This window comes from Xiphophorus maculatus, chromosome 6 (assembly GCF_002775205.1).
Source record: "Xiphophorus maculatus strain JP 163 A chromosome 6, X_maculatus-5.0-male, whole genome shotgun sequence".
Taxonomy (NCBI): Eukaryota; Metazoa; Chordata; class Actinopteri; order Cyprinodontiformes; family Poeciliidae; genus Xiphophorus; species Xiphophorus maculatus.
Genome location: NC_036448.1, coordinates 16,632,880 through 16,754,775, shown reverse-complemented (window position 1 = coordinate 16,754,775; position 121,896 = coordinate 16,632,880). Strand labels below are relative to the sequence as shown.

The 121,896-nt window shown below is 37.9% G+C and overlaps 9 protein-coding genes and 1 long non-coding RNA gene across 20 annotated transcripts; 6 read left to right on the top strand and 4 right to left on the bottom strand.

Moving 5' to 3' along the window:
- Positions 1 to 10,512: 10,512 nt before the first annotated feature.
- On the top strand, positions 10,513 to 21,845 carry LOC102237217 (cAMP-dependent protein kinase catalytic subunit beta-like). Of its 2 annotated transcripts, XM_023335911.1 has the most exons (11): positions 10,513 to 11,011; positions 13,290 to 13,298; positions 15,513 to 15,574; positions 15,652 to 15,780; positions 16,051 to 16,149; positions 16,229 to 16,311; positions 16,477 to 16,603; positions 16,696 to 16,791; positions 17,814 to 17,936; positions 18,657 to 18,821; positions 21,619 to 21,845. In XM_023335911.1, exons 1-11 carry the CDS (start codon positions 10,966 to 10,968, stop codon positions 21,742 to 21,744), a joined length of 1,065 nt encoding a protein of 354 aa, XP_023191679.1. In that variant the 5' UTR covers positions 10,513 to 10,965; the 3' UTR covers positions 21,745 to 21,845. The 2 variants fall into 2 exon arrangements, with proteins under 2 accessions (XP_023191679.1, XP_005812922.1); XM_005812865.3 differs by lacking the exon at positions 13,290 to 13,298 and having other exon boundaries at positions 10,514 to 11,011.
- A 2,381-nt stretch (positions 21,846 to 24,226) lies between these two features.
- Positions 24,227 to 26,387, top strand: exosc4 (exosome component 4). The gene is made up of 3 exons (XM_005812866.3): positions 24,227 to 24,435; positions 25,327 to 25,533; positions 25,605 to 26,387. Exons 1-3 carry the CDS (start codon positions 24,265 to 24,267, stop codon positions 25,962 to 25,964), a joined length of 738 nt encoding a protein of 245 aa, XP_005812923.1. The 5' UTR covers positions 24,227 to 24,264; the 3' UTR covers positions 25,965 to 26,387.
- Positions 26,388 to 26,679: 292 nt separating this feature from the next.
- Positions 26,680 to 31,879, top strand: gpaa1 (glycosylphosphatidylinositol anchor attachment 1). Its single transcript, XM_005812867.2, has 13 exons — positions 26,680 to 26,767; positions 27,096 to 27,192; positions 27,625 to 27,804; positions 27,909 to 28,020; positions 28,113 to 28,260; positions 28,369 to 28,470; positions 28,580 to 28,776; positions 28,865 to 29,061; positions 29,615 to 29,768; positions 29,894 to 29,965; positions 30,050 to 30,246; positions 30,792 to 30,962; positions 31,060 to 31,879. The coding sequence occupies exons 2-13, from the start codon at positions 27,119 to 27,121 to the stop codon at positions 31,301 to 31,303; spliced, it is 1,848 nt and encodes a 615-aa protein (XP_005812924.1). The 5' UTR covers positions 26,680 to 26,767; positions 27,096 to 27,118; the 3' UTR covers positions 31,304 to 31,879.
- Positions 31,880 to 33,059: 1,180 nt separating this feature from the next.
- Positions 33,060 to 39,815, bottom strand: sharpin (SHANK associated RH domain interactor). 2 transcript variants are annotated; one of them, XM_023334766.1, is made up of 9 exons: positions 38,422 to 39,815; positions 35,843 to 36,017; positions 35,356 to 35,445; positions 35,115 to 35,256; positions 34,943 to 35,033; positions 34,576 to 34,861; positions 34,117 to 34,214; positions 33,902 to 34,009; positions 33,060 to 33,817 (listed from the first exon to the last, which is right to left on the bottom strand). In XM_023334766.1, exons 1-9 carry the CDS (start codon positions 38,683 to 38,685, stop codon positions 33,767 to 33,769), a joined length of 1,305 nt encoding a protein of 434 aa, XP_023190534.1. In that variant the 5' UTR covers positions 38,686 to 39,815; the 3' UTR covers positions 33,060 to 33,766. The 2 variants fall into 2 exon arrangements, with proteins under 2 accessions (XP_023190534.1, XP_005812926.1); XM_005812869.2 differs by having other exon boundaries at positions 34,117 to 34,217; positions 38,422 to 39,813.
- A 1,156-nt stretch (positions 39,816 to 40,971) lies between these two features.
- On the top strand, positions 40,972 to 45,434 carry LOC102216447 (alanine aminotransferase 2-like). The gene is made up of 11 exons (XM_005812870.3): positions 40,972 to 41,220; positions 41,326 to 41,415; positions 41,497 to 41,605; positions 41,883 to 42,016; positions 42,102 to 42,345; positions 42,438 to 42,517; positions 42,588 to 42,724; positions 44,495 to 44,666; positions 44,743 to 44,898; positions 44,999 to 45,111; positions 45,229 to 45,434. Exons 1-11 carry the CDS (start codon positions 41,116 to 41,118, stop codon positions 45,317 to 45,319), a joined length of 1,431 nt encoding a protein of 476 aa, XP_005812927.1. The 5' UTR covers positions 40,972 to 41,115; the 3' UTR covers positions 45,320 to 45,434.
- Positions 45,263 to 53,514, bottom strand: dhx30 (DExH-box helicase 30). 2 transcript variants are annotated; one of them, XM_023335867.1, is made up of 19 exons: positions 53,341 to 53,514; positions 53,001 to 53,137; positions 52,800 to 52,910; positions 52,139 to 52,390; positions 51,904 to 52,053; positions 51,669 to 51,821; positions 50,790 to 51,257; positions 50,082 to 50,462; positions 49,919 to 49,997; positions 49,719 to 49,823; positions 49,440 to 49,615; positions 49,125 to 49,331; positions 48,955 to 49,036; positions 48,657 to 48,850; positions 47,892 to 48,051; positions 47,635 to 47,792; positions 47,168 to 47,271; positions 46,939 to 47,078; positions 45,263 to 45,968 (listed from the first exon to the last, which is right to left on the bottom strand). In XM_023335867.1, exons 1-19 carry the CDS (start codon positions 53,510 to 53,512, stop codon positions 45,715 to 45,717), a joined length of 3,483 nt encoding a protein of 1,160 aa, XP_023191635.1. In that variant the 5' UTR covers positions 53,513 to 53,514; the 3' UTR covers positions 45,263 to 45,714. The 2 variants fall into 2 exon arrangements, with proteins under 2 accessions (XP_023191635.1, XP_023191637.1); XM_023335869.1 differs by having other exon boundaries at positions 49,919 to 49,994.
- A 728-nt stretch (positions 53,515 to 54,242) lies between these two features.
- LOC102216966 (proproteinase E-like) lies at positions 54,243 to 56,944 on the top strand. 3 transcript variants are annotated; one of them, XM_023335621.1, is made up of 8 exons: positions 54,243 to 54,328; positions 54,476 to 54,564; positions 54,786 to 54,868; positions 55,126 to 55,251; positions 55,536 to 55,588; positions 55,786 to 55,928; positions 56,015 to 56,167; positions 56,873 to 56,944. In XM_023335621.1, exons 1-8 carry the CDS (start codon positions 54,289 to 54,291, stop codon positions 56,888 to 56,890), a joined length of 705 nt encoding a protein of 234 aa, XP_023191389.1. In that variant the 5' UTR covers positions 54,243 to 54,288; the 3' UTR covers positions 56,891 to 56,944. The 3 variants fall into 3 exon arrangements, with proteins under 3 accessions (XP_023191389.1, XP_014329524.2, XP_023191390.1); XM_014474038.2 differs by having other exon boundaries at positions 55,536 to 55,672; XM_023335622.1 differs by lacking the exons at positions 54,243 to 54,328; positions 54,476 to 54,564 and adding an exon at positions 54,585 to 54,608 and having other exon boundaries at positions 55,536 to 55,672.
- Positions 56,945 to 57,050: 106 nt separating this feature from the next.
- Positions 57,051 to 62,648, bottom strand: wrnip1 (Werner helicase interacting protein 1). 2 transcript variants are annotated; one of them, XM_005812873.3, is made up of 7 exons: positions 62,022 to 62,648; positions 61,167 to 61,361; positions 60,496 to 60,734; positions 59,734 to 59,957; positions 58,335 to 58,490; positions 57,681 to 57,760; positions 57,051 to 57,600 (listed from the first exon to the last, which is right to left on the bottom strand). In XM_005812873.3, the coding sequence occupies exons 1-7, from the start codon at positions 62,631 to 62,633 to the stop codon at positions 57,319 to 57,321; spliced, it is 1,788 nt and encodes a 595-aa protein (XP_005812930.1). In that variant the 5' UTR covers positions 62,634 to 62,648; the 3' UTR covers positions 57,051 to 57,318. The 2 variants fall into 2 exon arrangements, with proteins under 2 accessions (XP_005812930.1, XP_023191388.1); XM_023335620.1 differs by having other exon boundaries at positions 57,448 to 57,600; positions 57,698 to 57,760.
- Positions 62,649 to 64,386: 1,738 nt separating this feature from the next.
- LOC102217469 (myosin light chain kinase family member 4-like) lies at positions 64,387 to 82,943 on the top strand. 5 transcript variants are annotated; one of them, XM_023335616.1, is made up of 15 exons: positions 64,387 to 64,526; positions 74,227 to 74,364; positions 74,742 to 74,838; positions 75,021 to 75,441; positions 75,826 to 76,085; positions 77,210 to 77,315; positions 77,816 to 77,909; positions 78,238 to 78,347; positions 78,551 to 78,692; positions 79,542 to 79,612; positions 79,703 to 79,831; positions 79,905 to 80,057; positions 80,153 to 80,231; positions 80,580 to 80,634; positions 80,750 to 82,943. In XM_023335616.1, the coding sequence occupies exons 1-14, from the start codon at positions 64,398 to 64,400 to the stop codon at positions 80,631 to 80,633; spliced, it is 1,983 nt and encodes a 660-aa protein (XP_023191384.1). In that variant the 5' UTR covers positions 64,387 to 64,397; the 3' UTR covers position 80,634; positions 80,750 to 82,943. The 5 variants fall into 5 exon arrangements, with proteins under 5 accessions (XP_023191384.1, XP_023191385.1, XP_023191383.1 ...); XM_023335615.1 differs by lacking the exon at positions 64,387 to 64,526 and adding an exon at positions 68,747 to 69,538; XM_023335617.1 differs by lacking the exon at positions 74,227 to 74,364.
- LOC111608950 lies at positions 66,888 to 70,967 on the bottom strand. The gene is made up of 3 exons (XR_002752923.1): positions 70,051 to 70,967; positions 67,840 to 68,011; positions 66,888 to 67,713 (listed from the first exon to the last, which is right to left on the bottom strand). It is a non-coding gene; the product is annotated as an uncharacterized LOC111608950 (long non-coding RNA).
- Positions 82,944 to 121,896: the final 38,953 nt, after the last annotated feature.

The following is a 121,896-nucleotide window of genomic DNA, read 5'->3' as shown; positions in this document are numbered from 1 at the left end:
AGAAAAAATAAATAAATCTCCTTGCTGCTGCTGCCAAGGTAATAATTCATGCCACCTGCTTGTATAAAGACAAGTTTCAAGGAAAATGAGTCCAATAATTGCACTCTCCAGGTCTTGGTAATCCCGAAATGATTGCAGCGAGCTCGCCGTTTGCAGTCGTGTTCATTTGAATGCCAGCAAAAAGTGGAAGGAAATTTAGGGAGTGTGCGACAACCAGAGGCAGGAGAGCTGCAAATATATAACACACCCTGCTCCCTATAAATTCAGCTGATGTGCTGTGGAGGAAGCCACTCAAGCCCTAACCACTAGAGTAGAGCTGGTCGGTAGCCAACAGAGGAAATCTGTGGTTGTACAAGGCAGCTCCTGTGTGAATGTGAAGCAGGGCGTGTCTGGAATACAGCCACTCTGACCAGTATTTCAATTGCTGGGACAAATAAAGGCTCAAAAGTGCTTTTGACTATCAGAATTTATTTTATCATGTGGAAACATGTCTGTTACTATGGCAGCAAAATATGTCATAATCATCATTGCTGTGATTAAAACTATACAAATTATTAATGCTGAAGTAATGGAGAAGCTCCAGCTCTAAATAGAACAAATCAGAAAACAAGATGGATGAGGACTTACATTCACTTGTTTAAGGGCATGAATCATTCCCTTTGAAGCACATCTGAGCCTGTTTGCAATAAACATAAGAAAGCTAATATGGAGGGCAGCTGGTCAGTGGGGAGGAGAATGAACATGACCTGTTCTTTGATGGAAAGGAATAAAGAAAGCTGGGAGACATACGCATAAATTAAGGAAAACAGATGACAATCCCATTCAGTAAAAAGCAAATATTCAATTGATATAGGTTTTACATACAAAACAAAATGAAGTAACTTATGCTTCCAGAAGAGGAAAAAGGAAAGAGAAATCTTGGGTAGCTGTCAATCCAGAGTGCTCTTTTTAACCACCAGCCTTGCCACCACTCTAACTAGACACGCTGTCCCCATGTTTGTTACAAAAAGTGCAATTACTTTGAAGAGAAACTCTTGAGCTTCTAAATTTACACAGTAGACAACCAGCAGGACTTACATCAGCCAAATCCAATATAAACAGACCCAGTGAGCAGACTTCACTGAAGTGACCGCAGTGAACTTAAATCAAGAAATTAAATCAACTCCTTGAGAGGATGGTAGAGGGAAATCATGGGTGCACCACCGAATTTGCCTGTGTGATGGCTGCAGGAAATGCCACAGAGGTCTGCTGCACTCTTCTGGAGAAAAGTGTAACAGCAGGCTGGAGGGATTTTCAAGAGAGCAAGAATGAGATGTGTCTCTTGTCACATCATGCATTATAGAACAACCCAGGTGGGAAGGGATATGGATGTGTTTTTTCAGTGCTATATGACAGAAAGTTTCCGCAAATTTTATCTAAATTTAGAGAATATATGGGGAGCACAAAATCACATTTATGCTTAAAGATACACTTGTGATCATGAGTTGCCTCAAGTTATCTATCTGGAATAAAAAGCTCAGAGAACCCAGATAAAAATTCAAAATGGGTTCTTCATCCAAAAGACTAAAAGGTAAACCATAATCTTCTGTGCTGTTATTCATCAATAACACCTATTTTATTGAAAAATACATTAAATGTACGGTATATTAATGTATGACATAGTGCTGCATTATCCGGGAAACATAGGTAAGACACAGGAGGTCATAATACTAAAATTTCAAATTCATTTCTGATACCTGGTGCTAGCTGGTCAGCAGTTATAAGTTTCATTGTTCTAATGCCAATAAAGATTTTTCCATTGATTGTTGAAAAGGTCATGAATAATTTTTCACATGCAATTTTTAACCATTCCATTTTTGTCCTCAAAGTTGATACTCTATTTGCATTGTTGTGTTGCCTATTGAGATGTCTTTGATTCATTTACTGTCAGAAATAAACATCTTGGTTATAGTCAGCAGCTTATATAAGGTCTTATCAACTTAACTGTTGTTTTACAGATTCCGCTGCCTCATAGGCAAATTATGCTTTTTTTCTGTGTCAACTACCATTTCCCATCCACCACATCTTTAATCTTTAAATCTTTAATTTTACAGACAATACCACATTGGTGAAACTTTTCTCAGGCAGGAATAAAGCCTGCCTTCAGGCATGAAGTAAAGTATCTCAGACTATCTCATTGATTTTTCAAAAAAATGACCTGACACTTGATAAATTATAGACTTCAGGAAACACTGTACAGATCACCAGCCAGTTCTCCTCTAGGGTCAGTGTGGGGATAGGTTACAGTCATTCATATTTATTGGTGTATACATCACTGACAGTCTCCCTTGGTCTGCAACCATTACTGAAGTAATTGCAAAGGCTCAGCATTGACTGCGTTTCTTGAGGATGATTAAAAAAAAAGATCTGTGTAAAAAGTCTGCTAATGATCTTTTTTAAAAGTCAGTATGGAAAGCATTTCAACGTGATGTGTGGAAGGCCAGGTGCTCAGCTACTGACAACAAGGCTCTCACAAAAGTAACAAGGTTTGCCAAAAACAATAATCGCATGCCCTCTTCTATCCTACTCCCACATTGCAAATGGTCACATTGTCTCCAGAGCTAATAAAATCATGAAAGACTCTCCTCACCCCAGTCATCATCTGTTTGAAGTATTGCCCTCTGGCAGACGTTGCCGTTCCATCTAATCCAAAACGAAAAGAGTCTCAAACGACTTTTAAACAAATACAATAAATCACATTAATAAACTAAACTCAAGGCATTAAACTTTAATGCAATGCACACTTACTGGAAATAACTTTATTTCTGAAGGGGGTGGGCTATGTACAGGATGTGTTATTTATCCCTTTTTTTTTGTTCAAATAACATATTCAGGATGTTATTCATTACTATTTATTTATTATTAATTTGTGACTAATTTTAAATGTATTTTTTAAGCCATGCATATGTTTGTTTCTGTATGTGTAATTGTACTTTAAAATGTTATCCTCCCCCTTTTATGGCATGATGTATGTATGGCATTAGCTTTCCTAATTTCAGTGTGCAATGCCAGTAAAGGTATTATTTCACTCACTGAATAACAGTGACATAAGCTGAACTCTCATTCTAAATGCATTTCCCCTGAGCTAACTGAAGGATCACTAAGATAAAAGGAGCACACTTGTTTAGTTGGGGGTGATAAACCCAGAGCAAGTGATTTTTTTTTTATTTTTTATGATTAATTTAAATTTCATTAGCTTTGATCGGTTGATTTGCAGTTTATCCTAAGTATAATAAAAATTGCCTCCATAAAAATTGATTTCGGTCAGCAATTGGTCTCATGTCAATACAGTTAACTCTGGGTGAAGTCTCTGCTGTCTTTGCATTAATTTCAGTGTTTTGGTAAACTCTATTTCAGAAAGCATGTTCAATAATGCAGACCAACACTGAATTATTCCATCAAATGCAAATGGTTTTGTTTCTATTTTCTATGGGCACTGCAAAATGTCATACCTCCCCAGGTTTGAAGTATAAATAGTATAGAAGTATAAATTACTTCTATACCTCAATAAAGTATGAATTGTTATATGATATATATAATAACTATAAGTCATGATTTACAAAGAAAAATCTGGGGTGACATAAGAGTTGGTATAGTTATCCTGTGTTGCCAAAAGCTAACAAGAACAAGACAGTATATCAATATTTGTAACATGCCCCAAGTGTCTGTTCAGAGCTGATTGGCCAAGAAATAAAAGCCTGAAGGAATGACCAAGCCCCCAGTCCTCTGTTCTTATAACCAGCAGCTTTCTTCATTCCTTTGTTCATTTTCAACAGAGCTCCCTTCTCTCTTTAGAATTTTTGTGAATATTAATATATATTAAATATTTTAATTTGACCTCTGCTTAACCATTGCCACTGGTCTGGACTTCATATGATGTGTGACCATAGAGTAACTCTAATTTGTGGACCGTAATGTTAATGTCAAAAGCTTTGCATTGAATGTTTTTAGTCATTTGAAGTAGGAGAGTAAAATACCACCCAATGTTTTTCATAGTTAATTTATTATTTAGACCTTAAAAGGAATTACTTTATTATTTTGGTTTTCATTATTTATTTATCAAAAGCCAGGGGTGACAACGTTTTCACGAAAGCTGGAAACCAATCAAAAAGCCATCTTATCACAATATGACAGCTTCGTCTATCAGTGAAGAGGGGACCTCCCGTCCCACATGGTGATGATAATTAGGCTCATAATATGCTCACTGAGCTGAGCAGAGAAGTCTCCTGTCTCAACCAACTCATGTGGGTGTGGAGCTTGAATGCAGCTATAAAGAATTTTTATCTCATTGTTCTTAATAATCAATAATATAATATAATATAATATTCTGGAATTTAACTATTTATACCGAGCAGAAAAAAACATAGTATCTTGTAAAAGCATTAATAACTTCAAAATTTTCTTTTGCAGAAATTACAGCTACAAGTGCTTGCCGATATCCTTGGCAGAATAACTCATGCACAGATAGATTAGAAGGAGATTGTCAAGGAAGATTTTTAAGTCTTGCTACATATTTTTCAGTCTGAACTTTGTTTGGAACCATCGGTTAAAAAGTGAAACTTTTTTTCTTCCAATTCTTCACTTTGTTTTGTCTTTGGCCCCCAAAAGTAAAACATTTTGGGGTCAAAGTTTGGGCAGTAGTGCTGAAAATTACAAGTTAAATATATAAAAAAGTAACATCAAACATTTGAGAGTATGGGGCAAACTTCACATTATTCATAGTAGTTGAGAGAGTAACCTCTGCTATCCAAAGACCTGGATGCTGTGTTAGAAGTAAATGTCTGCTTGAGTCAATGTGAGAAATAGAATTTGGCGAGCATTACCAATGAATCAAGACTCAGCTTCATCTGATGAAAAGGGTCTGTTGTGCCGAGTAAAAAAAGGTTCTTTACTAAATCACAGTCATGTCTGATGCACTGACGAAAGCCAGGGACTTTTTCTTTTATATTTCCCAGAGTGAATGGGGCACAAATAAGTCAGTAGTTCAAGTGGGAGGCTCTTTCCACCTCTAGGGCACATTTATTAGGAGCTGTCCTCATGCATTTTGTAAAAATGCATGGAACCAAGGACAAGGGAGGACAGCAAATATGTTTCTTCTTTAAAGGTGAAGCTTAGTTATTTTCAGTTTCTGATTATGAATAATAAGAAATTGGTCTTCTGTGAAATCTCTTCAAGAAAACTGTCCGTTTCCATGTAAGATGTTTAAATTATGTGGTAATTGTAAAAAATTAATTTGTATAATCCAAAAATCCAAAATTTATTTGGAAAAATAAGTAAAAGACTTGTCAATAAAAAGTCAAATTACTTCAAATATAACTAAGTTAGCATAACAACAAACCACATAGAACTGTGTTTTTTCTAATAAACGTGTCATAGTCCCGGCAGCATCAATATTCTATCACTCACTTTGGCTGAGCTCTGATTGTATGCAGAAAGAGAGTTGCTAATGCTGGGCAAACATGCCATAAGCTCTAGGAAAGCCAAGGCTATGTTAGACAAAAGGCTTGTTTTTCAGCAGCAGCAGACTGATTCATAGCATGCAATCCAGGTCATGCTCCCCAGTGTTATAGCCTCCGGGCCCTCATGTTGAGGTGAACTAATGCTTGTGGATGTTTTTTACCAAGACCTTAGTTGCTCTAAAATGCACCTGATGGGAAAACTTCAAAGGTTAGAAACAATTCGTCCTTTTCCTTTGGAAGAAGCACAGTGGGAAGGCATAAACTTGAGGTGTCTATACTAAGACGAATTTTTAAAAGATCTTAGAAGTCAGACTCCAAAATGGGGCAAATTCCTAACCCTTCCTGGATCCAAAGAGCAGTTGTTTACAAGTGCCACATACATTGCATGTTATGTCAGCTCTATCCTTAGACTTTGAGGATGCTGTATGGTACATAGATTTTACAAGTGTTTTATCTTGCACGTGTATTAGCCAGAGTAAATGTTATGCTATGCCTTGCTGTCATACCAGTTTGTTAGAAAGGAAGCACTTGTTGTGCTTGAAATACAAAAATTCACTTTCTCTCAAGTGCTAATTTGCTGCTATTAGCAACATTTTTCATGAATCTTGCTGTGAGCAAGGTCCTTTTTCTACCACCACCCACCTACAACTTTTCTCAATGAAAGATTTTTGGTAAAAAAATAAAAATAAAATAAAAGGTTATAAGCGACAGAAAAAAGTAAATAGGATTTAATATTGTAAATTTCTTAACGACCCCCACAAAATGCTCTATCTGTCATTGTTTTTTCTACCAAATAAAAGTTGAAAACTGTGTTTTAAAGAATCTTTTATCAATATCAGTCCATTCCAGGCTTGACTGCTAGATATGACATGTTAATTACAATTTCCGAGTTTACATAACACCCACAAAACATCAAAAATGCTATTTTTTCTGAGTTTTCTCATAGATCAGAAATGATCATAGATCATAGATCATTTCTGATCTAGAAATGGTCAGCTGCAGTGCAGTCCGATTCTTTAAAAATACAGAAAAAAGTTACATTTGGTAGTTAATTGGAAGCTGTAAATTAGTGTCAAAGGCCATCACCTGCGTCCATATTTTCAAAACACCAGTGCACTATACCCATTCATCCATATTCACTCATAGAGTGGATATGCAAATAAACTACTGGAAACTTTTATTGGAAAAATCTGACAATTTACTTTTCATGAGAGCTTGTTGCATCCCCTTAGGCAATGCCATAGATTGAGGACACCTGGCACCTAATTAGCTCAGTGGGTGTGAGTATAAAGGCAGACTCTCCCACCTGCTTTCTTCATGCCTGCATTTGGTCACACTTCAGTGGGAAGGTCACTTGGTTAACTTGCAGTGGTCAAAACTCAAAAATCAAAGCTGCCTGAAGTCTCCTGTTGATACTGGGATGCAGGTGTAATTTACCCTGCCCAGTGCATCTTGGCAACATAAAACGGAACGTACAGTACATGCAAGCGGATCGTCCTGCTGTTGGGCCGGAAGGGCTCTCTGGTTGAGGTGGAGTCATCCAGCTCTGACAAAGCGGCTGCAGCTTGCTGGAGACCCTGCTGCTTTGTTTTTGCTTTGTTTTTGCATTATCCTATTCTGTGTGGCCTCCGGCTCTGCTGCGTTTAATGGCTGTGTTTTTTTTTATATTACTTAATTAAAACATTGATTTTAATGATTGATACCTTGGAGGTTAGGGGTAACCTCATTTTAGCACCCCCATGTCTAAATTGTAGTGTCTCTTGCTTTTTGTATTTGCTTTGTTCAACCCCACCCTTTTGTCTCCAGGCTGAGAGCTGAAGGCGGTGGGGGGCATCCAGAGGAACTGGACCTGTGTGCTGTGCGAGTGACCGGTGTTGGGATTTCTTCATGATCGAGTGTCTGTTCACAAGTCCTTGGGGTGATTTATTTTGATTTATTAATTTGTTTTAGGAACCAGTTCCCACATTTGGACAGCCCTCCCCCTGCTGGTAGGCCCCAGTACTGTGCAATTCCCTTCCTATTGTGTTTCTTTGAATTTTACTGGTTTTTTAAAACATGGAACAATAAAAATGAATTTTGTGGTGGAATGAAGTCTCGTTCTCAGTGGTTACGAACCTTACGCACCTTACCTATTTCCTTGGGCGCAATTCCCAAGGTGGCGCTGTGACACCCTCTGGTTACCCTGCTTTGAAGGACAGAGTAACCGCTTCATACCCTTGTGCTGCCACACAATGGTGACTTGAGCTGGGGGAAACTGCAAAGATCCAAAGCTCAAGTCTTTGTGAAACCGCGGTAAAAAATAAATCTACTGTTAAGAGATAGACATTCCTGTTTGGAGTTTGCCAAAAGCATTTTAAAGCACAAAGCAAACGTATGGAGGAAGATGATATTGGTGGCAGCATCATACTGCGGGGATGTTTTTCTTGACCAGTCAAAGAGATATGGATGGGAATTCTCAGCAATTAAATTCCTCGGAATGGTTCATTTGCATGTCCAACTATTCCGCTAGTCGGTTCCAAGAACGTGTGGTGTATTTACGTAATGACGTAGTATAAAAGCTACGCAACTTGAAAAATATCCAAGATGGCGTTACGGAAGGCGGGTTCCAAAATATGGTTTCATTTCACACACAAAAAGGGACAATACCAGGGTAGGTTGTAATGTGTGTATAGCTTTAATCACGATAAAATGCGGAAATACGCCCAACATCGTCAAACAGTTGACCGCACAGAATGCAACTGATTTGTACGAATGTTCGATACGTTGCTTAGCGACAGTTGGAGCTTCGATAATACAGCAACACCTGCCATGACCGCCTCAGGTAACATTAAGCTCTTTCAAGTCCTGGTTATTTTGTGAATGTTAGCCTCATAATTTATGAATGATCTCCATCTCATAACAGTCATAATCAATAAATTAGAATGTGGTTCAGATTAGACTCATTTCAGATTTCACATTTTGAAAGTAATCTTACGCAATTATAAAACATATTTTTCATTTGACCCGCTTTTCTGCACTTGAATGGTTTTCTTTTTATTGGATTGATACACTATTCTAATCTTAAAATGTCATGCTTCGATTAACTGTAAGCAAGAAATCATCGTTAAAAGAAAAAAAATCTTTAAAACATCGGTCTGTGTGGAGCTAATATGCTATGTCTCTAACTTGCTAACTGAGTTACTGAAATTCATGAAAGTTTCATTATTATTCAAATTTATTGAATATGACTGTAGTTGGGAATAGCCAGAGTGTTGCTGGCTCAGACGTAAGCTTTTGCACACTTTTAGCTACCTCTTGAGGCAGGGGAAAGAAAAACGACAGAGCAAATAAATAACAATTTATTTCAGCAGTTTCAGCATGTTTGACCTTACCGAAAGGACAAACAAGCAAATGTTTCTGCACATAAACAGTTGATGTGGAAATTTTTTTATTTAATGTCAAAATGTTTGTTTGACAGCGAGAATCTTATTTTTCAAGTCAGGTTTAATTTAGTTTGAATCAAATACAACATGGTGCATTTTTTGAATTAAAGGCTTTATTTTATTTTCTAACTCAATGAGAATCAATAAGTGATATTGATAATGGATCCATTTAATCAATTACCATCCCTACAGAGAGAATCTGGTCTGAGCTGAGAAGCTGGATAGAGCTAAATTTAGTGCAGTATTGCAAAAAGAAATGGAAAAAAAACCCACTACTAACAATGTATAAGTCTTGAGACTGAGAAAGATGTTCACCGTCCAGCAGGACAGTAACCCTAACCATATAGTATCAACAAGGGAGTAAAGTAGATTAAAGCAATTTCATCTGTTTGAGTAATCCAGTCAAAATCAAGACCTAAATCCAATTGAGAATCAATGGTAATTGGAAGTGATGTTCAGAAATGCTCTCCTTTAATCTGAAATATGTTAAACAAATGCGGCTAAACATTGTACTGTATCAGAGGACTTGATTTTAGATATTTTATTATAAAAATGTTAAATCATGTCTTTTTTTAACTTTATATTTTAAAAAGCCTTTAATGACTTTGCTCTCCAAGTCAACACTGACTGTGAATTCTTCACAGTTTTCTTCAAGCAAATTGAGTTTGTACCTCTCCACTTTTATCCCATGGACCATTGATTGATTGATTAAATATAAGGCTATGTTATATTTACTTTAACCTGAAAAGAGGATTCACTTGATTGACTGCTGGATATGTATGAATGTATGTTAAGGGGGGCACCGATTGCAGTTTTCTGGCCAGTCGGCAATTACCGATCTTTTAAAAAGCCTAACTTACCGATTCCGATTTTGGCCAATACCAGTTTTTTCTCTGAAATGTTGCTCAATATATCAAGAAAGTTGCTGAATTGGCAACAATGGGGTGACTATTGCTAACTGTAAATGTGCAGACATGACCTGGTCGGCCGGTTTATCAGTCAAACCTCTCACGGGAGAAAAGAAAAGCACACTGGCTGATTTTTAGACCTTGCCAAGGTTGATGACATCAGTGGATAAGATTGGCTTCACATGTAAAAATCGGCCGATCACCTATAAATCGGTTCACCCCTAATCTGTATGTGGTGACTCTTGAGGCACTGATTCCAGTTGCTGTCCCAGCCTTGTAAATGTTACCCATATTCTTATGGTATACCAAACTATGTTTAGTCCTGTCAGTGCTGCTAATATCCCCGTTGTTTGTGCTTTTTTAAAATCACACATTTTCCTTCCACTTAACATTCCATTAATATGCATATCGGTCACAGTCAGCTTCTTTAGCAGAACTTTTTTTATATATTGTGTAAATAAACTGAAGTAAAAACATACTTGTTCGGTAGATAGAACAACGCTGATTTATTTTAATATTTGTCAAAAAGCAGTAAATACTAAAACATTAACATATTCCTTCAGCATGCTTGCTTCAAACTTGTCATCATATCCTGCGGCGGAACTGCAAAGTTTTAATTTCTTCCTACTCACTATTGATACAACTGAAACAGAACAAGCAAACGTAAGTCAAAGAACTGACATGCCGTCCCTTATCACAATGATGTTACTTCAAAAAAGACGCGGAAGCCAACATGGTCTGGTATCTTGTCACCGACATCTCGGGCCAATCCAAGCCCTAAGCTCAGCACCCAGAATGCGGCTGAGCAGCCGGAGAGGGCTGGAGTAGAAGCAGCAGCTTATAGCCTGATACGAGTGACCGCTAGCTTCATGTCAGCCGCGCAGACATCACTGAAGTAGCAGCAGTGGAAATCTTCCTGCGGGAAGGAGGGGGGGAGACAGAAGGAAGAGGAGCCAGAGCACAGGCAAGAAGGGATACGGGACATCATTTTATCCGACGAGAGTAAATGTTTACGTTGATTCGGTTTCAACTGTTTTAAAGAGCTCCAAAAAGAATAATAATAATAATAAAAAAAACACCAGCAGGAAGGTTAGCTAGCCGCCGCCATCTCCTCTTAGTCGGCGCGACTTCCACACCATGGGGAACGCTGCAACCGCAAAGAAGGGCAACGAACTGGAGAGCGGTGAGTCCTAGCTATCGGTCAGCTTCCGTGGTGTTTTATAAGTCCTGTTTGCCTTAACTCTTTCCAGTTGCTATCTAGCTTTAAACTATGTTTAGAATACTCCAAACTGGCGAATCGTTTTACATTTCACTCGTCACACATTATCAGCCACAAATGACTGAATACAGGTTTCTTGTATTTTGTTGTACCTTTGTAATTTAAATGTTGCCCAGGCCGTTTTGCTTCCATGTCTTGGAATCCAGTAATAGTAATAACACCTTAGAAGGGCAGTTAAAACGCATTGGGGATTTGTTTAAGTTATTTATTGTTGTATTTTTGAAATGAGCTAATTCAAAGGGAGTGATTTTTGTGTCCCATGGAACTTAGCTAGCCCGCTAACTTTAGCCTGCATGGTGGTGGTGGTGGTGGGATGGGGGGTGTGGGGTGGGGGGATTAGCCCTCTGTAGGCCCCTCTGTCCCTCATGTGGTGTTAGCAGTAAAGGCCTTCTACAGTTGCAGCCATGCAGTGCAGTCTTTTTCTGTCAAAAATACTTGGAAATGGGCGAGAGAGACAGAAAAAAAAACTCCTTAACCCATCATTGCCTCAACATCCCTGGTGGAGGATGTTGTTGTCTTATAGTATGTTTGGCCTCAGGCTGCTTTTCAACACAGCCAGCTGTGTCAGACAGAAACTTTGCACTGATGATCTTCAATCTGCAGCGTTAAACCAGAGAGCTGTGAATAATTGTTCTAAATGGGCATTAAATTTTCTCTGAAGGCAGTGTGGGGCTGTTTCTGCCCCCTCTCCAGGGCTCTGCTGTCACGTTTTTATTCTTAGCTTCATAAACAAAGCTTTCTCCCTCTGTACAGCAACATGCCCAAATATGGTGAAGAAATGACAAATTCCCTCTTTCCATTCGTAAACCTGGGACCTTGCTCTTGTCTGCCCAGCACAAGCTTACAAACACTGAATCGTGCCATTTCTGTTTGTTCAAAACCCCTCTTCTCTAAATCTTGCTGTGGTAAAAGTCCATCAGGGTTCACCTCTCACACTCAGCTCGTCATTGACTGTAGCAGCTTGTCATCGGACCTTCGTCAGAGGATAAGGGGTATTACAAGCTTTGAACGCTTTGACGTAACTCGGCCTAGGCCGGTGTTGCTTTACGCTCCTATACCCTGATGTGTGCACCCGATCATTGCCGAAGAGCTTATGTTGTAGATCATAACCCTGGTTGCAAACTGGAAAGCTTGTAGTGCGGGTGTTGTTTTGATTTGCAGTTCACGGAAAGTTTCCCATTTTCAATATCTTGAAAACACACAAACCGTCTGTGTGCAGTTATGGCCCGAGTTTGTTTAAAGTAAAGTCACTTTATGATGCTGTGAGTACATTTGTTTGAGATTTATTGACCTGTTGAGAGACACCAGGCAGGCATGGTGAATGCTGCCAACCAGCAGCATACACACAAACACACACTCACAGAGAAGACAATCAGATCAGTGAAGAGTATCTAAACTTGCAGCCACTCCTTCTGGATCCAGCTACGATTCCTGACTCTTAAACCTGTTTACGCTGACACAGTGCCCTGAGCTGTAGATCTTTCTGGAGTGTAGCCACTCTGGATGTGGTGACCTGGTTACCTACAGTGGTATATGTTTACTGTACATAAAGATGTCTCTGACTGGAATGGATAGTGGAGCCACCACGCACTCACAGTTGGACAGCAGGATTAAACACTTGCCTTTGCGACACTTATTTTGCTCCACAGTACTTCCATGTACAATGTTCACACTGTAGTGTAACAGGATAGGCCGGCATAACTCAACCATGGTATGCTCAGCTCAGTTTTAGCACTGGAATTAGAGATGGTTGTCTAACTGAAGGCTTGGTTGCAATTCTCCTATAAAGTCTTGAAGCGAATTTGTTTCATGCAGGAAGCCATATTTTTATTTGAACAATATTTTTGCTTCGAAGCACATTTTCTTCCTGTGTTATCCTTTTGATCTGTTCTAATGTGCATGACCGATTTTTCTGCTACATTCCATTTTGGTACACCTGTCTATGGTGGCAGTTCTTTGACTGCCACCATAGACAGTTAGTCTCTGTTCAGATTCCTGAAGTGATTGTCAACTTTGTTCTCATTCCTGTTGCTTTTCTTTCACAACATATACTTGGCATTTGTAGATGTGGTCCTATACTTGTTATGGTGTACTTGAACTCTTGTGTTTTTTCTCTGTCTTCTCTTCTGTATCATCCCATCCATGTGGGTGATTGTTCCTGCAAAACCATGGTGATCTATAGAGACATTTGGTATGCTTAAAAAAAGAGAGAGAGCAGACTAGCCGAGCAGCAAAGGGTTCATTGTGGAAACTTGCTAGACGTGCTTGCTTTTGATGTGATTTGATAATGTTTTTTTTCTTTTTTTGTATGTTCTTTTTGTTGTTTTTTGCACTCTCAATCTGGATATCTACGGTCCGCTGTTTCCTATACATTGGTTTGTTTTTGCTTAAATTTTAAGCTTGTTTTGTGAGACTCCTTAAAAGGCTCCGGGTCTGTTCTCCCCTTCACCAATTTGTACTTTTGTTCCCAGCTGTTGCCATCTCGTCCTAACATACTCCCACTTCTCACTGGTAAACATAGCTCTGTGCCTATTAACCATTATGCATCAGTAAATTTATCTTGGTGTTGAAGTCATTTGATCAGTCAAAAAGAAAAATGATCCCACAACCTAAATAACACAATTTTAAATAAAGCTGGATGATGTGGCTCATGTCAGTCTATCCATAATTATTGATTAATTTTTTTCTTAAATATCTGAAATACTACCAGACTGTTGATGTGACTTTTCCTGTTTTATCCACAGTTTTCACTCCACGCTGTTGTTTTTTTTAAATTTTAAGCAGTTATGAGGCAAAACCCGAAACTGCTGATACCCTAGTTACTCAACAGGCTGTTGCTAGGTAACCAAAGAGTGAATTGGTTTATGTCACCCACCTTGCTCAGCTGGCCTAGAGAGGTTGTGCGGCTAAAGCCTACAGCCCCCAGAATGTTGTGCGGATCTGGATCGGAGTTCAGTGAATTATTGAAAATTCTATCAGACATACAATCTATTGATGTTGATCACGTCTATTGCAATATATTATTGATTTATTGTCCAGTCTGACCTTTAAATTGAATTTTATTGAGTTATTGTCTGAAGACTTGGTCTTATTGGATAATTACCATTCAAAGGTGTGAGACTGTGTGAGAATCAGCCAATGTTCTCTTAATCTGATCTGAATAGTGATCAGAAAATTAAGTACAGAAATTTTAGTAAGCGCTCTTACTGGATTCAAAAGCACTACCTTTACTAAAGAATGTGCTCTTTTTAAAAAAAATTATATGTTTATAGGCCTAAACACAATTATTTATCAGACCTCATAGAAACCCGGAACAGGAAAAGCCTTTTCGGTGCATCTCTTAATCTTACTACCTGTTTTCAAGGCTTGTGGTTCTGATCTCTGTATGGGCCAAACAATTATTGTGAAATATGGCAGATTAGGACCAAAAATAGAGCCGCATAATGTAACAGTTATATTCATCATCACAATTTCATCATAATCATAAGTGCAAAGAACTGCTTGCAGGTAATATTTGGTAGACTAATATATGTCAGGTGCAATGCATTCCAACCATACTTATCAATCATATATTTGTTCAAGTGGACAGACTTCATCTGCCTGATTAAGTCCTTAGTCTGAAAGGACTCCAACAGAGAAGTGGGGTATTCACGATAACGACAAAGTGAAATAAATTTTATTTAATCAAACTTTGTGTCATTTTTGCAAATATTTAGCAATGTAATCAAAATTTCTTGTTTTTCTTATATTGTAGAGCCCATATAAATTTAATAATGAGTGACATTTACTCAAAGCTTACAAGTCAAAACCAGAAAATGACCCAACACTCAATTATTAGTTGTCAAAGCATTTAAAAAGTACATTTTTAAAGCCAGGTACTAATTGATGTGAATTTTAGTGGCAGATGGCTTATTTCCATACCTGGAAAAAGTTGGGGTACAAATCATCCAAAACTGCAAAAGTATGTAATGGTAAAGGGGTGAAATGACTAGCATCCTCCTTTAAATTGTTCTACCAAAGGTGATGCCCAGAGAAACATAACCTGTGGTTTCTGAGGGATGTCTTTCCTGTTTGACTTAGACTACTAAATAACAGAAATACTGAGTTTCTTGGCATGCATCACTCATCTGCCTGTCCTCTCCTTGATATTGTTGTCTTGTGTTTTTGTTTCCTTACTTTGCTTTTATTTCATATCCAGATGAGAGCTAACTCTGCTTGTGTTCTTCCTCCTTGACTTGAGTTTTTCCATTTTCTACTTTTCTTCCCTTCTCCTCTTCTCCTTGGTCTATTTGCTAAATCCAGTTAAGCCCCAAATGTGTGATGAACCTGAATGCAAAATTGCTTCTACACAAACTAAATGTATGCCAGCTCACTCTGTCTCTGGTGCATCTCATTTTTCTTCCAGTTAAAGAGTTTCTGGCTAAAGCCAAAGAAGATTTCTTACGGAAATGGGAAAACCCACCACAGGTCAGCCTGATTTGTTTGTTAAATGTAATCTTTGTTGTCTTGGCACATACAGTAATAACTTGAGGCTGTTTCCACAGTGCTCAACGTGCCTAGAGGACTTTGACAGGATAAAGACTCTTGGTACGGGCTCATTTGGAAGAGTCATGCTGGTCAAACACACAGACAGAGAACAATACTTTGCCATGAAAATCCTGGACAAGCAGAAGGTTAGTGGCAGCTTTATTAAGACTTTAGTTAATATTTTCCAACAAGTATTATTATGTGCAGTAAAAATGTTTAGGGTTAGTAAAACAGTGCCATTTATCACATCCAAGAAAATAGTCACTTTTGTACTTAATGGCATTTTTATCTTTACATTATGAATTACAGGGTTACTTTAGAAAAATAGATCATCAGTAGCTCCAAGTTGTCTTGGCTTCTTGAGTTCCTCTTACTCATTCATTGGCGGGATTAGATTGATGATCTTATCTCTGCAGGTGGTGAAACTTAAACAAATAGAACACACATTAAACGAGAAGAGGATATTACAAGCTGTGAGCTTTCCTTTTATCGTCAGACTCGAGTACGCCATTAAGGTATGCTTTGCTTATCTAGAAATTTAAAATATCCTTTAATTGGTTGTCTGGAACATTTAGGAGCCTCTTTCATTTCTAGGACAACTCCAATTTGTACATGATAATGGAGTACATTTCAGGAGGAGAGATGTTCTCTCACTTAAGACGAATTGGAAGATTCAGGTGAGGATTAAATGTAAATTATACTAAGTGTTGCTGTCCATTGGTGTCTTGGCTTGTCTTTTTTATTTTATGTGGTTTATGTTAGATTAAACTCTTTCTACATTTTCTTTCAAATGTTTTTTTCCCCTTTCTTTTTATGCTAAACGCACATCTCTCAATTTCCAGTGAGCCACACGCACGATTTTACGGTGCCCAGATAGTGCTGACGTTTGAGTACCTACATTCATTAGACCTCATCTACAGAGATCTAAAACCTGAGAATCTTCTCATTGACAACCATGGCTACCTTCAGGTGAGCTACAGTGCAGACCATGAATTTATGATGCTGGAGTGTTTTGCAAAACGGTTAGGTCAGTAATACGGCATTTTCCCTACAATTTCCAGGTGACAGATTTTGGATTTGCCAAGAGAGTAAAAGGAAGAACCTGGACGTTGTGTGGAACACCAGAATACCTCGCGCCAGAGATCATTCTAAGCAAAGTATGAATTTTAATTGTTTAGTTGATTATAATATACTTTTTCCCCTAAAGAACATAAAACCCCTGTAGTACTTTTCTAATTGCCCTTTGTAGTTCTTCCCAAGTGTAATACCAGTAATTCTTTCCTCTGTTACTTTCACATCTTCACAGAAACGACCTTAACGGTTTCAGGCCTAAAATAGACGGATTTATGCATTGCCAATAAAATTATATTGCTGTGTAATTACGAGCATCGCATATACCCATTGACCCTGGTATTCGCTGCTGGGAGTAAAGGCATTTTTTTTGTTGACTTATGAGTTATTATGAAACCATATTCCCTTCCAGCCCCTCCCATCAATGTTTAACCAGCTCAACCATTGGCCCTGTTCATATCTGATGTTAACATCCGTATTTGCTGATTTAGATAAATGTAAATCTTGCTAAGCATACCACTTTGCTCCTTTGCTTAGAAAAAATGTTTAGAATGTTCCAGCACAAAATAGTCAAAAAAAGGAGCAAAAGTTGACACAACTGAGAGACTTTGTTCTGCCGGAAGTAATAGATATAGTCAGTGGGTTTCCCTGGAGAAACAATTTTCAATCCTTTTTTACTTAAAAAACAAAAAAAATCACCCAGTAGATAGATAAGCAACGTTTTTCATTGATTTCAAACACTTTTTAGATCAGTTAATAGACATTATCATCCTCCCCAACATCTGCACCTCACCTGTGCATGTGTTGGGCAGGGTTCTGCTCGGCATTTGAGGCTGCTTTGCCCTCTGGTGTCCTTAGCCAGTTTAATCTTCCTTCAAACTTCATAAAATTAATAGTTGTGTTTTAACATAACTGTGTTGTTGTAACCACTCATTTATAAAGTGTCAGAGCACTAAAATGTAGTGTTTATTTATTCGCAGGTCAGTCTTTGTTTTTTGCATGGGATGTTTAACACCTGTGTTTATCAGATTTAGATCTAACAAAGAATGCAAACGTTCATGATGTCAGAAGGCTTGTTTGTTTTAGACATATGCCTGGTCTGTTTCAGGGCTATAACAAAGCTGTGGACTGGTGGGCCCTCGGAGTTCTCATCTATGAAATGGCAGCTGGTTACCCTCCGTTCTTTGCAGATCAGCCGATTCAGATCTATGAAAAGATAGTGGCTGGAAAGGTGAGAAGAAATTTCCCTTGAGAGGAATTTACCTACTCCAGAGCTGCTGCAGAGTATGATGAAATAATGGAATTTGGTTCTAATACGTTCCAGGTGTGGATAAGTATGACAGAAAGAAAGTCGAGTATAGAATACAATTTTTTTTCATATTCTTTTCTTTATTTCATTTCTAAAACACAAAATCTGAATGTGGAAAAAAAAAAATCTTGACAAGGAAACCAAAAGCTGCCCATAACACAATTGACGTTATGTTTCTCATGTTTTTTTTCTCATCTGTTTCCACATTTAATTAGAAATTTGACGATATTAATGTTCAGTGAGTAGTCCATAGAACTGATCTGGATCTAACTAAAACTATTTAAATCTAGATCTTTGCTTTAAAGTGCTTGCTAATTTTATGAAATAGTTTTATGAACTAAAGACTATGCTAAAAATACTTTTAGATTTTTTTCTACAGCCGTGTCATTATATCATGTCTGAATTTAGACAGATAGTGAAAGACTGAACAGGGTTTAGCAATTCCAAAACGACACCAATAATTTAATCTGAAACAAAAAAAGATTAAAAATCTCAAGATTTGAATATTGAATAGTAAATTAACTTTAAGAAACTTCACAAATGGAACGGATGTTTGATTCTTGATAGCACCTTTAGTATTGCATATAGGATTTATGAAGAGCCACAGTTAGAAGTTCTTAAACTTTCTTTTCTTCCCTTCAGGTACGATTCCCATCCCACTTCAGCTCTGATTTGAAGGACCTGTTAAGAAACTTGCTGCAGGTGGACCTGACCAAACGCTATGGAAACCTGAAGAACGGTGTCAACGACATCAAAGGCCACAAATGGTTTTCCACAACAGACTGGATCGCAATCTACGAGCGAAAGGTAAGCCATGTTTTATATCAATAATAACCATTATGAGCCCGAGCCATGTTAACTGCTTATTGATTCATGCATGTTTGTTTTTTGGTCGTTTTGCTCATAACATTTTCCAGGTATTATGCCATGTGGTGTTTCTAGAAAGTATGGCATTCATTTGATGCTTTGTGTTTATTTCTTTTGTAGCCATAATAACCTTTTGAAATTGTGTTCAAAAAGTTTAACTTTGGTTTATCAGACTGACACATTCCTCCACAAGACTGCAGGGAGAGAATACAGGAGTCACTTGAACACAATCAGTACTGATCAGAAATCCCTGCAGCTTCCTCAGCGTCGCCCTAAACCCTTAGTAGTCTTCATCACCAGTTTCCATCTTATTTTTATCAATTATGGAGAAGAATCAAATTTTACAAATGTGACTGCTGTTCCATATGTTATTGTATTGCGGTTGTGTTCTCAAGACGTTTTGATGGTTTAAACTAATTGAAAGGCTGATTCAACAAAGTTTTAGTTTAAGGCAGGGGTGTCAAACTCCAGTCCTCGAGGGCCGCTGTCCTGCAACTTTTAGATGTGCCTCTGCTGCACCACACCTGAATGGAATAATTAGGTCATTAGCAAGACTCTGGAGAACTGATCTACACAAGGAGGAGGTAATTAAGTCATTTCATTCCAGTGTTTTGTACCTGTGGCACATCTAAAAACTGCAGGACACCGGCCCTTGAGGACTGGAGTTTGACACCCCTGGTTTAAGGGTTTGCAGATTTATACACCGAGATTATTCCATCTATTTTATTTTTTTTACATTTCACAAGAATCTATTATATTTGTTACATTAAAGATAGAAAATGTTCTGAAATTATTTATTAGTCCTTAATGTTTCAAATAAAAATGTAGTTTTTGACTGGCCTCTGTAGACTCTTAATAAGCTGGAAAGTATTATGTTGCACTGATATCAATTAATCATTTTCAAAAACTGAAATCCCATTTGTAGTTCACTCTTCCAGTTTCTTAGTTTGTACACAAACATGTCATATGCCAACACACTCGGTATTTAGTAAATATAAAGCTGATGGAGGTGTGTTATCTAGTCTGTTAAAAATTGCACAAAATTTTTCAATTTGTGCTAAGAAATGTGAACATTTCAGTTGCTGCTTGTTTTTCAAAAAGTGTGCGATCTGGCTTTTGACTTGCTTTGATTCAGGCAGAAGAGTGTTTAAAGATTCAGTGTGGAAAATAATGATGCAGAGCATAAAAAATGCGAGAGCCGAGAGTTTTAGTAATCAGTTTAAGAGATAATTTTGTGGAGGAGCAAGTCACACAAGACAAAGATTTGTTTTCTTCATCAAAGTAACCTAGCATCACTACATGCTCGCAGAAGCTTGATTGTAAAAAAAAAAACAAAACAAAAAAAAACATGTAATACTCTTGATAGCATTGCTTTACCACATGGTGAGCGTGAAATAGTATTGCCTGAGCATGAGATAAGATTTGTTTCCACGGTTCGTTTAATTTGTCGGCCCATTTTTGTTAATACCCTTTAACGTTTTGGTTAATTTGAACTTGTGAGATAAGTGTTCATACAGTGAGACGAGCACAGCAGACTAGTCGTTCACTCAGGGAAATAAACAGAGTAAGTTGGATGCCTCTTAATCAGAGTTAATCCCCCCGAAGACATTAATTAGTGGGGTTTTTAGAGAGATTTGGGCATGTTGTATTTTTATTATGCTGCTATATAAAATGTCTAAAAGGGACAGTTAAATGTGCTACTGAAACAAGAGGATCAGCTCCCCCATTGCAGAGTGTCAGTAAAGTTTGCATGTGCTTATCTTTATTAATGTCATGTTTTAATGATGTCTTTTAAAGCTGTCTCTTTTTGGAGGTTTAATGACTTTATATGGAACAACTCAAAGACGTTTGCCAATTATTTGGGGCATAAGGATTGGATTTATGGATTTTTTTTGTTATCCAAATAGAATCAGAATCACATATTGGGTTAAAATAGGTGTTGAACTTATCAACACGTTTTTTTAGTAGATGTATTTTTAAAGGTGCACCTGAAACCTGAAATTCCTACCAGATGTAAGTAATAACCTAATCAGTCCATGTTGATGTTAAACTTACTTTACAATGGGTATGTCACATTATGCTCCACATTATCATAGGTTTGGTGTTCTTCACGTCAGACATCAGACTGATTGAACATTTCTGAACAAGCCTTAAAAACTGTGTCTTTGTCTGGTCAGCAACCAGTTAAAATGGTTACTTACCAGACAATAATCAGCCAGAATTATACCTGGATCTTTTGTGACAGCTGGTCTTTCATCAGCAGTCACAAATCATCTTTGTGTAAAAATGGATCTCTAACTCACTCTTGAATTTCATGTCAACCACCCTTGCAAAGCCTCCTTCTGTGACCTCAGGAATGTTTCCAAACTCCCCCCTATTCTCTTCCTCAAACGCCAAAAAGCTGGTCCATGTTGTTTATCTCCTCCAGACTGGACTACTGGAATGTACTTCTCATCAGGATCTCTAGCAAAAACCTACAGAAACTCCAATACATTCAAAACTCTGCAGCTAGAGTCATGATGATGGTGTTCAAACATGAGCTCATTGCCCCTGTTCTCCACTCTCTCCACTTGCTTTCTTCATCAAGATTGAGTAAAAAAAAAATCCGTCTTCAACTGTTTTTACCTTTTACTTTACAACAGAGACTTAGTATTTGACAGCTTCCCAGTTAGTTGTCCTTACAGACAGTGTGAGTAGGAATCTAAACCTCATCAAAATCATCCTCTTGTTCTTCCAGGTGGAAGCTCCATTCATACCAAAGTGTAGAGGCCCTGGGGACACGAGCAACTTTGATGATTACGAGGAGGAGCCTATCCGCATTTCTTTAACGGACAAATGCGCAAAGGAGTTTGCAGATTTTTAAGACAGAAGAACATGGATATATCAGGGAATCATAATGAGGTCCTTTGCACTCTTCTAAAAGACTCGGGATGGAATGAGGACCATCTTTCTTTTTTTCTTTTCAGATCTACGTAGTCCCTTCATTCCACAAGGCTGAAAGAGGTCGCCATGTTCCTTGAGTGTTGAAAACTTTAACTCACCGTCAAAAACACCTGCATATTAAAGCAGACAAGTCACTCTTTGTTTTTACTTTTCTGTTTTTGTCACTTTGAAGGCAGTTAGTTTTTGGATGTACTTTTTCCCAACTGACATATATGTTTTTTATTTTTTATTTCTTGAAAGCGAGTGGAAAAATTGAGATTGTGGCCAGTAACAGTCCACACTCTGACCTAGGAGGTCATTTGGCACACAGTAGAGTGGGTTGTTTTGCTTTTCTTTTTTCATCGTCGGCGTAATTTTGATGTCCGCATCCCACTAAGTTGAGGCAGCGTACCCAGCAATATTTGGTCCATTTGGTGCATATTGCAGTTTTTACAACAAAAAATATTGAGTGTATAAAGCATTACCAAATAGAAAGTATCTGGCTGACAAAAAAAGAAGTTCTTTCCTTTCTTTGCTTTTTGCCTCTGAAAGCCAAATCAACCCCCCAAACAGATCTCACTTTTGTTTTTGTTGTTTTTTTTCCCCACACCTGCACACATTTGAAGATTGCAGCTGGTAAAGCTTGCATTAAATAAAATGCAAGTCCATCTGTGTGTTTGCTGAATTTGGAGTTGGCTATTGGCTAGTTGCGTTTAAATGATATACTCTGCCATCTTGCTGGTTTTGGTCAGGGTTTGTTTTTTGTTCTTGTGTTCAAAGTTAGTCTTTGCCCCTCAATTTTGGGTTCATTCGGGACCTTTTGTCACAAGTCTGTGGGAAAATGGATATTCATTAAAGGGATATAAATGAATAAAATCCTTTTTTGAGGATTTGGAGTGTTTTAAGTCAAAAAGGTCAGTGTGCATAGTGTTCACGCTTTGTGCCTGAGCAATATTAATATATATTTTTTTCATGTATTGAAGAAGATGTTTTAAAATTTTAAGAGAGAAAGGGAAATATACATATATATTACATATTTATTACATATCACCCCAAATAAATTTGTTTAATTCTTGTGACAGGTTTGCAACTCCTAGGTATGTGTGTTGGAAAGCTTGATTTCAAAGTTTGTCTCACAGAACACCGGCTAAACTGAAGACTGCTCCTTTGTATCACATGTTCCTGTTAAGCTCATAACATCCATATATGCATTGTTTCATATGTTTTTATTTATACACGTTAGAGATGCTAATAAATTTTATTTTTAACAGTGTTGAAGTTTGACAACTATATTATTTCAGCTTTGGTCATCCTATTTTTTCATTTTTTATTTTTTGAAGGATGGATGCTCCATGAGTTCAAGACGCTCTATATCAGTTATCAGAAGAATCGGTAAAAATGGGGGTTGTTGTTTTTTGTGTTGGGAAGACAGAAAAATCTGACATTTTTTTACTGTATAGAATTAGTTGTTTCATTATATTTGTTTACTTTATAACTTTCATAAAAACTGTGATTTTTTTTCACATATTTTGTTCAATCAGTATCTCACTATCAATATAATTGTCCGATCAATATCTCCCAATAGTACAACATCAGACAGGTAATCGGTGAAGCTCCTCTGCCTCCTACCTGTTGTTCTATTGCCATTTGCAGAAATACATCTCTTGGTCAGAAACAACCAATCAGAGCCAGGAGGAGGTCTTAGTGCAGTCATATGCATATTGTTATAAAGTCACCAACTGCAGCTTTAGTGTACGTTTTGTGCATATGTGAAGCAAACATTTAAGTGTTTGTTAAAGTTGTCAATATATATTAGAAACTTAAAAGACTTATTGAAAGATTATATGCTTTAGTGGTAAATTAGTGGATAAACATATTTTTCCTTTATAAAAAGAAAAAAAAAACATACATGCTAATATAAATCAAATACTTAAATTATTTTGTTAGTATATATTTTTATTCCTTTTTTTTAACCACATTTGCCCATTTTAGTAATAATTTCAATTTTAAATACATTTTAATTTTACCTGTATTTCAAGACAATTAGTCCATATTATAAATGGAAACAAAATCATAAATCTTTAACTATACAGAGACTAATTATTGTTTATATAGTCACAATTTATTCAAAGCTGCTACTAAATTCACACCTAAACTTATTTAAGTTCCACTGTAAATATTCATTAAAAACACACACACACAAATTGTAATGTCTTATATTAATAGAACATATTCTATTTTGATCTTTTGTTTTATGAAATAAGTTCCATCTACCCTTCGCCAAATAAATTATCCAAAAATATTCACGTGGATAAGATACATTTGTAAACAAGATTTCGCGTCTTTAGGGTTTTGGGTCTTTGGCTTTGCCGTAGCTCTTCCCCTAAGTGCTTGATGGGTAATGTAGGGTAGTAGCAAAAACACGTGGGTTGTATAGCGTTGCTGTGAAGCTTACGGAAACATGGCGGGCTTGGAGCTGCTCTCTGATCAGGGATACCGCCTGGATGGAAGAAAATCCACCGAACTACGGAAAGTTCAGGCCCGTATGGGAGTGTTTGCCCAGGCTGACGGGTCTGCTTATTTAGAGCAAGGAAACACCAAGGCTCTGGCTGTGGTCTACGGTCCGCACGAGGTACGTACATCTGTAGAAGTGAATGGCACTGCAGAGCAGAGTAATTAAATACATTTCCATTATTTTAAAGAAATTACCTCTTGTTAGAAGGCCGTAACTCTAAAATGAAGGTTAAAAAAAGTTTTATTCGCAATTTTATTTAAATAATTCTATTAAAAGATTGATTTTTTTTCTCTTACAGTTAGACTTTACATGTGTAAAGACGGCTTCCCTCTAATTTAATATATAGCATTTTTGTCATTTCATGTGAGTCTAGGGAAACGCCTATAAAAACAGCAGTGCTGTAAAACACTTGACTATCAGAATTAGGCTATTGGAGTTTTACTGAATTAAAATAGTTTTGTTTTATGAATTCTAATACATTCTTATAAAATATCAAAAATTGGAACAAAACATGTATCGTAATCATGTGTTCAACATCTACTTATCCAGGATAAAGATATTTAGCTAGAGGCTGTTACTCTCAGAAGTGTGAATTATCAGCATATATGCCATAGTAATTTGGGAAGGAATGATGCACAACTCATTTAATATTAATTACATTTATTTGCTGTATGTATACTCACCAACTTTAATATTAAAGTTGCAGAGAAACCACACCCTTCTCTGGGCATCAATAAGATCCAGGGGTAATTGGGACTTGATATTTCATACTAACCCAACATTCTACTGTTGGCGTGGGTTATCTGTTCCAAAATCAATTTTCATTCATATTGTTTGGGAACATGGTGATATACTCTGTGGGCAAGGAAACTGGTGTTTCGGCGTCTCTGAGTTTGTTTGTTGTTTCTGTAGTCCTTCCTGAATATTATAACCATCCCTAGGTTGAGTTATGGTACCTTTAGTAGCTGGGCTTTTATTATTTGACATTATTGTCTTTGTCTGTTTCAGATGCGGGGCTCCAGAAGTCGGGCTCTTCACGATCGAGCTGTCATCAATTGCCAGTACAGCATGGCCACGTTCAGCACAGCTGAGAGGAAGAGGAGACCACATGGAGATCGCAAATCCACCGAGATGAGTCTCCACCTGAAGCAGACGTTTGAAGCTGCTGTGATGACCCAGCTCTTCCCACGCTCTCAGATAGACATCTATGTGAAGGTAAACTAAAAACTGAAGGTTTGCCAAGTCCCACCAGCTGGGTTGTATTAAAAATATGCTTTCCCTTCCAGATTCTGCAGTCAGATGGAGGGAACTACAGTGTATGTGTGAATGCTGCCACATTGGCAGTCATTGATGCAGGCATCCCCATGAGAGACTATGTCTGCGCCTGCACCGTAGGTTTTGTCGACGAGACTCCCCTTGCCGACCTTTGCTATGCTGAGGAGAGCGGAGGAGTGAGTTCTCTGGCTTTGGCACTGCTGCCCCGAGGAGGACAGATTGCTCTCGTTCAGATGGATGCTCGACTTCATCAGGACCACCTGGGAACTCTGATTGAAGCCGCAATGACTGCTTGTAAATGTGTGAGCAAGGTGTTGGATGAGGTGGTGAGGCAGCACCTCCAAGAAACGTCGGTGCTCTCCAGAGAGTAACATCTGCACTGGGATTCTGAAAGAAACTGTTTGCTTTCATTTATTTCATTAGAAGCGTTTCTTTATACTTTTGTACATAAATAAGCTTAACAATTAAGAAGTCAGTTGCTTGCTTTTTGTATATGATCTCTGAATAAATCATTTGTTTTATGAGATTGTTTAGATGGACGGGAGCAAAATGCAAATTGGTATGAGAAGCAGTTGAAAATGCCGTAAAAAATGTGTCTACAGCTATCTTGTAGTCATATTTTTGTCAGTTTATTATTTGCTCTCCCTCAAGCCAACAAAGCCATTTCTGTGCCAATTTGCTGAGGCAGGAATTGATCTTTTAAGTATTTTGTTTTTGCCTCTGTCCTTTTAATCCAGAGGGGTTGTACTTTGTTGTTGAAGTTGCAGAAACACAATAAATGTAATGCCTTGTTCTTTCGGTGAAGTGTACATACTACTCTGAATTTAGAGGGTTTTTGTTTTATTTTGACTTATGTGCAAAATTAAATCGAGGTATGCAACTTTAAACAGATGGATCGTTTTCCTGATATCAATTTAAATTGGGAGGGACTAAAAGGTTTCTAAACAATGAAATGGGTGCTACTTTTATTTATTTCATATTATAAAAAAATAAATTTAAAGATTACCTTTGTGTTATATTTTTATTTTCCATTTTATTTCGATGCATTTTCTTAGCGGAAGTCGGTCCGCGGTAAATACGTTCCCACTAAAACAAGGAAATAGCATCGACTTTTAACCAGCTGCTGCTCTTATGAAACCTCGCCTCTGCAGGTGGATGTGACCACTATTCTGAGGTACGTTTTTGCATATTTGAAACGTTGTAAGACACATCTTCGTAACCATTAAAACAGATCCTTCTTGAGGATGTATACGCGTTTCGGGAAATTTACAAACTCCGAAAACTTGCCTGGTAACTGGTTAGCATAAGGCTAATCACAGAAGGGCTGTCATCAATACTGTTGAGACAACAGAGTTTGAGCAATGAATGAAAACTCAAAATATGTATGTTTGTTTTGGAGCGTGTGACAGTAATGTATGCGATTATATTCCACATTATAACTTCTTAAGATAAATATTATTAAAGTATATTTCTTAGTCGATGTGTATGTGCGCTTCCTGCAGGACCCGGTGAAGGAAACGACAAGATGGGACTGCTGTCTGATCCCAACAGGAGACGGGCTTTGATCAGTCTGTTGACCCGCCTCAATGCTCCGATCTGGTGAGTGTCAGTCGCAACTGGATCCTATTCAGCTTTGTTTTGTGTTTCATCATTTTAATAACATCCTTTATTTTTATAGGATCCAGACTGTCTTGTGATCTCTTTATGTCGTCTAAACGTTTTTATATACATTGAGGTCCATGTAAAACATAAGAATTAAATCCATCACCTAGTTTTATTTATAGAGCACACTGCATAGATAATTTGTTTAGATCCATATTACGTTTGAGGTCAAACAATGTTAAGAAGTGCTGTCTTAGTAAAGGTTATATCCCTTAGCTGAAAGTTTTCAGTGTTATTAATTAAGTTCCTCTAAAATTTAGCTTAAATTTCAAAATAAGAAATAGTCCTGTTGTTCTTAAACAGGACTACGGTTTTACATTTTGGCTCAGTTTTGTAAATAATTTTCCTTCTTCTCTTTCTGCATGCCAGTGCACTTTGCTACTTTGCCGGTGTGTGCTGGTTTATGGGGTTAGCGTTTGAGCCGTTTACGTTGCGGACATATATGTCGGAGAATGCCATGGGATCCACCATGGTGGAGGAGCGCTTCCCTTCTGGAGAAAGAGCTCTGGCCACAGGCAAAGAGTTTGCTGCTCACAAGAAGAAAGTTGGGTATGTTTTTCTTTTTTTTTAACGTTTTTCTTGTCTGTTGAATTTATTGAAAATCCCAGCATGAGATGAATAATATTCTACTGGTTTGTTTGACATCTTTGCAGTGGAATGCCGGTGGATTGGCTGGTGAAAACGATGCAGGCTCGAGGGCTGGAGGTGTTCACCCAGAGCTTCTCTCGTACGCTGCCCTTTCCAGATGAAAATAAAGAGAGATATGTAAGCTTATTACCAGAATTAATTTCGTACTTTTTCACTCTCCTTTCTTTTTACTTCTCTCAAATATTGACTGACTGTATCTTTCTTAATAGATGGTGAAAGGTACAAACGTCTACGGGATCCTTCGTGCCCCTCGAGCTCCACGAACTGAAGCCCTGGTGCTCAGTGCTCCTTGCAGCCCCGGCGACAACAACAACCAGGCTGTGGGCCTGCTGCTGGGCTTGGCTCACTACTTCCGCAGTGAGTAGTGCACCTTCTGACTGTTCCACAACAATCGGGAAAACCTTGAAAAGATTTGACACTTAAATTCAGTGCCGATGATTCAAGTAATTCGTCTTTGGTTACCAGGTCAGGTTTTTTGGGCCAAGGACATTATTTTCCTTGTGAACGAGCATGACTTGATTGGTATGCAGGCCTGGCTGGAGAGCTACCACCACACCAACACTACAGGTGATCATCTGTTCAAAAATAAACAGCAGAGATTCTTGAGTAAAAGGCGTACGTCATATGTTCTTGATTTAGTCCAAAACAATTAATCTTGGTGCGTTTTTTATTCTAGGAATGGACTGGTCTCCATTACAAGGTCGCGGTGGTTCAATCCAGGCTGCTCTGTCCTTGGAGCTCAGCAGTGACGTCATCACCAGTTTGGACATAATACTGGAAGGCCTCAATGGCCAGTTGCCAAACCTGGATTTGGCAAACCTCTTCTATGCTTTCTGCCAGAAGATAGGAGTCCTCTGCACCATCCAGGGCCGGGTAAAGGCCTGTAAACACATACAGCGTTATCCGGTTAGCAGAGCTGAATGATTATAATTTTTACTTTCATTTGCGAATGCTTCTGTAGCTGCAGAGGAACGACTGGGACAGCGTGTCAGGCTACAGCCATGCCGTCCAGACCATGATGCTGATGGTAATGAAGCAGGCCAGCGGGCGGCCGTGGGGAGACCACGGTTTGTTCCTTCGCTACCACATAGAGGCGGCCACCATCAAGGGCATCAACAGCTTCCGCCAGTACAAGACAGACGTCACCACCGTTGGCAGGTCAGAACCACAGACAGCTGATCTTCTTTTCTGTTTGTTTTTTTTTTTTTAATAATAACCAAATTCATCTTTTTCTTACATGTATCTCTTTATCAGATGTTCAGGCATCGAGGATACAAAGCATTTTATTAAGCGTGCTATTTCTCCAATTTGTTCTGTAGAAATTTCCTAAACTGTATAAGTTTTACATTGTTGTTCAAAATATAGCTTAAAATCACAAGAATATTAAGGAAAATGTTGTAGTACAGGTTTATGTGCATATCAAAAAATTCTGTGTCATCCAGAATAAACAAATGTTTGAATAACCTTGTAATATCAAACATTTTTCTGCCACTTGATTTTCCATTAATATGCTTGAATATAGCACACTGACCAACCACCTCATGCATGCAATCACTTGTTGCTTCCCCCTCAATGAAGGGTAGCTATCAGGAATTATAAAGTCTTTTCATTGATTAAATGTTATTTTCTAAAACTTTTTCAATGAAATTTAAATTCATATCTGGAAATATTAGCATTTCTGATGTCTTTTTTTTATTTATTTGCGTTTTAGACTCCTGGAAGGAATGTTTCGAAAACTGAATAATCTTCTGGAACGCCTGCACCAGTCCTACTTCTTCTACCTCATGCCATCACTTTCCCACTTTGTTTCCATTGGATACTATATGCCCGCCTTTGGCCTCCTTGCAGTCATCCTGCTGCTCCGTGTATCCTCTGATGATGATTTCACTTTTTTTTTTTTAGCTGAAGTCAGCCTAAAAAAAATCTGCTATTACTGACTGAATCTTAGTTGTGCACTCTTTCCATTTCTCCTCCTTGACTTTAAGTTCAGGCCTTGGACCTTTGGGTGCAGCTTGTCAGTCCACCTGCCATAGCAGCGGATGGAGTTGGTGACAACGCTCAGGTTAGAAATAAACACTGATAAATTGATGAGAGATGAAAGCATTTGTTCCTGCTCACTCACCCATAAAAACCCTCCTGAGTGCAGCAGTCCAGCCCTGGGGTTCTGTCAGTGTTGACTCCTCTGGTGATCAGCCACCTGACCGGAGCGGCTCTGTACATCCTGCCAACCCGTTTCCAGGAGATCGCTGTCGAACACTTCCCTGTTTCTGAGACTGAAGCCGTCGTCCTCACAGTCATTGCTGTTTACACAGCAGGCCTGGCTCTGCCTCATAACACACACAGGTACCGAATGACACAACCTCTGATTTATGACACTTTTTCATTTATACTCAGACTTTTTTAAATTAAAACACTGTTAAGGTTCACAAACAGTGTCCGGAACGACACTGTTTGCCACAAAATTAAAAGGGCAACAAAAAACAAACACCTCTTTATGTAATCTTGATTCAAACCAATATGTGGATACTTTGAAATGTCCTCCAAACATCCCAGCATAAGAACTGACCAAACAATATGATTAAATAAACATTTAGCTTTGCCTGTGTCGTGGTTTTGGATTAATTCTGATATTTAGATCTGACTTTTTACCACTATGCTGACTCAATTCTAGCCATGTTTCCTGTATCCCAAACATTGAAAAAAAAAAAAAAAAAACGTCTTCTGATCAGACTCTGATCATTGTTACATACTGCTCTACATGCTTAGATGGATCAGTTGAGGTGATTTCTGAAAGTCATGCCTCAGGTAAAAATGAATTTCCCTCCATATTGAGGAGCTTTCTCCACTGAAGTGGAGCTGTCACTTTGACAGTTTCTGTTGTGTTGCAGGTTGTTGTCAGGGGAGGGGACGGAGCAGGGCTGGAGGGTGCTGAAGCTAGTTGCTGTTCTTTACCTGGCTGTCCTACTGGGTTGCACTGCCCTCATTAACTTTTCCCTGGGCTTCATCCTGGCTCTCACCCTGGTGCCTGTGGCTGCTTTTGTTACGCCCCACATGCCAAAGTAATTCACTGACAGTCGTTTTTTGATCAACATTTATGTCTCACCAAAATAAATCTGAACTGTGATCAGTTTTATTCCTCTCTCTCTTTCTCTTCAGAACTTTGTCAGCTGTCGTCTTGGTGATCCTCAGCCCAGCCTTCACGCTCCTCTTCTCTGTGTTTTTCTTCCAAGAGCTGGAGGAAATGCCTGTTAGCTTCCAGGATGGCTGGCTGTTGTACCTGTCGGTTATTTCGCAGGGAATCCTGGACCACTACTTGTACGGTTCTCTGGTATATCCACTGATCGCCTTGATGGTTTATCCGTGCTGGCTGCTTTTCTGGAACATCCTCTTCTGGAAGTAGTGTGCAAGTCTGCTGCAGGCTTCACACTTTGGGATGATCTCAGGTTTACTTGATTTTGGGGAAATGCAAAAAACAAATGCTTAGATCCACTGGAGAGTTAAACAAGGACATTTACATTGCGAGAAACAAATGACTCTGTGTTTTTTGTTGGTTTGACATTTTTACTCCAAGTTTGTATTTCATCTTCCAGAGACTACAGCCATTTTCTGGTCATCTTGAACATTTTAAGCGGTGCATAAAGTGGTTTGTACTTCACATAACTTTTAACAGTTGTCGGGGAGGGGGACATGTAATAGTGGACATAAATACAATTTTTCTTTGGTAAGGAAAGTTGGTTTCTTTTTTAATAGTTTGGTTTGTGCTACTTGAAGAAAAGACTGCACTGTTGTTTTTAAAAACTGCTTGAGGGACAGGATGGTAAAGATATTAGCCTGATCATTATTATGACGCTATTAGTGGATAAGCTGTTAAGCAAGCTGCCACCAATATTTTTCTACTTGTTTTTGTCATTTTTGTTTAGTGAGACGTGTTTGTTTCGTATTTATAACTCACAACGTTAAATATGTTTAAAACCGATTCTGTGTTGTGTTTGTTTCTGCTTTCATTTCTCTTTCAAGCTTTTAAAACTGTAAAGGTGTAAATTATTATAGCATCCGTCCAGCCTAGACGGTCCTCTCCACAGCGGCTCTCTCCTCCTCATGCTGGTGACTCCCTTCAGCATTTTCTGACCATGAATTGGTTCTCCATCCATTGGCGTCCTGTTTAGATGCTCAAAGCACCTCAGCTGACTCCAGCCGATGCAGAGAAGCAGTGGCTCCACAGGTGATGGAGATCTACACCATATCTGTTAAGGCTGAGCCCAGCCAACCAACTTTTCAACCACTTGCTGTCCAGGATCTCATTCTTTTGGTCTTGACCATTGATGGTCAGAATGTAGTGGAACAATAAATCAAGAGCTTAGATCAGCACAGATAGATCTGCATAAATGATAAGAGCCCAATCTTGAGTTGTTCTTGCGTACCTCTATCATTGATCTATGTAGCCAGGGGTAGGAATCTATTTTGATGGTCAAAATATACCAGCAAATGCAGACTTGGGTCATATCGTTTTATAAAAGTAGCACTGGGCTATTTGTGGTACTTAAGAAAACTAGAATGGAACGCTCCATGCGATAATTCAAAATTATTTAAAATTTTAATTTAAATGTTCCTGTCCTGACTTGATAAAGCTGCACTGCAAAACAATTTCCTTACCTTATTTTAGTGTTTCAGCTTACAGTGAAACTCTTGATTCATATGTAGCTAAATGACATTTCTTTTTGATTATGGGGAAAAAGAACTTGGCATGCTGCTGACTTTTAAATTACATTTTATTTTAGGTTATACTTCACATGTTTTTATGGATGTCTTAGTTTATTCTTATTTGAGATATTTTATAATGTTACATGTGTTTCATCTTTCCTACCTTGAAGGATGTTTTTAGCCCAACCACCTGGACTTTTATGTTTGGTTCATGACCCTCTTGTCTTTTTTTTTTTCCTTATTTTGCATATGGACATAAAGACACGGCAATTCATGTTTTCATAGTCATTTTGTTATGCAACAAATACCAAATGTGTATGACAGTGAAAACTAACTAAAATATAGTTTTATTCATAGACAAGCTCTCCAGTTTGAATCTTAAATGACATTTCTTTGTGTCGGAGGAACTGTGAAGATGCTTGCAGGAAATGGCAAAGAACAGACAGACACTCAAATCAGATTCCTTCCTTTATATATAGATTATGCACTGAGAGTGGATCTTTCCTCGCTTTCACAACTCAGAGGAAATCAAGTACAATTAAACCACTATTTGAAATTTACATCACATTGTTAATGCATTTTAGTAAAAATCTTACACTAAATACAACCCTGTACATGGCGCATGCTTTTTGCCTCTCGTTTCCAACAGTGTTTTGGCATTAATCTGTCTTCCCGCTGCAGGTGACAGATTAACAGATTACCAGGCCACTGCACAAAGCATCATGGCTGCCCTCTCCGCATCTGGGGGACGCTGCACCCAACGTCCCCTCGTTTTCGGCTGCAATTGGATGCAAAGAAACAACTTCACTCCCTTTCTCTGCTAAAATAAATATCAGGCTGCTTGCGCCACACACACACACACACACACACACACACACAGACATAGACACCCCGTCTAAAACAAATAGCGAAGATGTCTGGCCAAATGAGATGTATGTCACAGTCATGTCATGGTGTCCATATTTAAATAGACAAAACTCTCTGTCAGAGGATTGAGTGGCACCGCATTCGCTCCAGTCAGATGGTGATCAATGCACTTTGTTCTCCCTCTGTGAGTATTTTGCCAACAGGTGTGTTTCAGATCTGAACTGCTCACTCTTGGCGTGTGTATGTGTGTGTGGAAGTGAGCGAGAAACGAAATCCAGGCGGCGATGACAGGCAGTCAGCTGCGGCTCAAACCAGACTCTCTGCGATCCTCTCTCCGTCCTTTCTCCTTGGTGAGAGATGGAGAAAGGAGGTGACTGTGTGAGGGCGGCCGGTCAGACTGATTCTACTGGACTCAGACGTGTGGGAGTACCTGCTGGATGCAGCTCTGCACGTCGGGTCTGGCGGTGGCACAGATCTCGCAGCCCGGGCGAGACGGCTTGTTGATGAAAGTGCACGAAGGACAGGCCCACTCCGTCTGCTGCAAGTTGAAAAAAGTTGAAATATTTTAGATTCCTCCATCATGAAACCAAACTCTTTAGTTTGCTCCATCCGTGGTCTATTCAAAACACCGCATGGCTCAGATACCTGCATCTTATTGGCCTTGGAGTGATCGTTCAGCTGCAGCTTCTCCAAATCAAGGACATCTTTGATGTCTCCTGCTTTGTTATTCCCTCCACCTGTTTCTGCTAAAAATAGATTAATGACAGAGAAATAATCAAAAACTTGAAAACTTGAAAAGACGGCTATCTGAAGAACTACCTGAGAATTTTCTAATGAAAAAAATCAAACAAAACATAATATGACAAGAACGCCACAAGAATACACAAACATCCCGAACAAACTCTCCAAGATGGCTTATGTGTGAAAGTGAGTTTTTTTTAAGTGGACAACTGGATCGTGTTTTTTTTAATTAGCTCTCATCAAAAGAAATCTGAAAATTTTCAGTCTAATTATTTGTTTTCACGAACAAGAATTTTGCAACAAGGCATTGGTGAAAGACAATAGAAGACCAAATTAGGAAATGGTGACTTTTATTGCACTCACCCTGGTTGTTGTGGGGAAGCTTTGAGGGCAGTGTGCTGTAACCCCTCCAGACCTGGGAGGTGAGGCTGCTTCCGGGGGGCAGCGCCGAAGCCGTCAGGGAGTTCTCCAGGTCCTGCTGGAACAGCTGCCGTGTAATGCGAGCTTGTCTGGCAGAGATCAGGTACAGGTATGCTGTATCGCCGTCTTTCTGAACTCCGTAGGAAGCCAGTGACCGCGGATCAGAGCACAGGCACTGACCGATCACCCAGCGCTGCACACGAGGATGGAAACCATACTCTAGAAAGACCTGGAGAAGCACAGCTATGGAAGTTTGCGGATAAAAGCCACCGGAAGCTTTGCTGTTTCACCAATTTCACAGTTTTCTCACCTGTTGTTTGAGTGTAGCTACAGACATGTAGGGAAAGACTATAACTGTGACGCAACAAGAAGAAGAGGCATCTTCCACCACCACGGATAAACTGGAATGAACATGGATCATGGCATAAGTCAAATATAAGTGAAACGGACTGGGTCGAAAGCCTACCCGCTTTAATTCTGACCTGATTTCTCCATCTGTGTAGTTTTTCTGGGACGGCTGTATCGTCAGCATCGCTTTTTGTCGAGCCAGTGCGGACGCGTGCTGGGAGGCAGCCTGAATGTCGCCTGCTTCGATCACTTTGGAGAGCTCCGAACACAGCTCCTCTGAAAATCACAAGACAAGGTGACGTTTCCAGAGGCCGCTGCGAGCGACAGGCGCAGAGCGACAGGCGCAGAGCGACAGGCGCAGAGCGACAGGCTCACCACAGAGCGTCAGAGAGGTCGAGCTCCTCTGATCCACCGCTGCTTCGGAGTCGTGTTTCCCGTCCGATTCACAGGCGTTTATGTTTGCCACTGTCAGAGAGAAAACAGCGAGATGTGTCACTGTATAACATCTCAATATGTGGTGGTTAACATACCGTTCAGCCCGCAATTATTCAGAAGTTTTCTGATTTATTGCCATTCAAGTAAAATATTTTGTTTCTGAGAGGAAATCAGACGGATATATTTCAAAAGATAAAACAGCTGAAAAATCAATTTTGAAAACAATAAATGTTTTGTTTAAATAATATATTTTTAATGATATTTTAATTTATAGATTTCTACCTGTGAAATCTCACATTTAAGGATCCATTTGTAATAAAGTTCAACAGGGATGAATAATTTTGCTCTATAATAATCTTCCAGCATCTTCAACAGAAATGTTGAGGCTATAAAGAAAAAAAAAATCAGGAGTTTTGTTCAAACTGACCTCTGTGCGCCTCTCTCAGTGACGATATCACCACGGTGGACCAGGCCTCGGCCTCGCGGTCGCAGCGGAAGTTGAAGCGGATGCAGTCGTGAGGTGAAGCAGCAAGACGCATCTCATGGCAACGAGAGGATTTGACCTCGTACTGCACCGAGCGCAGGTCAAACTCTGCAATGAACTGAAGGTAAGAACACATGCTGTGACAAAATGGCTTTAACAAATGAGTTTAGGTAAGTTAAAAGTGAGATGAAAATTAAAGAGAACGCTGGTCTGATTATTTGTAGATGCATATTAGAGTGGATGATTGAACAAATTATTTCTCCTCTTCAGTAGTTTGTGATTGGGCTTTAATGAATATACATATAAAAACAGCTTAGCAATCTATAGAGGAATATGTATTTTTAAGTATTTCCAAAAACTTTTCTTTTCGCTCATACTCACATTTGAGCATAAGTTAACATGAACTTAAAAAAGCACAGTTCAACCTGGTGGTGAGAAGTGTACACTTTGCAGTTTGCACAAGAAAACAGAAAGTACCCCCTTTAGAATCTGCCAGAAATTGTGTAAATCCTCAGAGATTACTCTTTCAACATTATCCGTTTACACTTGTTCACTGAAGCTCTTTAGGGAACATAAGGCCACAGAGGCAAAGGGTGCTTTGCCTCCTGCCAGAGAGAGAGACGGCATCCATGACTTCTTTGAAATGACTGAGAAATTTTTTTTTATAGATGATCTAAAAGAAATGGGGATCAAAGTAAAGCCATGCAAATCAGAAAGCGTCTCAATTGTCGGTGGGGAAAACGTCTTACTCAGAAATGAAAAGCAGATTTGGAGACTGAGAGGGTTAAGGCGGACGTCATGTGGCGAACTTGGCAAACACGGGACAGATGTGGGAGTTGTGTTTGGATACAGTGAGCCAAGTGAAGTCTACATGTTGGCAGGGTGAAAACCTTAAAATAACAATTTCTTATCCTTAAAAGTATATCAAATTCCTTCACGCTGATGTATGAGAAACGCAGAAAAAGACAGCAATTAATTTGTGGTTGTTGTATTTTTTTTTACTAAAGTTACTCTACTTTTTATTTTCTCAATATAATTTTATTTTCTCAATATATTTAGAGAAAATTTCGAAATCTTTTTTCTGTTGTCATAAGGATCTTACTGAAAGACATTATTAAGGCCAGAAAGTGGATCATTAAGTCATTGAAGAGACGGAAAAGGTGGAGTTACCTTTCTTTATATACAGCATGTTTAGAGCTACACTTCTGGAATATAATTAGTTGGCTGCTCAGACAACATATAGTAAATAATTATAGCATGTTACCTTCTGTAGTTGTGTGACATTTTTGAGACCTTCGATTGCAGGATGACTGAAAGATTTCTACTCTGACAGCAACTCAAAGACACCATAGGATCTTAATATTTCTCCCACTGTGCTCCAAACTGTTTTAGCTTTTTAATCAAATTTTGAGACTTTCTGTCTTAAGTATTTTTTTCAGTTAACAAGTTTTCAAAAAGTTAACATGCAGATGCTGTGATTTAAAGTCCTTTTAATGAGAAAAGTGTAACAGTGACCCAACGTTTTTCTGGATGTAATACAACTACCCATCAGCTGGCTGAAATACACATTTTTACTACGTGTACAGAGAAAGCCAAATTTGTCTGACCGAAACTATCTGGGGTCAGCGATGCACAAATATCAAAACTTGGTAAGCAGAATTCAATTTTCAGTTCAATTAGGTTTATTTATATAGCGCCATTTCACAACAAATGTATTTCACTTTGTTAAGTCATTTCAACTAAATTACACATACTTTCTAGTTGATCTTGGTTATCACACGGTTCATTAAGCTCAGTTTATTATTCAAATTAGTTTTACAAGTTTTCTGTCGAAGGAAATCCAGCAGATTACGAGCCGTTGATTTGCTTACACTGCGTCATTAAATTCACAATAATCCCTCACACCAAGCATGCATGGGGCGACAGTGGAGAGGAGGAAACCTTCAGTAGAACCTGGTTGGGCACGAGAGGCCGGGACCGACTGGGGCTTTGAGAAGACTGAGCAGATACACCAAAAAGAAACAAAAGAACTAATGTAGGAGTACTTCATGTTAATGAAAGCAGGAGAGCGGCACATTTAATAGCTGGCAGCAGTAATTCAAAAGACATGTCTAACTGATGTATGTTGGTAAATTGAAGGGTAGATTCCAAAACGGCTCAAAAGATAATGGAGTGATGAGAGTTACTGTGCAGCATCTCAAAATGTGCTGGGTAACATGCAGCTCATTCTGCATATAGTGGATTTGAATTGCTTTCGAATTCCAAACGGAAGAGAAGCAATCTAAAGTTTATATGATTTTATTTTCCTGATTTTATAATTCTGAATGTAACCTTAGTAGCATAGTTGTAAAAGCAGATCAAATATCGAATCCGCTTCTGAACTGCTCAAGATGGCCTACACCGTCCAGGCCAGCATTGCTGTGAGGGATGTAAAGATGCAGGAACATGGGCGCTTCCTCAACATCTGAGCGTTTAACAACAGCTCTGCAGGTAAACAAACGAGTATGCGGATGGAACCTCACCACACTGCGGTTTCCGCTCGTATCTCGCAGTGCCAGGCGGAACTCTCCGGCCAGGTTCGGGTCCATGCTGAGCTGCAGGCGCAGAGAGTCGCTGCCCGCTCCAGGTAGGCACAGGGGTCTGATCCCGGAGTGGGACACCGAGACGCGGACTGACATCAGGACAGTGCTGCAGCATGCAGCCGGGCTGGGGCCGCTGCACGCAGGCTGCTGGGACGAGGCAGGCACCGGGGCTGGGAGAGCCCAGCTACCCGAGCTGAGTGCCATGTTTCGGACACCGGGACCGGAGGAAGGGTCTTTGCTTCTGCCGTAGGGTCTACACGGTTCGGCCCGGTTTAAAGAGACGTGGTATGTTCACGGGTAGACTGTGGTTGTGTATCTGCCTTGCAGATTCTTCCATTTCTATTGAACCGAGCAGATGGGGAGCGAAAGAAAAACAAAACAGGAAGAAGAACAGCACGTCTGTTATTTATGTCCGGGGAGAAACAGAGTCGCCAATCTGAAAATGATCTAAAATAAAAACCATAACAGAATCCTGAGCATCTTCTTCATATAACTGTGTAATACAACAGCAGAGTGACTTCAGTATTCATATGAGCAACAGGAGAGTGTTACTGCCCATAGCCATCACCTTATAATGAATTTGAGGAAACTTGGATAGTATACAATTTAAAACATACATAAATATTTATCTGGTTTAATCAAAAATAGCCAGAAACATGTGCTTGAAATGCATTGTTCTTATTGGATTTATATCTGAAACGAGTTTCACTATTTATGTAAAATTGCTGACATAATTAACTCTTTTTTTTAGTGATATTTTAACTTGTTGTGCTGTAATTAATAAATACATTTATGTCTGTCTGTGTAAAAGTTCTCAGACATGCAATGTATAGTCTTTGCATTACTACATTTATAAAGGAGTGTTAACTGTTAACTACCAGAAAAGAATAATAATTCCTTAGTGGGTAATTTCATTCTGTATTTATTAATTGCTTATTTAAACACAACTTTTTGTTCAACATGGCAAGTGTCCTGTACTTGTACAGCGTTTTATCTAGAGCAAAGGACGCAAAGGGTTTCACACTACATTCAATCATTCACCCATTCACAAATACATTCACACACTGATGGTGGTGTCAGCCTTCTTCAGGCTGGCAGTCTGACTGCACCTTCGCCATCAGGCCTTCTGACCACCACTGTATAATTTGCAGAAGTATACATAATGATTTACTTATGAAATGGGTCATGAGTTAATTTTTTGTATGACTAATTTATAATATCTTTCCAATGCTGGCATGTTTAACCCTCCTGTTATGTTCGTTTCTAGGGTACAGCAAAAATGTCCGTGGGCCAATTTGACCCGGGAGTGTTTAATCATGCACTAGTGTCAGAAACCAAAACCTTTTTGTATCTGATTATTAACTCCAATACTAACCATTTCAATCAATATTTGTGCAGTGATGTTTTCTTATTTCTCAGAAATTAAGGATCAATGACGACAACCTATTCATTTACTCATTTGGACATAAAAAATGCAATTTACATTTTCAATGTCCACTGAAAAAAACCTAGACACAAAAAAACAATAATTTCCTTGAAATTGATCTTTGGTAATGTTTTTATTTTACCCTTTTTTTTTTTTTCAGTGGGTGATCTTTATAATTGAATTTGAGACACAAATACTGTTCTGGGTCAATTTGACCCGCTGATTAAAATCAAGATAAATGAGTCAGGCAGAGAGTATTTATGTTTTCCTCCACTTCTGCTGAGTGTCCACTCAGTGTGGGTGGAGTTTGTCCACAGGAACAGAAAAAATTCCCGTCAAAAGTTGTGTTAACAACTGCTTTCTCGCAGTTTCCTAGTGAAGTAAAGAGAGTAGTGAGAAAGTGGGCTTGTGTGTGGTGGCGTGTGTTTGTGTGTGTGTGGTGATATATGGTTTATAGCTGCAAGGAAACATATAGAATTGGAAATTTTTTAATCTTTTTTTGCGCTTTATACTGACTGCCGGGTCAAATTGACCCGAACAGTATCTATGTAAAAAGTAGACCTAAGGGTTGGTACAAATGTGTAAAATGAATACATTATAAATTTATATGTAGAGTGCACCTATTAAGACAAATAGGAAAATTTTCGTGCAAAAAAATACTTCCAACTATTTAAAAAAAAAAAAAGTTAAACTGTAAAATGGCTCAATTTGACCCGGAACATAACAGGAGGGTTAAGTAAATGCTATAACTGATTAACAGAGTGGTATGCTCTTTTAACTGCTTAAGGTCAGGCATTAAAGTATAGAAATGCAATATATCCTCATTCCGTTCTTAATGTTATGAAATGTAGTCTTCCACATTTACATTAGGAAACATTGTACAATCAGATAAACAGATCCAAAGCTAGAAGGTTCTGAAAAATACGTTACTGATTAGTGATGTCATTCCAGATCAGAACTCAAAGTTAACAAATAACAAAGAAAAGGAATGTATCTCACATCAGCTGATGTTTTTGTAGATTATCTAATAAAGGAGTAAGTCGAAACAGCCGCAGCTAAAAGCAGGTCATCATGTTAATCTAACACCTATTGCTACATTTTATCAGGTATATTTAACAAGAAGTCTAGTTTCACTTCCATTAAACTGCTCAGGACATCAAGAGCCGTCCTGCTCACACTGTGTTGGTCAGAGAGGAAAAATCACAGATATGTCTGTCCTGCAGGAGTTCAGCTCAAATGTAAGAAATATAAAACAGATGGAGTACTTTGTTTTGTTCAGGCGGACCAACCAGATAAAGGAGGAGCTCAGACAGGTAAAACGTAGACACTATACAATTGCAATACGTGAATGGAAAAAAAAAAAATTTAAAAATATTCATTGTCTTTCTGTTTTAATTTTTTTATGTCTCAATTCACAGGGAGTAAGAAAGTCCTACAGAGAGGTGATTGATGTCTCCTGGGGTGACCCACACAGGGCAGGTGTGAAACCTCTTTCTTTTGTAAGACAGGTATGAGGCAACTTAGAACCAAGGTTTACACACTTATTTAATTGTTTTGTCCAAATAACTGTTAGCTGCCCTCTCTTATAGGTTCTTGCAGCTTGTCTCTACCCTCAGCTTATGGATGGAGACAAGCTGATGGTGGATGTCAAGCAGAGGGCTCAGCGGCTGCTGAAAACATGCGCGGGAGGGAGTGTAGGTAAGACTTGTGCATTTGTCCAGTATGAGATTCACTATATTTGAAGACAAAATCATGGATGAAGAAAGTAAATTGTACTACTAATTTGAGGAGATAATATGTGGTTAAAGCTGCCAGTAATAATAATAATTGTGGAGGGTACTGTCTATTGGGTCGGTCTTATGACAGAAACATAACAGAAAAGATGAAAGCTTCCATATCACCACCAAGAAGAATCTAAAACATGTTTTAATATATGATTTCTGTGAATTTGAAAGAACTTTTGTCACGTCTCCAGGTTCTTACTCTGACGCAGCAGGAATACCACAAATAATTCAGAGCGTCTCCGAATACATTCTGAGACGGGATGGAGGGATTCCATGTCACCCTGAAAACATTTACATCACCCCAGGCTCACAGTGGGCACTCACGGTAACAGCACTGGTACAATTCATTCTGCCTCTTCCTTTTGTTGGTAACCTTTTTAGCATAACGTGTCATCTACTGGGCTCTTCAGAACATTTTAAAGGTCTTGGTGAATTCTGAGGCCTCACCCAGAACTGGAGTGCTGATCCCAGTGCCGTGCCACTCCACCACGATTGTATCCCTAACGGCTCTGGGAGCGGTGGCGGTTCCCTATTACCTCAGTGAGGAGCGGGGCTGGGCGCTGGAGGTGGAGACGCTGCAGCAAGCTTTGGACTCTGCAAAGGGAGTTTGCAACCCGGTTGCTCTGTATATCATCAACCCTGGGAACCCAGCCGGTAGCAAAATCTAGGCAGTATCAATATGATTTGTGTGTCCTGTCACTGAATTTGAAACAAATATGATTTTTCTTTTTATTTCATGTCTGCAGGTTATGTTCAAAGCAGGAAATGCATTCAAGAGGTGATCCATTTTGCTGCAGAGAAGAAGCTTTTTCTTCTAGCTGATGAGGTTAGTGAGTCAAGAGTTTTACAAAATATTGAAATTCTGGACCTGTGTAATGCAACTTCTTCCTCCTCAGGTGTATCAGGACTGTGTTTATGGGAAGGAAAGTGAGTTTGTCTCTTATAAAAGAGCTCTGGCTGAGATTGGGGCTCCTCTGTCCGACACAGTGGAACTAGCATCCTTCCACACGGCCTCAAAAGGCCTCATGGGAGAGTGAGTATGCAATCACACTATCTGACACATGTGCCCTTTTACCCAACACAAAAGCTCAACTTAAGAGAAATGAAAGTACTGAAGCATATAAGTATTAGTATAAGTATTACCATTAGTAATAAGTGGGTCAAGAATACGAAGAAAATAAAAACTTAAAAAAAAAAAAACTTTTAACCTGCATTTCCTCTTTTTATGACAAGTTACAAACGTTTACTCTTTTGGAGTGAGACACAAGTTTTTCTTTGGTTGTTCAGTTTGCCCAGATAAATCTCGCTCCAAATATGGAAAGTGGCTGAACTCCCCCACATGCTACTGTATGTGATTGGCCACTCTAAACCCACTTTAATCCTTAATTTAAAGTTGTTTCTAAGAAAATACAACTCTGTTAATAAGTTATTACACTGACTTAACATCCAGGAACTCTTGGAAAAATGTTGTTTGCGTAATCAGTCTTACGCAAACAAGCTAAACAAATGAATAAGTAGAAACAAATGTATAGATCTGCAAAGTATATATATTGAATAAGAAAGGTGTGGTGTAAATCTGCAATAAATAAATTCACATTGAGGATTTATTTGAGATTTTTACTTTAATTAAAAAACAGGAAGGAATGTGTTGCTTTATTACAGAAGTGTAATGTTTACATATTCACAATAAGACATCTTGTGTGAATATGCAAACATTCAGAAGGTGAGATACTAGTCTATTCATCCCTTTGAATTTTTGTATTTTTATTATTTTTGTCGCTTTCTACCGAGTCGAAGGGACCATATGTCAATGTGTAACCACCAAGGGCACATTTCACACCCCGTCAACAACAGACATTTTAAAGTGTTTTTTTTTTTAAATTCTACTTCTAACCCATTATCCACTGTCAGCAAATTTAGTAGCAGGAATTCACTTTAATTTATTCTGGATTTATATTAGATCTTCAATCATTATATTTTTGAATCAGCTGGCCCAAACAGGGACCAGATCCAAATCCCAAACAGGGATAGAGCGCAAGCTTAAAGACTTGAGGAATTTCATTCAATTGCACGTTAGCATTGTACACCAATTTATCTCCATAATTTACAAGAATACGTAACTGAAAATAAATAATAAATGACACATCATGATTAAGGTAATTAAGTGCCAGAGGGTTTGTCTACAAGTGTGAAACGAAGTAGGAAGAGATGAACAAACAATGGGTAGCTTTGAAATTTGTTAAAAACTGAAGGGTCAAAATGACCCAGAGCCACACCAAGCCTCCCTTGCACTGTTCAACTGCTAGCTTGTGATAACACTCTTCTTAGATTGATCAGACCATATTATTTGCAGTCATCTGATCCAATCTAAGAGCAAGATGATGATTTAACGTTTGGACAAACAGGAATTCATTTACCAGTCATTTAAAAATACCAAGAGCTAAAAGTATTTTCGTCCATGGTTGTTTACAGCTTAAGTATGAACCACATTGATACCAAACAGACCCCTATCCCACTCTATGCTCCATTCAAACTTCAGACACATTTGAAATTGCAGCTCATTACTAATTCATGCTACCATAAACTTGTGAAGAGGAATAGGTAGACTATCAGTTTAGATTAGTAGAAAATGCATAAACTATCACATTTAAGTTAGTGGCATGCCTTTACCTCACACAAATCTCCTCATACATTCAACATATCGTTATACCTTTTGCAGATCTTATGGAAAAAAATAACTTAAGTGGTAGAAATTGATTGAACGGTGATTTTTTAAGCACTTCATATAAGTCTGTTGTATTAGGTGTGGTCTACGTACTGGGTACGTTGAGCTTGTGAACCTTGACCCTGCCGTAATGAAGTACATCAACAATCTATTCTCCACCAACTCCTGTCCCGTTTTGGGACAGGTTGCCTTGGATGTGATGGTGAATCCTCCACAACCAGGAGACCCCTCATACCCTCTCTATTTGAAGGTGAGACATTTTTTATTTACCATAACGACTGGGGATGCTAACAGTTTAAGCTGTCGCCATGATCTTCATTGTGCAGGAGACACAGCACATCAGGGCCTCGTTAGCTGAAAACGTGAGGAGGGTGGAAGAAGTCATCAACAGCTTCCCTAGTTTTAGCTGCCAATCACTGGAAGGAGGAGCATTTGCATTCCCAAGAGTGTTTCTTCCACCCAAAGCCATTGAGAAAGCCAAGGTTTCAGAATAAATGCACATTGAGCAATATAATGCAACTCATAATATACTGCCAAAGGTTCTTGTTTTGTTCTGAGAGCGGATTTATTTGGATGTTTCAGGAGGCTGGACTGCAACCAGACACATTTTACTGCATGAGACTTCTGGAGGAGGCAGGAGTGTTGTTTAGTCCTGGGACTGAATATGGACAAATGGAGGGCACCTACCACATCAGGTGAGACTCAAAATCTTGAATGTTTGACGAAATAATTAGCCATTTTAAATTAACATAAAATCATTAAAGTTAACGTCACACAGCACAGGTATTCAACACTCCCACTTGTCTTTGCAGCTTTTGCATCATGACCCCCACAGACACCATGGAAGAAATACTGAAACGTTTGAGCACCTTCCACAAACAGTTTATGAGGGAGTTTGCATGAAAACAGGAAACGGTCTCTTCTGACATCGCAGTCAGTAAAAATAACAAAACTCATGACTTTATATTGGCAAGCCATTTTGTTGTTTTAATAAACCTGACAATGTTCACAATTTCAATGACCCGTCCTTACTCAGTAAAATCCTAACCCGCTTTCCTTTAGAAAGCAATAAGGCATTTGAAATACACAGAAAAAGGTGAAAACTGGATTTTCCTACCATCGTATGGATAGGAGTGATGGAGTTAAGCATTTATAAAGAAAAAGCAGCACACAATTTCCAGAGGATTTGAATTTGTTGCGATCATCATTTTCACAAAAGTGCTTTCGAAATAAAATATGCTTCACGATTTCGAAATTTGCCACGGAGTCAAACCTCACATGCAGAAAACATATAGTTTTTAATCTACTTCACTTTCTGTGCCAGACATCTCAACAAAAGGGTTTGACTTTGTATTGTTCAGCAGCTCTACAAGTAAGGATATGAGTTTTCCATCTTGAGAAATGTTGGCGTTGCCGGGATTGTTGAAGTTGCGGTAGAGCATGGTCTGAATGGAGGTGCGAAGCTCCCAGAGAAGATCCCATGTCTGAACTGGGACCTCGCAGCGCACCAGAGAGCGGCCAGGAAAAGATACCTCCACCATGTCGCCGTTTACTGAAACAGCAGGAAAAAAGATGACAACTTTAGTTCAAGTATGAAATAAGATCACCTTTTTTGATACCTAAGAAAAAATATTTATTAAATTTGAATATGCATTCTGGTAAGCCTCATTTATTATATTTAAAAAGTACCTTTTAAAAACAACCTTTAAGCCGGTATTACACATATTTCATTAAACCAACATTTCTCTATTAGAAATTCTAAATGTCGCTATTTCATAAGCGGGTCAGTAGAAAATCATAATTAACAAATAAAGGCATAGAGATAATCTGTTAATCAATGTGTGCATCTCTTTGTGAATTTGACTTTCTAATATAAACATTTTACAAATCTAATGTATTGAGATGCACCTGTATGTGTGACTTGCAAACAGATTCGTTTAAAAGTTCTTGCCGATTTTAGAAGGTGAGGAAAAATTTTTAATCAGTGGATATCAGCCATCTTTAAAACACAACCAGAAAAATTGCATTTCCTGTGAAAATGCTTTCCCTGAGTACGCTAGTTCAAGGCCGAGTACAAAAGAGATTTAATAGAAGAGCAAAAGCCTTAGAAGAAATTTAAGGTGAACACCTGAAGTTTTTAATGTAGTTGTAAAGGTGAAATTAATAGAAGAGTTGACTTTGCAGAGTACGTATAGAAAAGATTATTCAATTTATAAAAGCAGAGGCAGAGAGGTTCCATAAGATTAGTAATGTTGGCATGACGATACATTTTATTTGAGCTTTCAAAAAAATGAATAAGGGAGATTTCATTCCAACAATTTTGCCACACTTGGACAAGACTTTAAGGAGCTGACATGTAGGTTTCATTCTCCAAATAGCACACACCCTTTGACAAAAAATGAAAAAAAAAAAAAATTAAATAAGAAATTGTCTTGAAGTCTAAAATGTATTAAGGAGAAAAATGATTGCAACAGTCACCTCCAAACGCTCGTGCTCCCTACATGCACCGTGACAAACATTACCTGTCTCTGAAATATCACAGTCAGTGAGCAGCAGCAGGGCAAGGGGGTGAACCGCAGAAGAGTCCCTGATGAAAACATTCCCGTTAGACTTGACCGCACTGAAAAAGGTCAGCCACCGACTGGGGAGATCCTCTTTGCCTCTGCAACAGAAAGGGAGACAAAGTGAACATGACCATTATCCCGCAAAATGTGTCATTCTGTTGGGGAAAAGGTCTGAACATGTTCAAACCTGTTCACTGAGGAGCGGTGAAGCAGCACCGGACCGCTGAGTGAGCGCAGAGCGAGATTTTTGGGACGAAAGCGCCCCCCTTTGGTAATAATGCCTTTCTTTACCTTTAGAAGAAGAAAAAAAGCTGGTGATATTAGGTTGAGCAAGAATGTATGCTATATAATGTTCATTGAGAGTAGAACAGTCTATCATTTAAATATCTTTTGCTTGGAAATCTTGAGCCAAGCAGAGTATGAAAGTGAAATGGACTAAACTTACTTGTTGCTTTTTCAATCAAACCAACCTCTTCAGTTCTTTTACACTTTCACACAGATTGCTAGGCAACATGGCATTAAGTGCTTTGTGACAAAGGCACATTGATATTTGATAGAGCTGGAATCAAACCCAAAATGTTTCCAAATGCAGGATTATTTATCTTATAGCAATTGCATAGAAGCACTAACAAAAGCCAGTATGCAGTTGTATACCTGAATGAGGTTGGGATACAACCCAGCCAGCAGTATGGCCTTCAGCAGCTCGTCCTGGTTGCTGTGCTCATTGTAGATAGAAGTCTGCCGCTGGCACTCACTGGCACGGGAAACCAGCTCTGCTTCCTGCAGGTTGTCACTGAACTGGGAGATGAGACCTGCCACGGGATAAAACAAGAACAGGATTTATGTCAAAGTGAAACTTTATTCCAAAATTCTGGAAAAGACTAATCTGAATGTGAGTGGCTCAGACAAACCATTGATAAATCGGAGACTGCCTTTAGACAGAGTGTATCTGTCCAAATAGTCATCTCTGTTCTCTCTGTTCCCCTCATGCTGGACTTTCCTCCAGCCCAGAATCGCTCGACTGAACACCAGATAGTCGCTATAGCTGGAGCCGCTCAGCTCCTCTTTGGCCTAGACAAACAAAACACAATTAGTTAAGTCATAATAATCATTTCCCCAAAATTCTCTGGTTTTCTTTTAAAAAATTTTGCTGAACATATTTTCTCATTATTAACAGACTTGAAAAATATACACAAGGACTCAGATAAACTCTGAGACTTATTGACCTTAGATGTGTTAACAAATCATCAATATTTGCATTATTAGATCCGAGTGGCCTTGTGACAGACTAGCGACCTGTCCAGAGTGAACCCCCCTCTCGCCCAGAACGTTAGCTGGAGATAGACACCAGCACCCCTTCCGGCACCTCTAAGGGACAAGGGTGTACAGAAAATGGATGGATGGATAGATTCGAGTGCAGTCCCCAATACAGTTATGCTTAACAGACTTATTATGATAGATTTCTTCAAAGCTGCTACTAAGGGGTTTAAATATTATGAAACATTTTGCATTTTGTAAACCTGGTAAATTGAGCATCTAAACAATATAAAACTGAGATCCAGTGATGCATGTCACAATTTATAATTGCCTTTGTCACCATTTTTACATTAAAGTAAAAAAAAAAAATACTTTCACAACAAAAATAAAATAATACATTTATTAAAAACAAAACTCACCTTATTCACAAGAGTTCTGTTCTGCAGGCTGTTGTGGAATGGGTCTTTGGTGAGACAGGCAGCTACGGACAACAGGGGCAGAACACACCTGAACATGGCACTCAGGACGAGGACTTTGCCCAGCCGTGGGTCACATGACATGCAGGCAACACGCTCTCCTAAAGGAGTCAGGGTTTCCGTCTTGTCCAGGACCCCTGTCACAAATCAAATTATGTAAATGTGTTGTAACAAAGAGGTTCAGATATGAATTTGAACATCAATGTCACAGCAGATGTTTAGGTGGATCTGAGTCCCTCACCGATATCTTGGAGGTTTTGGACAGCATCTCTCACAGCTTGTGGCTCTGGACTGTCCAGTACTTGGGACAGGAAGTCAACAGCCTGTTCATAAACACAATTCATTATAATGTTTTTTAAATGGTCATCACAAAAAAATGGTAAAAAGATAGCAAAGAAACATCTAAAGTACCTTGCAATTTGGACTGTGGATTTTAGCCTGCAATATTAAACTCTCCAGTGGTGTGCGCAGGATTTCAGGAACAGGAAAGAGCGTCATGGCTTCCAGCTGTTTCCTTGGGAACAGATGGTACGCCTGCCCCGGCTGACAACGTCCTGCTCTCCCTTTTCTTTGTGTGACATTAGAGCGAGATATCCAAACTGTGTCCAGACAAGAAACCTGCAGAGAAAAAAAAGTTTAGTTTTATCAAGATAAATGGTTTAGATCTCAGATTACAACATGAAACAGAAGTTAAACGCATTAAAAAACAACAACAACAAAAAAAACCTTTGTCCGCTGGTCATAATTCTGTTCCTTGTGAGTTCCTGTATCCACCACATGAACTATATCGTCTATTGTAATGGAGGTCTCCGCTATGTTGGTGGTGAGCACAATTTTCCTCTGTCCAGCTTGGGGACGCTGGAACACCATCTGCTGGTCAGCTACTGATAAGCTTGAGTGCACTACAAAAAAGAAATTTAAGAAAAATAAATCAGAAAAGCCATCTTAAAGTTACCAATAATCCCCCAAACACCAAAACGTGTCTATCAATGTGTTCAGTCTTACATGGCACAATCATTTGTGAGCCTGGTGAAAAGTGAGGTTTCTCTTCCAGTTTTTGTTGAACTATCTTGATGTCCTGCCACCCAGGGAGGAAACACAGCACCGCACCTGCAGAAGGAAAGGAAACAATGTAAAAATAAGTCTGTGAAGCAAAGATATGAAACACAAAACAGAATTATTGCATGAAAGTATGCATTAGTTACCTGGCTCTCCACGTCTGTCAATGTGCTCAATTACATCAGCTACTAAGTCCAGATCTGGTGCGGCCTCGTCCGACCCCTCCTCAAACGAAATCAGATAAACATTTTTAAAGAAAAAGAAAAAAATCTAAATGTAAAGAGCTGTAACAGAGCTGCAAAATTTCACCTTGCTTAATTCCACCCTGTTTTGGATCTTAGCCAAGCGTCCCATCTCCTGCATCACATCCTCCAGGTACCTGTCCTTCACAGGGTGCATGAATCCCGGGACCTTTACGATAGGACAGCCTCCGAAGTACTCTGCCAGCCTCTGGTTGTCCCCTGTGGCGCTCATGAGAACAACTCGCAAGTCAGGGTTCTCGTCCAAGCTCGAGCGCAGCAACGCCAGCAGCAGGTCTGTGTTTACATCTCGCTCATGAACCTCGTCCACAACGACATGACTGATTCCTTTCAGGGTTGGGTTGGACTGCAGCTTCTTCAGTAGGACGCCCACAGTGAGGAAGAGCATGGACCCCCCACTGTCCTCAGGAGGGCGGCTCTCAAGTCTCACCTATGCACAGAGGAATTATTGCGTCAGCGTTGGATATTACACTAGTTTCCTCTCCCTACAGCAATTTCTCCCTGTCATTTATATGCTATGAACTGGGTTCACTTTGTATGATGTTACAACTAACATTTGGTTTGTATGATATTACAAAACAAACTACATAATTGTGAAGGGGAACGATAAGCATAAAGATGTATGACATGTTTCTGAAATTATTGTGAGAATTTTAAGTATTACTCAATCCCAAATTACATAATTTTCTGTAAGAAATTTTAAAAAACACAAATTTATTATGCAAGAAAAAAAAACCACTTAAAAATGAACCATTACCTGGTATCCGACATGATGTTTCAGAAGTGGCCCCATCTCGTGAGCGACTCGATGAGCTACAGACACGGCACTGATCCGACGAGGCTGTGTGACGAGGACGTTGCAGTCTGCGCCCTCCCCGTCTCTCACTTGTTCTTCCAGCAGAAAGCGTGGGATCCGCGTCGTCTTTCCACATCCCGTCTCGCCGGCAATCACAACCACCCTGGAGGAGCGCACGGCTGAGACCACGCGCTGTCGGTGAGCGTCGACAGGCAGCTCCACGCTGAGTCCAGGGTTTGCCCTTTCCCATGCCTCCTGTAGGTGGCGACTGAGGCACTGAGCCTGATGTTTGGACATCGGCCTGTATGGCCTACTGGTGATAGCATCCGCAACATAGTCTTCTTCATCCTCTTCCTCCTCGTTCACCGTCTGTTGTCCTCTTGCCTCTTCGTTCTCCCATAGTTTCTGTACTTCTGTTGCAACCGGGTACTGTGAGGAAGATGACTCAGCATTAATGATTAGAGCCGCAGTATGCAGCTTTCAGAACCAATGTGTTGTATTTCCATATTATGTCCTGACAGTATAATATGACACAGATGATCTGTGGAGAAAAAAAAAAGAAGACACGTTCTCCTGCTTTCTCCCTGGGGACCTACTTCCATCTGCAGAAATACGCCACTCAGGTCAGGAATAGCCAATCAGAGAGAAGGAGGGTCTTAGTGCTGTCAATCATGCACACACTGCTCATGTCCCTCTCTTGCTCTCTTCTAGGCTACAACCAGTTCCCCACACCACAACCTGTTATGACTGCTTAGGCTAGTTAGCATGGCTACTGTCCACACAGTTGGCCTTCTTAATGCATGAATCTAAATAAGCAACACATATGGAAAAGGAACTGACCTGTGTTAGGTAGTCTCTCATGGGTTGCTCCAAATATTCTGGAATCGCTAGTGGGAATGGACGCCTCTCTCTCTCTCCAGCCTCCTTTACTTTTTCTCGATGATACTTTGCATGAGTAAGTGGATTATTGTCTTTATCTAGCAGATCAAGCTCCTGCACCAAAAGCATGAGAAATATTTTAACATAATTATGACTTGCAGCTAAATGGACTTCAGTTCACCAGATCTCCTCCCACCTTCAGCTTCATGCAGGCAAGTGCTGCAGCCTTTTTCTCTGCCATCACTCGGGTACCCGCCGTCGCTCTGAACATCATGTTCTCCGGCCAAAGTAGAGTCAGCTCGCACTTTTTCAGTTTTCCACCTGCTGTTCTGAAATGCATTAACTCCTGTAGGAAAATAAAATACATTCAGATATGAACATTATACAAATGATAAGCTCTGAATGTAGAAACGTAAAAAACTTCGACCAACCCTGACTCTGCTGGATGAAGTGGCCACCTGGATCACTCTGGTCAGAAGAGATTTAGGTTGTGGAAACAGAGAAAGAGCTTCAGAGACATTGAAGGCATCTTCCACAGGAGGAATCAATTCATCGGTTCTGGAGTTGGGAAAGTTTGTCAGACAGTTCTCTTCAGGATCATAAAGATGGGAATGTAGCCCTCCGCTTATCCGGCCAGCTCTCCTCTTTGGGAGCTGATTGTTAGGACCAATCACACCCAATTCCTTTGGTAAAAAAACAAAAACACAGATACCATTTTTATTCAGCAACCTATTGCCTTCAGCAGATGCCCAATTAAAATTTAGTTTGCCTGTGTATATTTTAATCTTAGTATAAATACAGCTGTTAAGTGTGTTTTACAGCCTAAGTGCAGCAAAAATTATACAAACTCAGAGAATCTGAAAACATGAGCAAACCACATATTGCAGATTTTTGGATTTAAATAAACAACTTTGTTTTATTTTACTTCCACTCCATAAGTATGTTTCACGTCGTGTTGATCAATCACACTAAAACCCAATAATATACACTGAGATTTGGAGTTGTAAAGCGAGAAGATGTGAACAATCTAGTGGTACAAATGTTTTAGCAAGTCACTGTGCAGCTCCTTTTGTTTCTTTCACAGCAGCTTACCCTGAGTCTGAGGCAGGCTGCAGCAGCTGCAAATCGCTCTGCATCAATTTTCTTGGAAGCATAACCCTCTTCTTTAATCTTGCTGGGCCACAGCAGCGTGACAGTGGCCTTCTGCAGGAGCATGGTTACAAAATACAAATGTCTCAAACACAAAACCTCTACATGTCAGGAGGCATATGATAGGAGAGGATTTCAGCTGACCTTGACACCAGCATGTTCCGTACAGGTGTACTGGATGAGCTGGGACAGATCATTCACTCCTAGTGACCGGGAAATTGTGTTGTTGAGGAGGCTTTTAGGATCCGGAAACTCCTTCAGAAGATGTGGAATACCATTACCTAAGAATTAAAAACAATGACCAGACACAGAGAAACGTTAACGCTGTTTTTCGGCACTCTAACCAAACCAATACACGTTGAAATATGATCTGAAAACTGGAACCGGAATGATTTTTATTACATTTTTTTTATGCTGGATGTCCTTGAGGTTATATGCTGCTGCGACAGTCAGCTATCAGCTAACCGGCATTTTTTTTACTCGCCTGGTTTACTGTTGAAACATGACGCGCTGTGCTCGTGAAACTTCTGCGCTTTTGTCCCATGCCACCGCATTCCTCCGCTCCAGTTAAATGCCGTTTTTCCTGCTGTATGAGCACATTTGGCCACTTTGCAAAGCTCTCTTAGCCTCACGAGTAAGGCACCGTGTAGCGCCATCTTTAAACAACAACTTCTTCTTGTGTTTCTTTGGAGTGACGAAAGGGGGTAGGCTGTTTGTGGCGCCCTCTTCTGGGTGGATGTAAAACTGATTGACACACTTCGGTTCCTTCGTACTTTTAACTCGGAGATTGTTCGTCTATCCATTTTCTAACACACTTATCCCTATATTGAGGTCGCCAGAGGTGCTGGTGCCAATCTCCAGCGGTCAAAGGTCAAGATTAATGAGAATAATTATTCATACATTATTTATTGCCATTCGGCACTTTTCACTAAGAGTGAATAGTGCCGCTGCCACTCTTATGGAGAGGCACTATTGGAGCAGAGCAGCGGTTTAGTATTAAGCTTTGGAAATGTAAACTTTTCTAAGAACAAGATGAGGATGTATGTTGCAGGTGAATATATATATATATATATATATATATATATATATATATATATATATATATATAATATCCTAGTTTGTATACATGAAGGACAATTTATACATTAAACTTATACTTGCTTCATATTTTTATTACAGGGTCTTGCAATCTTCTAAATGGTCAGTCACTAAAACCACATAGTAGTGTAAGATTAAGGAAAACCCCAAATATCTAAGCTTTGAAAACATAAGTGTCAAGCTGCTTGTATGCAGTTTAATGGTAAACATTAGTCCAGCCACCTGCAGAATAGAAGGAAAACTCCCAGGGTGGGTCTGTCTGGCCTTGTCTGGACTCATTCCCATGAACAGTGCTGCTCGATAAGTCACTTTTCTTTGAAGAAAAAAGACAGAGATGGAACTGGGACTTGTTTTCCTGCTGGTTGTCACATCTGGTAATTTCAAAGTTAAAATGTGATCATTCTGATTCCAAAAATCTATGTGAAGCTAGCTATTAGTCTTGAATTGGATCAAAATGGGATTTAACCTTCACTTAGGGTACCATTTGAAACTTTGCCTTAATTTGCCTCTCACTGCTTTAGTGTCTGGGTGTGGCGTGCCCAGTTACTGGCCCAACACAAGTCGAGTAGTAAATGGGGAAGAGGCTCGTCTATACAGCTGGCCGTGGCAGGTGAGTGAGTGAAGAGGGGGAAAAAAATCATGACATACACAAAGGTAATGTGCAAAAATGAATTGTTTCTTTTTCTACTCATTAATATGATTTTAGTACTTAATAATCTCTGTTTGGGGATACAGTGTTTAGACATGGATTGTACCAGAGCAGTTGTCATCTGTAATAGAAATGTGCTACAAATATTAGCATAATTGTTTTCATTTTATTTAACCCTTTAGGTTTCGTTGGAGTCTTTTTACCCCACTTGTGGAGGAACACTTATTGCTCCAGACTGGGTCTTGACAGCTGCACACTGCATTACGTGAGAGTTTTTTTGAGCCATTTGCTAGAGTTTACTGGCTATTTTGAAATGTTGTGTCAATTTTCTGACTGTTTTTTATTTTCCAAATAATGAAATAAACAAAATATGCAGCAGTTTATGTATATCCAAATTCAAGAATCCCCCTCAAGAAAGAGGTTACTTTTTGACTTTCTGAAAATATATCCTCTACATAAATCAGGGAGCTTTCTAATCTTCTACTTTGGAAAGTATAAACAACATTTTTGTTTCCAATCCAGATTCCACACATACAGGGTGGTTCTTGCTGAGCATGATATGGACAAGGAAGAGGGACCTGAACAGTCCATCATGGTGGCAAAAATGTTTATTCATCCCAAATGGAATGATAACTGTGTGTCTTGTGGGTATGTTCAACAATACAAAGTTTGGAGGAATGATTATTTTCTAAGAACTTTGGAAAATTACCAAGAATCAATTATGTGTTTTTCAGCAGTTCACAGAGAACTCATAGTTACAGGGGTATCTGGTTGGGTTTAAGAAATCACATCAGTAGGGAATAATGACATAATTCACCAGAGCTGTAATTTGCAAAAGACACTTTGAAATGTCAATATAACTAAAACTTTTCTAACCTGTGATGGAGCCCACAAAAATGAGACATTTAAATAGTTTTGTTCTTGTTCTGTAGGAATGACATTGCCCTGCTCAAACTGGAGAAAAGTGCTGACCTCAATGACAAAGTTAAGCTTGCCTGCCTGCCAGAACACAGCTCCACTCTGACCCACAACCAGCCCTGTTACATCACAGGCTGGGGTCGACTTTACTGTATGATCTGCGGTTCACTCGAACTGTTTAAAATATGACATGGTTCTAATCATCTGTTTTTCTTTTTTTTTTTTTTTTTTGAGCACTATTCATGTTGTTCATTTTCTCTGCAGCCGGTGGACCCCGGGCAACTAGACTACAGCAGGCGCTGCTTCCTGTGGTGGATCACAGCGTCTGCAGTCAAAGCGACTGGTGGGGTAGTTCAGCGAAGACAACAATGGTTTGTGCAGGAGGAGACAGCAAATCAGCATGCCATGTGAGAAACATCCAGAGAATTTAATGATGTGTTCATGTAACACAGACCACCTAGAGGTTGAATAAGAAACTGCCTAAAACCTGCAGGGCGACTCTGGGGGCCCTCTAAACTGTAAGGGCCGTGACAACAGATGGTACGTGGAAGGAGTGACGAGCTTTGTTGATGGTCGTGGATGTAATACCCCTAAAAAGCCCACCGTCTTTACGCGGGTGGCTTCTTTCATCCCATGGATCAGCGAGGTGAGGGAATCAATTCACATACTAAAACTTATCTGACTTTACGGTACATACAAAGTAAAGTGTATATACAGGGCTGTGAAAAAAGGATTTGTCCCCTTCCTGATGTCTTCATTGTTTTGTTTCATTACTTGTTTTAAATGATCAAACTTTAGTATAAAAGATAAATAGTTTTACAGCTTTAAGGCTATTCAATTCTACTAACTGGTCATGTCAACCTGTAATGGTAATAATGGCTGCCATCAAGTGTTGGAGGTAACTGGCAGGTAATCTTTTACAGTGCTGGGTAGAAACTTTGGCGAACTCGTTGCTAGAAGTACTTTAGTTCAGCCATATTGGAAGGTTTTGAACATGAACTCTTCAAATTGTCGTTCTGCTGCATAACCCAAGACTGACTGAATTTAAGCCAGTGACCAGAATTTTGTCAATAGATTGCAGGTCTGAAGATGGCTAATAAAACTGAACCACAGTAGGTAATCAAAGCTCATTAATGAGTTAACTAAGAGAATAATATTATTTTCACATACGATCAGGGCGATTTTTTTTTTTACCTTAAATTTTGAAGTTGCCATTTAAAAATGGTAACTCTCTGTTATACTGAGATTATTTTTGTCTAATCTGTTGACATTTAAGAGTGACACAAAGCCAAAACAGAAAATTATTTTACTTTCACAGTAATGTATTTAATCATGTTGCATTTTCTTACAGACAATGGCCCAAAACTGAGGAAACCTTCAACAGTGGCGCAATACAAAGCAATAAACAGTTTGATTAACTTTTTATTTAATTGTGTTCATCACTGAAAACTTAAACTTATTATACAAGATATATAATATCATTTAATCGCAGTATTAATTCTTATCATTAAACATAGGTGAAAAACTAGATAAGAATACATAAAAGCATAATCTGTAAACCCTTTAAGTGTGGTGTTACTCAATTTCTTGTGTACAAAGAAATGGAGTAATAATAGGAAAATGTGGTTTCATTTGAGAATATAGTCTGACTTAACTATTTTGAAATAATCAGGGTAGAGAACTAAACAATCCATAAACCTTCAGGGGATATTTTAAATGGTTGCAAACAAGCTTTTGGAGTACAAAGCTGTGTAGATTTGGTCTTTAGCTTCACAACATGCTGAGTAACTCAAACACTCAAGGGTCTGATGGTGTCCAGGTGAAGAAGTCAACACCCCGGAGATCCTTAGGCAGGTACTCCTGTTCCACCGGGCCGCTAAATTCCGGGTTGTACTTGTAGCCTTTAGCATAGCCCAGCTGTTTCATCAGCCTGGTGGGTGCGTTGCGGAGGTGCAGGGGGACAGGAGGAAGGGGACCTTTGTGATTTCTCAGACATGCTTTTACATTGCCATAGGCCTTATAGATCTCTATAGACTTGGGAGCTCGTGCAAGGTAGACAGCACACTGAGCAAGGATTACCTGAAAGAAAATGATAAACATAATCTTTGTAGGAAAGGTGGAAAATTACAAAACAATCTATGATGGTGAGGCATGCCTACCTCACATTCAGGCATACCAATGAAGTGACAGGCTTGAAAGGCAGACACAGCCTGAGTGAGAGCGGAGGGGTCGGCCAAACCTGGAGGACAAAAAGCAGGGAGACATGTTGAAATCAATCACATTTTATTAACAGAGCACTTTTCAAAAATCCAAAGAGCAGAAATAGAGGCATAAAAAACACACACCAAATATTAAGAATATTGATGTTAATAAAATGAACAATTAAAAAAAGTGATTAGGTACTGGGGATAAGAAACTGTGGAAAAGCACTTTGGAGGGATTCCTGTACTTTTTCTAGATACGTTTCTGTACTTTTCCAAATTAATATTCCCAGAGATCTCACCCTTTTTAGCCATTTTGTTGTAAAACAAAATTTTATGGTGAATTTACAACAACTAGTTCTACAGAGGTCATGTTTTGAATATATGGATCAGGAAAATCTAAGGACAGACGGATTAAAGAAAAGTGGCAAAGACTCAAAAGGTGGACGGATGGACGACTGGACAAACAGGATGGATGAGGAAAGATGGATGGATAGGCAAAAAGTCAAATGGCCAATTGGACAAACGGGTAAATAAAACATTGAATGAATGAATAAAAGGATGGAATGGAAGGGGCTGATTGAAGACAATGCTATAAATAAAATGACCTACCAACATCCTCGCTGGCAAAGCGGACCAGCCTGCGGGCCACGTAGAGGGGATCCTCACCGCCCTCCAGCATGCGGCCCAGCCAGTAGAGGGAGGCATTCTCATGGGAGCCTCTCATGGACTTATGCAACGCTGAGATACAGTTGTAATGCTCCTCACCTATGAATAAATTACACACACATATTAACACAAGTTGCCTCACCCTGTGAAGCAAGGAACAGCAAGTCCTTTAGACAGCTGAACATCAAAGGTCAACATAAAGGACGAACGAGTGATGAGACGTGATCTGTAAATGGTTGGAGTAGCAACATCTACAATCTGAGGATTTTCAATACCGCATCTATTAATAAATAGCGTGATAGATGCCATGGTGATTATGAGGACATGGGGAACGACTAATCTCTGCATTAGTTAGCTGCCACAGTTATGAAGGTGCCAAATTATACAGAACAGCATGGCAAAAGCTGGACTCTGCAGCGTTATATAATTAGTTTTGTAAAGGGCATTGATGTCCTGATAAATATGAATAATATTGTCAAGTATTAGGCATAAAAAAACACACACAAAAAAGTGGCCTCAAACTTGATTTGCTTGTGACTGGTTTAGCTCCTGCAATTTGATACATTTCTAGAAAAGGCTCATAAAGTTCACACAAGTATCACAGATAAGCCCACAATTATTTTTAATTCTAGTATTGACTCTGGCTGAGCTAAACAAAACATGCTCCTGCTCATGATATTTAAACTCATTGAATCAAGTTTAAATATCCATCTGATTTTTCTTCAACAACTGCCATTTTTATTTTGCAAATCTCTGACTTGTAAAGTAGCTAAATTAATTTCATTGCTAATAAAATATTAAACATTTTTGTAATTCATTGCTAATTTATTAACCCTCTATTAATTTCTTAAATTGCAATTTCAAATGTAAATCAAAGATTCACAGTAAGTCAACAGATTTGATGTTATTTGTGTTTGAGAATAAATATTTGTAATTATCATAAAACATTAAATATAACATAATATCCTAGAAATATTGGCAAAATGTGTGAAGGCTAAGCGTAGAAATATTTGAGGTCAATTGCAAAAACCTTTCTGAAATCTAATAAATAAGCAAAAGAAGATAGCAGAAGTCAGCAACATTTCTTTGCCAAAGAGCATAAAATTACTGCAGAACATTACTTACAATGCTAAACTGCATGGTCATCTGTTAATATGATGTAATCGATACGTACTCTTAATTAAATAGATAATTGCTCTAGGTGTACTATTAATAACTGCAAACTCTAAATTTAAAGCGGACCTTTCTAAATGTAAGAAGGAATAACAAAAAGTTTGAGACTTGGCTCAAAGACCCTCGTTTTTTCCCCAGTGACACTAACAGTGAGCAGGTATGAGCTCACCTGCTTTATCATAGAGGATGTGGGACCTCTGGAGACCCTCCTTGATATGCTCCTCCGTCACCACGATCTCTTGAGGAAATCCATGTTGTGTTGACTGGTTCGGTTGTGGGGATTTCATCTGAGCTTGAACAGCCAGTTGGAGACTATTGAGTCCAGTTCTTGCATCACCATCACAAAGGTAGGCTATGGTGTCCAAGGCTTTCTGCTCAATGAATACAGAAGGTCTAAAACAGAAAATATATAAAGCATCAGAATATGACAGACTTTAAATAACAAATATTTCACTATATGATTGTTGCAATTAAAGCTATTTTCTAAACTAAAGACTTTTCATATTGAATCGCCCTTTATAGACATAAGGAATCATGTCTTTAAAGCAGTTCAAAGTAGTTTAATTTGGCTGAGATGTAAAAAAATATATATATTACAATTATAAGCACAGACAGTGCTAAATTCCTCTAAAATTAATCTGAAGCCAATTAGAGTGGGATGCGGACAACTTGAAAATTGAAAGTATTCAACAGAAAATTACAAATTCAAAGCAAGCTCTGCTAGCAAAGAGAAAGTTATTAGGAGAGACTTTCATCCATTAAAGGGAAAATCCCTCTCTACCAATACCTTTAAATACCACGACAACTTATGTGTTTTCTAAAAATATTTATAAATATTAAATCATTTTGAATAATATAGAAAAATTAAGGGGAGGGGGGGGGATAGACAAAAACTGATCTAAATCAGCAGAGACCGTAAGATAGCACTTACTCAGAGCTACTGGTCTTGTCTCGATAAGAGGAATTTGTTGGATCTTGTCCTTGGACTTGGATCCCAAGTGCAGCCACTGCCCTGTTCAAAATTGAGCCCATTGCCTCAACTGACAGCTTCTCCAGTACCAGCACCCTGCATCTACTTAGCAAAGCAGCGTTCACCTGGAAGGACGGATTCTCAGTGGTTGCTCCAATCAGAGTGACCGTACCGCACTCCACGTGAGGCAGGAAGGTGTCCTGGTCATACAAACAAAAAGTGAGAAAGAAGAAGTTAACAGAGATGAAAATATGAATCCTGAAGTAGTCTAGCACCTGATTTACAAGTTTGGATCAACAAATAAAATAAAGTGACTTAATTGCTATGTTTAGCCTTTTAAAACATCTAATATTAAACAAAACCTTACAAGACATGATCAACAGCACCAACTCGTGTGTTGTCACTTATGTTAAAATGGAGCAGGATCCATATATTCCTTTCAAAATACCAGTTTAAGTGATAATCAACAGTTTGTAAGTGGCAGAGCAGTTTTTAGACAGCAGAACAATTTAATAATAGAATATCAGAGAGCAAATAGATTTAGTGTGGAGTCCCACAGGGCTCATTGTTTGGACCCATATTGTTTTTGAAGAATCTATGAAACTAAAACTACTTTGTTGTGGTTATTCTACCTGCTGGGATTTGTTGAAGCGGTGAATTTCATCAATGAACATGATGGTTTTTCTCTTGCACAGCCTGAGCTCATTCTGTGCCTGCTTGATCACCTCTCGGACTTCGTTGGTGGATGCACTGGTGGCCGACAGTGTGACAAAACGAGCCGATCCTTTCTTTTTACTCGTGCTGGCAATGATGTGGGCTAGGGTTGTCTGAAGACAAAAAGACAAATTAAATAAAGCAAGTCAAGAAAAAACACATTACATGACAAGTCTGGAAACATCAAATTAAACCGAGGTGTTTATTAGAAGAGCATTTATTCACAATTTTATCACTTGCAAAATCTACATATTTAATTATATTTTTACATATAAACTTGTGATATTTTTTCAAAGGAAAGTTAATTGAAAATGTAAACAGAGATACTCTAATAGAATTGGTATTGAATTATTAGCAAACACTAAAATTAAAGCCTACTCACATCCATTTAGACTATCAATGGGCTAAGCTTATCAATTGGAAAGCGAAAGATATATAATTTATCATTTATTGCCGGTGTTAGAGGAAAGCAGTAGTTGCTTTGTGTTACTAGAGCTGCACTATATTAGAAAAACATTGAGATTTAGCACACTGACATAGTTGTGCAATTAAACAAATCGGTTTGATTGATGTGGTGATTGAAGAACAGTTCCATCCCAAGAGATAGAGATGTTTGCCAGCTTTAATACCAAATGGAGTGAATATTTGATTTTCCCTTTTCCCCCCCTAAGGTTATTGATGTACTTTCTACAGGATGAAAGAGACAGAATAATTGTATGAGATACTGGGTGTTGCACCAGTTTGAATGTATCCTATCGCTATCACCTGCACACCTTTCCACATCCTGGTGGACCCCAGAGAATAAGAGAAGGGATCTCCTGAGATTCCAGAAGCGACCGGATGAGAGTTTGCTGGCCTACAACTTTGTTCTGGCCAAAGTAATCCTCCAGCGTGTTCGGTCTCAGAACCTCCGCCAGAGGTTTGTTTAATGATAACAGGTTCCGTGCTGGTAAGTGATTGATGTTCTTCTCAGTTTCGCTGTTTGACACAGACGGAGTCTCTGTCCCTGTTGACCCCGACACAGCCTCAGTCAGCACACGTTTAGTTCCCTTATTGAAAGCACTGACGGGACTTCGTTTGCCCGTAAACACAGCACTTCTGTCAGGCTGAGCGTCAAGTTTGCCCTTGTTGGCTTGAAATAGAGAAAAAACCGACGAAGAGGATTGAGTCCCAGGCATGGCGGGGGAGGAGGAAGAAACACAGTTGTTGACAGGCTCCGAAACGCGCACTTTCTTCACTGGAGGGCCACTCTCAGCAGCGGTGGACGGGCTGTCAGCAGCGCTGCTCAGCAAACATGTGTCCAGGTGTCCGTTAATTGTCCCAGGTGTGAAGTCTTTGAAACAAACAGGACATTGAACTGAGTTCGAAATTGTCTCGTCCGCCATGTTGGTTCCCGCGAATTGTAGTTCACGTGACCAAAACAGTGCTTCTGTCTGGGATGATGACGAAACGGCATGAGACTGGACCGGGGTCGTAAATTAACCCAAGTACCAGGTCCTTCTCAATTAACCGCGTTTGTTTTGTTGGTAATTGCTGTCAAGGCTAATTTACACCGGGCGACAAATGGTGCGCACCCTATTTTTCTCTGAATGCATAAACTCAAATATAAGCAAGATACTGTCTGTAGTGAATGATGAATAAGAAATCTGCTTTACTTAATTTTATTTTTTAAGGATTTAATTTCCTTCATATTATATTATATTATATTATATTATACCTTCATTTCAAACAAAATCGTCCATATAAAAACAAATAAGCCTTTGTCTTCAAGCAGACAAAACAATCACAAAATCACATTTGTTCCAGCTTTCATATAAGCTTGATGTGTACCTTAGTTCACCATATGTTATAACTGCCATAGCTCTTACTGACTTTCTTGACAAATTCAAACTGCACATGAATGAAACATGCAGTTCATCATTAAAGACATGAATAGTTGGGACCATTACTTCATACATTTAATTTGTAGATCTCCATCCTGGAAGTCTGAGGAAGATTTTAAATTGATCTTTAAAAGCCACATGTGGCATTTTAGAAGAGGTACAAAGGTCTTGAAAAAAGACCACTGTAATATAATCTGTGTACATGTTAAATTTACATGCCAACAAATTAGATTGCATGAAAACTTATGGCACTGTTGCTTCACATTTTCATCCCAAGTATTACTTCTTACAATATGATCTAGTATTTCAATACTTAGTCTTTTAAATAAAAAGCTGGAACATTGAGCTTCTGATCCTTCTTAGTTGTAGCAATCAAAAACACTTGGGATTAAAGGCGAGGTATTATGTATTTTCCAGGTGCATAATGCTGTTTTATAGCACAATCAGCTAATATGTTATCTTCAGTTGTTATGAGAATTCTTTGTTGATATAACAAAAATAACTTCTGACTTTCCCCTTCACGGTGACATCATAACAATGTTTCTCCAGGCCTCTCATTGATGCCAGTATGATAATCTCAGCCGAAGCACAGTACCACCAAGTGTTTGCTAGTTGCTGCTGGTGTTAGTCTTACTTACACCATAAGTAAGACTGTATACACAGTCTTACTGGACATGTGTATGTAGGAGAGGCCAGGGAGATTGGTGGTCTGTGTGGCAGGAGCTCGGGTGGGGACTGAAACTCCACGGTGGAGCTTTGAGGCCTTAGCCGGCACATTGTGGTGGTCAGTTTGACATTTGAGTAGTATTGAAATAGTGAAAGCTGATTATTTACAAGGATCTTCGACTGCCTTTGCTGACAGGAAGACAAGAACAGAAATTCTTTAGATTTTTCATACAGTGCTAAATTAAGTATTTCAGTTCACAAAGTGTCTGCATGTAGAATGTAACAGTTACAGGCTAACATGAACTGAGGATGGTGAAACAGCTTGTGTCTCCGACACTCTTTGCTGGCACCTGTCACTCTTTTATAACAAGGACATGCTGACCGTCCTTTGGCTACAAAGTGTCAATTGAAGTGGATAGTTGACTGAATTAACAGAGGCTGTGGAGGATAATCTAGTCCTAATGAGGTGTTCCTTACTCTGAGGAAGTACTGACGTCTGCTTCTCTTGAGGCTCCTCTGCCGAAACTCCAAGGGACCCTCTTGGATAAAGATAGGAAGTAAAGGAAGGCTATAGGTAGGATGAGAGGTAGACTGAAAGTCATGGAGAACTTGGTCTTAGTGGGAAACATTTTTCTAGTCAACAACATATGTCTGGTTATTTCCTATCTCTGGGGCAAACTGCTCGATTTTCTCTGCTACAGGAGGAGGCACACAGCATTTGCCAACCAGGTACTTACAGCTCACTTTGACACATGGAACAATATCAAACATTAGCAAAAAAAATTTTAACACATTTTTTCTTTTTCTCAACTAGGATATTAACCAAGCATGAGTGCTGTCAGTATTAACAACATTTTAAAAATGTTTCTCTGTGAATTAAGTGTCTTATCAGTGTTTATGCACAATGGATTCCTTTAAATATGAGATGTTGAGAATATAAGGATTTATTTTATCTAATTATTTTGTAGACATATTTTTGTTTTATCCATCAATCTTAACCGCCTATTTAATACATTACTCTCACATTTAAAATATATAAACTTTTTAACTTTTTAAAATGAATGCAGTTGGTTCAAATTTATATAGACTATTTTAATAATTACGCCAATATCTTTCAATATGTCTCATACTATTGTTTGCATCAATAATTTCATAAAGGCTAAATGTCAAATATTATTGTTGTGCAGCTGCAGATAAGAACAGAATACTTTACTCAGATATGTTCTCAGCTTCTCAGAATTTAAACAAATTGTCAAGCAAAGTATATTATTTCTATCAAAAGGGTATCTGTAAACATTTGTAAAATATTATAGATTCAAATGTGTCGGTCTTATATTTTAATGCATTTTGTTTCAATGCATTAAAAAGTATTGTTTCCTAACTGAAATTATATTGTATAGTTACATCCAATAAATTACAATACTCTTGAAAAGTTAATTTATTTCAGAAACTCAGTTCAGTAAGTGAACATCCTTACACCAAGACATATTTAACCTACTGATGTTTCCAAACCTTAATTTCTGTTAATTATGGTGTTTTATCCATCCATCCATCCATCCATCCATCCATCCATCCATCCATCCATCCATCCATCCATCCATCCATCCATCCATCCATCCATCCATCCATCCATCCATCCATCCATCCATCCATCCATCCATCCATTTTCTTTACACCCTTGTCCCTAGTGGGGTCGGGAGGGGTGCTGGTTCTTATGTCCAGCTAACGTTCTCCACATTATGATTATACATTACTATCAGGATGCCATTCCTAAAATAAAAGATGTCAAAGTAAATTCAAGTATGAATAGTTTTAAAGACAGCATTGGCCCCAAACTTTCAGGTGTCTCATTGAAAGCTAAGGATCAAGACGGATTGTTTTTAGATTTTCCTAGTGATTCATTATGTCATAGATTTAGAAAACACTTGCAAGGTAGAGTGAACAAATATTGTAATACGTGGGATGCTGACGATTTATCCCAGTCTCTTACTTTGAAAAACCTTAGCATTTCTTTTTATGTAACATCTAAATATCATAATTATTTGAATTAGCTTGGACAACACATGATGAATTATTGTCTCAGTGATGGAGATATTATTGCTTTTTGCTTGAAAAGATAAAACATTACATAATTGGATAGTATTACATAGTAGCAGTATCTCTGTGAGTTGTGGTAGTTTCACTGTAATTTTGCAAATGCCTAATAACCTCTTGTTTTGCTGCCATCTAGTGGGTGTTGTAGTTTAGCTTTTTCTTTAAAATCAGTCAAGAACAGATCTGATAGATCATCCACAGATGGTTTTCTATCAGACATTTGCTTTTGATTTCAGCAGCTCCTGCTATAATTTAAAAATATTTTATTTATTATGTTTGATTTTTTTTTTGACCGTTGAAAACACCAGTAAATTAGGAATAGGTCTTTCTGGGAGTACGCAAATATAAGCTGTCATGCACCCAAGCTTGATTATAAATACACATGCTGTGTAGTTTTCTGTAATACTGGAATGGTTTACCTTAGAGGCTAATTGAAGCCCTCTCACCCTCTCCTTTTTCCATCCCCCCCTGGGGATCCAGAAGATCCACCCATAATGTTTACTGTGGAAGAGCCACAACTATGTAACTAAGCTTTATTTGCCTTCTCATACTGACTTTGACACCATTTGTGGCATCTTCAGCATATAGCTCCTTCTACAAACCACTTTTAGAGCTATACTATTCATTCCTCAGGTGAATGACAGTAATTCTTTAAATTAACGTTTTTGTAATTGTGATAAAAATATACTTGGACTCCTTAATTGTACCAGTGAATATTTGTTTTTTTGCATGTACAGTCAAGTTGGGAGGCCAATTTAGCTTATATTTTCAGCATAACCAGATTAAATTAAAATAAATTTACCCATATTAGGTATACCAGACTAACCAATAAATAAGCTGGGCGTATTTTAACACGAGTCATTGAACACATTTATCTCACCCTGTTTGATGCTTCACTTTAACTTTGTTTAAGCATTCTTTTTTTCTTTCTTTTTTTTTTTTTTTTTTACAAAATCTAGACATATTAATGGAAAGTTATTGTCTGACAGGGTTTTATTGAATGATTAAAGTACAAAGCAAGTAACCCTTCATATTTCACTTCAACACTGTAGTCATAGGCCACGAGAGCACGAGAGATGAAAGAGAAAGGACTCCACTCATACTTCAGATCAGAGCGCTTGAGTTTCATAACTGCTGCAAAAACATTTCAGCCCCTGACGTTACTAAGGGAAAGTGTATCTAGAGCAGGGAGAAGTGTGAGTGGAGACATAATCAGAGGTGGCTGGACAGTAACCAGACCGCACATGTCCCCCTGAACTCCCCGGGACATTGTGTTCTCTGCCAGGGAGGTTGTGCTCCATTTTTAACAGCTGGCCTTGTGTGGTTGCCAAGCGAATGCCCTCACATGGGTCATGTAAGTCTCAGTAATAGAAATATACATAAAATAAGATATTTCATCTCCCAGTTTTTTTGTGGCAGAAAGGTTGATGCAAGGCTTTGTTCGCTTCCAGCATGAGCTTCAGAGATTTGAAGTTTTATTTATCACTCGCAGGTTTAGACAATCTTAGGGGGTCCCCTAAATTTATTTAACACATGCATGCTGCCATTCAAGTGTTTATTGTAAAACTTTGCTAATTCATTGAAATTCACCCTTTTAAAATAATATTGAAGATTTCTTTTTGTTTTTGTTAAAAAGTGTGTGTTTCAGACACACTGTCCTTATCCCCTACTACAGCATGCTGGAAACGACCTACACAGTCTGTCATCTGCTGGCATTCAAAGACAGGTGTAAGCATGTCTTTTCCAAAGTGATTAATGACAGGTTTCTGTCCATCTGTTTATGCCTTGTCAAAGGAACATGTTCTCTCTCCAAGCCATCTTCCTAGAAAGTGCATATTTTAGAGTTAAAAAAAACAACAACAAAAACACTCAGTTATGTGATGATTTTTTAAAAACTGTCTGGACATCCGAATTTTCTTCTTGTAGACAGAATAAATGACAGAGGTACCTTATGGCAAATCTGAATTTGAATCTAGTTCCTTCCTTTCCCCCTCACTGAACCTCTCTTCAAGCCAAGACATGGGTGTGAGTAACTGGCATGAGCTGAGTTTGGCATCTTGTTCCAGTTTACAGTCTGTGCTTGTGTTGTCAGAATCATTACGATCTCTTCAAGCATGAGTCTGTGGGAACATAAGAAGAAAAGGGGGCTAGATGGAGAGGGAAGCCGGGGGGAGTTCAAGAAACAACTGTTTATGTCTGTCCATACTGCTGACATTAGTGTAGTCTTGATAAATCATAGATCACTTAATTTGAGCTATAAGACATATGGATTATGATTATGTTACACAAGGTCAGTTAAAATTGATCTTTTACTCTCCTACGGGAGATTATTAGAGGATGTTTTTGTCAGAGTAAGCACATCATAAATCATCTGTGTCACCCATCTCTTCTTTCAGCCTGAAGGCTACATGTCCAACTGTAGGTCAAGCTTCTTTTCAATTCCCTTGACAGCGAGTAGATGTTACAGGCAATCCTGAAAGGATCTCTGGATTGCCTGTAAGTTTCACTCCGCATTTACAACAGCATATCACTACTGTTGTAGTCCTTGCTTTTCAGGTTGAACATTACACAGAATTTCTGTCTTTACAGAAAAGTCTGCCTGTTACGATGAATCTATAGTTCACCTAAGTGTGGGCTAATCATTAAGCATTTAGTACTATGTACAGTGATCATTTTCACACCTACCAAGCAAGTGCACGGAGGTGGGCTTAACAGTTAAAGCCTCTCAGATGTCTCATAACCCAACAACTGCCAAGTTCCCTCCCAAAACATTTGAAGCCTGCTGACGTAGGCTGGCCATTTACATTTAGGCCCCCCCAACTCACTCTATTCTTAATACCATATCATGAGGAGAAGACCAGAGGGTTGACTTCATAATAGTTCTGATTGCTTAAATTATCTTGTAGTTTCAAAGATTTAAAATCTCTTGTGTTTGAGTGTTTCCCTGCTGAGTTGTACCTGGAATATTTTCTGGATTCCTTTTCTAGCTTTCTCTTCTTTTCTGTAGAACTGGCAGCGATTTTAGTGAAAGTATTTTTGTTTGTTTCACGGATTTTACCTAAACAGTTTTTGTATCAAGTTGGTGTCTTGAGGTAACTTTTGTATCACAGGAAACTATGAGTTCCTTAGTCATAAATGCAATGGGAGACTCCAGTAATGCAGGATTTGATATAATCCAAAACCACATTGAATCCCTGAGTGGCAAGATGGACAAACTCATCAACATTCAAGAAAAGGTCCTCAGTCGACTGGATGGGATGTCACAAGAAATTGATGATATTGAGCAGGATATGGAGCAAATCAAGGTGGACAAGGAGGAGATCCATCTCTCCCCAAGGGTGGTGAACCAGACCCAGGTGATGGGGCGGGAGGTGCGGCAGATCTGCCAGGAGATGAGCACCATTATGTCTGTAGTCAACCAGCGGTCTGAGCAGCAGGCCCAAAAGCTAGAAGGAATGGAGAAGCTGGTCCTTAGCATGCAACAGGTCATCAGCTTCATTGGTGAGACGGTGAAGTGTTCAAAGGTGATGGAGATGATGTTCAAAGGTCCAGCAACTCGGAAAACCTCCAGGAACAAAGACAGTAAAGGGAAGCAAGCAACCAAAAGGAAAGCATCCACAGAGACGGTTACAAAGAAGCCTGACAAGGTGGGAGAAGCTCGAAAATGCTAAGTTTAGAGCATTACTATACATTGTCAAATTTTGGGTGACTTTGGTCTTAATCAAAATTGAATTTTGGCTTTTACAGAGTAGCTTCTGAAGTGAGATTAGAAAATTTTTATGCTTGAAGGGGTTCTACATGCCCATTTATTATTTTCATTTCGTGTTTGTCAGCATTCCACATGCAAAGCAGAATGCTGTGGAAACTACCACGATAAAGTTATAACTCAGTAGTTTCTGTTTTTTTTTTAGCAGGACAAGTAAAAATGATCACAGCACCAAAGCTGAACAGCATTGTTTTTGCTCATTAATGAACTTTGGCTTTGTAGGGTATTTTTCTATATAATTAGCTGATTTAAAAGGTCACGTCTGGGTTTTCTCATGTACACACTTCCAAGATACATTTAATGGGTAAAGCATTAAGGATAGTTAATGTCACAAGAAAATGTTGCTACTGCACAATAAACATGATACCTATATAAAGTCCCCATTTAACTCACGTTTATGGCTGCTGGCTCCCTCCTTGCGCTTGATGCAACATGGCCTCCTTTGCATGAGGCACAGAGGGGCACAACCTGGCAGCACCAGGGTAAAGCCAGCATGAAGCCTAGATTGAAATACAAGTGGCCTGGTTTTTTTTTTTGATTGGAACAGTGGTATTTATTTTACCCCCCTCTGCTTACCATATGTCAATGTTTCATGATGAGTCAAATTTCTCACCTTCTCTCTTTTGGTCTTTATTACTCTCACTCACTCAGATTTCTTTGTACATGTTGTGCTTGTACTACCAGTCCTAGCTCTCCATATTCCCCCAGTTAAAGCTCTGCTGGCAGTTTTACAGCATATTGCTACAAGTCAGTTATGAATGGCTATAACAATGCCTGATAGTCCCTCAATGGAAGAATCTGATGGCTTTTACAATTATTGGTTGTACACTCCAGTCTTTATCAAAAGGTGGCAAGAAGAATGGCATGGTTAAAAGATGAGCATAAGAAGACCAACATATGGAAGAACATGCTCTGGTCAGATGAAACCAAACTAAAACAGCTCACACACATGCAAAATGCAATGTGTGGCAGAAAAGCAATGCTGACCTCACCCTGACCACACCATCACCATGATAAAACATGATAGTGGCTGCTTAGTGTTGTGGGGACAGGGAAGCTGATCAGAACTATTAGGAGGATGACTGGAGTCACAAAAAACTTAAGACAGGGTTGGAGGTTCACCTTTCAGCAGTACAACAACCTTAAAGATACTGCCAGCCAGAGGTAGCATTTCAATGTGTTCAAAGTGCACAAAGTATCTAAATGAGATCTAAATAAGAATCTGTGGCCAAACTTGAAAATCTATATTTACATAGCCAATCTGATTGAGACCGAGTTATTTTGTAAATAATCAGCAAAAACACAATTTTTTTTTGCAGGCATAAAGCTGCTAGAGACATACGCCAGAACACTTACATCAAAAAGAAGTTCTACAACATCGAAAGTGGTCTTCAGTACGATATTACAGAGGATGCACTTTAAAGTACCTTTCAGTGTTTCCTACATATGTAATCTACTGCACTGCATTTCATTAAAGGCACTTAAAGTTCAGGAAGTTAAAAGGTATAAGCATTATACAATGTCTATTTAAAAAAATAAAATAAAATCTTTTACGCAAAAACACTTTCCCATTGCACTGAAGTCACATCCAGAGCTGACCTGGGCTTTCTGTCTTTATTATCTGTAATTAAGCAGACTGTGATGTCTCTGTTAAAGGGTCACTAAGTGCTATCTGGCAGCAGCCGGCACTCAGACGTGCACACTGCTATCACTTACATAGCTGAAGAGGTTCTGGTTTTCTTTTAAGTTAGACAGATGAGCAAAGCAAAACCTGACCACATTGGCAGAAAGAAGGGTTACTGTATGTTGTAGGAGTAAAAAAAACTTCCCAATGATTTTTTTTTCTTTTTGGCTGAACATTTATGACTGCCAAGTAATCTGAATTATTTGTGGCTCGTGTTTCAGTGAATTTCCGTTGTCGTCAGAGTGCTTGTCAGGTGGCGGCTTCATCCTATCCCACCTTCAGAGGTGTGAAATATTTAACATTTATTTCATGTTACTTTGGCCTCTAAATACACTCCCTTGTTTTCCAATTACATTTCTTTACCCCTGTTTCATTACAACTGTCTCTAAGTGAACCCTAACACTAGCAACATATCCCCTCTCAGTTAACTTCATCGTTGAAAAACATATGTGGGACACCTCAAGTTCAAGATGAGTTTTTTTCCATCACAACCTGATATCAGAGTGTTTAGTATCATCGATTCAGCTGGGAGATTTGGAGAACAACCTGCAATCGCTTGTAATATTTTCCACACAGGGTCAGCATCACATTCCACTGTTGAGTGCGACAAGTGATAAGCTATAAATTCACTGTCCTGCTGCTACCTATCCATCAGTCATGAATAAGCAGAGGCATGCCATTATATAAGCCAGTATGTGCATGTTGATGTCCAGTAACTGTGGCCACTAGTCAGTTAGGTCTTTGCAATTTGTCATATTGTGTTTATTGAAAGTGACTTTATGTTTTTGAGAACATCAGCCCTTTATGTCAACTTTCATATTAACAAGTTTTTTGTTATTTACCTATACAGTTACAGTACTTGTATGCTACTTTTAGTCAGTGCTGTGAAAAAGTATGTCACAGATTTCTTTCTGCTTTCATGCATATTGCTGTATTTTTTTGAGACAGTATCTCACTTGGATTCAAGTATTAACTTATATCTCACTTCCACTGAGCAGCAGGGTATGGCTCGGTGAAGATTGGTATGCTATAGCCCCTTCTCCATTGTCAGGTCTCACTCTAATAGTTTCTAGCTAAGTTGGGTGTGTCTCCATTAGCAGTGTGTTCCTCACTATAGGTGTGAATATGAGAAGAATGTGGACCTGAATGTGGAAACTTAGGTTATGAGAAAAGAAGTTGTAGTCACTGATGATAATGCTCTGATGTCTGTTTGCGCATGTTACTTGCCAGGTCATTGCCTTCCTGGACAATTCTGCTCGAAAAAAAAATCTTGCACAGTCTGGGCTTTCTCCCCTTGACTCGGATTGTCTCCGGTAGATTTTTTTACTGGGCCAATCAGCCAACAGAAGGAGTAGTTGTGAACAACTATGCTGATTTTCTGCACTGTTTTAGAATTGCAATCTGTCTGTAGTTTTAGCAATGGCAGTGGAGGAAATGAACGAAGCAATTCAATCTGTCTTGGCCATGCTTCCAAATATTGAAATGACATGAACAGCCACTCCGCTTGGATCAGCACTTCTCTCTCTCTGCAGTGGAGGATGGTTGATTACAATGCAGGCAATTTCTGATAAGCTTCTTAACACCAAACTACGTATTACATATGTCACGGGCAGACTTTAGCAATTGTGTAAAATTGAAAACCTCAACACACTCCACACCTCCAGGAAGCAATCGTTTCACAACAGCTGATAGCCCAGACCCTCGATAAGAAGCACAGTGTAAGACAAGAAGTTGGTTTTTACCCGGCTGATTTTTTACCAGGAAAGCGCCTTTTGGCCATTGTCTGAGAAGTCTCTCTCTTATTGATTTGTGGCTCACCATCTTGCCAACTACGACGGTCTTGTTGCAGATTGAAAATGGTGGTTGAGATGCTTATGTTTGAGGAATTTTCATCCAGTGACGTACATCCACGGATCAAAGAGTCTGCTGACAATCAAATGAGTTGCTCACAATGCCCAGCTTGTACCAGCCCTGAGGTGGTTTCCAAAAAATGCGGAGGAGCTGCACAGAATCTGCAAATAGAGATGAATCTGTTGATTGGGGAAGAATCGATTAAAGCCACAGCCTGGTTAGACTCTGACTGGGCAGGCAGGGTTAAACCCTAAGTCTATAACACTATCATAGCATGACTCCATAATAGTGTATCACTTGCTTGTCGCAGTCTGTGACATTTTTATGTCCCCCAATCAAAATACTGGTTGTGTAACGCCTATGGCTAACCATACCACACCATTGTCCTATGCACTTACAACTGAAGGGAGGCATATAGCAAGACACATATCTTACAAAAAGTTCCACTTTTGTCTCATCAGTCTACGGAATATTTTCCCAAATGTTTCAGGGATAACAGAAATACTTTTGCACTAGCAAATCAAAGCTCTCCTGTGGATAATATTTGTGCCCAGGATCTTCCTTATTGTTTGATGATTAACTGAGGTAGATGAGCAATGCGCTGCTTTAAATGTTGTAGGTTTTTTTGTGACCTTCTGGATGAGTGGTCCGGAGAGAGTTTCACTTTGGTTTGCTGGAATACCAAAGTCTTGCGGATGACTTTGCAGCTATATTTCGTTTGGGACTTTTTGAGAATATTATGTTATGTTGTGAGCTGGGTTCTAATTAAGTGATTTCTTTATTCTAGGTTTCTCGGGCTATTTTTGTCAGATATAAAAAAATATTTAAATATTTAATGATCTGAAACATTTAATTGAGATATAAAGAAAAAAAAAACTAATGAAATCTGTGAGGTCAAATACTTCTTTACAGCACTGCTGCTTCAGTTAAATGCCTGTTCTGTTTGCAACAATATAAAAAAATAAGATAAATGCACCGCTTCTGTGTACACTGCTACAACCCTACCAAGCATTTCCATCTTGTCTTTTTACTAGAAAACTACCTCTAGCAAAGCCAGTAAATGGAAACAAGAGATAACTCCTGCATGTCAGCCAAGTTCTCTGCAGCCCCATTACAAGATAAAGCTCCATGGACCAAAGCATTTCCTCGCATCACGTAAATGTGGAAGCTTTGTAGGTTTTTTGTGCTTACAAACTGTACATATACTAGAACGTCTTTATCTTTTCATTGCTTGACTCTATATTCTTTTGCATTTATGATTACATAAAGGGTGGTGCCTAGTTCTTAATGTTATGAGGCTCAGCACCAGTTTATCTGGATATTATTGGTTTGATGTTTTAAAAAAATATAATAAAAAATTATTTCTTAAAAAAATATATTTTTTCAAAGTGAGAAAAACTTTTTAGGGCAGATTTCTGAATTTTTGTTTTGGACAAACATACATCTGACAAGCAAAGATAAATAATATAGTAACAAACATCAAAATTGATGTAGTGCAGATATTGTCCAGGCTACAAGATCTAATAATTATTTATTTATTTTTTCACAGGGGAAAGATTACAAGAGCAAAGATGGGGCAGAAAAACCATGTTTGGGCCAGAAGAGCCTCAAAGCTCAAAAGAAGATGAAGCCTCCAGATGCAGCAGGTACTTAAAGAAATAGAATATAATGGTTAATTCTTGCAGCAGTCAAATCCTAGCTCAGAAACCAATCTCAAAATCAGTGCAACCTTAATTAAAAATTATTTGTGACTTCCTTATTTATGGAAGAGGTATAAATTATATACTGTGAGTCAGACACTTAATTCAAATTCTTTTTTTTTGTGTAGGTAATATTTCACCAAAGAAGCAGGCTTTGCTTCTTGAAGAAGTGCAGAAATTAAACAAAGAGAACACAGAAAAAATGGGTCAGTTGTTTCTGCAGCTGGATCTGGAGTCTGGGGTGACCCCTAAAGACGAGCAACCACAGGCCCCCGCTTGCAATCTGGTGGACTATGTGCATGAAGATTCCCAAGCTACTGTGGCTGAGGAACGTGAGGCTAAAGCTGTTACTGAGGAGCAAATAGAGGAAGAGGAAACTAAGGAAAAAGCAGTGCCAGTGGATGATGTAGTGCAAAAGAAAGCAGAAGAAAAAAAGCCTGAAGTTCCCAAGGAACAACAGAAAGAAAATATTTCTGCTTCTGAAGAGCAAATAGAAGTCTCCGAGATGCCCTCTTCCTATGTAGATAAAAAAGAAGAGATTGCTACCAGGTATGATTGTATTTACCTATAACTACTCCTGTCGCAATAAGTCAATCTACATTTCTGCACAGGGTCTTAGGTTTTGGTAAACTTCCTTCTTATAGAACAATTTATAACTATTTTGTTTTCTCAAACAAAATAGTTGAATGCAGATATGAATCATTGATTAAAACAGATGTTTTCCTTGCTGCTCTGGTTTTGTTTGCAATTAACCTTAACCTGCCAGTTTCATTATTTCATTTTTTTCTTTCAAATTCATGCTGTAGAGGCTATGTTGGGTTTTTTTGTGCTTTTTTGACACATTTGCATCCAATTTTTCTTATCTAAATCTACAAAGTATATAATGTCACAGAACTAAACAAACCTATAAAACCCATCAACTTCAATCTGCAGCGATGACGACAAAGAAGCAACACCATGCACAGAGACTGAGCAGGACCAGATCACTGAGACAGAGCAAGACAAGAAGGAGGAAAGAGAAGAAGCACAGAAAGAGGATGATGATGAGAGCGCTGAGCATGAAGACTGGGCTAGCTTCAAGGCAGATGGAATTCAAATCCAGTTCAACCTTAAAGAAAAGTTGGAGAAGGGAAAACTGGAGAATGCTGATGAAAAAACGACAGATGACGATCAAAGTGAGCGGTTCTTCATCGGTGAGTCATGTCCGTCTTCTTAAATAGCAGGACAATGCCAGTGAAGGCTGGTGCTAATGAGACTGATGACTAGAACTTTCTCTTCATTATCCTGAAAGTTAGGACATATATTGTTTGTAAAGCTTTGATAAATAAAACACTTTGCACACTATTTATTTTGCTTACAGTAACTGTACTATTGATGTAGAAGTCTACTTGCAGTGTAAAACTGAGCTCTGAGGAAGTGGAAACGAGACTAAAGCAAGGGAAAATGTGTCATTATCATTTGATTTCAAAAATATTAAATATGTCAATAAACAAGATATGAATAAAATTGAATCAACCACTTCAGAGTTACACAAGTGATCAAGAGAGTTAGGTGGTCCTCAAGTGAAAACTGAAAGCATATCAACATGACCAAGATGTGAATCTTGCGCTAAATAAAATAATAGAAAAAAACAAAAATGATCAGGAGCATTCATTTCTGACTCATAAATCATTATTATCCTCTGGAATAAAGGTTAAATGCTATCTTAAAATAAACTTTTATAAAGGTTAATAGCTTTACAACAGGAATAGAATAATAATAAATAACAACTTAAAAAAGAGGAAAACAAACTTCCAAAGACACATTTAGACATGCATCTCTAAAGGTTCTGGAAGTAAATAATACAGTAGTAAATGTCTGGGATTTACTATGCATCTATCTGAATGCAGTAGATTATGTAATATATATTTTTCTCTTTTATCCAGTAAAATGTAATATTTATCTTTTTAATCTGATTATATACTTTTTGGGTTAAAATTTAGGATGTATTAATGCAATAATGATTCTTCACTGAGATTCCCAGCACACTTGATCTGGATTCTACAGTTCAACAAACGGAAATTCAGAGAAGAGCACAGTCTGGAACCTGAGACTTGAATTCAAGCTGTCTGCTTTCATAAACAATACACAGACAACAACTCTATCTGTAATTATTTATTACAAGAAATTTGTACATGATATGGCAGTGCAACAATGGTTGCATGCATACTTTAAAAAGTCAACAGCAGCTGATTATTAGTGAGACATGTATGTTACACCTTATTTATAACTTAGAAAAAATATATATCTTTTTGATTGTCTCCCCGGCCTTTTTTAGATACCACTCCTCCTCCGGCAGCTCCTTTTAATCATCGCATTGTGTCTGCTAAGCCAAACCAGATCAGAAACTTTTACACAATCAACTGGCAAGAGGTCCTAGGCGGGTGAGTGCTGCTCCTCTTTTCTACTTACCAAAAATAAATAGGTAAAAATCTTGCATTAGTGCTGAACAAAAACCATAAAAAGATCAATTCCAGATTTAGGGCCCATTGTGTAATTGTCCTCCTCTTCCTCCACCCTTTCTCTTCCTCTCCTCAATGGTTCATAACTCCAGAGTCATGGCAGTTATTTTTACACGAAGACTGACTGGTATGTGATACTGGATCCACAGCGCCAGCTGGTAGCTAATCACTAGGTGTTAATCCAGGCCTTCAAAGAAGAGGCGCGGCCTGGCTCAGATTGAATAAAATAGCAGATTAACCGCAACACTTTCCAGAAGGAAAGATCAATTCTTGATTTCTCATGGGAAAGATGCACTCCACTGTCAATGTCCCATTATTAAGTGATTCTTTACTGCTGCAATGCATAATTTGCATGGCTAGAACAACTGGCTGTCTGTGCAGCAACAGGAAGCCAATTGTTCTTTCTCCCACTCTTCCTACAGGGGCCGGTTCGGTCAGGTGCACAAATGTGTAGAAAACTCCTCAGGTCTCACTTTGGCAGCGAAAGTCATTAAAGCTCGAAGCCAGAAAGAAAAGGTACGACACCTGAGACACGTTGCCATGACGCTGAGCAAGTCTATTTTAACTCCTACCATGAGAACTAAGCCACGTGTGATATAAAAAAAACCAGGGGGCCGTTACAGTTTTTAGTACTTACTAGAATGTTGTTAGGCCTCTCCTGGAACAGAGGCAAAGGGAATACTTCTCACCACAGTGAGAAAATAACTGACCTAGACCAGACCTAGTCTCCGATCGCAGAGAACAGCTGACACCTCTCATTTTATGTTTGTGTATCTGTTTGTGTCCTGCATCTGTGCGTCTTCCTGTCTGCCTCTGCATCTTTCTGTGCCTGTGTTTTCGGTAGGACGTGGTGAAGAATGAGATCCAGGTCATGAATAATCTGGACCATGCCAACCTGATCCAGCTCTATGCAGCTTATGAGTCAAGGAATGACATCATCCTTGTACTTGAATAGTATGATACCTTTTTTTTTTTTTTAGAATTCCAGTACATGTATGTAATGTGTATTAAGAGGACATACCAACTCAATATTTAAATTTTTAATATGATTATTAATTAAATTTACTATAGGTTGCTTTGAGGTTTTTTTTTAAAGCAAAATGCTTACACTTTTTGTTGTATATGTAATTTGTTTTTGCATTTGTCTTTACTATCAGTGTTGGTGGAGGAGAACTCTTTGACAGGATTATTGATGAAAACTACACTTTGATGGAGTTGGATGCTGTGGTGTTCATCCGACAGATCTGCGAGGGCCTTCAGCATATGCACAAAATGTCGATACTGCATCTAGACTTAAAGGTAACAAAGATAAACACAAACAATATAGGTGAGGAATCTCTGCATAAACTTTGAGAAACAGATGTTGTTATGGAAAAGTTCTGCTACCTTATAATAGTAAAGATTGCACTGCATTATCAATGTTATTCAAGTTTTTTGGCAAAGTTACACTGGGTCACTACATTTGAATTTATAAAATATGCACATCATTTATTTACTTTAATTAAGAAGATATTTAAAATCAAATGTCTAGCTCATGGCTCTTCAACCTGTGGCTCCACAGTCAGATATGGCTTTTTGGCCCCCACTCTGTGGCATTTACAAACCCAAATAAGAAATGTTTTTAATAATAAAGGCAATAAATAAGGGTGGTTTAAGCGGTTCTCTTTGTTTTTATGCAGTATTTCCGTAGAATATCTACAAAGGTCCTTAATTGTACAAAGCTTTGAAAAGTAATTTAATGTTTCTTAACTTTAAATTATGTAAATAATAATTTTATATAGACTACAGCAAAAGGCTCTCTCAGCTGGACTCATTCTACAAAATGCTAAGATTTTAATCCTTTCAAAAGTTTGTTCATTAAGTTTGTCCTAAAATCTGAAAGTATAAACAGACCTAAATTAAATTTTCTTAGATTTCAAAATAAAACATTTTACTTTGTCTTTTTTTATGTCAAATCAAAAGTGTTTTCTGCTGCTCTATATAAATTCTATTTTTTTAAATGGGGTCAGAAATGGCTCTTTAAACGATGACTGGTCCTTGGTCTAGCTAAAATCAATAACTAATAGAAAAAGGTCTTTGGCATAGTTTTATTTACTGGAAGTAATTTAAAGGTCTTTTTTTTTTTTTTACTTTTCCTGATCTTTCAAGCCAGAAAACATTTTGTGTGTGAGCAGAGTGACCAACAAGATTAAGATAATTGATTTTGGCCTCGCTAGGATGTAAGTTCCTATTTCTGATTTACTAAATGTTTCATTGGTATTTTGAAAATGCAAAATGTCCCCGGATTGAAAAATCATGTCCTGTTTCAGATATAAACCACGAGAGAAATTAAAGGTGAATTTTGGAACTCCAGAGTTTCTAGCTCCTGAGGTCGTCAACTACGATTTTGTGTCGTTCAACACAGACATGTGGAGCCTTGGTGTCATAACTTACATGCTGTAAGTAAAGACGAAAATTCATGCTCAGCTGTGCTCAAATCATCGGTAAATCTTCCTTCTCTTTAAATGCTAGCCTGAGCGGTTTGTGTCCCTTCCTTGGCGATGATGACAATCAGACTTTAAACAACATCTTGGCTGTTCGGTGGAACTTTGAGGAACAGGAGTTTGCAGATACTTCAGTGGAAGCAAAAGACTTTATCACTAGGCTCCTTGTTATAAATAAAACGTAAGTGCATTGTGTCTCTGTATGATCTGGAATTTTTAATATCTGGTGGGAATTTTAAAATGTGAAACGTATTTTTGTCTTACATTTGTCGTCAGCTGGAGGATGGGAGCTTGTGAGGCATTAAGGCATCCATGGCTATCCGACTCTGTTCTACATCATCGTCTTTATACAAAGGTAGAGAAAAATGATTGAAAACCAACTGTGGATCATGAATTATCCTTAGTTCTTCCAAATCTTATGAAAGACTTATGATTTAACTTTATATGTATTTTTAAGATGGAGAGTGTCGGGTGATTACGTCAAAATTAGATTACTTTTATCATTATCTTACAAATGGATTAGTAAAAAAAGAATAAATATTAAATGATATTTAAAAATGTGGAATGCGTACATGTATATGTATAACAGACAGACAAAAAGACAGAGACATAGCAAATTCTATAATAAGTGTTTATATTGCACTTTGATGCTGCTTAATATTTATAAAATATTTTTTACACGATTTTCTTAATTTTTTGACAGAAAAATATGTGCAGATCACGCAGATCATCATGCGTACCCCTGATTGATATATAAGGTAAAGTTGAAAGTGATCCATCCATCCATCTATCCACAAGGGGGAAGCATTTCTTAAATTTTATTCTGACATTACTAGACCTCCGGAAACTAACCTTCTCAATGGTTCTTTTTAGATCTGGACAAGAACGAGATGGCTCCTGATGTGGCAACTTGGACCAACCCTTTTTGTCAGTGAAATCTTCTAGACTTCTCTAAATCCAACTGTAGCACCTGAGATGTGGATTGATTTTCAGGTTACGTGTGATCCCGTATGTTCTAAGAATGTGAAATGTACTCTCACCTGGTTTAGTTTCTTCACATTACTAATTTGTAAAGCCACGCATTATCCTTTCTTGTTTATTCAAATAGATATTTGTGGAAACACTCCCGTCCTGCAGCTTATGCAAAGTCCACAACGTTTATTCATTTCTAAAATGTTGTCAGGGATCTGCCATAGGGATGTAGTTCCTGAATTTGACTACTTTCTGTCCTTATTTTAGTATCTAAAAAATGGTGCTATAAGTATCTGATGAACCATTATGTATTATATACTTGAGACTGATTTGCGTGCCATCTTTGCTTACATTAGAAGTGCATGACTAGCTTGAGGCTTCACTTTCAAATACTACTTACTTTGGTTTATATCTAGCTAAAATGTGGCAAAAATGTTTTGTGTGGCTTTCTTTTTTTTTGCAAAAGACTTAGACATGCTAAGAAAAGGTCTATTGCTGTTACTGCATAACAGTGCACATCTATTTTTAACTCCTTTCTCAACATAGCAATCCTAAAAGTATGTCTGAGAAAAGTACATCTTTTGTTGCTATAGCATAATTTCACATGACAAATATTAGGAAAACCTGACCTGTAATCAAAGTACATCTTGTGGACGTAACCAAATTGTTACAGTACAACTTATACTTGAGTATATTGATATTTATACACTGATATATTTTTTTAGGTTGATCACAGTATAGAGGAGACTTTAAATAGTAATCCAAAACATCATGTTTCCTGTGGTCTGGATGTAATGTGACAAAGTGAGGGATCTCTCTTGTTGCTACTCATCAAAATTAGAAAGAACATACCATGGAAGTAAGGCAGATGTACAGTATGTTGGTCATATTAAACCTTTTAGAATAATCTAGCCTTTTCTATGAATATAGTTGTTCAATGGGGGAAAAAATACATAAAAAAGGATTTAAGCACAACAACTAATGCAATATTCATTAATATTTTCAACAATTCAAAGAAATAAAAGGTAACTAAAGTATTTCTCAAAATTTTATCCTACCCTTTTCCAATCAAGTGATGAAGGACTTGATGGACATTTTAAATAAGAAATCCCTGACTTCATCTTTCCCAAACGATATATGCAACAAGGAGGTGCTTTTTTTCTGAGCCACTATTCAAAATAGACAAGACAAGTGAGCATTCCATTTACGTAAAGCCAATGTGTGTTGATCTTCATAAATCAGGACACGACAAAAGAAAAGCTCAAATAGTTTACTGTGAGACTACGATATAGCATTAAAAGATAGTTTTTACTTAGAGGCTTTCTTTTTACAAACCTTAAATGTGTAGTGTGCTGTGTATAAAAGTAATAACTGTAAACTTACCTAAATCATAAATATTCCTTTTAGTCTGTAGATATGATTTTAGAATAAAAGAATGTGGCCCTTAAATTAAAAATGTACTGATTGTGGTGATATTTGTATGTCCGCTGTCAGAATATGTAGTACCTGCACTTTATAATATTATTTATTTAAACGATAATTCACCAATCTTGTTTGGTGGACAGATTGTATGGTCAAGTCTCTTCATGTCTTCCATGTCTGATTTCTGAACAAACATGTAACTTTAGAAAACGTACTTCAGCAAACACAGTTTATGTCTTACCACCTTAATTTACTAGTTTAGTTTTTATTGCATGACTAGCTTTGTGTTTTGCCCACTTTTAAAGTCTAAATGTGACCCACACAGTCAAAATTTCTTTTTCTTTTACTTTTATTTTTTATTTTTTAACAGTTCTTTACTATCTGGCTAGCCTGCCTCTGGAGTCTTTTTGGTTGCACCAATGCTTTTGTAGATTTATGTATGAAAACCCCCCAAAACATTTGAAATGCCTTCTGTGAAGGCTCACAAACTAAAAATAATCCACTACTCATTCATAGAACATTTATGTAGTTTTAGTTTACCTTGATGAATGTTTTAATGATTGTCAGAGCGCTATGTGCTTGTAAATTAAAGATGTCGTCACTGAGTGTTAACAAAGTCAGCATGTAATTGTAAGTGTGCACAATCCCATTAAACAAACCATTTTAAACAGTTTGTTTTTCCTTCTTTTATTTTTTGAAGATAATATTGCCAGACAAAATACATTTTTGTCATGAGCTTAATCTATATTGCAGATTTGGACAATTTGTCACAATTCAAAATTGACCTGACGTTTATAAACAATAAATGGCCTGTTCTAGTATATTTTATCAAGTCGAGACGGCACCAAAACACTTCACACTACACCCCGTCATTCACACCCACACACACACACACACGCACACACACACACACACACACACACACACACACACACACACACACACACACACACACACACACACACACGCACACACGCACACACACACACGCACACACACACACACACACACACATCCCTTCACATGCTGATGGTGGCCAACTACTTGATTGTAACTATAGCTGCCCTTGGGCAATCTGACAAAAACTAGGCTGCTATATACCGCCGTGGGGCCCAGATATGGGAATACTGGTTTAATTTACATATATTAGGATGATGTATATAATTCAATATACAGTATATTATAATCAGATTGAGTCTGATTAGAACTTTTTGACTTATATTCTATATTTGTCCAAAACCACCCAGGTTTTTTTCATTAAATTATGAATAATCATTCTTATAACTTCCTGTCGATGTTTAGTCAAGTTTGAATTATACCTAAGGTTTCACGCGAAAAGGCCTACCTTGTTTTCTGTTGTCTTACTATGAAATAAACTTTATTTTTACTAACTTGACCTGGAGATCATAGGGAGCTACATTCTCTTCATAGAAAAACTAATTCAGAAGGCGTTCCTCCCCATAAACCTTTTCAAATGGGATAAAACTGGAAGTTACCAACTTTCCTTGTTTTGAAGTATTTGTGCTGCAAATAAGTAATGTCTTGCTTTGATGGAAATCTGTTGAGTTCCTGCTTCTTCTTTGTTATTTTGCATTGAAGATGTAAGAAATTACATGTTGTCAAAGAGTTTGTAGAAGTCCTATTGTACTTCAAATTATTTTTAATGGCCTGACGCAAGCAGTTGAGATACAAACAGTCAAATTTAATGCGTGAATAAATACGACTAGTAAAATAAAAGTTTAAAAATCCTATGAAAGCTAAAATTTATTAAATAATACTGGTTCCACTCTGTTACAAACAGATTCAAAACAACTGCAGATAATTACAAGAATTAAGTGATGTACTGCAAACCCTGACAAAGTTTATACTGATCTACTGACTCCTGCTGTTGTGTACGGGTATTGCAAACAAACAGTTATGACAAAATGTTAATATAACACTGGGAGGAGAAATTTCTAAATCTTTCCACAAACATTTCCAACCTGTAACTGTTTGTTTAGTCTAGGATTCATCTGTTTCACACATCATTTAATTCATCAGAAACCAAAGCTTTCATGTTTATGATGGTTCAGAGAGAGTTCACTTATTCCTGTATAAACAAATAACGGCAAAGAGAATCTGACTCAGAACATGCTGATTGTGGAGCAAAACAGGTGATACTGATTTATCCAGAGGAATTTTCCCTCTCCTTTTGTTCCTGCTCTTTTCTTTCTGCTAAGCCCAAGGGTTCAAAGCTAAGTGCCAGCTATTGCTCCTTCCTCAGGTCCAAGGCCCACTTTGGAATGGTGAGAAATCCAATTTAAGAGGAGAAAAAAAAAAAAAGATCTGCCCCTCCACCACTCTGCTTTGCCTGTAAGTCCCCTCCATCCACATCTCTGGGGGAGATTACAAGGAGCCAAATCAAAACCAGATGGACTTATTGGACCAAAAGATAACAAATAGTGCTTGTGTTCCTGTCAGTTAGAGACCACCACAGCAAAAAACCTAGAAGTGAACAAAAACCTTTGTAATAAATCTCCATAATACAATAAATTTTGTAAGTATTAAAACATAGTGTGACTAGAGGAAATGTGGAGAAGCAGCTACAGCATTTTTGTGCAGTTGATTTTTGTCTGTGTCTTTCAACAACCGGTGCCTTTCTAGGTTTGGGAAATAAAGTTCTCAGTGTTAACCTGGATCTCCAGGTGGAAAACTCCAGAGTTTGTTAGCTGATACACCTACCACCCACACATACTCAGAAAAAAAGTAAAGGGTGACCCCCAGAACTCCACACAACCTCCCACCAGACCCGCTAAGAAAGTGTCCTTTGTAACAGGAGTTTCCTGGATGTAATTAAAAAATATTGGGTCCAGCTCAAAAGGGGAGAGATGAGGCTCGGGGTTGAAAAAGGCTACATGAAGGGCGAGATTCCCTCTCTGTGCTCTTCGTTTCATGTGAGAGCCCCTGGAGCTGGCCCTGACGTTTGTCCAAACAAGCGGTGCTCTCTCTCACAGGAGCTACGCAGAGAGGACCAGGCAGTTCTCAGGGCCCTGAGCAGGTGGTTCTGATTTGAGCAGGAGGAGGGTGGGGTGGTGTAGGGACCAGACCACGTTTATGTTCAGTTAATAGCACTACACGTGTCATCACATCCAGTGGTGGAAACACGCTGAGTGACTGATCTGTTTTTTACACTGCCGAGGCCTGTCGCCAATAAAAACGTCCAATTATCCTCTCACAGTTTTCCCGAGAGAATTCACACCTGGCTATCACGGATATCAATATCAATAATCATAGACAGTTTCAAGCTGCTGCTGCTCGGTTTGTGTGGTTGAATTTTCACGACAGGTATGCGTGAAGAAAACAATAGTAAAACAGCCACCAAACACAGAACAGTTAGTTGATTTAACCTTGTGAAACATTCAGATGTTGTTTGCAGCATCTGGAGTGTAAAAACACTGAACTTGGGTCACACTGTCACTTGCATAGATGTCAGCCGGCTTTTTGTTATTTACTTGGTTTTTAGTTAGGTTATTATTCAGTGGCAATGGATTTAGGCTATGAATTGTTTTCTTTTAAAAATGGGATTTAACCTTTTAGAAAATAAGCTTACAAGAAATGACTTGGAACAATGATATTGGCATTTCAAATGTAACTCAATTTCCACCTAGATGAATATTTAACCCTTAAGGAAATTCCCCAAAATAGAGATAAGAGATTTAAAATACACTTGAAAACAAAGTTAAAGCTGGTTTATCAATATATGTTCATATGCACTACCTATTTCTATCCTTTCACATTTTGACCGCTCATACTCGAACATATATGTTTTATTGAACACACGATTAGGTTTCTGTGAGACAAAATATTTGCCTTGGTTAACAGGCCAAAAAGAGTTTTGTATTTCAGGTTTTTGAGACAAAGACCCTGACAAATGATCAGCATTAGTACAGTTTCATGCAGCCAGTATGGAGTTTGTACTTTTACCCAATAATAGTGAAGCTTGACTTCCAAAATGAAAATAGCTCCCACCCACCTGCAGATTAATTCCCAGACGAGGGGAGAAAGCACAACAACTTGCTCTAGCCAATGTTTTCATTCAGTGGTTTCCACTCTGATCAAATGGCTGCGCTTGAAGCCTTTAATGATCTCAGAGGTCCCCCACTGCTGGGTCATCTGCTTGGCTTCATATCACCTCCGGGTTGGGCCTTACTACTGGACAGGCGGTCCTACAGTGGGGCCATTTCCATTGCATTTGTGTTTATCCATCCCTCTGGTTCATCCTTCAGCCTGCATGGGGTCTCTGTTCATTCTGCCAGCCCTGCTGAGAGACCTCTGTTGTCTGAAGAGGCGTGATGCTTCAACTCTTTGTGTATGTATGTGATTCACTCTTTTATGCAATAACTCATACTGGGGAGTCTTTGCTGAAGGTACTAAATGGAGCCAAGAGTCTTGTTCAAACAAAATAAATGTGTGCGTTTTGTGAATGCGAAGCGTATGTGTCTGAATGATTGTAAGAGCACGCTGCCTGTGTACTTATCTGTTTAAATTTCTGCAGTCAGACAAATGAGTTCCCTCTTGACCTTGTGTCCATGCAAACATCTACTTATTCTGCTTCTGCCACACTTCATTGTCTCACCTTAGTCTTGCCTCGCCTTGTCCACTGTGTTGAACACAGAATCCGCACATGTTACACACACATATATCATACAACATTCAAGCTAATATGAAAACTAGTACATCCATATCCTACATCTCTCAATTATGTTCTCCCATCCCACCCACGGAGTTTGTCCTCCCTCCCAGTGCACTGTGATCGATGGGCCAAGCTGCCATTCCCCTGCCGTAGGGACTGCAATGAGGGGGATAAAAGATCCTTGGTCTGGTCTCTGCCTGACTCCCAAAAACAGCAAGTCTGGCCAACAAAAACACAGAAAAAGGCAACAAAATGGCAACCAGTAAAGCTGCTGCTTTTGTAGTGTGAAATGTTTCCCACGGCGGAGTTTGAAACAGGAGATAAAAGACATAAATCTGAAAATTAAGAGATGAGGGCAAGACAGAGAGGTGAGGTGAAAGATGCAATGATTTGATGGATGTATTTTGTTAAAATGTTAAAAAAACAAACAAATGAAAATTAATTGTTATTAATAATAGTTATGAAAGAATTATTAATAACAATAATTGAATTAGAACATATTTGCCTTTGCATCATTCTCAAGCTTCTTTATTTAAGAGAAAAACATCGATTTATAAGCTGCTTTCTGAGATAATTGATACCTGACCAAAACTAAAAATTCTTCAGTGGTTTGCCCTCGGTCTTGGCAATTCTAAGCCTGTCTTCGTTTAAGGCCAGTCTGCTTTTAGAATGGAGAAACAGGAAAAGAGTCACAGTGCTGCGGTTCATTCTTCAGGCCATATTCACTTGACCACACAAAGAGCCCATTTTCAGGCAGAAATTTTATGTGTTGTGTGGCAGACGGTGCAAGCAAAAAAAAAAAGAGAAAAGAAAGATTTACTGTGCCTGTGTCTATTCAGGGGAGCTTTGGATGGTAGTTCACATTCTTTCTCATATGTTTTAAAGAATTGTTTTTGAATGAGAGTTATGATAAATAAGCCAATTAAATTAGGAAAAAAAAAAAAAATCAGTTGTAAGAAGACTTGCAGTGCCTTGCAAAAAATTTCTTTCCTTGAACTTTTTCTCAATTTTACAACAAACTTCTACAGATTTTACTGGGATTGGACTTGATAGATCAACACAAAGTTTTCCATATAACCTGCCCAGGTCAGAAGAGGTTTAATAATAAAACCAAATAAAAAAAACTGGAACCCAATGACAAATTTTAATTTACTTAACCTAACAACAAAAGTAAAAGTCGTAGTAAAGGATGCAACTTTGCAAAATGTAATTTGTTTTAGCTGAAACAACATTAGTTGGAGAACTAATAAATATGAAAGCTTTAAGTGAGTTTAGTTAAAAAAACACAAGTAGTCAAAGTTAATTCAGCTAACATATCACTTTTTGCCTGATGTGATTACAATTAGCTTTATTAATGAAGATGTAGCTAGTTTAATATAGGCCTGTAAAGATAGATCACCTTATCCTCTTTGCTTTTCATTGACACAATTCAACAACATGAAGCCTAGCCAGAAGAAGAAAAAAATCTATTAAGGAAAATATTGTTTTTATGTGTATCTAGCATGCAATAAAAGTGTAATATTGACATCTTGTGGATTTCTTTCAAAAATGTTTTTTTTTTTTCTCTTGTTGACAATATGATGAGTTAACCTCATATTGGATTTCCCAACTGTGGAACAATAAAGGATTTTTCTATTTCTATATTTATATCTATTTTTATTTTTATCATGCAAGCAATTACAAAAGGAAAATATCATAAGCAACAATAATTAAAGCAAACTATTTAAGCCCCCTGACTTGTGCTAGTGTAATGGAGAAATATGTATGTGTGCGTTTGTGGGCAGAGGTTCGTGTGGTTGCTGCATCACCGAGTTAGCACTTGAAGAACCTAACAATGGCCCATATATATCCTGTGCCTGTCAAGCTCTGGAAGACTGCGCACAAACGCTTTAAAGTTAGAGCCACAATGCCACCCTTTTTGCCCTTACTGTTCCAGGTTTTGTTTCAGCTAAAATAATCCTTTTTGTTGAGACTTGAAAGCAATACTCTCCTATATTTCAACTGAAAAGACCATTTTTAGATTCTTGTTTTTTACTTTGTGTTTCCTTCTTTTGGTGGGGATACAAAATCTTAAACCAACATACACTTTGACCCTGTTCCTTGGAGGGTAAACAAAGGAGATTTTAGATTATAAATTAACCAAAAATTGATGTTATGCTGAACAATTATGAAGTTCTATAATAGGATTTTTTCCCCCTCACATTAAATACAAACAAATAAATTAAAGGGATAGTTCAGAAATTTTTAAGTGATGATTTACTAAAAGCTCATGAGTAGGTAATATTTCACTTGCTGAGATACCTTTCTTAGTGTCTTCATTTGATACAAATCCAGGTGGCTGAAAGAAACCTTGAGTCAATATGGATTTCAATTGTCTATAAACAATACCATTTTGAAATATGACAGAATACTATGAGCAGATGTGACTTTATAAAACCTCAAAACCATTGTCATGTTTGCATTGGGCTGGGTAGGTACTTACACGGAAGGCAAGCATTACACAGTAAATGGGGGTGGGGGAATTGTGCCACCAACAATTTTTCTGTTTGAGTCAGACCATGATACGTAGAGTATCATGTTTCTGGTTCCAGAAAAGTATGTCCAACCAGATATAAATGACTTTGACTGAAAATGTTTTGCAACCTACATTCTTAGTATGTGTCTCATCCAGGAAGGTACTATCGCACCACCCATAGCTTTACCTCTTTTGTATTTCTTTAGCCTTCTAAATAACTTCCATATGCAAATGTGATGACAGTAGAAACATTAATTATATAGTGTTTATATAAACTGCTATGTTAGTTTCCAGAATAGGTGTGCTTTAAGACAGTAGAATTCAAACGACAAAATGCTCACACACTGTTAAATTTGAGAAATATATTGTCTGACATTTCTATGACAGACCATGGGGCAAACATCTTAAAAAATGTATTTAAATGAGAAGTAGTCCCAAGTGATGCCTTAATCATCGCCAACTGTCAAACATTGTACAAAACTCACACAATCAAAATTGAATCATTAAAAAAATGGAAACAAATATAGAGCATAGAATAATTTATTAATCAAAGAACCAAGTTAAACATTTGTAAAAATCCAGTTTAGACTTCCTGCTAGCATTACTCAACTAATCTGGATTTATTACTTGCTCCTACTGAATACACAATTTCAGTTGTCTACAATTGGTTACAGAATATCATTTAAAAATCCTTAATGAACCCTTTTAAGTCTAAGCTGTATACTTTGCTTTTTCTCTAATGTATATGAGCAACCCTTTTCACAGTCAGAAAGGGAGAGCTGGAGGCCACCTCAGCACAATCCTGCATTGGGAAAACACCCTGCTGACTGCCTTAAACAGGATCTCACTTTTGCAAAACTCAGGAGAAAATTAGTAAAGCAGTTTTTTTTCCCCTTGTGGCTAAAACATACATACCTGTATTCCATGCCTTGTTTTCCAGGAATTCAATTTTCTCATAGTCAGTCTGACTCCTTAAAAGAGCAACAAGGCCAAAACATCTCCCTCAGCTCTCCACAATGGCAGCTTTTTTGGAAGGAAAACAATCTCCTGCCAATGTTCTTTTTAAGAAAACCCCCAGAGCACAAACGGCCTGTGCTGCTTGGCCTGTGTTGTTTGCTTTAATGGGTCACAGACAGACTAACCCGAGCAGAAATCATTTTATTGCCCAAATTTGGAGCAGGGCTTTTTTTGCACATTTGAAAAAAAAAAAAAAGTACTTTTATTGGGTTCAACAATGTAAAGGAGGACCACCCATGCAAAATGAATGCCATGATGGCGCTCGCCATGCTTGCTTTTGTGGCGCAAACTGACCACATCGTTGTTGACAGGGAAAAGAGGGAAAAGTAGTCCCCGACCAGCAGAGGGCGACCCATGCTCTGAAAAGACTCCAGGGAAATTTCTAGGCCAACATGTAATCTCCCTCCAGCTTTCTCAGAGTGTCAAAAATAACATCTCCCATTACTTTCTTGGGTATAAGGGAAATTTAAGAAGGATGGTATGAAAACCTCCTGCCAACAAGAGCTAAAACTAAATGTAACACTAGAATCCGCTAGAAGATTTTCTCTACTCAATGTCTGTGTGACTGGAGGGCGAAACATCTTCTTTAGATTTCTCTAACATCCCTGTAAAATCCGATTTATTTCTCATAATGGTTTGATGGATCTGAGATGGTTATCAGTCACCATAAAGCTTTAAATCTCAAATACCAGAGCAGAAAAACCATAAGAGGTCAATTCTCCCCAAAGTGGAGAAACATATACTTTACGTCAAGCAATGTATATTCAAATATGTATTAAAACAACACACCACAAAGCCGCCAGCAGCACCATTCCCCCACCCAGTGTAGCACCTTTCTCTATTGTTCCCATGGCAAGAGCCTTCAGTGACCAATCCAGGGCTGCCACCAGGACCTTGGTGGTCTGAAGAGTCTCTAGGTGGTATGGCCGCAGGCCTGCAGAGAGTAAACAGGACATAGGGAGATGGAGGGATGAAGGAAAGGGGATCGAGGGATGAGAATGTGGAGTCAGCAGACTCTCCGACCTGCCTAGGGAAAGAGGAAAGCCATTAAAGCTTGCAGATTCAGAGCTCATACAAACAATGGACTGCCCAGAAACATAGCTTAGTGAGTAAGGCATTTGGCCAGACAGAAAAGTTACTCAAATGTCTTCTGAATTAATACTGCTGAATCCAAAAATCACGTTTTATTCACTTATCCCCAAACTTACCTTCAAGCACCAACATAATAATAATAATAATAATAATAATAATAATAATAATAATAATACTAATACTACTACTAATAATAATAGTAATAATAATACTACTACTACTACTACTAATAATAGTAATAATAATAATAATAATAATAATAATAATAATAATAATAATAATAATTAATACAAATCCTGTAGAATGATGTTTCAAAGAATCTGAGATTTGCTTACTGATAGTTTCTCTTCTTTGTCTCAATTAAATATTTAGTATTAGAATTTTTTGCACATGCATTAGAGGTGAAAGTTTTGTTTAGAAACATTAGTAAATTCAAAATATGATTCTGTTAAAGAAAAAAAAAATTGTTATGTGTCTTTCTGAAATGGCTCATAGGAACAGTGCTAACCACATCAGCAGCCTTTTGGAGCATTGTTATTGTGACAATAACATTACTATTTTTAAGATAAGCAACACACATAATGAGTGTCTTTATGATTACACGATATAGGAATTCCATTTGTTATTAATTTGTTAAAGCAGTATGCAGTATTTTAAAAGATGTGCACTTACTCTTAACTGTGTGACATGGCTACCTACCTACAGGTCCAAAATTATTCATACCCCTGGCAGATTTTATTATAGTGAAACAAAACAGACAGTTACTTTTCATAAGTCCAAGTTTCTTACCTCAACAAATAAAATTATAATTAAAAATGGTGTTGTAGTTTCTTAGGTTTTTTTTTTGTCTGATATTAAAATGTGAACAAAATCATACAAAATAGTTGGGCAAATGCTTTCTCATACATCCATGTGGAAATCATAAAGCTGGCACAATACCTACATTTTGTAAATGTGCTGGCACATATACATTTTCTAAATTTAAATCTGTTTGAAAGACTTTCCAGGAAAGTATTGATCCTTTTGATGAAATATCCTAAACTATTTTTGACAAATAACATAGTTTAAGAAGCATTTCTAAAATAAAATTTGAGCTAACAGGACTGTCAAATGAGCAGCAAATATCCACATGTTACACATAGGACCTGTTTCCAATAATATTAACCCTGGAGGTGATGACAGGTTGAGAAGTGATTTACCTGAGTAGGCTTTTATTACAAATCTTTCCTGCACTGTTCCCTCTGCTACTTAAGGAATCAAACAGGCCTTTCTGTGGGGAACAGAGACCCCTCCGCTAAAGAGCTTCCAACCAACACTCATGATAAAGATAAATGAGGTGAAGTAACATGAAGAATTTGTAACTGACTCACAGAAATGTGTTTTGTTTATAGGAAAAATAATCTGAAAGCTTCCAAAAAAAATCACTCATTAGAGCAACTGTTCAAATAAAGTAAAAACCAATATGAACAAATAAAATCAGCAGTCAAAACAAATGAAAAAACTAACTGCAGCCACAGCTAACCACAACAGGAAACTGTGTCTTTAGTTGAATTGTCCTTTGAGAAGAAGTTTTTTCCACCAATTACTTTTTTCATTATTTTCGTTCAGAATCCACATCCAGTGTAGCATACTTAGTCCTTGTTTTCCTAGATTCAGAACCAGGCATCTGGGTTTTGTCTCTATTTAATGTGCCAAAACAGAAAGCAAAGATTATTAGGAAATATATGTATCTAATAGATGTACTCCCTTCTCACATTTTGACAGCAACAGTAGTTCTGGTAGACTAATGGCATGCTTCCTGTTGAGAGGTTGGGGGAGAAGGTGTGGGGAGGGGGAGGGATTCACCACTGCATGGGAAGCCACAACCCTAACAGACAGCTGGAAATAAGGAAGGCAGACATAAATCTTCCTTCCTTTACAGCAAGAGATACAAAAAAAAGACAATGATTAGTAATTTCTGTAAATTACTTACTGTAAGTAAGTAATAGCACCTCAAAACATGTCAAAAAAAGTCCAAGGTACTTCAAAGAGAAAAAAGGAAGAGAAAGGATTTAGAGATGACATACATAAAATTACAAGACAAAGAACAGAACCCTGTGGAACCCCGTGTTCAACAAAAGTGAACAAAAATAAAATTCTGCTTAAAGAGGATTGTTGAATCAATAAAAATGTTTACTCCATTACAATACACTCAAAACCCTTCATTTTATATTATAGGCAAACTAGATGAAAATATACACAAATATACATTTCATAACATTTCATAATATTTGATCCTCATGTAGTAAATTGGTACTTCTTGTAAGTCCAACAATTTACAGAAATTATTTTAAATATAGCACAATGTTTCTGAATTCAATCTGGAGTAACAGGTGAGAAACAGCAAGAGAAACAAAAAAAAGACAATGATTAGATTGAAACTATCTTCACCATGCAGTTAAGATTAAAAAAATCTTGAATCTTAGAATTCATTTTTACCACCTTAGTTGTGCATAGCTATGGTATAATAAGTGGGTTCATGTTCTAAATACACACAATTTTGCAACAAAATTATGATTCCTTTTAGGATGTTTGCATCCAGTTAGGTGATTAGGTATAAAACCACTCTGTAGTTGCTCTAAAAACTCCCCTTAATTAATCATTTCAAGTAATTATTTAATACAAAAGCTAATTCAAAATATGCAAGATGTAACTGGTAATGTTTGTTGAATCTGGGTGTCGTGCGATATTTAATAGTATCATGCAACATTTTTGGGAGGCAAAGAGAAGACATAGAAGAAAAACAGCTGTGTTTCATAAAAGTCAGACCAGAATTTAAAGCATGCATGAATTACCTTTCTCTGGTTCTCTCTCTCTCTCTCTCTCTCTCTCTCTCTCTCTCTGTGTGTAGGTCATTTGCGTGCTGAAGCACAGAGCATGAAATGGCTCTAGATTGGCTGTGTTTGCCCTCAGAGGAGCGCTCTTTTGAGATCATATCCTAATCCCTTGGAGAGGCCATCCACTGGGTCGCTGCTTATTCAATTAGTCTGAAGCCCAGGCTGTAAACACGGCAGGGCGAGAAAGAGTGTGAGAAAGTGTACACAGAAAGGGTGGTGGTCCACATGTCTGTGTATGTTGGAGGTGATGCGGTGGGGCAGTTGTGAAAGCTTCATCCCATCTTCATCTCCTCTGGTCGACTGATTATGTTTCTTTTATCGTGTTGGAAGGAAGAAGTGGGAATCAAAGTACAACAGCATGAAAGTAGCTGGAAAATATTTGGTGATATTAAACTGTTGCTAAGTGCAGATTAGTTGTTCTGCCAGAGGGTGGCGCCTACATACATCTCATGCGTAGATGTAATTAACTTTCTGGAACTTGCTAAGAGCCTCAGGAGTCTGTGCCCAAAGCCCTGATTATAATAACTAGGAGCTGAAAGTTTTTGGAAGATCTGTAATCTATATAACCTTCATCAAATTTATTATGCTTCTTCAGGGGGGAGCCTGAGGAAGCAGGCCTAGAGGGGAAGTTACACTTTAGGAATGAGAATAACCAAAAGTTTTACTGAACCAACATGTGTAATTAAGTTTAAATCAAAATCTTTTGAAACTATTTGTAAGAAATGCAATATTGTAATAATAATAATGTTTTTCATCATGTTTAGGAACTAATAGGCTTAGTTTATTATCATTTACAAACTAATAGGCTTAGTTTATTATCATTTACAAACTAATAGGCTTAGTTTATTATCATTTACGAACTAATAGGCTTAGTTTATTATCCTAAATGAATGGCGTACATTTTGTTGAGTTTGTTGTAAGGACAGTTTGTAAAGTCACAGTAAAATGTAATAATGCAGGAGTTTAAAAATATAAACATAAGACAGCTTTTCATCTTACACATAGTTTTTCGTTAGTTATAACGTCCCATTACATGACCTTTTGATGGTACTTGACAGATTCCATCAGTTATTGCATCTCCTCATCACCTGAAAACACTCCTGCAAGCTCCATCTGATTTTGAAAACATGGTTTCTTGAATGGCATCTGTGGAAAAAGAGGGATATTTAGGTGTTACAGTGAACTGATAGACAGTGACATGCAGACTAAACAAGGTGGAGATGATGACAAGCTCTTTGGAAACCAAGCATGGAAAACCAACATTGCTTGTCAATCCAGAGGTTTACTGACTGTGACATTAGTTGCCATGGGCACCTCCAAGTGAAACTAAAACCTTTTTTTGACCGCCAATTTTCATGTAAAGAAATGCTATGCATGATGATGTTCCACCTTGTACAAACTTCAGATTTTGCTACCAGAAAGAGAAACATAATTTATTCGCAAGTCGCTGCTAAATACTGCACAAGAACATGCTAAGATGTTGTGGAAATGTTTGAGGTGTAGCACAGCTGTGGTATGAGAGAAGCTTAGATATTATTTAATTTATATCACTATATATGTATTTAATACATCACTAAAGAGAAAGTTACTGTGGAAAAATGGTGTGAATATTTTATTTTACTATTTAAAAATTCTTTATAGACTAGTAGCATTGTAGGAAAGAATTGTTAATATCAAATTAGATTATTACTTGATGTGCTTGCACATTTCTGCCCACATCACAGTAACAATTCTGGTCACAGCCATAGCAGGAATTCTGTTTGCAGCATCAGTAATTTGTTTTTTAAATGTCAGGCTTTGTCACAAGAAATCATTCACCACTGTAGAATTGGTCAGATTGTTCTCCTGGCTACTGCTCTCAGGCAACAGTTCTCCCGACTTTCTTCTCTTTAATTGGGTACACTGCAAAACCATAAAATCCTACCAAGTATTTTTGATCTTGTTTCTAGTGCAAATATGCTTGAAATAAGACAAAATAAACATGAAATTATCTTTTAAGCAAGATATGGGAGAATAAATAATTCCTCAATTCTGATGAAAAAGCACTTTCTACTTTTTTTAACCAATATTAAGGGATTATTTAAATAAAACAGCCTCCTATATCACGTTGAAAATTTACTTGTAAGTCAATTTCGTCATATTTAAAGTGCACTAAGATATTTATACAAGAAACTAGACCAGAAATACTTGGCAAGATTTTGTATTTTTGCAGTGCACACGTCCATATAAATCTGTACTCTCCACTTAAATTCAACAAGGAGACGTTACTATCATACATTTGTCTTTTGTGCACAATGTGTTATGTGTTGCTGCAAATTCCAAATACATTTTGGCAACTTTCGGCTTCAATCTGGCCCACCTTGTGCCTATCCTGTTCTGTTCTTGATTTTTTTTTTTTGCATATTTCCAACATGGAAATAATTCTATGCATTATGCTGCAGCCTGAACATAACCGTGGAAATGTTGTGTAAATAATGGAATATGCAGTTTAAAAACGTGTGGCTCCTTTTACCTGTCTTGAGTGTTGGCCTCACTAGACATCATCGCAATAGGCACATTTTTTTGACCCAGCTGAATAAAACAAGAAAACCACAATCAGACAAGGTACAAATGAGTGTGGCACAACACAGACAGCTGAAAGCTCTCCTTGCTGTGGTAGGGGGAAAGCTGCTGCCAAAAGTATTTCAGCAAGCCAGGGTCTGTCAGACCAGGCAGTCCAGAGTGCATAGCTTACCGGAAACCAGTGCAGTTTGATTGAGTTCCTGTTATTGACTGCTTTTTTTGTGGAGTGCAGACCTGTGCCAGGTTATTTTTTTCCCCTTCTGCCAGCTGTCAGAAGACAAACTGTACAGAACCACACGCCCAAGCCAGTCAGGGGCCCCCAGGCTTCAAAGTTTAGAAATGTTTCTTTCAATTGCAAGCACATAATTTTCTACAAGCTTTTGATTTTGGCTTTTCTTTGTAATAAATAAGGTTGTGAGGAAGTACATCTGTCTGTGCTTTATCTTAGTGTTACTTCCGTGTATTCCATGCCAATAAGGTCGAGGTGTCCCCCAGACAGTAAATCAGCCCAGGCACTGGAATTCTCCTGTTCAGATTAGGGCTAAATAAGAAGAAATGGAAGCAGTACAAGTTATGCGGTGAGAGGTAATGCATTGTTTGGCCAAGATCCCAGGCCACATTGAGGCTGCTGCTGGCTAGAAAGCATGAAAGATGTGTTTGTTGTACAATAAGTCGTAGCACCATTGCCATCTGGGTATAGACCTTCGGTCAGCACTGCACAGACATATGTGCTTCCCTGCGCCAGAAATAATAATAAAACAAAGGGGCTTATTCATTCTTCCTTTTCCAAGATGTATTTACTGCTGTAGAGATATTAAAGATTCAGTGAGGATTAGCAAAGTCGCTTTTTCTTTTTAATGTCAAAGCACAAGGGCTTTGACATTAAAATCCACTGAAAATAGAACCCAGTGGAAATAAATGAATCATGCAGTGCTGTTTAACAGATACTTAAGAGCAGTGAGTAAATTTCTTCCTGTTGTGTCAAAAATGAAAGTGGAAATAATGCTCCTTATCTCATATATGTTAAATTAGAGGAGAAAATGTGGAAAAAAATTGAGTAATTGTATTTTTTTCCACTTTTTCTACATTGTAATTTGTTTGACTCAATGTTTTCATTATGCAATCAAAAACTGATATAAGGTCCATCTCTGCATTTTGTCTAGACCAGTGGTTCTCAAATGGGGGTACGTGTACCCCTGGGGGTACGTGGAGGTACTGCAGGGGGTACGTGAAGCTTTTCAAAATATCTTTAAAAAATCAGTAGGCTCCTCATAATAAGTCTTGGGAAAAATTATTTTGTAAAAAGTTCGATAAAATATAAATGTGTGTTCATGCACTGAATTTTATATTCAGTATTTAGTTTCAATATCCTTTAAAATAAAATGGTTTGACTGGTTTTATACCTTCCTGGTGGTCACCGTCTTCTGTTTTTCTTTTTTGTTTAACCATGCAATGTTTGCAATATGGATGTATTTGTCAGGTTCACTGATATAAGTTGTTTGACTTTAATAAATCAGACAGTGATTTTACAGCACTGTACCTCTTTTTAATTCCAAAAATGTTTTGCCCGTGTCAGGGGGTACTTGACTGAAAATATATTTCTAAGGGGGTACATCACTGAAAAAAGTTTGAGAACCACTGGTCTAGACAACCACATCTTTCAAGCTGCACTTTCCTTCTCCACCCACATCCTATTCCGGCTTCTCTGTGTAATAAGCCAGGAAAAAATACAATAGAAGAGAGCATCAAACTGCCAAGACATTTGATGGAAAAAATAAGGAATTTAATTTGTTTTCCAAATGAAAGCCCAGTTCTTGATGTTTGCTGTTTATATTCCCACTTAAGAATTTAATTTAATGTTCAGCTTTGGGAAAGTCATAAATCATTTAAGTTTATATGATTTTGTTTTAAATAATTGACAATTTTTAACAATGCATTCCATTAAGAAATAAAACTGCAGTTTTTCCTGGTTTATTTTAATGGCGTGTGAATAGATTTTATGGCAGAAGTTGCTGGAGGAATAAAATGACAGGATTTCTCTTCAAAGTAACATTTGTCTAGTTGGTCTGGTTCAATTTATCATTTGGCCAATTTGTATCCCCATGTTGTCATGTTGTCCATATATGTTCAGAATATTGTATGTAAGATTATTTTTCTTTGTAGTATCTCAAACATTCTTGGAACAATTCCTCCTAAAAATGCTGAAATCTCACTAATTAAATTAGTTAAGCTCCTAATTATGAAAGATTTGAAAATAGCATCAATTTAAATGGAGACACAAGTTTCTGTACTCTTCTGTAGCTAAGAGTGCATAACATTGTTTAGCTTCTGTGCTTCTGTCTTTGCCAACTGGTTGATGCCAATAGCTACGTTGAAGATTTGAATATGCTGGATGCTCTTCTTGCTTGTGTAATTATACACCACATACCTTTTACATCAAATGAAATTATGGGTAAAACAGCTACGGTGCTGGAATTCATGAAAATGATTTTCACTGATTCCACATCAATTTCAAGGCACAAATAAACCACCTGTCAGCAAACAGGGCTATCCATTAGGAGGAACCCAATGGTGCTGATTGCTTTTGGCCCTGACCCCAGCTGTTTGTTTATTCAGGGCCTGGTTGCCAATGGGGGGCTGGAGGGCGGAGAGGAATAAGCTAAATTCTGCAGAGTGGAGATGTGGTGAAGGGTGCAACCATCCTCTATGCCCTCCACCTAAAACTCACACAAACACCCAGTCAGTTTTTGTGCGATGGGCTGAAGCCAGGCTCCTGACACACTGCCGACCCACCGCCTGCCTGTACTGCTTGAGAGGGGGGATGTGTTGATTCAGCTGGGGGAGGCTGAGGTGCAGAGAAGTCAAGTGACTTGACCGAGGTCATAGCACCTCTCTCAGCCACACACAAACACACGTAATGTCATGCGCACAGACTCATAATTCTCCGTTACACTCAGATGCACACATTGTCAGCTCTGGTGGGACTCACGGAAAAATTCACCAGCTTTCCTTCTTCAGCTTTGCCCGGGAATTTGTTTATGAAACACCCCTCAGAATGCCAGTTCTTCCTTCCTCTCGTGAATTATATCATGCTTTCAACATGGACACACTTTTAAGTCCAACTTAGGTCTCACCTTTTCTTGTTATGGTAGCTGACCTAATTATTTTCCAGAGCCAAGAACAGCTAGGGAAGGTGGATCAAAAGTGAAGTCAATATCCGTCTTGCTGCTGAGACTTCTCAATGTTTTCCTCCCTGTAGGAGATGGATTGTACAGTGAGTCATGAGCTTTTCTTCTACACATAGTGCATTTTGCTGCTGTCACACAAATCAACCTTCAAATATCTAATGAACTTCTAAATGTTTAATTATGGGTTGGCCGGAAGAAATCAGTGTGCTAAACTCGATAGCTCCTTCTTCATGCCACAGCAGAGGTCTCATATTCTAAACGTTTCAGGCAGCCAACCAGAGCCCCTCTGGATGAACCTGACTGTGTCTCCATCTTCTGTCTCTGTGAGGTTGTGTTGGACTGACTACATGCAACTTTTCTTTGTTTCCATCCCATGAGTCAGCCTGGCAAAGCCCAGCTGTTTTTAATACAAACTCTGAGCAGTTCCTAAAGAAGATTGATGAGCCTTTTTACATGCGTCCAGACAAATGGTAACAAAGAATATTCTCAGCTGTGCCAGACAGCACACGCACTCCACTGACAGGGGTAATGTTTGAGTTAATCATTAGGTGAATAAAAGAGGTGGTATGTAAACACATGTATGATGTAAAAATGTTTTAGAAGTGGCCTATTTTGTTCTCAATGTAAAAAATTGAAAATGTTTTACTCATAACAAAATACCCATTTTAAATCTTACACTGAAAATGTGGCAGGAAAATAAATCAAATATAAATTAATTATATTTGTATACACCCACTACAGCTATGAAATTACAAGAATGTTCTACATTAAAAAACATGTCTGAATCAGTACAAGTTTTCTCCTGGATTTGAGGTAATTCATAATTTCCACACTACTGAGTACAGCAGAATATAAGCTGTATCCACTAACTCTAAAAAAGAAGAAGAAAAAAAATTACATATGGGCTGTTCTTGCCTAGAAACTGTAGGTGTCCATATCGAGCATACCTTGAGATTTTCCTTTGAGTTAAAAAAAAAAATGTTTCATTCAAATCACTTTACTTTTGATTTTTTCCTCTTTTATTGTCAACAAAATTTAGGGGGAAAAAAAAAAACAAAAAAACATCTGAGCTCATCTATATGAGGGAATGCACAAACACCCTAAACTCAAATTTAATCAATTAGTTTATTAATTAAATTTCAATCAATTTAATCAAATAAACAAATAATTTTGTTTAATTCAGCTACCCAGAATTAAAAGCCAAGAAAAACAAATGTGTTTTTTTTTGGCTTTTAATTCTGGGTAGCTGAATTAAAATTAAGATGCTTATGTTACATTTTCTTTTGCCTTTATTTCTTATTTCATTCATTGTGTGTTTATTTTTTTAATTTCACTATTTTGCTTGTTTTACCTGTGAAGCACACTGGTCACTTTACAATGAATAAATAAAGGTAAAGATGGTTTGATTGGTTCATTGAAAAATGAGTGAACTGACTTTCAAACTGTTGAATCTCATTACAACATTTACCAGAAAGAGTGGAAATGTATCAAATGTTGTCACTCCATCTACTCCTCTGGATGTCAGAGACACAGGACCCGAGTCTGGTAACAGGCAAGAGGAAAGTTCCCTTTAATTAGACAGGTTTTGTTTTCCTTTCTCATTATATAGTAAAATTTGTAGCTATGGATGTGCATCGCACTCGCATGGCATATTTGTGTAGGTCAGTTACTGACCATCAGGAACGTGGTGGGACGTTGCTACTTCTGTGTGCCAGGTGCATAGTAATAGTAGTAATTTACAAAATAAATAAATACACAGATATGTATGTTTTATTTGATATGTTTTTACAATCTTAAAAGTAAAACATAAAGCTTTCTCATCCTCACAATAAAAAACAAAAACAAAAAAGAAAGAGTACTTACTGCTACTTGATTTTTGTACATTTATCTGATGTTACGTATCTTATAAATTCTTAATTTTACAAAATTATAGTATAAAAACCTTGTGGTCAAGAATTCTAATATTGTACAAGCATTATAATTTTGCAGCTAGGTTTGCAAAAATCAGGATAAAGTCTTAAGTCTTAATTAATCTCAAGGTAAGAGAGCTACAAGGGGCTACGCAGCCAGCATAGCCTTTTGTCTCTGTTTTTAGTTTTTGTTTTTAAGTAAGTTAGCTGTTTTTGATCACCTTTCCCATCTGTGAAACACAACATAACTGACTTTGTGTGCACGGGAAGTGCTGGCACCAGTCAGTGGGCACTGCAGGGGCTTCTGGTCTTATCAGCCACCAGGTCACATGGCAGACTGACGGGGCACACAGAGGCAGGAACGCACTGGAACCAAAGTGGGCAGACACAGTGGGGGAAGGAGAGTGGACTGTGGGACTGCTACATTCCCTCCAGTGAGGGTTTGTTCTCCCAGAGGAGTCCTGCTGTGCTAAACAAGCATGCAGAGGGGAGATAACAACAGTAGAGGATGAATAGATGTGAGTAAAAGCAAAAAGCAGAATAATAATTTATGGCAGTCATGTCTACTCCTGCTTCCTCATAGTTTTTGATGGCCAAGCCAATTTTAACAACATGGGTGTAAAAACAGCATCATAATAGAAGGTTAATATATTAGTAAACGATATAATCAATAGAAAATGTCTAATTTCTCTGCAACAATCTTTAAAATTTGTTCAAGTTTGAATGTAAATTACTCTCAGTTGCTTGCAGTGAGCATATTTCAGTGGCGCAGCCTGGTTCTCTCTTGTTCTTACTCGTCTTTTTCCAGCGTTTTCTTGGAGCCTGTAATTCCTCAGGTTGCTGCTATAGCAAGGGAAAGGCCCACAGGGAGCCACCACTGTAATGCTAAACTGAGTCGCTTACCACTGTGTGCTTGGTACCCGCACACACTCCTTCCTTAACATATCTATTACAGGTTTTTATCTTACTGCTGTTTAAATGCTCCAGCCAGTTTATTCACTTAGAGCTTTGTTAAGAACTATTTGAGGAACAATCATGTGAATGGTGATTCATTGAACTAGTGATGGGATTTTCCCTTTGCTCATTATCCTACACGTCTGGTGGATACCTGCAAGTATTTGGTGTATGATATACATTTGGAACCATGACAGGCAGGTGTGGGAGATAAGTGATGGAGTGCATGGAATTGAAGGCAATCATGGGAAGAAAAATTAGCAAACATGGTAGACTTAGAGACCGAAGTAAATTTGAATGACTTGAAGATATTTTAAGAAAGAGAAAGCAGTAGGTTGTAAGGGCTGCACGAGGAGCTCGTCTCAGAGGGTTTGTGACACAGGGGCCAAAGCAGCAGAGCTTCCTGCTCAGGATGTCAGTGAGAAAGGGCCACACCAGGTTTGTCTGGACTGCAGCCTACTTCTTATTACAACTGCCTTTCTTCCTATTTCTCTTTCAATACCATATCAAATGTCAATGTTTCCTGAAAACAAAATTCTTCAAACATTCCTACTTCTGATAAAAAACTTTAAACTTTCTTTCAGTCTTATATTTAAAAGGGAACTTAAGTTTCCAAAGGTCCATATTGATTGTTTATTGAGATGGATAAGGGAGAACAAGAGCTTCAGTAAATAAGATGAAATGGAGTACTGGAAATTTGTTGTGGTTCACAGATTTTTCGATCAAAATTTTTTATGTGAGATGTTTGATTTGGAAATGCAGGCAGTCATCTGGAAATCTCCAAGTGATGGTAAGAGTCCACATTTCTCACCTACACTTTCCTTCCCTATAAATAGAGACTATTCCTTAAAGTCTCCAACATTTATCACTAAGTATACAGTACAGACCAAAAGTTTGGACACACTTTCTCATTGGATTCAATGAGAAAGTGTGTCCAAACTTTTGGTCTGTACTGTATGTAATACCAAAGACAAATTAGAATCCCAACTTTATAATGATTTGTTTTAAAAAATGAGTAAACCCTTGTACTACCACACATTCTCTTTCTTAAACACTGTCATGAAGTGCTGTGAGGTGTGGTGAGGCAGATGCTTGTAGACCCAGGTAAAGATGATTTGAAGGTAGTTTAGTGATGAACAAGCCAGAGTACAAAATCCAAAAACACCAGGCAGCACGACTGAGCGGTAGCAACTGGTTATACTAATGGATGCCTACAAGAAGAGACGACTATGACAACTGACTGGTAGATAGACAAGGACCCGACAGAGACGCTGAGACACAGGTGACATTAAATACACGGGAGGGTAATCACAGAAACGAGACACACCTGGGAAACAATCAAGGGGAAGACAGGACAACACAAAGACTCAGGGACACAGAAAAACTCTAAACACAGGAAAACACAGATCCTGACAAACACAAGGTGATTTCAACTCTACTCTAATAGAAATAGAAATATTTAACAGTGGCTCATAGAGAGAAAATTGAAATATATGATTAATATTTTTATTTTAAAATCTTAAGGATAAATCAGTAATGGTTGGCCAGTGAAGCTGAACTCATCAGAGTAAATCTCTTTTTAAGTGGTGTGTTCCACTTTTCCTTTTGTCAACTATTCCTTTAAAAAAAAAAATCAGGCTTTTAGCTTTATTATTTTTGCCTGACTGTTATCAATAAATATGTAAATCAGATGAAGAGTAGAAAGGATATATTCCAAGAATACCACATAAGGTTACAGAAGAGTGATGACCTTATGTTTGGAACTGCATTGATTCAAAACACAATTTGCCACCAGAACAAAATTTTATTGTGATTGTAAAGACTGCAGCTCGAATGACTTCATGAAATAAAGCTTTATCTAATGATTTATCCAGTGAGATTTAGAAAGTCAGATGAAACATTGGAGAAAAAGTAAGAAAAATGCTTGAGGTGAAGACCAATTAAACTAGCACCCCAGGATTGATTTTAAAGCAGTGACTGCTTGTAATGGAAACCATAATTCAAAAATGTAATTCACTTCAAGCTAGCATACTTCCCAACATTTTTTACCAGAATGATTTACTATTTACTTGAGATCCGTGCAGTGGTTGTGCAAATTTCACTTTCCTCCACTACCATCGTAACTGTCAAAGCTTTAATCTGAAAATGTTGTCTGTCATTCACTCAAACACAAAGTCCAGTCTTCCTAAATAAGATATTTTGTACTGACAGAAAATCTGAGGAAATAGCGGTTACTTTGGAGTTTTTATGCCAAACTGGTCACTAAACGGAAGCATGGATCTTTTTCAATATTTAAATTCTGCAAGCAAATGTATGTAAAAATGTCCAAGGCAAAAAAAAAAAAACAGCTCACGCTAAAATAAGTTTCTACTGTATGATTTTATCTCAACACAATCAACTCGTTACTATAAGGACACCTCACAAAAATGCATTTTCAATTTGAAGAAAGGCATCAATGTTGCACAATTTATTCACTTTCATTCTCCTCGTGGCATGTTCTGGACGTCCATGAGGGGGAAACAATCTGGTCAAGTATAGTCGAGTGGTTTCCCTTGCAATAAATCACTCAGTATGGACTCACACAAGCATCAGGATATTAACTCTTTGCTGTTTGTTCAGGGCAGAAGGTCAGGAGATAGCAACAGATACAGTACAATACTGATTATTCTTAAAAAGGAAAAATAATTGAGGTCATTTTGCTCCTACAAATTTACTAGTATTGACTAAAGTTTAGTGAAAGTTTAGTCATAATCAGTGTACTCCCCTTCTTTGTCTTCTTGTGTCTTTATCAAACAACAAACAAGTGAACAAAATTGTCTGCCTGTCATACTATGGAATTCTAGCCATTCCCACTGAGTCCCATTTTCCTGCCTGCTAATGTAATCGGAGGGAAACAGAGTCGCCTTCTCAGTGCCTCAACCTCCAGATAAGACCCATTTATCACAGTTGTTCCTTTTCGGGCCACTCCATTCTGATCTGACCAGATTGAGTCCCAGACCCTGTCCAATCACTGAACCAGTCTCCAGGGAAACAAGGTATTTAGCTGAGCTTTTTAACTAATGGAAGCAACATTATCAAAGTAAGTTATAGATTTTATATGGTCACATTTAGTAATTATTTTATACATATGAAACTGACACAAATTTAAATCCTTGAGGGTCTTATTAACATTTCCTGATTTCTAGTCATTGTTTCATATAAATTTGTTTTTTTCTACTCTGGTGCATTTTGAAATGGAACAGGGTTACACCTTGAATCTCATGAGAAGTGCATTTCCTTCTCATAAGAAGGAAATACATGAGAATACATACTTACAAATTTTTGTCTGATTTGTCAGGAATAGTTGAATGAGCAGGCTTTAGAATAAATCTTCAGTGCAGACCTGCATTGAAGAAAACTCACACAGAGGTGGTTGCAGGGACCCATACACTCAAACACACACATACAGGATGCAGCAGGGTCAGAAAGGAGCAAGTTTAAGTCTGAGATGTCTGTGCCTGCTTTTTGCCATCCTTGATTGAGTGAAACAAGGTTCTGTTTCGTTAAATGTTGTGGCAAACCCTAATCCTCTTGCTTCTTTGGTTCCAGGACAGGAGAGCTTTAGTCTGACTGCCTGTGAAGCCAAACTATATTAGCACTGGTTGTGACTGAAAAGGCTGCTTGTATTTCGTGAGTCAAGCCTGGGTGGGTTTTTTTTTTCCTCAATGCATGGAAATTCTTAAAACTCTGGCATGGATTCAGGAAAACATGACCTGTGGCAGTATTTGTGGTGAAGAGGGTACTGATTGCCAACCTCCAATGGTCACTGATTCTGCACTGAGGCCTGACAGAGTTACCTGCTTGAGCATTCCATGTTTGCCCACACTGGGCACAAAACTCTGGCAGCATGAGATCTAAATTGCCTGTGACTGTTCAGTGGGAAATAGAGTCTAGAGTCCTGCTGTGTTCTGAAATGCTTGCTATGTTTGTTAAGACTATACTGTATATATATATATATATATATATATATATATATATATATATATATATATATATATATATATATATATATATATATATATATATATATATATATATATATATAATCTTTAATTCTTCATATTTAAAATTGATAATTTATCATTAATTTATAATTTATATAAGCTTAATGCACTGCAAATTCAGCCACATTAAAATTTGTAGCTGTGCACAATAAAAAAAAGATCATAATTTAAAAAAAGTCATATTGTTTATTTTCCATTACATGCTTTCTGTTTTGTGGTGGTAAAACTGTTTTTTTTTTCTGAAGATAAATATGGATGCAAATGTTCACCAAGAAACACAGGTTGCATGGTAATATGGAAGAAATAGTCTCGCTTTGTCAGAGTCTTAAAGTGCTTTTTAATACTCTGACAAAACACATTTTGTTTTATCCAAGCCAAATTCCAGAAAACTCCAAATTCCGTGACTTGTCAAGTATACACCTAACAAGTCGCGAGGCCATAACAGGACTAGAACTTGTGTATCTCAAAAAGATCTTGCCCTACACGGTCCTCACATCTCAGATTTATACTGGAGAGTTTATTTACTGCAGTACTTCTCAAATAGTGGGGCCACACAGGGAGGTGTCAAGGTGGGTGTGAGAAACAGGAGGACTTTCATATTGTTTTTATTCATGCCTGACAGATGAACAAGTCTCTGGGTTCAACATCATGTTGCCAGTGACTGTATATCTACCTATGGGCAGATTCTCATGTCAACCTGACACACAGACATGTTGTTGTACTGTCTCTGCAACATGACTTTGCATTGAAAAATCTAGGATTATTCATTGCATTGAAAAATCAGGATTGTGTTGAGGTAACAATCCTGAGCTAAAGCACAGGATTGTTTTACATCTAAATGCAAAAAGTACATAAGTTGCAGCATATTTTCTCCCAAAACATCATAAATCATGAGCTTTCTAAGTACAGAAAACAATGAATTGTCAGACACACTCCATAAACCACTTTCAGATTTTAACACAAATTGTCACAACCTGACAAACTGCATCAATCTTTCAGTTTTTACATGACTTCATAACACGTTTGCAAGAATAATATATTAAAAACTGTACATGAGTGAATTAGCCATGTATGGTGTATAGTATTTCCAGAAAGTTGCAAAACTGGAAAATCAGGTGACCAAACAGCATGAATTTACTTTTAGAATCAAGATGTTATTTTTGTATTTTGAGATAAATGACACTTTTGGAGATATGGGGTTACCTACCTCACAGCAACGATTACCTTTCCTCAGAGATCCTGACGTTGGCGAATGTGACACATTATGTAATACAAAAACTGATATAAGCAAATACATATGTGAATACAACACTATAATTTGAAAATTTGCAATATGAATGATTTAGCCTTACTATTGCAATGTTTTCTGTTAAAGCAGCAAACAGAAACAAGTATGTTCAAGTTAAAAGATTAAAGAAAGCTGGGATTTTAACTTTACTCACATACACCACCACACACGCCCTCATCCCCATCCCCCCCCACCCCCCCACAGAGAATTGTACATCTCTCATCATAGCAGACCACCTTTTTTGTCCTTCACCAGATAGGATTGGCAGATTTTCTACACAATTTCCACAAAAAATGATGAAAGCTGTTTATAAAAAGAACCAGATTTAAATTTTGGGATTGTTCATAGCAAGAGGGAAAAAAAATGTCAGCGTGACATCCTACAGTAGCGTGATGAGAGTTGGTCTCTGGTATCCGGGTGGAGTGAGGTGGCAAGTGGTGTATAAGGAGGCCTGCGTTTCATCTCTGAGACAGAAAGAATAAGACAAAGAGCAAGACGGGGAGCAGATAGACAGTGGTGGAGCAGTAGAGCCAGCAGTTTGACCAAACGAGACCGGAGAGGTGAGGGAGCGCAGATGACAGGAGCTTCCTCTGGGTCTGGTGCCTGTTTTCCAAAGGAAGTGCACGAGGCCTAATCTGTGGGCCCCAGAGGAGAGGGACCTGTTGGCCCCCGCTTATTGTCCACTTTATCACCTCCTGCTTTAGATGGGCTTTTCTCAATTTAGACAAGACCTTTTCATAAAATTACATTCTGCTTAAAGGGAATTACAAGTTATCTATTAAAAAGTATAAAAAGGATAAGCTAGATGCATTGCAAAATGAATTTCTTTGAATCAGTTTGTCCATAAAAATGAACATTGGCAACATTGCTTATTTGCATTGAATGTACCCACTTCTCCCATCTTGTATGGTGTCAAGGTAAAGTCAATCAGGAAAAACAGTGTGGCTTGTGAGGTCAGGAAGTCAATGCTACCACTAGAGCCACAGTTTGTCAGGCTGTCACTTTATAATTAACATCTGCGGAAGTACACAAACACACACAGACACACACTTTCTCGTCCACACAGTGAGCTTTTTTTCCCATCCCTCAAGAGGAGATTGCACTAACTTAGATTTGTTTATTGCAATGTTTTAGTCCACCTTACAATTTATACTGACACCAGCTCTTACACTGATGTCAATCCAAGTCTTCTAGCCATGCAGACTTCAAGCATGATCTAACATGCATAAATATACAAAACTATATTTACAAATTTAATTTGTAAATATTCACTCTATTAAAAAAAATCAATTAATGTTTGTGCTCGCTCTTTTGCTAAACTCAATTACATCTGAGGCTGCCTGAAAATTCCTAGAGCTTTTGCATAACAAATATTAACAGAATCTTCAGTGGACTTTGTCTAAAAAAAATGCACTAAGAAGTATTGCATCAGATTCTTTACATCCTCCTCCTCCTCTTGCTATTTTGGAGCTGTTACACACCCTTGCTCCTTTGTTCCCACTGATTAGCTAGTGCACTTCAGGGAGTTGGCCCTGCAGCAGGGATGTCCGATGGCCGAGACTCTTCCTCGGAGGATTGCCAAGACATCCAGGTGTTTGTGTGGACAAACACACAGATACACACTTCCTCAACCCCATATCTTCACCTGCAGGTGTGGTCTTTGCCTCCTGTTAGTTCTATTATGATCATTAGCAGCGTTATTGTTGTGGTTTTAACTATTATTTACCTAATTACAATTTGTTGAATACTGTCACCACAGCTGCAAAGGCTGATTTATTGGGTTGCCTAAAAGCATGAGGAAGTAAAGTGAAAAGTAAGACTGAAATACATGTATTTTCTTGCCAAATCTTCAAACCTAACATTTTATTGCAATTGTTAATATAATCTAACCCATTTTTCTGTCCTGCTTGTTGTACCTGACACAAGAACAGACTTTATATCCCCAACTGTCTTTTATTTTATTCAAAATAAGGTTAAGCTAAAGTTTTGGTCAGGTTCCTTCAGCTAATTCATGATTTACCATAACAGCAAAACAGAATTTTTAAAAATAAAACAGAGATGTCCTAATCAAAATGATTGAACTATTTGCTGATTTAGTCCCTAAAACGTCACTTGGCAAAGGTGGTGAGAAAACATGTCTGCCAATAGTATATATGCAACCATTGTCTGTGCCAGAAGGGGGAGACAAATGTTCTGAACAACACTTAATATGTATGTCTATATTCAGGATTTCAACAAAAATGTTGAATGTCTGTGGAATTTAAGGATACCTAGCAGGTTAAATTCTTCTAACATTCAGTCAACAAAATTAAACAAAATCTAAGAGCTTTATTTTTCAAGAAACTGTGATAACTTTAACAACATACCAGGCAATTGTAACTGTTTATTGTGTTGTGGTGGTAGTTTCAGACAGGACAAGCATTTGTAATAAATAAAGATCCAACTTTGCTCGAGTCTTATGGGTAAAATCACCTTCAAGACTCCAGACAATCTCCTCTACTTTGCTACAACAGTGAGTGTTCTTCTTCCTTGTCTTTGACACACACATAGACACATTCCTGCAGTGAATGACAGCCCTTCTCTTACTCTGGAGCTATGCATCAAACAGAATAGAGAGCTGACCTCAGCCCCTTTCAAAAGGAGCTTCTAATCCAGCATTCTTAACTCGATTACAAAGTGTCAAGAGGGATCAGAGAGACGCTCTCACCTGTCATCTCTCACAGCAGCGGGACACAACTCTGAGAAATGAAATCCTGCCAGGCGCAATTGGAAAGCAGACAGGCGGGAGACAGCAAATGAGGGGCAGAGACACTGGAGATAGCATAAAGTAATCCTTCATACCTTTGCACATCAGAAAGACATCAAATTTGACAGGGTTTGTTGGACGTATTACATTTTTGTTTATCCATTTTCATGCTTTTTTAAAATTGTTTTTTTTATTGTTCACATGATGCACACATTTCTATTTTAAGATTAGTTAAGAGAATTAAAGCTTAATCTGTAAATTATATTGTGGTCAATCTGAACAAAAGCAGAAAAAGTGGTCTGCCTGAAAATTAAGGAGTTCTTCTCATCCACTATGAATCTGATAACACATCACTTCTGATGGGTCAATATGAAGTATGTGACCAAACTTTCATAGTACCCCCACCAGATCATATATTTTGCTCTCATTTACATGACAAACAAATCTGATCCCATGGAAAAACAAAAAATCATTGTGTGTCATTTTATTCCAGCTGTAATTCATATTCCACCTCTGTACCTACCTGTAGCCATTTTATTGTAATACCTTTCTTTATCATATTGTATACAAACTATCTCTTACCAATGTACTTCACCATTAAATATCAGTTTGTTTCCACTGGTAGATTCGATTTTTTGTAATGGAGTTTGGCAAAATACAAATGCAAATAAGCAAATTTAATATTCAATATAATTGGGATATCTGATATTGGCAGGATTTCAACACTATTGGTAACTTGTGCTCCTGTGTCAACCTGAAGATGAGAATAAGTGACTTCCACCTGAGACTTACTAGAATGATTTGATGCATCAATTCTCTCTGTTTTCCTTTTTCTCGTTCCCGCCTGGCATATTGTGTGAAGGCAGGAAGCTGCAGGATTCACCAGTGGCTCATTAAAACCCATTAAGGAGCCGAGCGCAGACAGGATGCTGGTAGTGAGTAGAGGAAAAGCGAGGCAGGGCCGAGGACACTGCTACACTTTCTGTCCCCTCGGCCGCACCCACCTATGCTGCCTTGCACTCGCTCTGTTATCTGCTCTGCACAGCACTTCCTATGGCCCCACACGTATTCCAGCTAGACCCTGCTTTTAGCTCTGCCAACTCACGTCTCACACCCCCTCTGACCTGAGTGTGTGATGAACTGGCCAGGCGATAACACATTTTTCACTCTGCTGGTCTCCCTATCTCTTTGTCTGACACCTTGCTTCTTGTTCACTCCCCTTGTTTTTACATCTTTTTGACCTTTCCTACCTCAGACCCTCTGCCTCATGTAGCAGTAGTCATCTCTTTTGGCACAGTGTGTTCAGTGATAAATGTGAAAACTACTATAAAGGCACAGACGTCCAGTACACAAGTCAGCTCACTGTCTGGGGCCTCTAGGTCACTGAGTAATGAAAAAAAAAGTTGGGATTGTGTCTCTGTGGTGTCAAACAGAAGGCCTGGAAGGGTGGAGGCAAGTGTTATCAGGAGACTGGAAATGATGAATACATCAGGTGATATTGTAGATGTTTTGAAGTTACATATGAATCAATTTTTCTTTTGAAGAATTCGAATGAAAAGAAACTTTCTCAAAGAAACATCAAATATCAAAGCTACATGTTCCTAAAATCACACCATAAACAGGAAACAGTGAAAACAAAGAACATGTTTTTTTTTTAATAGTACCTTACAAAAGTAAACACATTTACCCAGGATTTCATGTGACAGGCACAAACTACGTCTCTGTATAAAAGAGGAGTGGAAGAGAATAGATTTCCCATTTCTTTAAGAATTAATAAAAAAAGTTACGACATTGCTGGACTTATACTATGTCAGTTTTTGGGGTATGTCTCCATCAGTTTTGCAAATCAAGAGACCTACGTTCTTGCCCATTCTTCCGGGCAAAATACTTCAAATTCAGTCAGACTGAGTGGAAGGTCTTTGAAGAAAAAATCTAAATAAACATTAAAGCCTTACTACAGACAATTGAATTTGCCTTTTCAGCATATAAACATGCTTTGTAGCTCTGACGGTATGTTCAGGATCCTGAAGGAAGGTGGAGTAGCACCCTATGGTCAAGTTTTTGTCACTTTCTAACATATTTTCTCCATTCACCATCTTCGTTCACCTTCCCATTTAGACTTGACAGCCATTTCTCAATAGGTTTTCTGCTGTCACACACTTTTTCCGCAAGAAATATAAAATCCTAAAATATTGTTTTACAATCTAACTCAGCTTTAAACATTGGCTACCCTGCAAGGTGTATTCCTCACAGTGTGCATTTACTAATTAGATTGCATATTAAGGCAACTGGTTAAAGTGGGATTTATTTAGGGGAATCAGAGTAGGGAGGATACCATGTAAATGCATGTAAATGATTTTAAATACAAAAAATAAAATTTTTCTTTAACATTCCAATAAAACATATGAACGTTTGTGGCCATAAAAAACACAGGAAATTATTCCAGAGCTGTAGACACATGTGGAAGGCACTTATAGAGTGCATTTGTCTTTCAGGTTGTTACGATTTCCTTATTCAATAAAAAAAACAACAACATAGTACTTAATATATGTTTAAGAAAAAAATCTGTTGTTTTGTTTGGGCTCTGAGGATATCCGATAGCATCCTCTTCCTGCTTTTGTAAACCCCTTAAACTCCTCCTGTATGCTGTGGTCCATTTCCAGAAGTGAATATTTGACAACACTCAAGCATTGCTGTAGCTGTGTCCTCAAGCAAGAAAATATTGCACCATTTCATCAAATGTGCAAACAAATTGTTTCATCTAAATCTAAAGTTAATGTCATTCAACTTTAGCCCGCACATTTTATCGTGTGAAGCATAAACAGCGGGCTGATTGGCAGAAACATGACATTATGCGCTATAATAAATGGAGTAATCAGAGTAAGAATCACATGAGGAAACACTTTCTATTGTCTTTGCTTTTTATGCGTTTTCGTTTTTTGTTCAACCACATTATTGCTGTGCCTCATTGACATGCTGTGGTGCTCTACCCCCTCCTCTCTGTAATCATAAACTCTTGACATCATTGACCCCTTTAGCATTTTCAAGCTCTTCTGTTTCACTTCACTCTGACACCAAGTCTCAAGACTCATACTGGTCCCGTTTAGACAAAAAAGTTGGCTGAGGTGTCCCTTGCCAATAACAAATATAAACATAGCCCTGCCATTATCTGCTGCAGTTAACCAGGATCATGTTTTCTCCCCTGACTGCATATGCTGCTTGCAGATGTGGTCATACCAGCTAATCTGTTTTCTCAACTGCCCCATTTTTGGTATATGCAGTTCAGCTCTTGAATTTGCAAGGGTTTAAGGAAATCAAAGCACACCGCAAAGCATGATGGATATTTCATTAACCAGACACAGAGTAAAGCTATTTAAAGTGGTTTTCGTTTTCATTTGTACCCAATGTCAGGTATTCAACAGGTCATTTGAAGGTCAGTTGGTTTCATAAAGTCATCTGAAAAAATAAGCCAGCCAAGTGAAATTACTTTAAAAGAACATGCACAGCAGAGACTTTACTATCTCTATGCACATAACTATAGTATGTGGGTTCAGAAAATTTTGATCGTAAACTTGGTTTCTTGTCGTTCTGTACTTTGTAATAATACTCCAGCATACAAGTGTGTATCTTCCTAGTCTTTCTTTCAAAGAAGACTCCAGCTTCACCTTCCTGATAAAGATGAACCAAAAACAAATCATTGGCTGATTTCTGATGCCCACATTTTAAAAAACTTTGACATTTCAACACTGATTTTAGCCTGTTTTCAATTCTCTTTAAGAACAACAAGTCCAAAAACACTGCCAACTTTTCTAAATTAACCACTTTCGATGACAGGGAAAGGGTTGAAAGCTTGAAAGGACAAAGCAGAGTAACTCTCTATATTGCAGCATGAATGAACCACATATATATCTCAACATGTTATACAGGAAAAGGTCAACCTGACAGTTGACTAGCACTGGTCTATGGGTTGTTTAGTGCCTGGCCACAGTTTAAATAAAAAAAACTTGTCTTGTAATTTCCTTGATCCCAATGATCAGACTGTGAGAGCAATTTTATTTTTGAAAAACCAAAAACATCCATTGGTTCTCTTGACATGCACAGTTCACAGTGTCCCCACTGTAGATACAAAGTTATGGACTTTGTATCTACAGGGGTGATAGTGGGAAAAAAATTATTTTAACACAAAACACATATTTTAAAAGAGTAATCCTTAAAGGCCATGGGCACTTTATGTTCTTGTGGGCTCCTGGACAAAACATTGTGCATACCCTTTAGTCATCCATAGATTACTACTGAAAGAGAGTCTAAGAGTAAAAAATAGACCCTTAAGTAATAGATTCTGGTGATTTTTGTGGATACAAATAGATAACATTCAGACAGGAGAAGAATAAACCCAATGAGAGTCTATGTAGCATCAAACGTGTAGCCTTTATTTAAAACTCTACCCATTCTATTGTCTGGGAATTCATTGATGTTGAGTGAAAAAATGCTATTTTTAGCTTTTTGGGTAGTTTTTATTTAAATCTGGTGAGATACTTTCTGACTACAAAGCTAGCATTGGTCAAGGCTGTTGAAACAAAAATTAAGTAACTCTAGTCAGTTTCTCGGTGCATTTCTATACTCTAAATGATATCAGTTAAGCTTTACTGCCACAGATATATTTGGACATGTTTAAAAATTTTGCAGCAGAAGAACTGCATTTCTGTGATACCAAACGTAGACGCCTCTGTCAAAAAAAATTACATGCAAGTTTTAGTCTAATATAAGCAGAGGCACTGTTGGTGCTGAAAATTCACTCAACTTATACTGTCAACGATTTCGAAGGCTCCAGGAGGCAGCAGTCTGAGCTATTTTCTGATTTATTCAGCTATAAATATTTGACCACTTGGGGCATTCATAGGGCATTGAACTTGAATCCCCTAAGAGTCAGGCTGTCCCTAAATATAGAATTATATAAGAATTAGAAAACAACTTACTAATAATAACAACAATATTAAGCAACATGCACTAATTTATTAAGAATGTCTGCCAAAGCCCAAGAAGTTCTAGGAATGGAATGAGCAAAACAATGATTTACTATGACAAGACAGTTGAAATCATCCCTGAAATATTTGTCATTGTGGTTTCTACAATCGTCTCAATATGGTTTGAGTTAGTCTCCTGTCATTCTGTCATTTCCTGTCCCTAAATAAGAAAACATGTATGCTTTGATCAACTACTTATATGGTAGCGACTTACGAACAGCTGGATGAGGACAGTCATTCCAAAGCTATTTGTCAAAAGAGTAAATTAATGCAATATGTTGCCTCATCCGTCTGTTTTTAATGTTTCCAGTGGTCTGGGAGAGTGTGTCACATGCTCAGACAGCATTGTTAGCTGCTACTGTTTCATTTGTCAGCACAAACCATGAGACATATGCAGGGTGACATTCTTTTGACAAGACTGAGGTTTTATTGAAGAAAAATAGCTTTTCTTCTCCCATGGGCACAGTGACCCGACAGGATCAAATCTTTCACAGGGAAAATTAATCAATCTGTTTGTGGTGACGAATCTGTTTGCGGTGATGGGGCTCTGAGTATAGCCTGGATCCCAGCTGTGTGAGTGGGTTGGACATATGAGGCCAAAAAATTGTCTTTAAAGCTGCAGTAACTGTTTTTTTTTACACATTGTTAACTTCATCCTTACAGTATAGCATCAGACAGATAATCTGTAAAAATAAATAAAATGAGATCCCACTGCCATTTACAGAAATGCATCGCTCCTGGTCAGAAACAACCAATCAGAGCCTGGAGGAGGGTCTTAGCACTGTCAATCATGCTTACACTCTCCCAGTTTGTATGCTACAGCAATTTCCCCACAATGAAGCCTGCTCTGAATGTGCAGGCTAGTTAGCATAGCCACAGATAACAGCGGATAAACAGTTTTCCCATAATGGAAAGTTGTTTCTCTGCCATTAGCACAGCTGCAGCACTTACATAAGCATGATTGACAGTAGTAAGACCTTCCTCCTGGCTCTGAATGGTTGCTTCTGACCAAGAGATGTGCATTTCTGCAGATGGCAATAGGCGCACAAGGAAGAGGCAAAACAGCTCCTTTTGCCTCCTAATTGGTGAAAAATAGATCATTTTCACCAATTATCTGTCTTGTGTTATGCTATGACAACTTGGAGACAGTTTTAAGAAATTTGTAATGAACATTTTTTTTCATGAAAGTTTTCCATTGCAGCTTTTAAGGTATGTAATTAAAGTCTGTGGAGAATTATCTGCACTACATAGAGTGCAATAAAAAGCTGCTGATAGAGATCAAAAGGAGCTTGACTAGTGACTTTAAAAAGTAAATTACCCAGGAAAAGTTCTGCTTAAACAAGACAGATGATTGTTTGCATAGTAAAGTGGATCAAAATCTTTGCCATAGGCTGAAGACTGAAAAAATCTGTCTCTTTGATTCATTGAGAAAATCTACTCACTAATATCTTGTTTTAAAGAAACATTTGGCAGGATTAGATTACTACTTATTTTTAGTTTCAACAGTTTCTAATGGGCTATGAAACCATACAAAATATAACCTGGCAGAAATCTGATAAGGACCAAATTCATTTTATCACTGCTTTTGTAAACAGAGCTAGCTAAGCTAAGTATGTGGTCTGAAACCCATGACTCTAGAGCCAAAGGTAATTAAAATGGAGTAGCGTTTTAAAATGTTAAGGTAATTAAAAATGCTAGTTTCAGGTAGCATCCACATGAAATTTCCAAAGCAGAGATACACTAATATTGCAAAAAAAATAAGTTTTTTTTTTTTAGGTTTATGCTATTCTTCTTGTAAGATTAAACTCCACATGTTTTTTTTTTCTTCAGTTTTTTATAACTATGGAACTCATGAAAATTGATAAGCTACCTCTTTCAAAGGGCACTGGACATTTTGTCTTTTTTTTTTAGCGAAAATAAGGATATAAATTTTGTCATTGTGAAACATCTCAATATTCTCACAGATGGGACATAACACTTATTCAAAATTAAAACTGAAAAGACTATCTTTAAATTATGTCTCTTATCATTGTGAAAATGTAATAGTCTGTAAAGTAAAAAACAGTCTGACAGACAACAAACAGCGAGCTCTTTTTGACTACTGATTCCGTGTTATTAGTCAGCATAAGCCGCACTCTTCAGAAGCTCTTTTAGATGCAACTTGACGTGCAGATAGGTGGCAGCAGAGAGCTTTGAGGCCAAAGCTGCTGATGCCTCAGCATCTGCTGCTACACAATAAAAAATGTCTTTTATTCCATGCCAGTTCTGTCTTGGTATCATTTCTTGGGACGGCCACACAAGTGACACATAAAGACAAGGAAAAAAGGAGAAGAAAAAAAAGAAAGACCAAACGGCCGCTGTGTTGATACAGTGAGTAAATATGCTTTACATTTTGCAATCTAAGAGGAATTTGTTGTGTCTCAAATACTGAAGTCTAAAGAAAGAAATGATTGTGTTTTTTTTCACTAATTTATCAACTTCATCATGCATGATTGTGATCTTGCCTGCACATACTGTGTTCTGGGGAGTCTTGCAGTAGTGTCAGCATTTAGGCTCAGGGGAGTGATTTAAGGAGGCATGGCATGCTCATCATGCCCCCCACGCCTGACTGTTCCAGTTTGCTATCAGAGTGTATGCAAACAAATAAAAGAGGAGAAACTTTTTAATTAGCTGCAGGGCAGAGCCTGACAGCTCGTATTGTCAGTTATTACACAGTAACCAGGTGTTACTCTAAATATTTGGAGCGCTGTAAGGTAGAAACCACCAGGATGGGATCAGAGGTTATTGTTTTTTTCCTCTCAGTTTTGGCAAAATTGCACAGTGTCAACTTTATAGTCAAAACAACAATTAAATGTATAAAATTAGCCGATGAAAAATGACTGAGGTCATAACCTCAGTTACTGGCAGTTTATTGAACAGGCCCAATTTTGCAACATACTTTATTGTGTCACTGCTTGCCCTTAATCTGGCACCTTGAAACGTTGTTGAGGCTGACCTAAAGGTCACAGGGTTCAGCTTAAATCACTGAACTGCAGTATGACTGTGACAAGCGGGGGATTATTGTTAAATTTAGCTTATGAAAAACACAAAACACACACAAATAAAAAAGACATTTGTTTTATGTTTCTAAGTATGTTGAGCTAAGAAACACAACATATGACAACATTCAGCTTTATATTTTTTTATGCTAAAACACTAGCATATTTTATTAACTGTTTTAGTCTTATTTTCTAAACGCAAATGTATAGTCAATAAAGAAGCATTAGAGAGACACTATCCTGTATTTTTTGCTGCCTTAATAATTAACCACCATTTAATAAATCAGCTCTGAAGAGCATGACTTAATTATTTTCACCGACTCTGATCCTGACCCCAAGATTTTTGTGCTCACTGCCATGAAAAATCCCTACTTATAGTGTGAACGTGTGAGGGCCTTTCTGCCTGATGGGACGATTGTTTGCCCAAAGGCAGCCAAATCATCGGGCTCAGGCCTAAGCTCCCAGTGCTTTAAACACAATAAATGGCATAACAGTGAATGCTTCTTTTGGACAGATGATGCTGAAGCCCACTCATCTGTTACTGTTTCAATGTAGTTAATTATTCTGATCAGTTTCTCTTTTTTTAATTAAATTTTTGATGTGTTGAATAATCAGTACTCAAACAAGATATTTTACACATCATGTAATTCTGATCTAAACGCATAAAAATATGTGAAATTGTTAATAGTATTCTTGTTAGGATCATACAGAAGATGCATTTTTACTTTGAATAATCATAAAATTTAGACCTCAGTGTTTTATTTTTTGGTAAAACACTGATCCAGTGTAGTTGCAGGATTTCATTAAATGTGAGATGTTTGGATTTAATCTTCTGCTGACATTTGCTTGAGTTTGTACAAAAACCAGAAACAAGGAGTGGAATTTGACGTGGCCCCAGGAAACACCTCGAATTGCTTTGAGTGTACAGAAGCCCGTATGAGAGGAAAGCGATGTTTTTAGTGCCACTCTGTTCATTTAAAAACATTGAGAGGAGATACGTGTTACAGAGGTTTGGGATGATAGGGCTGTTGCAGATATTGTTTTATCATCAGAGCAAAGCAGTTTCTGTTGTAATAAATAAAATAATTAATTACCTACAGAAAACAAACCAGAAACACCTTAATATAACTTTGGTTGAATGTTGTTTTTAACTTATATATCTCTTTTCAATTTTCTTTGAAAAAAATTATGTGATCAGTAAAACTTCACATTTGCATTATTTTTGTCATTAATAGATATTTGTAGTATAAAATGTCTATTGATTATAACAACTCTCTTAAAGTATTGGGTCCCTTTAGATGACTGATCAACATTTCACTAATTATTTTAATTTAGGGGCATTGTTCAATATATTAAGTAAGACATTAATAAAAACATTTTTACATCATCTTGTTTTTTAAATGGATGTTTCCACTTTAATGTCTAAGGAAGTTACTTGATTATTTTTAGGACAATCTATTTTAATCGGTGTGAAGAGTTAGCTGGAATATGCACACTCTAATACAACTGTAAACTCGTTGTTTCATGTTTTGCAGTGCATTCACCAAATTGCTAAACATCAAAAAGGGAAAAAAATTATTTTTTACAGTTGAATTTATAGTTAGCCGTTAAATAATCTTGAGAACAAAGCAGCAACATGCATTTTATGCAAAACATCAAGCACCTTAAATTCAAATCAGGGTTGCAACACTTAATGCAAACTAGGGTACATTATCTAAAAATGTCAATATTTTATATCAAGTTATATATGTTTTCTAATGACAAACATTTAAAATACAAACATTTACCCTTTGGTCTGGATTTTTTTCACCAATGTGCTTCAAACAAATAAAAACTGGGCAGTGAATGTAAATAGAGGGATAACAAAAACAAAATTAAGACTTTTCCTGCTTTCCCTAACATTTCAATAGCCTAAATCACTGACTTAAAACCTTCTAATGTATGACACAATTACATTCTGGGAAGAAATTAGCATTTCTATGGTACATTTAAACCTAATAGAATGACAATGCAAAATTATTCACACAAACAGTACTGTGCATGTCTTAGTCTTTACTTTTACATTTTTCCTTCAAGCTTTTCATTATTTAATTTGTAGGTACTTTTTAAGTTTAGCTCAACTTATTTTCAATGTCCTGTTTTTATTTGATTAGGGACTTGACTCAAAAACAGAGTATGTGTCTTGGGCCACCTGCCCCACTAAAATGGGTGTTGCAATGCCTCTTATATGAGTAAAATTTTCTACAAACATTTTAAACAGCAAAAACATCCAAATATATGTAGAACTTGATTTAAAGTGTGAGTAATATATGTTGAAATTTATATGTTTGTCCTAAATATTATGACAAAGATTAGCAGACATTCTCAAATAAATATGTTTTTCTTTTTAATTGAACATTTTTGCAAAGTATTTTTGGCAGCTTTGGCATTCCTCCATAATATTGTTTGAATCTTCATTTGCATGCATATCAGTTATATTTACTTTGTAAAAGGTGTGATTGTCTTTTATTTGTGTTCTATTCCCTTCTTGATCAGTTTTCTCCTAAAACAGCTATTTTAATCTCTATAACACTATTTATCTTGAATTAAATGAATCACAGAATGATAAAAAAAAAAAAGTGATTCAAAAATTCTTTAGCTCAAGCTTCCAACTGGCTTCAAGAAAAAAAAAAACATTTCAGGGACAATGTGACCTCTGTAA

Coding starts and splice junctions, on each gene's coding strand:
- LOC102237217 (XM_023335911.1), top strand. CDS start 10,966: ATGGGGAACGCTGCAACCGCAAAGAAGGGCAACGAACTGGAGAGCG. Junction 16,150..16,228: donor GACTCGAGTACGCCATTAAG/GTATGCTTTGCT, acceptor TTTCATTTCTAG/GACAACTCCAATTTGTACAT. Junction 16,604..16,695: donor ACAACCATGGCTACCTTCAG/GTGAGCTACAGT, acceptor TACAATTTCCAG/GTGACAGATTTTGGATTTGC.
- exosc4 (XM_005812866.3), top strand. CDS start 24,265: ATGGCGGGCTTGGAGCTGCTCTCTGATCAGGGATACCGCCTGGATGGA. Junction 24,436..25,326: donor TGGTCTACGGTCCGCACGAG/GTACGTACATCT, acceptor TGTCTGTTTCAG/ATGCGGGGCTCCAGAAGTCG. Junction 25,534..25,604: donor AGATAGACATCTATGTGAAG/GTAAACTAAAAA, acceptor TTTCCCTTCCAG/ATTCTGCAGTCAGATGGAGG.
- gpaa1 (XM_005812867.2), top strand. CDS start 27,119: ATGGGACTGCTGTCTGATCCCAACAGGAGACGGGCTTTGATCAGTCTG. Junction 27,193..27,624: donor CGCCTCAATGCTCCGATCTG/GTGAGTGTCAGT, acceptor TCTGCATGCCAG/TGCACTTTGCTACTTTGCCG. Junction 29,062..29,614: donor GACGTCACCACCGTTGGCAG/GTCAGAACCACA, acceptor TTTGCGTTTTAG/ACTCCTGGAAGGAATGTTTC.
- sharpin (XM_005812869.2), bottom strand. CDS start 38,685: ATGGCACTCAGCTCGGGTAGCTGGGCTCTCCCAGCCCCGGTGCCTGCC. Junction 35,446..35,842: donor ACTGAGAGAGGCGCACAGAG/GTCAGTTTGAAC, acceptor TCTCTCTGACAG/TGGCAAACATAAACGCCTGT. Junction 34,862..34,942: donor TAGCTACACTCAAACAACAG/GTGAGAAAACTG, acceptor GTGCTTCTCCAG/GTCTTTCTAGAGTATGGTTT.
- LOC102216447 (XM_005812870.3), top strand. CDS start 41,116: ATGTCTGTCCTGCAGGAGTTCAGCTCAAATGTAAGAAATATAAAACAG. Junction 41,221..41,325: donor TAAAGGAGGAGCTCAGACAG/GTAAAACGTAGA, acceptor CTCAATTCACAG/GGAGTAAGAAAGTCCTACAG. Junction 44,899..44,998: donor AAGCCATTGAGAAAGCCAAG/GTTTCAGAATAA, acceptor TGGATGTTTCAG/GAGGCTGGACTGCAACCAGA.
- dhx30 (XM_023335867.1), bottom strand. CDS start 53,512: ATGGCGCTACACGGTGCCTTACTCGTGAGGCTAAGAGAGCTTTGCAAA. Junction 49,998..50,081: donor ACAGGGTGGAATTAAGCAAG/GTGAAATTTTGC, acceptor ATTTCGTTTGAG/GAGGGGTCGGACGAGGCCGC. Junction 49,037..49,124: donor TCCACAGTCCAAATTGCAAG/GTACTTTAGATG, acceptor GTTTATGAACAG/GCTGTTGACTTCCTGTCCCA.
- LOC102216966 (XM_014474038.2), top strand. CDS start 54,289: ATGGAACTGGGACTTGTTTTCCTGCTGGTTGTCACATCTG. Junction 54,565..54,785: donor TATACAGCTGGCCGTGGCAG/GTGAGTGAGTGA, acceptor TTAACCCTTTAG/GTTTCGTTGGAGTCTTTTTA. Junction 55,673..55,785: donor AGGCTGGGGTCGACTTTACT/GTATGATCTGCG, acceptor TTTTCTCTGCAG/CCGGTGGACCCCGGGCAACT.
- wrnip1 (XM_005812873.3), bottom strand. CDS start 62,633: ATGGCGGACGAGACAATTTCGAACTCAGTTCAATGTCCTGTTTGTTTC. Junction 59,958..60,495: donor GACAAGACCAGTAGCTCTGA/GTAAGTGCTATC, acceptor TTTCTGTTTTAG/ACCTTCTGTATTCATTGAGC. Junction 57,601..57,680: donor TTGGTATGCCTGAATGTGAG/GTAGGCATGCCT, acceptor ATTTTCTTTCAG/GTAATCCTTGCTCAGTGTGC.
- LOC102217469 (XM_023335615.1), top strand. CDS start 69,008: ATGAGTTCCTTAGTCATAAATGCAATGGGAGACTCCAGTAATGCAGGA. Junction 74,365..74,741: donor CACGTAAATGTGGAAGCTTT/GTAGGTTTTTTG, acceptor ATTTTTTCACAG/GGGAAAGATTACAAGAGCAA. Junction 75,442..75,825: donor AAAGAAGAGATTGCTACCAG/GTATGATTGTAT, acceptor TTCAATCTGCAG/CGATGACGACAAAGAAGCAA.